Source organism: Haliotis cracherodii, unplaced genomic scaffold (assembly GCF_022045235.1).
Source record: "Haliotis cracherodii isolate W230 unplaced genomic scaffold, xgHalCrac1.p SCAF_8, whole genome shotgun sequence".
Classification (NCBI taxonomy): Eukaryota; Metazoa; Mollusca; class Gastropoda; order Lepetellida; family Haliotidae; genus Haliotis; species Haliotis cracherodii.
The window spans coordinates 2,088,482-2,232,660 of NW_027266341.1; the positions used below are offsets into that span (position 1 = coordinate 2,088,482).

A 144,179-nucleotide genomic window follows, 5' to 3' on the forward strand; every position below is an offset into this window, starting at 1 on the left:
TTTCGTACCTCTACTGGAGGCGTCTGTCCACCTTCGTTCACCAGTATGTTATTATACGCCATGCTGTTATCACGTTACCATACGACATGACTCTCCCTGTCGCTTCTAGGGCATATTTCTCCCCATATTTCTAAAATACGAGAATCTCGAGACCCACAATCCAATAAACGTATGATAAATTCTTATCAAAACTGAAACCGGGGTCAAGAGGTTACCCCGCTTCCAATGACCTTCCTGCAACACGTTATAGTGACAAATTAGTGCATGGATAATTATCAATTAACCGACATAGATGACATGAGGGACGTGTCCTTGCTTGTACATCATTTAGATAAGTAATGAACTGGCGGAGGGTTATCGTGTTCTCAACATACAAGCACGTCCACTCAAGGTAAACATGAATCAGAGAGTCCGCCATGTTGATAGAGAAACACGTGACCTATGACATGTTGCGCCACCTGGTGTGATCATCAGTACTAATGGGGAGAGTATGGGCGATGCAGCGGGAAGCTGTGTGTCGTGTTGATGTAGCTGGAAGAGACATGACTCCACCAGAACAGCCCCATCACTACCCCCCCCCCCCCCAAAAAAAAAAAAACAACCTCCTCTCAGCCCCTCCCCTCCCCTCCCCTCCTCTCGCAGCAGTTGCAAGACATGGCAGTTGGGAATCATTGTCGACTGGCTGTGAGTGAATGACTAGAACGATGATACAGAGTGTAGCGTGTGGAGATTTAACAACTGCTTTTATCTGTAAAATATGTTCATTTCAGAGACTAGATCTTAGCCTACCATGTATCCTACAAGGCTCAAGCCGAGCCTCGTAGGATACATGGGTCAATATTTAAAAAAAAATTCAAAGCTAAGTATTCATGTGGTGAAAGTGAGTAAACGGTAATGATTACATCGTTCGTTCGTTCGTTCGTTCGTTCGCCAACAGAGGATTCCGAGGAACCATACCCAATTAAAGTATATAACTGCGAAGAGTCAGAATAAATCCCCAGTATGTCATGCGCGTCCTAACTTAAGCCAACTGAGGAAAATTGGGTGTCATCGTGCTCCGCTGGGAACCTGCTCAAACACTGGCCTGGCGGATCTATTTACAGCCGCCGTGTCATAGCTGAAATATTGCAGAGTGCAGCATTCACTCACTAACTCTGTCACCAATATGATGTCATACTACATGTGCAATACAACAGTTTACCAATGGCCAGACCCGCAAAGATCCGAGTTGGGATTAATCTTAGGAGACTAAAGGGATCAGGTGGTCAGGCTCGCTGGCTTGGTTGATGAATGTCATCGTATCCCAATTGTGTGGATCGATGCTCGTGATATCAATCACTGGATTGTCTGGTCCAGACTCGATTATTTACAGACCTTCGTCATATAGCTCGGATAGTGCTGAGTGCGGCTTTAACAAACAAACAAACAAACAAACAAACAAACAAACCAATGGCAAATGTTTAGGTATCCGCGTCTCTCCCTATCTCCCGCTTCTTGTTGGTTCACAGTGCTGTGCTGGGAAATAATTACCCGCAAAAACTCAAGAAACTGTTAACATGATGTTTATAGAGTTTATCGCCTGCAGCTATATCTCCTGTATTCAGCTTCTCGTGTGGATGTTCTCCCGGCGTTAAACTTGCACAAGTCTCTAAGGCAATAATTATTAGTATTAATCATAATTTCCAGATTATGTAAGTTATAAGAACAAGTTGTCCCTATAAGAGACTAGAGTCTGTACTGTCCACATATCTAGACTTGCCTATTAAGAGGATAGAATTATTACACATCCATGGATTTTTTTTTCAGTACAGCCTTGGAGCAAGGTTATGTTTGGTACGGCAGACAGCACTGTTATCAGCTCACGTGGAATGAACACACTGTATGGAGACAAATCGCGGCTTTGCTGGAATTGCAGCGACGGTGTTTGTTAATGTGTGCTTAGTTTTTGCGTGTTTGTTTAAATGCTCTGTGTGGAATGCGAGTTCTCCGAGGACGGGAAGCGGAAGTCGACAAGTGTTGCATGCTGGGAGTAACTGCATGGAAGTAAGTAACCTGTCATGGAGTCCAGTTACCATGTACAGAGAGACCATAAAATATTGTATGGCCTCCGATGTAGCCAAATTATCAAGCAACCTAGTTATCACGCATTCCAATTACCATGTGGTTAAGCTGTCTAATTATCACGCTGTCCGGTTATGCGACCCGTGAAGATCCGGGATAGAGCTGACCCTGCTTGCCGGGATCGGGTGGTCAGGCTCGCTGACTTGGTTCATGCATGTCATCGTATCCTAATTGCGTGGATCGATGCTCATGATGTCCATCACTGGTCAATACTCGATTATTTACAGATCGCCGTCATATAGCTGGAATGGTGCTGAGTGCGGCGTTAAACAACAAACAAAGTTCCCATGCACTCTAGATATCAAACCAGCTAGGTATCGGGTAGTCCTGTTATTAGGGCCGCCGTCATATAGCCGGAATATTGCTGAGTGCGGCGTTAAACAACAAACAAACAAAATGTTATTTGGGTGTCTAGTTATTTCGATGTATAGTTATCACACAGTAGGGTAGGAAACGTCACGTGTCTCACACGTCATCACGGCAGAGCGAGTAAGGGTGTGGATTGTTTTGGTCGGCGGGTTTGTTTTCATGTATCGGTATCAAATCACTTCAAGCACTTCCATTGTCAGTACGTTGCTAGTGGATACCGCTGCATGTGTGGCGAGCAATACATGCCGTGCGTGACGTAGTGTGTGTCAAGTAACGTGTGTCTTGTGTAGCGTTGTTTGTGTCAAGGGACTTGTGTCGTGTGTGACGTCTGTGTTGTCACTTGACTTGTGGCATGTGTGACGTTGTCTGTGTGTCACTTGACCTGTGTCGTGTGTGACGCTGTCTTTGTGTCACGTGACCTGTATCGTATGTGACGTTGTCTGTGTCACGTGACTTGTGTTGTGTTTGACGTTGTCTGTGTCAAGTGACTTATGTTGTGTGTGAAGGTTGCCTGTGTGTCACGTGACTTGTGACGTCTGTGTGTCACATGACTTGTGTCGTATGTGACGTCTTTGTGTCCAGTGACTTGTGTCGTATGTGACGTCTGTTTGTTAAGTGACTTGTGTCGTATATGACGTTGCCTGTGTCAAGTGTCTGGTGTCGTATATGACGCTGTCGGTGTTTCAATTGACTTGTGTCGTATGTGAAGTTGTCTGTCAAGTGACTTGTGTCGTGTGTGACGTTGTCTGTGTGTCAAGTGGTGTATGTCGTATGTGTCGTTTGTATCAAAAGACGTGTGTCGTACATGACGTTGTGTGTGTCCAGTGACTTGTGTCGTATGTGACGTCTGTTTGTCATATAGCTGGAATATTGCTGAGTGCGGCGTAAAACAACAAACAAACAAACAAACAAAAAAACAATGTCCCAAAAAGGTTTCAATGTTGATATGAATTCAACACTGTGAACCGAGATATAATTGATATTCTGAAATGGTATTGCCTACTATTAGAATAATAATAATGCTGCAATAATGACCACTATTGTCATCCTTAACCCTGATATACCTTCCAATAAACAGTGCCGCATCACTGGTTACATCAGTGAGATTTTGACATCTGACACTTCCTGGGCCCTATTGACAAACAGTGGTCCACACTGACCAATCATATTAACGGTTATAATTAAATCGGCTGGTCCGCTTTGACCAATCAGATTAGCCAAATCGGCAGGTCCGTGGTCTTCTCAGAGTCTGGGGTCGAACTCGGGAACGGTTAAGTCTAAACAACGTGATTCCGGAAATAAACCGACCGTGACCAATCGGGAGTGAGTAAATGGTGTTTAACGCCGCAGTCAGTAATCCAATCCGGACCAGGCAAACAAGAGACGCATGGTCACTGATCCAACGGGGAACGATGACATTCAGTCAGAGCACTCACAAAGTTGACGAACATGATATCCTATCCTGACCGGATATCCAGAGGGTCTGTGACCAATTGTGTTAAACTAGACCGTAAATGTACATCAGTCCAGAGATTATAAACTTAGGGAAATATCTGACACATCACTGGACTGTCAAGACAGTGCAGATGCATAAGAAATCAAACCCTCTATAAAGAGGATCAACTAGCTGATCACATGCAAGAAATAATAAATTTGCCTCCTTCCAACACTGCCACACCTGACATTGAATATCAGACACAGAACAAAACAAAATGTGTGTTTTATCATTTTATTCGGCTACTCTAAAACTGTCTTCCTGCCTGTACAGCTCATCGCTAAACCCCGCCCTGCTGAACGGCGGTAACGTCAAAAGCGTCATCAACGTCATTTAGTACCTTTCCCAACGTAAAAATGTTTTGAATTCAGTATGAAGACGCAACGAACAATGTTCCTTATGACCTTTCACAAAGTAAAAATGTTTTGAATTCAGTATGGAAACAAAATGCTCAATGTTCCTAAGTGACGTTTATGACGAATATGACGAGTGTGGCGTGACGTTCATCGCCGTCACAGCAGGCCTGGCGTTAGACTTGCTACAAGGCACTTACAGCAATGAACATGCAATGACATTCGTCACACCACCGTGCGATCATCATATCTCTGACAAAGAAACTACTAGTCATGTTTTGGTTATTGTAATTTAGGCTCAGAATTGTAATAAATACTTGATGACTTGTATTAAAATAAAAAAAAAATAATATTGCCGCAACAAGATCCCAAAATGTTCAAAATATTGAATAAGTCATAGATATTATCATGACCCTAATCAGAGATATAGAAACGTACGGAAATGGACGAAGTTTCCCGAGAATGATTGATTATCTATGTACAGAATATGAGATCTGCGCCATTTTGAAATCTGTTTCACAACTGAAGTTCCTCTTCACCCGTATCATAAATATCTAAATGAGAAGTTTTAAGTCACAAATGCCATTTAACTGCCATTAATACTGAGGAACACAACCTTTACCGTTATACACTGCAAATATCCCCACCTGCCCTGATATTAAAGACTATGCGATACGATTTACGATGTTTAAATGATGTAGCACCGAGAGGGAGTCGGACAAAGCTGGCTGGTTTGAGCAAAGGTTTCTCTATGACGAGTATGGGCTATATAACTGATGGTTAATAAGCGTAGTCTATACTCTAAATACGCACGTGTCTTAATTTAATATATAAATAATAATTACAAAAGTTAAACAGTACTCCATAATGTTACATATCATCACAGTGAGGTCTATGCTTCTACTATACAGCATATATCATGCCAGTGGTTCTTTATTGCACGCCGCGCATACGCGCAGCCTGTATTTCGTGCGGCGATCAGATACGACTGTAGCACTTATTGACATGGCTAGATACTCACATCATTATCAGCATCAACTGCTTGACGGACGGTAAACAATAATTAGTACAATATCAATAGAATATGTAACCTAGCTACGAGATTATAAAAATACAAAATTAGTTCAATATGAAAGGAAATAAAAATCATTAAAGTTTCATAAATGCATTAAAATACTTGACGGTTGCGTGTAGAAGGAGCGGTTGAGTTGAGTAGATGTCAGTTGATCACATGCCATGAGCTGATGTACTTTACACTTTACATTTTACACTTTACACGCCAACGTTCGTTCATTATGGTCATGATTGTTCTAATGTTTGTTGTTACCATGGCAACCAAAATACCACATATCCAATTCCTTGGAGGCACTTTAATACTGGAGCATTAATCTTGGTCATCACACCTAAAACATCGACTCAGGGTATCCTTGTTGATGACTTTTTTGACGTCCATGACACTGGTCATATTCTCTGTCTACTTGACGTGAAGAGCTGCAGTTTATGTATTTTCTCCAGTTCCTGTCAGAACAGAGCCACACGCCTGTTTTACACGTCAACGTCAACGCCTCAGCACGTGTTCTCCTTGAATCGACGTCAGCAGGTGCACGGTACACTCTCGCCCGCTTACCTGTCATCTCTGCCTTTGGTGTCCGAGTCAAGACAAGAGAACAAGCCACACTTAATCGTCACAGTTGCTTTTCCCCAACACTCAATAAGTATTACGATACAAATAGCAGGATAAACCAGAGTATTGTTATTTGTCACAAATTGCTCACGCAGTCACACATTAAGTCCAAACCGAGTACTAGCTCTGTAGTACGTTCCTGCCGTAATCCTAGCCATGACGGAATCACCCGGATGTACCCAATGGTTCAACCGGTTCTTCCCTTCTCTGTGAGCCAGCTGCCTTGAAAGAATACGTCATTGTCTTTGGCATGGTTATTAACAACGTTCAAAGATCCAGTCACGTGACAATCGTCACAAAAGCGTCGTCACGTTTGTCATCACACACGTCACATGACAGACATGTGATCCCCGTGCCACGTGACAGCTCAAGGCATCTTCTCCTTCTGGTAGGCTTGGTACCAGATCTTGGAGAGGCAGATAGCGGAGTGGAAGCGGAAGAAGATGTAGAGGGGCACACACAGATGCAGCATGATGTTCCAGCTGAGGATGCCGTAGAAGTCCTGATGGAAGGGGATAACCGTCGTCTTCTTGTTCTCGAACATACCTACTACCCACAACGCCAAGTTGCAGACCAAGGTGAAGGTCACGATGGCGCGACCGGGTTTCCTGTCAATCTGGCTGTCGTTCTCCGAACACCTGCACAGGCCGTCGAGGATGAAGACTGTCTGCATGGTGCTTTGTATCAGCCCAAGGGTGATGACAACAAGGGAGAGAATGCTGGAGAGGCTCTGGATGCTGACGGTGGACGCCGCCGAGATGAGCATGAAGCTCAAGTAGATGTAAGCGCCCCCTACCGCCACTGCCAGGAGGACCGAATCCAAGGACAGGAAGTAGTTTTCCATGAACTTGAGCTGAGTGAGTCGGATGTGTCCAATGACGATGCAGACTCCCGTGATGCTGAGGAGGGCAAGCTCCATCACGAAGAACACATTGATGGCTGTTTCAGGGTCTTTCAAACGAGCCTCAAACACAAAGAATGTTGCTATGGAGATGAGAGTGACGACGGCGATGAGGAGGCCTGAGAAGAGCCCCTTGTTGGCTTTCTCGCAGTCCATGCTGGCGGCGCCGTGGGGAGCCGAGCTGGTGAGAGAGGTGTGACTTGGCCATCGCTGCTTCACCTTCACCCCCACGTGCTGGTACATGCGGTAGATGATGCCGGCGGCGATGATACTGTACATGATGGTGCAGGGGAAGAGGTAGGGGGATGCCGTCCTCGCCACCGTTTCCTCCTCGTAGCAGCTTCGCGTCAGATAGATAGAGCTGTCTGTAAGATGAGATACATATATGAACGACAGCTTAGTCACTTCCGGGGATAACAGTGAATTACTTATGAAATAAGTGAGTGAGGACGTTTGTTTAGCGCCGCTTTGAACAATATTTCAGTTATAACATGGCGTGTCTGCTTGCTAATGGTGCGGGGAAATATGGGTTTAACGTCGTATTCAAGATTATTGCACATATATAACGACGTGCATATACGTGTGTGGCTGTTTGTACTAGTCCGGACTAATGCCAATTTTATAGTGCTAGCCCACGGAGATGCCATGCCCCAGTTTAACATGATAACAGAATAACCCTCTCAGACACAGTATAGCGACTCCAAGCCGACCAGTCGGACGCTCTACCACTAGACAACGGAAGCGGTCGCTTACTATTGGAGGGAGCCCGAAGTCATGCATGTCTTAGTTACTTGTCGTATTAGTTGTTTAAGATATTACTTTATTAAGTCGTTCCAATCAGATAGTTTAATAATATCATATTTATTCATTCTCAAATCTGTTACTTGGCATAATAATATGGTCAGTTTGATTCAGCGTCGGATATGATGCAATTGACTTACGATTTTGTCTGACCCTTGCGAAAAAGTCTTGCTGTCGGGAATCCTCGGCCGTTTCCGTGACTGCCGTGACAGCCCATACGCAGATGTTGGTTGCTAGGAGATGCATGAGTCCAAACCTCACCGCAGGTTTACACTTGTCAATCACCAGCTGAAATATACACAAAATTGGTCTTACTGAACTGTACCATAGCGCATTGCATCGTTACGTGACGTTTCGATGCTACTTCCCGTCCATTCATTGCGTGAAACTATACAAATAAACAATTCCTAATGCTCGGCAGAAATATACCTGTATATCTCTTGTTAGATGTTTAACGCAGCACTCAGAAATATTTCAGCTATATGACAGCGGTCGGTAGAGAGTTTCGACCAAACAATCCAGCTACTGACATCATGAGCATCAATCTAGTTGTGATACGATGACATGCATACACTAGGTCAGCTAGCCTGACCACCTGATCTCATTTGTCAACTCTTGCGAGTACGACAATCATGGGTAGCTGAAGACTAATTCTAACTTGGTTCTTCACGGAGACCAGAAGAAAGGTCTAAATAGGTAGATAGATATTAATCATCTGCACAACTGTAACATCGACCATCCATATGTTCTTTGTAAATACATCTAATTAGTAGCTGTACTCTTTGCAACCTTAATCTGGTCTTGTATATTTGTATGTTTTTTTAACGCCGCACACAGCAATACACCAGCTATATGACGGCGGTCTGTAAATAATCGAGTCTGGACCAGACAATCCAGTGATTGCCATCATGAGTATCGATCCACGCAATTGGGATACGATGACATGCATCAACTAAGTCAGCTATCCTGACCACCCGATCCCGTTAGTCGCCTCATACGACAAGCATAGTCGCATGGATTGCTGAAGACCTATTCTTTACCCGGATCTTCACGGGTCCTTAATCTGGCTTAACGTATTTACTTGATTGTACCTGATTATTGCCCTGTCTACGTACCACAAGTTTAAACCGGTCTTATTAAAATGCACAACGGCACATTTGGATTGAGTATTGTTTCCTGTTAAGTAATGAGCGCCGTGGCAAGTCTAGCCGTGTTAGGGTAAAGCGGAAACGAGGCATCACGTGACATTCCCATAGTATATGAAGTCATATCGCCTGATGTAATTGTGATTGACTGAAATCTAGTTTATTTAAACAAGTCTCGTCTGTCAAACAGTTTATATTCCAACTGAGCAGAAAATATTGCAATAACACAGCACACCGCGCGGGAATATAGAAATCCTTCCCGTTGCGTGGATTCACTGCAGATACAGACGAATGTACTTCCGAAAGAAATAAACCTGCAGATGAGACCATCTTTGATCAACGGTACACAGACACTTTGACGCATACTTATTTTGGTTTTGTCTTTTGATGTTACACTGTCCGAGATTGACGCGACAACATTAAACATCATGTAATTCATCTTCATCGTTATGAGCGCTTCCCTTGGCCATCACTTTTGATCTGAAAGTGCCTGGATTATGTGAAAGTACATATATCTGTTCATCTAACGATTTAATTTCTCGAAACTGATTTCACGGCCATAAACCCACATGTATTCATTTTTATTACTCATTAAAGAATCTAGCTATATGATTGGCCAGTCGCCGATCTGTACATACAAGTCGGCTGGCAAGCATAGACGAATGACATGACGTCATAGTGTTTGATATGACGTCACGTGTGTGTCGTGTCATAATGCACCCTGTTTTGCGTCGATGGCGGTCGGAAGATATATAGAGGTTATCACGCGAGTGTGTTTGGGGATGGTAAATATCCTGCATTAGGAATAAACATTGTATTTAGCGAGCCTTGGCGAGCTAAATACATAGTGTTTATTCCTAATACAGGATATTTACCATCCCTAAACACACAAGCGTGATAACCTCTTTATCATATATTGTCATTCTTCAATTCTGTGCTTGAAAATCGCTTCCCCTCACTCACAAACATTACCTAAACATTGCGAGTTTTCCTGGAATGCGCGCATTAATATTTATTACGTCACAGGGTAGGTGATGAGTCAATCGGACAGTGACAGTAGCCAATATAGTTCAAACTGAAATCTGTTTCTTATACAGTGGCAAACAACATATACGCAAAACAACAATCGTTTTTACTTGCCTTTCGCGACAATCCATCGGTCTGTCCGCTAGAGTAACTGCCCTTTGTCAAAGGGAAGCTACTCTAACCCTAGTCTATGAAACATCACGGCCAGTGATTGTTCACAGTCGGCCTTTTCTGTCATAATGTTAAGAAGTGTAGTCAGATGTAAACACAGCGACAAAACGAAACAAGGTAACAATTCATACATATTTCGCCTAAACCCAACTATTTTTATTTGTGGAAAAGGTTTCAAGCCGCAGAGGTCTACAAGCACAGATATGGCTTCTGATCCCGCTTGGCTAGGCCTAGTGCCCTCGCAAAATTGTTTCGAAATTTATATCTCCAAAGTTGCCCAAACTTATAAAATGCCTTAGTTACGAAGCAGTTCGACAATGACTTTCAGTATATAAGACTGTTTTTTTAAATAATTGTATCAAATATCCCTGTAGTTTATCCAGATTCACGATGGTTAATTCTGACTCGATCGCCGAATGACAAGTGCGACGCCATGTTTGTTTATAAACACTGAAAGTAGTCCCTACTTGACCTTTGATATTTGCATCTCTATCCGCATATGACCCCAACGGATATCGTTTTTATCCGTTGGCTTTATCCTGCCGAGAAACCTACCCATTATATGATAAATAGAGAATCTCACCCTCGTGTCTTTTGATATCAAATATATCTACACTTGTTGATAAACGTGAAAAAGTTAAATTTTTTTCCATTTTTATCAACGAGTGTTGATATATTTGATATCAAAAGACACGAGAGTGAGATTTAACTTATCTTCCAACATCATTCTTCCAACTTTTTCAGTTGGTAGACAGTAATAAGCAGTGTCTTAGTGTAAAAAGTACTGCTGACAGCTTCTGTAGCAGTCATCGGTGATGTCATTTGATTGTGACGTCATGGCAACCAATAACATCACAAAGGTCTGCAAAGCATTGTGATGCAATTTCATTGCAGCGATATCTACAATGTAGATATCGCTTGATCTCACCAAAGCATCGACCGCCATCGACCTCCATGGAATCACACAGGGCGCCCCGTGGCCCCTTCAGAAGAGGAGGGGTAGGTGTACAGTTACCTTGTGGTTCTTGAAGAGGAAGAACGTCTGGACGAAGGTGAAGATGAGGTGGAGAACATACACAAGGGTGAAGATCTTACTCTCACACGTCTCCGTGTTGTCGGTCTCGAAGTAGGACGAGATGTGGAAACCGTCAAGGGTGACGCTCCCAATGCTGAACGCTGCAAAGCACATATAATACAATGTTCACATACTGAAATACCTAAGGGGTACTACGAACTGTTTCTAGCTGCGTTCACACTTTCATTGTCTCGTTACTGGCTCTGTAGTATTAGGCGATACCCGTCATCCAAACACGATTACGAATGGATGCAGATGTTTTCCACAGATTTGAAATGGATTAACCAGGGTATCTATGAGTTATGACGAAAGAAAATCATAACAAAAATATTCCGAATACTTGAAGTATCACTTCTGAATATCGCACATCTCTACTCACCTAGGGCCCCAAGTCGGAGATAAAAGTTGATTCCCTCTCCGACATGCGCAACTTCCCCATCCGCCGGAAGTGCGAGCTGACTGCGCATGGAGGCGTTGCTGGCGGTTGATATCTGATCTAGAGCTTCCTTGCGGGTCTCCTTCTCCGGGATGCTGTCGTCATCGTTGGACCTGCGGGTTGGGGACGGCGACTGCTGGATGTTCTCAGTGCTGCGCCGGATCACCACCTTGATGTTGTGGTCGAAGAAGTTCTGGCGCACCTTGACGCCTCGGAGGATGCCGATTTGGAGATAGAGGAGGACGATGAGGGAGCCAGCGTACAGGTAAACCAGGAACACCTTGGGAAGGGAGGAATGCAGGTGTAAGGAGATGTATTACATTATACCACTGTGATATCATTACAGACAAGTACAATGCAGTATATACTATCTTAAATTAAAGATGAATGTCGGATTCTGATTGGATGAGACCCATTCCATTATTATCAATGCACCCCACTAACATGTAGCTTACATTTCAAATTGCCGAACTGATGGCATGTAACATCTGTAACATACGAAACGCAATTTTGTATCTCGAATTAATTATGTAAGACGCCCTTCTCGATATAGACTATATTCCCCGAATGAAATAGGTCTAGGGGAAATAACTCTAAGTTTGTTTTCTGTTTCCGCTTCGGTGTATGTGAAAAATGAACGAAGTGAAAAATGCCGAACTGTGGTATTCTTACCGATTAGGACCTGAGGATGTGTACGTAAGGAATATTTATAATATAATTTGGCATGCTGTAGGATAAATCCGTTGTGCACCGGTCCCACGGGTGTCGTGGGTTGATGTTGGGCCTACATTGGTTTACGTAACATAACGCAACGTCTACCAAGTCCCCCTCGAGGCCGATGGACAATCTATAATATTACAACTTTGGCGACAAATATGATGACAAAAGAAAGATCAGGACTAGCCTGATATTATTGTGAACTAAATGTACAGACGCAGCCTAAAGTAACTATTCTGAGAATTTATGATATATTATTTTTTAAACGCGCGTTCCCGAACACCCGGAGTCCTCACTGATTTCCATGCCACTATTTGTCACCGCCGGCTTGCCTATTACACCCACAGAATCTGTGTCGGACTGGTTGTATGCATTGACAATTTTTGTTTCTGTTGGTGGACTGTAGTATCCGAGTTTCGTCATAAGCTCAGTGGCATTTATCAACTACAAAAGGTGAGGTGAGGTGAAATGGGGTTTAACGTCGCGTCCAAGATTATTGCACTTATATAGCGACGTGCATGCACGTGTGTGTGTTTGTGTGGCTGCTTTTACTAATCCGGACTGATGCCGATTTATAGTGCTAGCTCACTGAGATACCATGCTGCAGTTTAACATGAATACCCCACTCAGACACAGTATACTGACTCCGAACCGACCCGTCCTTGTTTTATCCTCTTAATGCCGAGCGTCAGACAGGGTAACAACAAGTACCATCTTTAAACGTCTTTTAGTATAACGCGACCGGGGATCGAACCCCGGACCTTCCACTCTCCGGGCGGACACTCTACCACTGGACCACGGAGGCGGTCCAACTACAATAGAAATGTTTGGGCCGAGACATTAAAACTGCAATCACTGTGTTACAAACCGAATATATTTCTTAGACTTATGAGCAGCAGAAGCTGCACTAGCTTTATGTCTGTTTTATTAGTTTCAACAAAATCAGTAGGTATAATATTTTGTGAAAACAGATGCTTCTTTTAGTTCTCTTATAGATAAACTGTCAAAAATTTAGACGTATTTGTAGAAGTTCTTTTGTTCATATCTGATAACACCCCATCAAAAGACCATCAAGACTTACTTCCTATAATTTAAACCACAATCAAATGTTGCTGCCCCCTTAATAAACAAACGTATGTTAGCGTCTCTCAGACAAGACAGAAGTATGTTAACGATCCGCTCTGTCAGGACGTGTGGTCTGCACAGTATCGACACACTGGTGACGCTTCATTAGCCTGCCACTGAAAAGTGGCAGTCTGCAGGTAATGAAGACCTCTTGTCCGCAATATAGTGGATTCAGAATGTTCTCTAGCATCAATTACTTAGGCAAACGGCGTTCCAAGACTTCTGTGATCCTCTGGCAAACCTGCCACGCTATATGGACGCCTCTGTTTATGTGGCCGAATTCCTCAATGTCCAGGCACACGAACCACTGCAGTAATTGCCCCATTCCAGTGAACGGCCATTGTTTTATGTCGGCCATTGTCGGAGGTCATATCAAGGTCAGTGAGTGAGTGATTTAGGGAGCTGCCCCCAACCCTTCTCCATATTGAAATCTCGCTCACAGACTGGGAACACACAATCGTCAAATAGTTTGTTTGTTTGTTGTTTAACGCCGCACTCATCACTATTTCAGCTATAAGACGGCGGGTCTGTAAATAATCGAGTCTGAACCAAACAATCCAGTGACTGATATCATGAGAAGGCAGATACACCAATACGCCATCTAGCGGATGTTTGTTTATTGTTTACCACCTGTGCAATTCTTACCATCTGAGGAAAGATATTGTAGGAACTGCACAGGTGGTGAAGTGGAAGATCATTTTCTACTACGATGTCCTCTGTATCAAACGTTAACATCTAACCTACAACCATCACATAGAAGCCTAAATTCAGTAACATCTCTAAAATATAAAGATATCCCCAATCCTTCATCTGTTTCTGCCAAAAGTGTTTCAATTATCATAAAACAAATGTCCTCGACATAATCTAACCCAGGTTACCAAGTTAGAAAATACTGTAGCAACTGTATGCATGTCTGGCTTGATCATGTGTGAATTGTTTGTGTATAATTTTCTATGCATCAATATTTAATGTATTAGATGTACTGCTTGTATCCTGTCCTATGAAGACTTTCTGTACAACACCTTCTATTCTACGTTCAGACGTTGTACTGCTTGTATCCTGTCCTATGAAGACTTTCTGTACAACACCTTCTATTCTACGTTCAGACGTTGTACTGCTTGTACCCTGTCCTATGAAGACTTTCTGTACAACACCTTCTATTCTACGTTCAGACGTTGTACTGCTTGTACCCTGTCCTATGAAGACTTTCTGTACAACACCTTCTATTCTACGTTCAGACGTTGTACTGCTTGTACCCTGTCCTATGAAGACTTTCTGTGCAACACCTTCTATTCTACGTTCAGACGTTGTACTGCGGTGGATCTGTAGCACTTCCATCAGATTGTGGAAGATAGTGTAACCTCGTTAATCCGGACCACTTTTTAAACTGGAGTGAGTGAGTGAGAATGGTCTCAACCCACTTTTAGGAATATCCCAGCAATATCACGGCGGGGGGCACCAGAAATTGGCTTCACACATTGTACCCATGTGGGGAATAGAACCCAGACATTTGGAATGACGAGCACACGCATAAACTAGTAGACTACCTCACAGCTCCGCTTCAAACTGGAAACGTTTCAAACTGAAAACATGTGCACTAGCACCTCACCATGTTTCGTGAATACTGACATTTGTTAATCCGGATGATTTCACTGGGAACGGTATCTTCCGGAATATCAGGATTTAACCATACATAACACGAACATGGCCGGATAAACGGGGTTTCAAAATACTTTACACGCAATGACTGGATTAATGGGGGTTCACCATAGCAACACGAACATAACAGGAATAACAGGGTCTCGACTTACTTAACTTGTTATGGCTGGACAAACGGGGTTTCTTGCATTATGTTCGTTTAGATGCATTTCTGATCGAAATTTCACGAAACAGTATCAGATACATCTTTAGAGAAAAATGACGCTGAATTGTCGTGGTCTCTCACAAAACCTGCGACGACGACTGTACATCCACGTTACGACCAGGCCAGTGTTATGAAATGTCAAAGTGGAACATTTAATAAGAACTACTTTGGACGCTGTTTATGTATTTTGCTTATAACAGTCTCATTAATACAATTTATTATCAGCGATTAAGGAATCAGTGTCCCTGAAGGTTGCCATAACAATACACAAGCCCCGGGTAATGTTGATACAGCTCATCAGCAGTGCCGAGTAATGAGATAATACACACACCACGCTCCCTAACGACCCTGTGAGGAGAAGGTATCAGCCTCATTACACGGGTCACGTGTGTGTAACTTCCGGTAAAGGAGGCGCTCGGTATCGGGGACAGAACAGCGCCTCTGGTGCGGTGAGTGAAGGTCACTGGAACGCGGTATTGAAAGACGTTTCATTAGATCATTACTACCTATTTCCACAGGCGATGGCTCGCGTTACATAGCAGTAAGTGTGATCACACGCGCGATCGGACCCCGAGGGCATATGCTGTTGCCACATATATACGTCTCTGGTGGGTAGAGACTTTATGATACCTACCGCCATGGTACTGTAATAATCTAATTAATTATGGCCATTATTACTCATTCAATGGGTATGAGTTTGCTTGAGTGAGTGAGTGAGTTGGGTTTAACGCCGCTTTTAACAGTATTCCAGTTATATCGTGGCGTGTCAGCTTAATGTGGGAGGAAAGCTCGAAGTGATGCAGGTCTCAGACGTTTACCAGTTTGGTGAAACCCACGAGCACGGGTATGTGCTGACAAACCTAGAAACATAATTGGGGCGAACCGGGATTCGAACCGACAATCATAGGTTTCTGGCATGCCCAAGGGTCGCAACTCTGCACAGCGAATCGCGGCGCCTTAGACGACTGGGCCACCCGTACCCCTTTGAGTGAGTGAATAGTGATAACGCCGCAGTCAGCAATTTCCCAGGAAGATCGCGCGGCATGAAAGTAAACAAATATGAAGATGAAAAACACTACCTACTTCACTGTATCAAACCATGAAAACAAATTATTTCACTACATCCTGTCATATAATGAAGCCATCAATATAAATTGCATGTTTCCATGACTATCATTTGAAACAATAAACACCCAATCATCCTAATCAACCGTTGACATTTTATATTTTACAATATCGTCAAATATGTAATATTGATTGGTTTTTGTGTCTACAGGAGTGTGAATTATATATGTCTGTATATATGTATATATGAATCATAATGTTTTGTCTTAACAAAATTGCATCTGTTTCGTAATGGAATGTTTCTGCAATAAATATTATCTTGTCTTATCTATTATCTTCTGTCCCAGATAGACCAGTGACTGTAATCACGGGAACGATTCACACATCCACGCATGATGACGCGCAATCCGCTAAGTCATGGAGTCCACTTAGTCGACTGGGGGACCTAAGGTGAACCAGATCCACACGGGACTAGTGGGTGTTAAGATATATTGAGGGATAACCTATATTTGATAGTGTGAGTGAATGAGTAAGTTGGGTTTAACGCCGTTTTTAACAGTATACCAGTTATATCACGGCGTGTCAGCTTATTGTGGGAGGAAAGCCCGATGTGATGCACGGGTCTCTGGTGCTGACAAACCTAGAAACATAATCGGGGCGAACCGGGATTCGAACCCACAATCATAGGTTTCTGGCGTGCCCAAGGAACACCACTCTGCACAGCGAATAACGGTGCCTTAGACGACTGGGCCACCCGTGCCCCCTATATTTCATAGTACTCATAAACGAAAAAGAAGGTTGTAGCGTAATAACATATCGATAAATACACGTTAACAATTCTCGTTAACGTGGTGGTGGTGGTGGCGGTGGTGTGTGTGTGTGTGTGTGTGGGTGTGGGTGGGGGGTGGGGGGGGGGGGGGGGGGTATATTTGTTATTTACTGACCAATAACGAGTTTCTGTGCCCCCATCCCCGTAAATGAGTACATTCATCCAGTTCCTGCTCTACGTCTGGCCTCACAGGGAGACTGCTCTTGTGTACAAGCATCCAGCACAGGGTTCTTGGACAGCATCCATCTCCAGGATGGTAAATCATTCCATTAAGTACACGTCGTATGTAAGTTACAGAACAGACAGCTATGGACTTTGAAACCTGTGGATCACTACACGCGGCTACCCAGGATCAGACAGCCAGTCCCCGGCCATCACGCGTTGTTTACCGCACCCCCTCTGTGTTGCATCACGTGCACCCCCAGGGAGGGCTCGACCGGTTACAACACAGACGCTACCATGTCAATGTGACCTCCGATTGAAGCTGCCAATATTTGAAATAGAGCCCAGGTACACTCGCAGACTCGAATCCCCATGACAACGCCACAAACAAGTGGCATTGTAGACAGTTGGTGAGATACAGGTGTTTATTAATCTGTCTAAATGTGAAGACGAGCATCTCTACAGACACACATGTCTATAAACAAAGACATTTTTAAAACGTGGCCTTCCTTCTGTCTTTCTTCCCGAAAAGATCCAGGTTACAACTGGCCTTCAGCAACCCATGCTTGTGGTAAGAGGCGACTAACGGGATTGGGTGGTCAGACTCGCTGACTTGGTTGATGCATGTCATCATATCCCAGTTGCGTAGAAGGATGCTCAATCACTGGATTGTCTGGTCCAGACTCGATTATTGACAGACCGCCGTCATATAGCTGGAATATTGCTGAGTGAGGCGGAAACAACAAACAAACAAACAAACGAACAAACACAATTCAACTTTGCTCACAGCTTCATTGAATGATTTGAATCTATTTGCATCAACAAATATGGTGTTCAAATAGAAAAACCTTAGAAGGCGTGTTATCTTGACAGGCATACCTACAGGGACTGGTTATACACAACGGGGATGTTCCTTCATCACTGAATGATGTTTTATCAAATAACTTCATATGAAAGCATGAGGGCAATATTCTGCGTTAGTGGCAAGTCAAGGACATAAAATAAGATTATATCTTTTGATTTGCAGCTTTGTAATGATGAAAACTATTACAGCTTGAACCATCATCATTACATGCCAGATTAACACTGATTTTGATAAGACTTCCTCAGAGCTAAATAGCTTCCCATCACCGGATGTTAACGACACCAAATAGGTCAACCACGTTCTCTCTGAGGTTCGCCATGGTTGAAGATGTCAGCGGGGCAGAACGAATGAATGAAGCATGTGATGTGATGTCACAGGCCAAGGTAAGATCGGTGCAGCTGGGAGATGACGTGGTTTGAGTCCGCGCAGTGAGGGTGACGTGGCTGTGCACCGGAAGGTCTACTGAGGAGTCACAGAGGACCGTCACAGTGGACAGATGTATTTTCATATTCCCCATTTTTTTGTCACCTCCTACGTACACGACTGCATGATTTGAGTCATATATTTGCGACAAGGAGTACAAGAAGTAGCCGTCATATTTGATGTTCACCAACCTCAGCCGACAGACGACGTATTTGATGTTGAACAACCTCAGCCGACAGACGACGTATTTGATGTTGAACAACCTCAGCCGACAGACGACGTATTTGATGTTGAACAACCTCAGTCGACAGGCGACATATTTGATGTTGACCCAGGATTGCCTAAACCCCAAGCGCCAGAATCTGACCCGTGTCAAGATTTATCAGATGGAGGCTCTGACTAAGATGGAACATTTCCTACTTCGTTCAAAGTAAACACTCTCTGTCTCTGCCATTCCCACGCCACAGGGCGGAGTAATGTACATGCCATCTGAAAACGTGTCAATTACAGGTTTATCTCAGATAAGTTTTATACTTAATATATTTTACATCCACTGATAGGTCTATGATGTAAGCACGTTTTGAAGATATTCCAGTGTGATTCAACCACTGTGATGAGGACTGCCCCACCGTGTGGCGGTGTTCAGCTGACGTAATGTCTGCTGGGTCCTGTGTTGCCGATTCATTCAGTCTTCCACTTGTAGCCTAGCCAAGATGGCGGTACGTGGACATAAATCACCACCTCCACAGCACCATGTGTGACAACGTCTTACAGGCGGACATGTTTGTGGTTGCAGATGCATGGGTGTTCTAACACTCGCAGAACAAGTGTGCATGTGTGCTCTCCTGTAGTCGAAATAAATTGGTTCACAAACTCTATGTTACGAAGCAGTAGTGGGATTAGAACCCGTGTGTTTTGTGTAACGAGCGAACGCGTTTACTGGTGGGCCACCCTTATGGGGATCAGACCGCGCGTGTTCTATGTATGAAGCGAACGCCATCACGTGGGCTAACCTTGATGGAAATGGAACCCGTGAGTAAATATAACGCTCACTAAAGTGCCATGGTGGTTAAACAGGCCCCACTGGTTCTTTCTGAGGGTTGAGCTGCACTTGAACGAACTAGAACATATGCGTTCTACGTAACTAGAACACGAACATTCACGGTTATGACAGGTAAACTGCCGGGCAAAAGAAACTATACACTCATGTGTCATGGTGGCTAGAAATGAAACAACAAGAAATGGTTTTTTGATAGTGATGTATCTGATAAGGTAACATAGAGTGTGTTTGGAGCTTAAGTACTTAGTGCAGTGTTTCGGCGACTGTTTTCAGCCTAGTAACGTTTTGATAACGTTTGTAATTTTTTGGTCAAATCCAATTTTAAAGTGTATACTTTCTTTTGTCAGCAGTGTAGTCAGCGACAGGTACATACCTCGAGGTAGTATTTGTGTTCCCTCTCCTTGACGGTGAGGGCGTTGGCGACGGCAAATACGATGCCGAATACAACCAGCAACAGACAGTAAAGTCCACACAGCAACTTCGTCATCGCTGACCTTGAGGGAGAAACAGAAGGTCATTTGAGACATGGCAAACATACAGTACGCTCAATTAGAAAGATTGAACAGGTACCACGCAAACACTGAGCTGTAGTAGAGTACTGCGACAAGTACACTGAAAATGTAAAAAAAACACAAACACGTTGGTTACATGATCATAAGTACATTAACTTCCTAATAAGGTAGGACCCGTGAACGTTATCTTGGCTCGATCTCATACTGTAGCCGCAATTGACTGTTTGAATTGAATACAGAAGGTTCAATACTTTTTTTTTATAAGGGCAAGAGATCACATTTAGATCTCTGCACTGACACTAGACTTGCACAGGTCTCTTGCTAGTAAGAGTTGACTAACGAGATCGTGTGTTCAGGTGTCTTGACTCGGTTGATGCATGACATCGTATCCCAATTGTGTGGATCGATGCTCAGGACTTCAATCACTGGATTGTCTGGTACAGACTCGATTATGTACAGACCGCCGTCATATAGCAGGAATATTGCTGAGTGCGGCGTTAAACAACAAACAAACAAACAAACCCAATAGGGTAGATATCTTTGTATTATTCGTCACGTCAGAGTCTTGCACATTGTTGGTTCAGTGGAGAGTTCTTAGAGATGTAGCTCTGATCACAAGTTGGCCCACGTTGCTATGCAAGAGGAAAGGTGGTTACCGTGTTTCAATTGCCTTGAACAATTGTTCTCACACCCGTCACTTATACAGGGAATGCTTTCTGCTGAGGCGAGTATTATTCCATCTGCTGTTTTCTTTGACATGCTCTGCAACTCCTATCTAAATACATTCATCCGTGTTTCCCAACTCCGCAAAGATGATTGTAAACCTTTCAGATGCACATCAGACTTTCAAAAGTGTTTCTCAAATCTTCAACCGTCCTTTACAACTACTCCATGCTTAGTGGTCATACGTCATATCCATTTCAGGTTCCCCCGCCGCGATATTGCTAAAAGCGGTGTAAAACCATACTCACTCACTCATACTTCATATATATTAATGTACGTCACATCAACGGTATGCATCGGAGTAGCTGTGGTATGATGCTGGTATGTCTCATTGGTATCTGTAAGACACGTTACCCATATCATCAAAGTGCTCACTAAAACATAGTGTAAACTATTCTTGAAAGGTATATCAATTTATTATTTAACAACTTTTTATTACGCGCCACTAGCTATTGTGTTTTGTATGAACTAGGGCATAGTCCTGCGCGATTTCTGGAAGCCTCGGCGAGTCACGATGAAACTGCACCAAGTTATTATTATAAAGAAAGGTTTTCATCGACGATGGGTTAGCCAATGCCGGCAGCAAGTGTATACAAAGAGAAGCATATTTACATATATCAGGAACATAACGCACGCGCATACCTAGACATACATTATGAGCTATAAAGTACCCACTGAACAAAGAATGCATAACGTACAACCACTTGGCAGCAAGGGCCCGTATATCATAACCTTACATCAACATCCTGTCCCAGAGCCGGGGTAGTTTTCTATGACCCGATCTGGCCTGATATTTATAGACTGTAATCTGACACTCTCGTCTACATCTCGAATAAAATGTGATGTGTGAGATGTTTATGTGGTGACGTTATCGCAGTACGAGAACATCCTAGGACCGGTTTGAAGATAGCGCCAACCATCGTCCTACCGTGTATCTTTTAATATGTACTCCCGGGTTGCAGGAATGTGGGTGTTGGTGTTAGTATAGCCTTGCTCAAAGGCTGTACTGAAAGAAAAGTCTATGGAGGATAGTCATTCTATCCTTCTAATAGGCAAGTCTAGAAATGTGAACAGTCTGATGATTTCCCGTCTCTTGTAGGGACAACTTGTTTCAATTATTTACATAATCTAGAAATTATGACTTAAACTAATAATTATTGCCTCAGAGACCTGTGCAAGTCTAGTGTTGTTGCAGAGATCTAAAATCGATCTCTGCCTTACCTTATAAAAATAGTATTGAACCTTCACTATACAATTAAAACAGTCCATTGCAGCTACAGTATGAGATCGAGCCAAGATAATAACGCTATGGAACCAGTGGTAAAGCTATAGATTAATGTAATGCCACACACGTTCAGACACCAGAGGTAGGTAAACATCCCAACACATTAAAATGATTTGGACCAGACAATCCAGTGATAGATATCATTAGCATCGATCTACGCAATTGGGATACGATGACATACATCAACCAAGTCAGCGAGCCCGATATCCATATCCCGTCAGAAGCCTCTTACAAGCATAGTCGCCTTTTACGGCAAGCATGGGTTGCTGAAGACCTATTCTAACCCGATCGTCACGGGGCTGTACCATGAGTTACCACAGTAGGACACAGGACAATGTGACATACCTCGAAATGGTACGTCAGTAAAACTGTTAGGTTCTGTTTCCCAAGACCTGCAACCCCGTGACTTGTCGCTGCCCCCTCGATCTGCCTACTACATCTCTAAAGGTAGTGGACGTTGGTCAGGGAACATCTGACCAGTACCTGTCACGTGTTTTAGTTTTATCTTAAACCACATTCCAGGACGTTTATAAACATATAGGATCTATGGTGAGCCTTCTTCTAAACATTATTGTGGGACGTAAACATGATGGGTGATAGGAGCTGGTGATCCCAGCCCTGGCCTTTGAAGCTGATTGAATGAGTGATGGTATCGGCCTGAGTGGGAGATGGATGCTGGTACCCCCTGCCGATGTAGGAAATACAGTATGGATGTAATGAAATCAACAGCTTTTATAAACGGATATTGAGTTCATATGTAGTTTTTATGCTGTGGTAATGCTCTATTTTCCAATATGTACCGCTACGAGCTGTATAAACTGTCAAAAAGAAGTTAAAGAACTCGATTCTTTCACATCGGGTGTTCTTTAACTTCTTTGTAGAAGTATATGACATGTTTCGTCGTTACTCTTTATCCGACTGTTGTATTTGATGACGTCGGGTATAAGCTCAGCTCGGAGGAACTACATGAAAATGTGTATTCTAAGTTTATTGTTTCCGGATATGGACCTGGCTCGTCTGTCCTGGCTGTGGTAAGTGTGCATGTCTTCAAAGGCGGACAGTGCAGACACCATCAACGCCATCACCATCACCGCGAACCCATGACAACGTCGACACCATCACCGCGAACCCATGACAACGTCAACACCATCACCAAGAAACCATGGCAGCGTCGACACCATCACCAAGAACCAATGACAACGTCGACACCATCACCAAGAACCCATGACAACGTCAACACCATCACCAAGAACACATGACAACGTCAACACCATCACCTAGAACACATGACAACGTCAACACCATCACCAAGAACACATGACAACGTCAACACCATCACCTAGAACACATGACAACGTCGACACTATCACCGCAAAGCCATGACTGCGTCGACACCATCACCAGAATTCATGACAACGTCGACACCATCACCAAGAACCGATGGCAATGTGAACACCATCATCAAGAACCCATGACAACGTCGACACCATCATCAAGAACCCATGACAACGTCAACACCATCACCAAGAACTCATGACAACGTCGACACCATCACCAAGAACACATGACAACGTCGACACCATTACCAGAATTCAGAATAACGCCGACACTATCATCAAGAACCCATGACAACGTCAACACCATCAGCAAGAACCAATGACAGCGTCGACACCATCACCCGCGACCCTATGACCTAGTAGACACCCAGTTTTCACGGTATGAGGCGCCGCTGCCTTTATACGAGCTGAGTGAGTGTCCAGGTATCCCCCCGTCACGTGTGGTATCCATTACGCTGGAAGAGAGGGAAGTGCGTCCTCTGGGCAAAGTGTGTGGATTTTGCCAAACACCAATTATAACCAGAGAAGTCCCATCACCAGTGGTATCCATTAGAGAAGTACACTCCACGACCTTCCATCCTCAGATGTTGAAATAAGGAATGTAAGAGAAGATTATTGTAAGGAGAAGTTTTCCAGAGAAGTAGATATCTGTCATCAGCAATAACTGCAGTCTCCTCGTCATCATTGATGTACCCCAGGGCCCAATACCCCCACAAGCTAACACAAGCATGGCAACATGTCACGTGACCTCAGACCCAACAATACCCAGCATGCACTGCTGACATACCCTCGTGCCAGGTCGCCACACATCTGTGTCTGGTTAAAAAAAGACCAGAGTTGATACCTTATATCCCCAGGACGACAGAAGGAATGGTCTGAATGAAACACCAGCATGAAGAAGCTGTGATAGTGACGTGAGAGACATTCTACAACTCGTCCTGTGTGTAAATGTTACCAAGCTACGTCTCTTCAAGCCGTAAGAACCCAGGGATTCCTGAAGGTCGTAACCTGAGCTTGTGAATACACATGTGATCTGTTGTGATCTTCATCTGATACTCACTGCACACAGGGCGGCACCCCCTGGGGTAGGGTAGGGTGGGGGAGAGTGTAAATGTCAACAAACACCCGGTGTTCTGGTGTTCAACATTTCCATTGTTCATTTGGCTACATTTATGTATGACACTTTTTATGTGAGAATTATTCCTTGGCTCTAAGATTACATCTCTGACACAGACATGATATATACGAACAGATGTTCAAAAAGCCTTCTAAACGTACATCCTCTCCGAATAAATCCCTATGTTTTCAGTAATAAAAACAAGACAGACAAGCTTCCATTCAAAAACAGTCGTCTTCAATTACTAGCTACACACAATGAAGGACGTGTCTCGGCTCTGACAGTCGACATCTGGATGAAGCTAAACTCAGAAAGGAGACCATGTGAATATATCACACCATCGGTAGTAGCTAAACAGTTCATTGAGATGCATGGAGGGTTAAATTAACCACCGAGGAAGCATTATTACGCTTGGTCGACAAGTAATGTGTCTCATGATATCAGATCTGTGGACAATGAACAGTCTAACACACACACACAAACAAACAACGGAGAGATGAATACACCTATAAATACATTGAATCTATTTACTATGAAGAACCAGCCAAAGCTTAGCAGAATTCCAGATGAAGACATACACAGAAGAACTGTGTCAACAAAGATGCTACAACTACACTATATCTAGGTTATCAATACATTCACCGACAAGTATGCGGTTGGTATCGCATACACAGGACACGTGACCTAACCGTCATGTGTGTCTCGTGCTCTGCACGCGCTAGAAGCTAGAATCCATCAAGACCTACCTCGCCATGTTGCCGGGTCCCCGAGAGTGACTGCACTCAAGCAGCAGCGTGGGTCTGGGACCCAGAGGAGGAGAGCGGCTGACTCATAGCACGGCCTCTCTACCTACGTGTTTGTGTTTACACGTGTTTTTGCATTCACACATTCCTCCACAAACATACACACTACCATTTTCATCTTTAATGTGCCACAGACTGACTGCCAAGAGAGAAAAACTGTTTGACGGTGATAAGTTTTTTACAATGACTAATTAGTAGTTACTTATAATCCACCAAACCACCAACGACTGTTCACCAACACGCAAACCGAGCGTACGCCTCATTTTTAATGGGTTTAACGGACAAGGTGGTGATTCCTGAATTTAACTACCTGCCAGTCTCTATGTTGCCTAGCAACGGCATATACTTTCTATATGGAACAAACTTGTGCCTATAAATACACACAACAGCAACAGTGATATATGTAGCGGGACAGACTCCTAAATTTAGTCGTGGATATCAGCGCCACCTAAACAAAGCGATAAATCTACATCGCACCTTGAGCATTTCCCCTTCAAACAGCTGAAAGTCACTAATACCCGACCCGGGAAGATTCGGGTTGAGAGTAGGTCTTCAGCAACCAAAGCTTGCCGTAACAGGCGTCTATGCTTGTCGTAAGGCGCGACTGACGGGATCGGGTGATCAGGCTCGCTGACTTGGTTGGTGCAGGTCATCGTATCCCAATTGCATGGATCGATGCTCATGATATCAATCACTGATGTTAGGTCCTGACTCGTTAATTGACAGACCGTCGTCATATAGCTGGAATATTGCCGAATGCGGCGTTAAACAACAAACATACAAATAAGTCGTAGACGCTGCTGTGTTGGCATTCTAGGACAAAGAATAAGAAATGACGAACTTTTGTTTTGAGAAACAAGCTGAAGATTAAAAAACTAAAAAGAGCCGCTAATTTGAAAAATCAGGCACTTCTGTCACAACTTGAGTATAGTCACTCCTCTCTGAAGTCAGTTCCTGGAATATCCTTGAAGGTGATTACACAGAATTCCTGCCATGCTTCCTTTATAACAATCTGCTGTATGCGTGTTCAGATGAAGCTATCTCTGTACTCCGATAGGTGTGCACTCGCCAGACACGGGGCAAGTTAGTTCAACTTTCTTCCACTCGCAACTATATAACATGACACGTCAGCATGTCACGGACTTCGTACATCAGAGGACGTAAAGCGTGTACTAGAACGTCCCTGAGGAAAGGAGTATTTAATCAAAATACAGTTTGTCCTATTACCTCAGGCTTGGTCCCTACCATGTGACACTAACCCAAATGTGGAGTAGGACTAGGTGCGCGCGTGTATGTGTGCGCGCGTGTGTTCGTGACCATCTTACTGTTTGTGATGAGGTCACAAAGGTTTATCATGTTACAAGGGACTCGAAGAGATACGCATCAGAGTGAGTGAGTGAGTATGGTTTTACGTCACTGTTAGCAATATTACAGCAATATCACGGCTAGGGACACCGGAAATGAGCTTCCCGAATCGAACCCGGGTCTTCGGCGTGACGAACGAACGCTTTTACCACAAGGCTACGCCGCCGCTCCTACGCATCAGTGCAATGACATCCGGATGTGGATAGATACATCTGGTCTGGCTCTGAAAATGTGTGAATGTTGTTTTACGACACACTGTCCAATATTTAAACTTTGCCACTCCGGACTATAAATAGTCGTGTTTAGAACAGACAAATTAGTGATTGATATCATGAACAACGACCCACTCCTGAACTCCTGTCGGCAAGCTTGTCCTCCCGATACCTCAGTGTCGACTCTTACACCACGTGCGGGTCAGTTGTACCCCTAAATCCCCCCGGCGCCACAAGCATAGGGCAGGCAACTTCTACCCCGTGGTAACATTTTACAACGCGCTGGACAAGAGTGAGTGAGTTATGTTTTACGCTGCTTTTAACAGTATTGCAGTTATACCACGGCGTGTCAGCTTAATGTGGGAGGGGCGGTCGGGTAGCCTAGTGGTTAAAGCGTTCGCTAATACCCTAATACCCGAGACCGACACCGTGGTCTAGTGGTAGAGCGTCCGCCCGGAGCGAACCCCGGCCGCGTCACACCAAAAGATGGTACTTGTTGTTACACTGTCTGGCGCTCGGCATTAAGGGGCTAAAACAAGGATTTGTCGGCTCGGAGTCAGTATACCGTGTCTGAGTGGGGTATTTATGTTTAACTGAGGCATGATATCTCAGTGGGCTAGCACACTAAATTGGCATCAGTCTGGACTAGTACAAGCAGCCACACACACGTGCATGCACGTCGCAATAAACCCCATTTCACCACACCTCACCTAAAACCCGACATATCGTATATCATAAAATCCTTGTGAGGTTGCAGACACATCTTGGAATGACTTTTCACGGAAATTAATCTTTCATATGGTTGGAGTCTAATTCGGCCCCTAATCTTCCCCCATGGAAATACTTGAAGCTAATTCCGCCTTCAGTTGATCTGGGATACACCAATAACATGCTAGCAGACGACTGGAGCAGACGACTCCGGCATCAGCGGGGACCGTCTCAAGAACTCTACCAGCCTCTTGTGGCTTTGATGTATCTGATGAAAACTAAATTATCCGAAAAAGCTCTCAATGGAATAAATTATCTTCTGCATGTTTGTGGTCTTGAACTTTTAACCTTTATCTAGACATGTTACGATTTCTGTACTCAGTAATGGCTAGTCCTGGTGGGGTAGGCATACGGTGGTAAATACATATATTTTTTCTTATAGGTATGGTTGGTCTTCTGTTCATTTAAGATAGGACTGTTACAACGGGCGTGAATGTTCCGACAGAAAGTGTGTGGATATCATGGTGGATGCTAAATTTACATGCATGGCACCATATCGAGATCAGGTAATGTCTAACTGCATACATTACACAAACAATCCATTTCCATCCAAACCATCTCAAAACAAAGTGCTCAAGGTGTAGGTAGTCCCCCCCCCCCCCCCCTCCACACACACATACACACACATACACACACATTTTACATATCAGCGAACACAAGCTACAGGTGTAGGTAGTCCCCTCTCTATTTATCAGCGTTCAGTACCTAGGTACAGGTGTTGTCGATGGCACACCTGTCTTGCGTTAATTAATGTTACAGCGCTGAGAGTGCAGATGTGTGTGCAGTGAGGGTTGGGGGATGGTTTGTGTTATGCACGGCGTGCAGCAGCAACACAAATCCCCCACTACAGAGCGATGCCTCTGATTACCAGCACCTGCGGGGTAAGTGAAATATGCAACCTTCACATAACCAAGAATGCAGTGTTTACTACGGGCTATGGAATGAAGTACGGGCGTAGTAATAAGATGGCAGTTCAAGGTCATAATTCATGATATAGTCTCCATAAACTACATATGATTTACTGAGTACTAATCTAACGATGAATTATCAAATTAAATTAACGTGGGTTTTACTATATTCGCAACGGGTAATTGACCTCGCCAGTAAAATCTTCAGTTTAATAAACCAAACCAAACCAAAGTTAATCTGACACATGACTATTCACACAACATTATCCTGAGCAGGGATACAATGTCCCATTGAGGCGGTCGGGTAGCCTAGTGGTTAAAGCGTTTGCTCATCACGACCCAGACCTGGGTTCGGTGGTCCCATGGGTACACTGTGCTTGCCTTGAAAGGTAACTCTGCATGTCGTAAGAGGCGACTAATGATGTCAATCACTAGATTGTCTGGTCCGGACTCGATTATTTACAGGCAGCGTTAAACAACAAACAAAAGGGGTTTAAACAGTCGACTGTGTAATTTTTATTATCTAGGAACGAAAGTTCTGGACGACAAATTAGGAATGGTCATAAACCCATGTAACAGGTTCATCCCCTGCACGAGATAAGCTAGCACCGTGTGAGATATCGTGGGTGTTAACACGTGGTGCCACGCATGCCACCATACACTACACATTGCAATCTACATTGTCCAGATGACAGGGTGTCACTGTACCCAATATCCCTCCGCCCATACAGTAGCCGATTTACCGCCTTATCTTTCCACATCCGCCAGTGTCCACTAATTGCGGGCTCAAGACCTATATAGATAAGGCCACGCGTGTGTGTATGCAGCGGAGACTGGAAGCCGCTAAATTACGGTTGTCGGAGTCGTAGAAAGTGGAAGATATAATGCCGACAACAAAATATAATAAAAGTCGAAGTCCTATCTGCTGCAGATGGTGGTGGTGGTTGTGGTGGTGTGTTGATGCTTTTCTTGATCTATGTGGGTGATTCAGTTCTTTAGAACATGGTCATGATAGTGCCAGATGATCTCTGTGGGCGATTCAGGTCTATAGAACATGGTGCCATGTCCCCGGTGGAGATAGCATATCCTCTAAGAACTTAACGTCCAAATGCCAGCAATTTAGCTATAGGTACGACCACGCGGAATTGGCATCTAACATATCAGGTCGAAACAGAATTAGGAAGACACTCCAGACCTCCAATACCTTTAAGTCAAACACTATGTATTACACTGTACCTAACATAATCATCAAATATTTCTTAAGAGGTAGCCAAAGATACCAACAGTTTCAGACAATTCGACGAAAATAATGACACAACATTAGTAAATATATTATTACGTCGGTATTTGGGACATCGCAGCGTACCGGGCTGCAAGAACTGGTTTCATACAATATACCCGTGTAGGACTCGACTCCGGACTTTGACATGACGAAGGCTGGAACCACTAGGATAGCTGCCGTCCCCAGTTAAGGGTCATGAGAGAGGACTCTTGTTGGGATATGATGTGTCACATTTAAATGTCATCCAAATGTTTGGTGTCGGGTTTAAGAACATTTTTTTAAGATATAGGTTTTTATTTTTTTAACGCCGCACTCACACACATTACAGCTATATGACGACGGTCTGTAAATAATCGAGTCTGGACCAGGCAATCCAGTGACTGACATCATGAGCATCGACCCCCGCAATTTGGATACGGTGACATGCGAGCCTGACCACCCGATCCCGTTAGTCGCCTCTTACGACAAGCATAGTCACCTTTTACAGCAAGCCTGGGTTGCTGAAGACCTATTCTAACCCGGATCTTCACGGGTCGTATATGAGAGAGGACTCCCATGTTGGGATATGTTGTGTCACATTTTAATGTCACTCAAACTGCTGATCTCGAGTTTTACAAGAAGAACAAAAGTACGCAACTGCAGATAAAGTTCGTTAAAGACACATGACGTCTCGTGAAAGAATGCAATAAACAGGAAGTTGAAGAAACGTTGAAATATTTTTCGCCGGAGTTGATTGACTCGCTAGGACAATGTCGTCAGCTCAGGATAACCAAAGCATTGCACAATGCCGCAGGACAAATTATGAAGTTAAGTTCCTCCTAAACTCAAAACTTCAAATAACTCTACAAAGTGTTATAATTTAAATGCAACACCACTTGACGTTATTTCATGGCCATGTTGTTTCCTTGATGAAAGCAGGAGAAATGCCGCATCAAGAACAATATCCGATTATTATTTCCGAGAATTCCGGAAAGGCTTTGTACCATGTGGTTGCCAACACACGTGCATCCGGTGCCTCAGCTGGCGCATGCTGCAGGGGTTAAATGACGCTCGGCGAGTTAATCCGCCATACAGGACTTCAAACCAGTCAGAAGTAAATCTAGGGATTTCTGCAATTGCAAGAAATGCCATCTGGAAGCGCCATGCTTTTAACGGATAGAAGTGGATTACATCGATACTCACGTACAGCATGCAATTTAGCTGAAGTTTGTTTCAGGGAGTAGGATATGCACGAACGTGACCGAGTGGAGAAAATCTATCAAGAACATGAATTATTTTAAGAATGTCAGGCTTTCCAAGTGACCTACAGGAACACTTTGACTCTCTCTCCTCTCCCCCACCCCCCCCCCCCCCCCCCCCCCAAACCAACACACACACTCCCACCAAAGGATGTAATGAGTATTTTACAAATATGTCGTATTTGTTTGTTTGTGTGTGTGTTGTTTAATGCCGCACTCAGCACAATTCCATCTATATGACGGCGGTCTATATATAATCTAGTCGGGACCTAACAATCCAGTGATTGACATCATGAGCATCGATCCTCGCCATTTAAATACGATGTCATGCATTAAACAAGTCAGCGCGCCTGACTACCCGATCAGGTTAGTCGTCTCTTACGACAAGCATAGTCGCCACTTACGGCAAGCATGGGTTGCTGAAGACCTATTCAATCCCGGATCTTCACGAGTAATAAAACATGTTTTAAAGAAATTCATTTGAAGACATTTAGTCCTGCATGAAATACATCAGCGTTTCTTCAGAATGCGATGTCATGGTGATTATGTACTTGGAAACTGATGAAGCAATGTTTTCTGTAATTGTGTAATACATTGCTTATTTTTGGTTTAATTGAAAATATGTAAATCGCGTGTCATTTAATAGGCTGATCAGTTATTCAAATGCATTTCATCAACATTCAAATCATTTTCCAGCCAGAATAAATCCAGCAGGAACAACACAGCTTGTTTTGATTCCGAAACAACATCTCAAGTTTTAGCAAGACCAAGTTTCACGTATTAGTAGCAGGGCTTGAGCAGCGGTTTTGTCGTCACTGGGATATTCGGAATTGGTTTCCCAGATTGTATTCATGTGGGATCAAACCTGGACAACCACCAAGTTTCTACACCCGAGATAGTGGAGGAATGTTCCCTTACCCCGATGACCTGCTCGCCGAGAGGTAGACGAATCCCTCGTGTACACATATGCATCATGGTATGGAGGTATGCATGTTGATGCATGATAATATTCCTGTCATAGTGCATAACTGCAGCTGGCGCGTGACGCGCACGTGCGTGTATTGTGTTTGTCATGACAACGCGTGGTATGTCACTCTCTCTTTTTATAAACATTCTCTTGTCTAATGAAATGTGTATGGTCCGTGCGATGGCGAGGTGCCCTAGCCAAACCTACCTCCCATGTCACTGGTCGAGTCTGTATGTGTAACGGGGATTAGTCATTGTTCGTCACGCTGGTATTGACTACTTCACACGAATACTATTCCCAAAATAAACAGTGTGTGTGTTAAAGCCGATCCCGTTAGACGCCTTTTACAACAAGCATTGATTGCTGAAGACATATTCTAACCCGGATCTTCAAATTTGTTTTTTACAATACAAGCGAGATTTAATTGTTAATAAGAACCTCGATTCATACGAATAATGTGGCCATCTTGAAAAAGTGACAAACGTGTATTATGTTCGGCAGAGGTTTATACAAGCCCTTATCTAAATGCAGGTCGAATATTCAAATCCATGTTTTGTGCTTTGGCCATAAAACAACATTGTTTTCATCATTTGCTTGAATGCTTGCTATTAATACATGGCACTTTTTATGGATATCAATTTCTTTTATTCTTTGTCACGACGTTTCAGACCTACTTCTTGCTCCTTCGTCCTGATGAAAGGTCGTGACCAAGACCTTGCTATCCACAAAAGTGTCATGTATTCATGTTCTTCCAACTTCTAAATGTCTATCAAAAACTACGTGTTATTAGCTTTCTGAACGTTTCACTGGCGGCAGTCAGGGCTATCTTGCCCTCACAAGTACAAGTGACTGTAGTTATTTGGTTCAGCAATGTCTCCATCCTCGGAGAAGCCAGGCATTACGCCCTTAACCTGCCTCCGTGAGTGGTTGCATTGAACAAAAGAATCTGAGCATATACTGTATCGTGCTAAACACCGAGGGATATGATCTTAGTGAGATCTGTGTCACTGTCCTTCCTCCGTACGCCAGAACTGCCCCGTGCTGTTGGTCTACTGGCAGACTGACTCGGGACGGACAAATGATTAGGTTATCTATGCGTGCACACTGATGGATCATTGACATTTGAATTTAATCTGTCATTGTCAGTTCAACTGAACAGGATAATCATTCATCATAGAATGATCAGGAAGTGTTCTGTGTATGAGCGTATAGTCTCTATAACAGACATAACACGCGAAATCCAATGGATATAGTCTTAAAGTTACAGATAGAACACATGTCTGCTTTATGATTGATCGATTGGTCGGTTGTTGTCACATCCCTATTGCGTACATCGATGCCCACGGTGTCAATCACTGGATTGTCTGGTCCAGATTCGATTATATACAGACCGCCGTCATATAGCTAGAATAATGCTGAGTTTGGCGTTAAACAACAAACAAACAAACAAATCAATATAGCGGAACCAGGCCTCCCACTTTCATCTCACCCTAATCAACGCAAACGTCCTACCTGTAAACTGTATTTTTCTTGCAAGTCTTCCGCTTCTGAAGAGCCGCGATCTCAGGAGAGGCAACAACCCCTTCCTCTGCATCCGCCTCCATCTTCGTCAAACACACCTGGTCGTCGTCGTCGGGCTTCTTGCTGGTGGTGACTACTCCGTTGTCAGCGCCGTCGCGGGGCTCGTTCACAATGTATGTCCCAGAACGCATTGCGCCGATAAATGGCAGTCCCGGAAAACGCTTCTGGACTGAAACACAGACATGGCATATTTGTTTATACTGTCATAGAATACCAATAGCCGCATTCCAGCAGTGATCACAGACTGATTTCATAGCTTCACGTGGAACTGTGGCGTGAAGCCTGGAGATATGGTGTTTATGTGGCAGGAATTACTTGTTTGGTTGCTATGGAATGTGTTTGGTTGCTATGGTATGTGTTTGTTACATGATTCAAGACCAGCCACTTCGGGCACTTGCACAGCGACTGGTCGCGCTGGAGGACGCGCTACTTATAGCTGACTTAAATATGTCACATGTTTCATAATGGGGCTGTTTATTTTCTAAACGCCTATCCTACTGTTTTACTGTTGATTCTTTCTGTTATGAAAATTGCCGAGGACTCGGAATGGAACCAAGTCGAATTCGGAAACAAATGCTGATTCCCACAAAACGTACTATGACGTTTTTCGCAATTGATACTGTATAGATGTAGTTAAAAAAGGGTATAGACTAACACTTAGTCTTTGAAAACATTTCTTTACAATAATTGTAATTTTTTGTTTAAAAGGACCTTTCCACTTCTGGTGTTTTCAAGGAACAAGGAAACTAGACTTCCCTGGGATTTTAGTAAAAGGTAAAAAGTAAACATCGTAATGTTTTGAGTTTATAGTCAAACAATTTGGGGTTTGATTGACTTAAATAAAGCTTGCTAGGACTTCCAGGACCCGAGAGCCTAATCTCACTTCAGGCACTCTGGGAATTTTGGTATCTTTATGTTTTCTACCAGAATGCGTGTTGTTCATGTTTTTGCGTTGAACTATCTTCAATAGAAAATATATTACTATTAATTATTTTAATCAAAAGATGTTTGCTCTACCCTCTCTGAGACTGGTCAGGTGTTTATTCTGTCATATTAAAGATGAGAGAGCCTGACACATCTACCACGACCCGACACACAGCAGGCGCATGTGCTCCATGGCAGCATAAACACACGCCCTTCTATAAAACAGAACCCACCTTGACATTATACAAGTTGGAAAAAACTCAGAAACTAATAAAGACAATCTTTAAATATTTTGGATAAAATATACATCTGTATATCAACAGCCGACACAAAACACAAGCTCCAGTATTTGATGAGCTACATGTTTCAACGTGGGGGATCCGGCGTTATCGGGGGGACTATGGACGGGAGCCACGACTCACAGATGTCGGTGTGATAGGGAGCGATGATGGAGGAAATAATGCCATGACATGCGATACATATGTTATCACATACTTTGTATAAAATCTACAATAGGAGTCTTCCCGACGGTGGCAGCAAAAGGCTTTCCTAACAAGGGTGCCACACATTTGCCCATGCAAATTATTATTGACTAGATACAGTTAACGACTAGATACAGTGCAAGACAATTCACAGGGATTGACTAGGTACAGTGAATGAAATTGAAACGCAGCCTACCTTGCAAATCACAACGAATCACGGTACAAGCGTATCCTAACCAGGGATGTTTATCGACATGGATGCGTGTCGTGTTTTGCTGGCTTTTCCCAAGACAGGGCAGGCCTTGCTGTAATCACGTGTCGGTCACGTGTGATGCACATGGGTGCAGAAGATCGTGTGCCAGTGCAAACAGCGGGATCTGTAGGGGTGTCACTACACACAGGGGAGAATTTCCAAATTGGTGCGATAGGTGCACGTCATATTTACTATGCTACTCAGTGGTAGTCGTCGTCGTAGTAGTGGTAGTAGTAGAGGTGGTTGTGGTATGTGTAGTGGTAGTAGCAGTGGTAGTAGTTGCTGGGTGTCCATTCAAGCAGACTTTACCCTAGTTTCATCGGGAGAGCTAACACGGCTATCTTGAGCAGCAGATATTCTGATATTTCTGTGAGTTGTGAGTATTCGGGCGTGTGAACAGGACCTTGTTTGTATCATGGCGTGACCTAGACTTGCACAAGTCTCAATCGCAATAATTATTAATTTAAATAATAATTTCTAGATTACGTAAATAATAAGAACACGTTGTCCCTCTAAAAGACTGGAGTCTTTACTGTCCACATATCTAGACTTGCCTATTAGGATAGAATTGTACACATACATGGACCTTTCTTTCAGTACAGCCGTGGAGCATGGCTAGGCGTGACCAGAGTGGCGGCAGCGTGACCCCCGCGTCTACAGTGGGGTGAGGGGAACCATCCTAGATAAATATGTCGCAGAGAACAGTAGTGGGATTCTGCTGAGATAGACAGCTCATGTTACAAAACACACATGATACAGGGAGGGATAGATCTCTGAAGCAAGGGGTGGCCAGGCTAAAGCTGAGAATGAACTGATGTCGAAGAGTTGTTAAGAGTGAAATACCAAACAGGAGGTGCACATGATCGACATTGTGTGAGTGGTGGGTACTTCCGGTTGGCAGGACATGCTTGCCCTTACCGCGACACCTGGTGTCATCGCTGATATTCAGGGATCCATTCATATCATTGTCACACCTATTTTGCCTTTTCGCCAAGTGGAAGCTATTTCGGTACATAATCGTGACTGTTGTATACTTTTGCATTGACGTTGAAATTGACTTGCTACGCGGCATGATATCGATATTGTTCAGTGTGCAGCCAAGCGACACCTAGCCGACTCTGTGAACATGTGCTGTAGATAAGCACCACTGATACCTGTGATTACAAGGAACCACGTGTTGCCTGGTTACAGTAGAGATACGATGGCATCACGGACACAAGACTAACACTTAGTCAATGAAAACATCTCTTTAAGATAATTAGATTTCCTCTTCTGCTGTTTTTTACGTGGAATGAAGGAAACTAGCCTTGGTTTAGTTTAATCTAGACTTGCCTAGGTAAAATATATACAGATGTTTATGGACTCCGGAATTACTGCTAATGGTGGGCAGATCATTAGATCGTGTTAATGTGCAATATTAAAGGTGCTAGTTCCCTGCGAGGTATTTCTCCCCTCATACACGGGCCGTTCAGAACTAAAGACCCTTCTCATACATCCCCATCGTTCAGGTCGTGGACTCCTACTCCTATCTTCGAGTGGTCCTTATGGATCTTATAAGGCTGCTATCGATACACTGAGAAGAAAGGCCATGCGAGCATAATCTGTTACAAAAGTTATCTCTGATATGTTTATTAAAATAACCCACATTGTACACACCGTCTAGAAATGGCGTTAAATCTTTACTGTAACTATTGTGACTTATCAATACAGTGTACACTAAGCGTACACTACCAGCGACCTTATGATATATATACATTATAGAAATCTGTACGTACCGTGAATGGAAACAGTATGTAATATCTCTTTATATAATGTACATTACGTATAAGGGTGTTCTGTACGATACAATTCTTGATTCTTGATCCAAGTCCTTATTGATCTCGGCATGTATATCGGGGGAAATCAGCCATCCATTGGAAACAGAATGCTATTGACGATAAGGCTGTCAATACAACATACGATGTTCTGCTGATAAACGATGTGATGGTTGTACACGACATTATGTTAATATATGATGTATCATGTTTATTTACGCTATTATGTTGACATACGATATATCATGTTGATATACATGTTTATATACGCTATTATGTTAACATGCAATATATTATGTTGATAAACCACGTAATGTTTATATTCGATATATTATGTTGATAAACGATATTATGTTGATAATCGATATTATGTTGATAAACGATGTGAGAGCTGTATGCTATATAACGTTGATATGCCATGTCACGTTGATATACGATGTTAAAGGTGTAAGCTATATTACGTTGAAAAATGATATAACGTTGATAAAAGATGTTAAAGGCGTATGCTGTATAACGTTGATAAATGATGTAACGTTGAAAAATGATATAACGTTGATAAAAGATGTTAAAGGTGTATGCTGTATAACTTTGATATACGATGTCACGTTAATATATGATGTTAAAGGCGTATGCTATATTACGTTGATAAATGATGTAACATTGAAAAATGATGTAACGTTGATATACGATGTTAAAGGTGTATGCTGTATAACGTTGATATACGATGTCACGTTAATATGCGATATTAAAAGTGTATGCTGTATAACCCTGATATGCAATGTTACGTTGATAAATGTTGTAACGTTGAAAAATGATATAACGTTGATATACGATGTCAAGGTGTATGCTGTATAACGTTGATATACGATGTCACGTTAATATACGATGCTAAAAGTGTATGCTGTATAACCCTGATATGCAATGTTACGTTGATAAATGTTGTAACGTTGAAAAATGATATAACGTTGATATACGATGTCAAGGTGTATGCTGTATAACGTTGATATACGATGTCACGTTAATATACGATGCTAAAAGTGTATGCTATATAACGTTGATATACAATTAAACGTTGATATACGATATTAAAAGTATATACAATATAACGTTGATCAAAGATGTAACGTTGATATACCATGTCACGTTGATATACGATGTTAAAGGTGTATGCTGTATAATGTTGATATACGATGTAACGTTGATAAACGACGTCACGCTGATATAAAGTGGTATACCATGTTACCATTACGTTTATGCAAAAACAACCAGATCAATTATAAGTTCATAGGTTCGTGAAATTCATTATGATCCGTGGCTAAACTGAACGGGAATGGTAATTCAATATTTGATTGGTATCACCTGTGTAAACAGATTTATGTTGACCTGAAGAATCGGTTTAGAATTACGGTAATATTTTTATTCTTGTGAACGAGAACAGTTCTCTCCTGTGGCTATATTTAGACACTCGCGTAGGTTAAACAAGAGACGGCATCTGTAACTAGACTTGCTTAAGTCTCTAGAGCAATAATTATTAGTTTAAATCAATTTCTTGATTATGTAAATATTAAGAACGAGTTGTGCTTTAAGAGACTGGAGTCCTTAGATGTACTGTCCACAAATGTAGATTTGCCTATAGGAGGATGTAAGTATTACACATCCATGGTCTTTTCTTTCAGTACAGCCTTGGAGCAAGTCTAATCTGTCTCTTACAGGAATGTACAGGAGGCATATTAGTCCTGCACTGTGACTGTGTAAATTATGAATTTTATGACAACAAACCCTAGTCAGATCTATCAGGAAAATATTAATAAAACAATTATAGAGAAGAGAAATGCATTGTGCAGTGAAATATTTCATAGACTATATCCTAGTCAAGATACCTATATACCGATGAATAACATAAATGAACACGAAGCGACATGTAGAACGTTCACTTCGGTGTTCTGCATAACCGCTTTGTATCGACAAAACACGTCACGTGATGAAATGTGCGTAACTTCGGCCATCTTTGGAGCATATGTTGACTGAGACTTTTTCACATTTATTACCGGAATAATACTTTTCACGCCAAGAGTATTTATGATATCATATAATCGTATCATTATTTAATTAATCGTATCATTATTTATTTAATAATATCAGCATTTGTTTATTAATAACATTACATAAATACTGATATGGAAAGTATTAATATTTTAGTACATATTTGGTGATATGACCTAAATGAACGATATTGTGAAATGAAGGCCTTGAAATAATTTATCGATATCAGTAAGTATTGCCAAACTAACCTGTTATCAGAAATGCAATTACTGATATCGTTAAATAAGTTGAGCATGTCAGTAAATGAAATACTGACATCAAGACACGAATTTCTGATATCAATTTAAAGATTACTTATTAAAAAGAAAGAATTAATGATCATCAAATCTATTAATAATATCACAAAATAAGGTTTGATAAAGATATATTATCAAATACATGCGCCACTTTAATTGAATTAAATATATCATAAACTGACTGGTATATGTTGCTACTGATGAAATTACTTGCTTTGGTTGCAGCACTGTAACGTGTATACTGTAACAGGATGACTTCACTGTTCTAATCACCTAGTTGCGTAACGTCTTCACTCTCCAGCAGCCATTTTGCACGAACCAGGGAGTGATATCGTGCTTTCTGGCTTATTTCTCACGCTACCTCCAGTAATGCTACTGAACGATATCATCAAAATATTTTTGGTATATAAACATAATTACTGTCAGGAATACCTCTAGTTCAGATAATTTCTTGTACAACGTCCAGGAGAGCACGCAGCTTTCAGGGTACTCCGTGGTGCTACCCGTCACTAGACTAACATCTAGTCTTGGAAAGTTCCCAAATTATCTTAATAAAATATCATAAAAAGGAGCCATGGGACTTTCTCCATTTTTCAGAAACTGCAGTAATCTAGAATTGCCCACTGTTACAGACTTGCATGGGCTGTATTTGATATATTTGTTTCAGGGCTAGCCTTGCTCCAAGGCGAACTGAAAAAAATCCATGGATGTGTATTAATTCCATCCTCCTAATAGGCAAGTCTAGATATGTGGACAGTACATTCTTAGGACTCCAGTGTCTTAAAGGGACAACTTGTTCTTATTATTTACATGATCTAGAAATTATGATTTAAACTAACAATTATTGACTTGTGAATGTCTCGAGACAGATCTCTAAAAAATATTACTGTCATCCTTAACCGATTCTTCAGGTCAGGTGATACCAATCAAATTTGTATTGAATTACCATTCCCGTTTAGTTTAGCTAATAATTATTGTCTTAGAGACTTGTGCAAGTCTATTTCAGGGCCTGTATGCAGAGTGAATGTCAGGGTAGCCTGTCACCTACATCGGTCGTGCTGTGGCGAGAGGCCGCCAATATTGTGCTGTCACTTCAAGGTGTTACCTCGGAAGATATTGGATTACACGCCCAGGGAATGGGTTAATTGCCATAATGTTGTTATTGTAAGATGATCCGAGGCAAGCTACCTAGGGATCTGTAGGCACCTGGTCTGCGGTAGACTTGCACAAGTATCTAAGGCAATGATTATAAATAATAATGTCTAGATTAAGCAAATAATAAGAACAAGTTTTCCCTATAAGAGACTGGAGTAGTGTCGACATATCTAAACTTGCCTATTAGGGGCATTGAATTACTACACAGTACACATCCATGGAATTATCGTTCAGTAGAGCCTAGGAGCAAGGCTAGGTCTGAGGTTCTTGTACATAATATGTTTAATGTAGTAAATTACTGGCATGTGGCATATTGTCATGCTCATATTGTTATAAACTACTGTTTGCAATGAGAGTGTTAATACAGCCCAAACAGAACAGGATAGGTTTTACGTATTCTCTTGTCTCTTAGATACTGTTGATATCAGGCAAAGTGCCTTAATCTCCAGCTCAATACCAACTGACATCCAGTCACAATATGTTTGTGCACAGCCAAGTTAGAGCAGTTAAATACTGGATAAAGTTACTAAGAATGGAAAAATGTAGACATCCTCCTCAATGTTATAAATTGTTAAAGCAGTTAAATGATAAGGTAAACAAAACTGGGTATCTGAAGTAGGAAATATGTTATTTACATGTGTTTTTTCTTTTGTGTGGATTGCACGGGATATTGGAAACCTTCAAGTATTTATGGGAATATTTAAGCAGCGAATGAAAGATACACTTGCACAAAACTGGTACGAAACTGTTTCATCTTTGCATTATCTTAGCAATTATAGTAAACTAAAGTCACATCTTCAACAGGAAATGTATGTCTCGTCAAATCATTGATAAGATCGTTTTTGTACATTTAGAATCTCATTACATAATTTCAAAGTAAATATGTGTCAAAAATCGAAAGATATTGATTCTGTCAACAGTGTTTGTACCAATTGTGACAGAGGTGAAACTGAACATGAATTCCATGTCTTATTTAAGTGTAACAAGTATTCCAAGTTAAGATCTACATATCTCCCCTTCTTGAATAATGACTTTAAATCATAAATGTTAATGATAAATTTTATCAACTAAAAAAATAAACATGTTATCTTTTCAGTGGCTACTTACATTAAGCATGTTTTTACTATAAGATTCAAGAAAATGTAATTTATGTATGCACGTGACATCATATTATGAGTTAGTATCAATTGTACTTTAGGCCATATGGCCATAATACTGAATATACCTGTCTGTCTGTCTGTCTGACGTCCAGTCATATTTGTAAAGATAAACCGATTCAGCACAACTCTCAAAATAAATCTTGACCTTTCAGACAATATAACGATATCAAAATGGACACACGGACATATCCCTGCACAGCAACAAAAGGTACATTACACAAGTTACGGCATCGTAATCCCAGGCTAATCCTACACTATACAGCGAATTCTGACCCTGATTTTCCAAAATCTGAATCTTTTTCCTTACCATAATAATGTTACCGACTGTCTATCAAACGATCCATTCATCTTTACATCTGGTCTATGGTACAATATGCAGGGTATATCCTTTGGTCCATCGTACAACATACAGGCTTTATCGCCAAGTCTATCGTGTGTGCATATATACCCGGTATAGTGCTCGTCAACAAAGGATCACCATCAGGTCGAATAACGGATTCGAACTCACGAATTACCGATCCTGACAGGCAACAGGAACGTTAGTCTGTTATACAGACCCTGAAACAAATATATCCAATACAGCCCACGCAAGTCTATAATGTTTGGCAAGTCTAGATTACTTCATTATCTGAAAATGAAGAAAGTCTCTGGGCCCCTTTTAATTATATTTAATAACTATAATGTTTCTTTCTGTAAAATACGTTCATTTCACAGACTAGATGTTAGTCTACAGGGATGCACGTCCACACAGAGAATTTAGAATCGAAGCGAGCGCTTGGATAAAGTGTAATGTCCACATATATTTTTTATTTATCGTATGCCAAACTAGGAACGAAAATGCTTTCTCGAATCAAATGATACCTAAATGTAAAGGTACTTGATTGTAATCTTTTCAAACAGAACAAAATGCTGTCAAACCCTGAACGCCGTCATACTTATTCTTATAAATAGCTACTCAACGATGACTGAGATTCTAGTCTCTCTACACAAAATATTCATTTAACACGCGCCATACATGTTTGCTGACATTGTGTCCTTGAAATACTAGTATACGAGCAGATACGTAGTTCCCTGCAGTAGATAACGTCACCCAGGACTGCGTGGTACCTACAAGGTACTATTTCTAGCGTCGTTCCACCTGCTTTTAGATGTATCCCTCTGAGTTGAGGCACATCCTAGCATCAGTGGCGTCCTTCCCATCATCAAGCTGATTAGCTGCAGCATTTGCCGGGTGAGGCAGTTCGATTGCAGTCATAACCACTTACGTGGTAGACGCTGATCTGAGGCTGCTGGGGGTAGTGGAACACATTGAGGAGAGTTGCCCTACTCCCGGTGGTCGCTACCAGGTGTTACCGGGCATTACGAGATATTACGAGATATTGCGAGGCACTATCAGACAACGTGACCTTGAAGAACAGCGTCTGGGCTTGGGAAGACGCGAGTCTCCCGATGGCGAGCACTTGTATACGACCTTAGAATTTATTTCGAGACTTTGTAAAAATGATATAAAATTTAAAACAAAATCGACCTGTTTATACTCAGGGCCGTTGTAATTATATTTGTTTCTTGAGAAAGTGTTTGGTTTTGGGAGCGTGAACGCCTTGAAATGTTGAAGCGGCTTCAGTTCTGAGTCACTCACTCACCCACTCACTCACTCACTCACTCACTCACTCACTCACTCACTCGGAATCATGGCGCGTGGCGTGAAGGTGCTGCCTGGGAAATAGCCGTGATCTGGTGATCAAGTAACACCAACATATGAATTACGATTATCCTTGTTAGAGTGAGTACCTATCAAGAATCAAGAATGTTATTGTACAGAACATCCTCGTGGATATATCTACATATGGACATAGATATAGCTATAAACATGAGAGGTAGATAATCATAATGTACATTATATATAGAGGTATTATATATTATTTTCATTTACAGTATATAAACAGTTATGTATATCATGAGGTGGCTAGCAGCGTACACTTGGTGTTGAAACTATATTGATAGACTAGAATAGCATATCTCATGGTCTCAGCTTAAACATGCCGAATACAGTCCTCGCAACAAGACTTGACCATTCATTTGGGGGGGGGCCGTGGTTTGTTTTAGGAGGTTGGTTTTATCAGTCTGGGAAGGGTCGCCTATTTCTATCAGTGAGATGAGATTTTTCCTCAGGTTGTACACAGTGGGCATGAGAGCAGGAAGGGTTCCTCATCCTCCACGGAATGGCAGTCACAGTGGGGACGGAACCTATTTTCAAGTGGAGTGTTGGAGTATCTTCCCCTCTCAATTTGTAACATCAACATATGAATAACGAATATCCTTGTTAAAGCAAGTACCTATCAAGAATGAAGAATATCCATATGTAGATAGTTTGTACCCGGCCTTATCTGTGGATGGTTTCTCTTATAGCTTGATAGACCGTTCTGAAGTCAGCACATGTGATTTTATCTGAGTCTCGTCGTTTAGTACAGATAGTGTTGAGGTGTTATATACCTAAGTCATCATGGACGATTTTCTAATTACAAATTATCACGTGATTGATGACATATTACGTTTGTTTGATTGTTGTTTAACGCCGCACGCAGTAGTATTCCAGAGGAATGAAAATACTCGCGTCTTGAGCAGACGATCCAGTGATTGACATCACGAGCATCGATCTATGCAATTAGGATACGGTGACATCCATCAACTAGGTCAGCAAGTCTGACCCCCCGATCCCTTTGTCACCTCTTACAAGCGTGGGATGCTGATGCATATCACGGAAATCAACTCAGCAACAAACTATAAATATTAATTTATGTTTACAGTCACACAACAGACTGACAGACACATGAATGTATATATATATTGTACCTATCTATCTATCTATCTATCTATCTGTCTGTCTGTCTGTCTGTCTATAGATATGAAGTCCACGGACGGACAGACACGTACAGGGGACAGACGGAAGATGATGAATTGACACAGTCTGTAACAGTATCTGATGTTCGCATCTGCAAATATATCGCCTGTCTGAAACTACAAACTCCTTAAGATCCTAAGCTGTGATTGGTTGATTGTGAGTGGTCGAGACTCTCCAGGCCATTAACTAACCGGACAGGATGGGGAATGAATCCTGGGTAATGTCCGACATGCGGAGCTGTTTAGACATTTGGCATGTCAGAGTGTGGCATGTATAATTGATTCACTTTTTAACGAGGGTAATGCTACATCAGGAGCTTCATCCATCTTGTCAAAATATGTCGAACATAATAACGCTTAGTTATACCTGTCTTGTAGTGCTGATCGGTCTCTTTGTTTACCTGTGTTTATCTTTGTTTATCTCTACAACCTTGTAAACAGAATTTAAAAGGCGGAAATAAATAGGGTCTGCTTCAAATTTCCCCCTGCCGTAACTTATGAACCACCATAGAATGGGATAATGTACAATAGCAACGTTGCATTCCAACTATGTTAAATATTCAAGTATCGTTAAAAATGAAAGCCCTCCACTCCATCAAACAGGTACAGTAGTAGTTCGCCATCTGGAACTGATGAGATGCTCGAAGAACGCTGCGCGTCCCCTTCAAGCAGCTTGCGTTGTGTAGCAGGTCCCCCTCCCCTACCGAAACCCCATCTCCTGCCCCCAACCCCTCTGAGTTAGCGTCATCGCGCTACGCTAATGTAACACACGCCGCTTTGAACCTTTACTGACTTTGCATCAAAACATTAATAGAATCTTACTTTTCTGGAGCCGCGTGAGCTTTTTCGGAGTCTCTGTTTCCCCTTCAGCTGGAGGCGCCTGTTCCTCGGGTGTGGTTGCTTCCCCGGGTGGGGCTTCTTCGGGTATCGGCTGTTCCTGTTGTTCTGGCGGCGACTCGACGGGTGTTGGATCATCCGCTTGATTGACCTCCTCCAACTTGGAGGGAGCCTCAGTCACCTCTATTGCAGGATTGTCTACACATTCTGGAACCTGCTCATTCTTAGCCTCGGGAGGATGTTCTGCCACGACTTCTTTGACTTCCTCGTTGGCTTTTTCTTTAACATCAGGGTCAACGCCGCTAGAAGCCATCTTGAAATATCCACTTATCTTTTAAAGCGATAGCCTTCCGCTCGCTACAGTCGGATCTGGCCTGTGTGGGAGAGATTCCTTACTTCAGTCCCCGGCAAATTCCCAACAATTTACGACGGTGTAGGAGTGTCAGTGAGGCAGAAATGAGAAGATACACGTGAGTTATCGTCTGCCTCCACGCTCGGACGTTTGCCGGAAGTTCCAACACTGACCGCTCAGCTGTCTATCTGACACGTGCAGACGCTTCTGGCTCTGATATCCAATTAACGCATTTACACTGGTAAACGTGTGAAAACAGTGTCCCCAGCAGGGCCTGTTGGAACACACTCACGGTATTACATCACACCACAACCTCCAGGATTGACGCTGAGACTGTTTCTCTCCTGTACGCTCCGAGCAGACGATATGGTGACTAACAAGATATGTGTTTAATTAATCTCTTATCGCCTCCCGGTCAGTATACTTTCAGCCTTGCAAGTTTGTAAACAGTAAACCAGCTTGTCTTATAAACAAAGCACAACCCAGACGATCCTCACCTGCCTTCCGTCATATTCTGACAGACGACGGAAGAAGCAGACGACAATGAGATGTGGGCAAGAAGTCAACAGGCACTCGAGATACCGACTTTGTTACAATCAGATGTGTAAGGTCTAGAGTCGTTCTATCGTCCGTGAGATCGTTGGTCGAGCCATGCAGGGAAGAGATCAGCTCATTTGAAGAAAGGCAGACCCTTCACCTATATCCCATCAATGTTTCCGATAGTTTCTACAAGACCTATCTCCAGCGTCCAATCTTCGCCCTCAACATCCAATGGGAGACCGCCCATCTGTCAACATGGCCGCTCATTAAACAGTCAAAGACTTTGTAAGCTCTCTTCTTTAAAATCTCCCTATCTGAGGCACCCTGCGATCAGCAAGTTAAATCGCTCAGTCAATCTGCGGGAAGCGACCTGGCAGTTGGTCCCAGTTTAATTTTGCCTCGGACACGCGTGTAAGGCCGGGAGGAGCGTTGCGATGCTGTTAGGGTTCACATATCTTGGGGAACTGCATCTGTTTCAAGATTTGTATCTGAGGAAGGATGAGGGATGGGGGAGAAGAAGGGGGTAGAGGCAGCGTGGGAGGGGGAGGGGGAGGGGGAGCGAGATGATGAAGAGAACGGCAGACGCCAGTACAATCCATGCGCAAGAGTTTTTTTAAGGCTAAAAGAAACTTTTAGAGATGTAAAAAAAATGTAGGGCCATTGCTTTGGGTTTGAAACTTGAGAATAACGTGTATACTACGGGTCTTTTTAAGGCTATAGCACATATGGAGTAAGGTATATTGATATCACAATAACAGGGGCGGCAGTAGCCTTACTCCAAGTCTATACTGAAGCCAAAATCTATGTGATTCTATTTATATTATCTTGGTAATGAACAGGTCTAGATCTAATAGACCAACAATCCAGATTCTTATACGAACAAAAATAAGTTGATAGTTTTTAAATTATATTTGATTAAAAATAGACTTTCAATGTTCATTAGAATCTGGTTCCTTATAAATGCATCAAGTCTAGCTTAACAAAACAACACCAAGGAGCTTGTCGGACACATCACACAGTGTCAGGTTTCTGTTTTGGCAACACGTAATGATTAGGAATGTGTATGATAAGTTACGAGAACACACAGGAAATATACCTGATACAAAGGAGGTCACAACAAAATACGAGCGCGTTAAAACAACGCATCTGTCTCAAGACAGGAAGAGCTTCTTCTACTGTGTAGGTTATTTACTAGCCTTGCTCAAAGGCTCAACTGAAAGAAAAGTCCAAGGATGTGTAGTAATTTTATCCTCCCAAAAGGCAAGTTTAGATATGTGAACAGTTCTCTTATAGGGACAACTTGTTCTTATTATTTACATAATCTAGAAATTATGAATGAAACTATCAAATATTTCCTTAGAGACTTGTGCAAGTCTAGGTAATCACACGTTTTGACGGCCATGCGTCTTGAAGACATACTGCAGATGCCAGGGTGTCTGTTTCCTCTGTCAACATCGTCAGTTGAGAGTAAGCTGTTACGTGGCTCTGACATGTGCCCATGCACACAAGGCTAGCCTCTGTAGGCTGCAACAGTTGCACCATAGTACACCGTGTTTATTGTGAGTATATAGTCCCTTTGAAGAAGAAAAAATATCATTATTTTAAAAGAAATGTTTTCATAGGCTAAGTGTTAGTCAGTCACAGTCTCTGAACCATAATATTCCCCCTTCGGCCCAGCTCTTTCTGTCAAGCAAAAGCTCTAAATGAAGCAAGTCTAGATTTCCAACAGGTTCTGAATCTCCCATCCAACTGGGGCTCCTTTTCAGTTTATATGGAGTACTTGATATTATGAAAAGTATATGTTCAGAGACTAAGCGTTAGTCTGCACGTGAGGATTGTAACTGAATTTTGGTCCTTTAATTTGGAATAATTTCGGCGACTGTTTTCAACCTAGTAACGTTTAGATAACATTTGAAATGTTTTGGTCAAATCCAATTTTCAAGTGTATACTTTATTTTGACCGACAGTTTAGGTTATTCTAAATATTACTCTTGTCGTCTAAAGAATGAAAATGGAAAATATTCGTAAAAACTATCAGGGAAAACAAACCCTCCAGGAAATCGCCTCTGACGTCCGACCATTGGTCAGATCAATCTCATTAAAATCAGACCTCAGTTCTCGCTACCGCTAAACAAAGATCTGAGGACATCCCATTAGGGGTCAAGTCAGAACGACCTTTCATCCGACCAATCAGAGCATCGCTTACCAGATTATGAAAGTGACAGTCGGAATGTTCTACAGTAGAATGGTCTACAGTACAATGATGTACAGTGGAATTATCTACAGTAAAATGGTCTACAGTACAATGATGTACAGTGGAATTATCTACAGTAGAATGGTCTACAGTACAATGATGTACAGTGGAATGTTCTACAGTAGAATGGTCTACAGTACAATGATGTACAATGGAATTATCTACAGTAAAATGGTCTACAGTACAATGATGTACAGTGGAATTATCTACACTAAATTGGTCTACAGTACAATGATGTACAGTGGAATTATCTACAGTAGAATGGTCTACAGTACAATGATGTACAGTGGAATTATCTACACTAAATTGGTCTACAGTACAATGATGTACAGTGGAATTATCTACAGTAGAATGGTCTACAGTACAATGATGTACAGTGGAATTATCTACAGTAAAATGGTCTACAGTACAATGATGTACAGTGGAATTATCTACAGTACAATGGTCTACAGTACAATGATGTACAGTGGAATTATCTACAGTAGAGTGGTCTACAGTACAATGATGTACAGTGGAATGTTCTACAGTAGAATGGTCTACAGTACAATGATGTACAGTGGAATTATCTACACTAAATTGGTCTACAGTACAATGATGTACAGTGGAATTATCTACAGTAGAATGGTCTACAGTACAATGATGTACAGTGGAATTATCTACAGTAGAATGGTCTACAGTACAATGATGTACAGTGGAATTATCTACAGTAGAATGGTCTACAGTATACTGATGTACAGTGGAATATTCTACAGTATACTGATGTACAGTGGAATGTTCTGAAGTAGAATGGTCTACAGTATACTGATGTATAGTGGAATGTTCTACAGTAAAATGGTGTACAGTATACTGATGTATAGTGGAATGTTCTACTGTAAGGTAGGTTAAGGTACTCGAGAGAATGACCTGCAGGTAAAGGTACTCGAGAGAATGGTCTGCTGGTAAAGGTACTCGAAAGAATGGTCTAAAGGTAAAGGTATTCGAGAGAATGGTCTGCAGGTAAAGGTACTCGAGAAAATGGTCTAAAGGTTAAGGTACTCGAGAGAATGGTCTTCAGATAAAGGTACTCGAGAGAATGATCTGCAGGTAAAGGAACTCGAGAGAATGATCTGCAGGTAAATGTACTCGAGAGAATGGTCTGCAGGTTAAGGTACTCGAGAGAATGATCTGCAGATAAAGGTACTCGAAAAATGGTCTAAAGGTTAAGGTACTCGAGAGAATGATCTGCAGATAAAGGTACTCGAGAGAATGGTCTGCAGATAAAGGTACTCGAAAGAATGGTCTGCAGGGAAAGGTACTCGAGAAAATGATCTGCAGGTAAAGGTACTCGAGAGAATGGTCTGCTGGTAAAGGTACTCGAAAGAATGGTCTAAAGGTAAAGGTATTCGAGAGAATGGTCTGCAGGTAAAGGTACTCAAGAAAATGGTCTAAAGGTTAAGGTACTCGAGAGAATGATCTGCAGATAAAGGTACTCGAGAAAATGGTCTGCAGATAAAGGTACTCGAAAGAATGGTCTGCAGGGAAAGGTACTCGAGAAAATGATCTGCAGGTAAAGGTACTCGGGAGAATGGTCTGCTGGTAAAGGTACTCGAAAAAATGGTCTGCAGGGAAAGGTACTCGAGAGAATGATCTGCAGGTAAAGGTACTCGAGAGAATGGTCTGCAGGTAAAGGTACTCGAGAGAATGTTCTGCAGGTAAAGGTACTCGAGAGAATGGTCTGCAGGTTAAGGTACTCGAGAGAATGGTCTGCAGGTAAAGGTACCCGAGAGAATGGTCTGCTGGTAAAGGTACTCGAAAAAATGGTCTGCAGGTAAAGGTACTCGAGAGAATGGTCTAAAGGTAAAGGTATTCGAGAGAATGGTCTGCAGGTAAAGGTACTCGAGAGAATGATCTGCAGGTAAAGGTACTCGAGAAAATGGTCTAAAGGTTAAGGTACTCGAGAGAATGATCTGCAGATAAAGGTACTCGAGAAAATGGTCTGCAGATAAAGGTACTCGAAAGAATGCTCTGCAGGTAAAGGTACTCGAGAGAATGATCTGCAGATAAAGGTACTCGAGAAAATGGTCTGCTGGTAAAGGTACTCGAGAGAATGGTCTGCAGGTAAAGGTACTCGAGAGAATGGTCTGCAGGTAAAGGTACCCGAGAGAATGGTCTAAAGGTAAAGGTATTCGAGAGAATGGTCTAAAAGTTAAGGTACTCGAGAGAATGATCTGCAGGTAAAGGTATTCGAGAGAATGGTCTATAGGTAAAGGTATTCGAGAGAATGGAATACCGGTTGAAGGAAACAGTATATAGAACACTGGTCAATATAAACGATCTGTGGTAGAACTACCCTGAATGGAATGGTCTATGGTACAATCATATGTTTTGGAATGGTCTAGAATTGAGTGATATGGGGCTCCCAATAGGGCATCACTAAATGCAGCAGGGTAACCTAAACTAGCTCTGAACCCCCCCGGCTTTTGCACGATTGTCTTAAATATCTTCCATTCCATGAATGTAATGATTTCTTCTTTATATTTTGTTTATCTAAACAAAATAATGCCTGAATGTGGAATTGGCCATTTTATCTGGGGCTGAATAGGTAATCAGTGTTGTGAAAGAGAGCTGATGAAGCACTCGGTACATCACCGTGTTTCCCGGGGCTTCAGGACCCGGCTATCTTCGCAGCATGCGCCAATACTCATCACACATATATCAAACAAACTGACGGCAGCGCCATCTAGCGGTAAATATATTTGAACAGCCATAAGAGTATAGAATATCAATAGGAGCCACTTGAGATTAAGTAAATATCTGCTTCGCCGAATACACAGTCACTGGATTGAAGATGGTTAAGAAAAAAACACCAAAAAACTTCTACTTGTACAATTCATAGTTTGCGATAACACAGGTGGAAGCAAGGAGATAAAAAACATTTAGAGTTCATTGATACAGTCTAAACATTTCTGTATACGCTAAAAATAAATTTAAAAATTTCCAAAATGGATTCGTTAACTGCATTGATTAGTCTTTTGGTGCCACGTAACCTGAAGTGGCTTATCTTGACGTTGCCGTGGGAGAAGTACCAATCTCATTAAAATCAGATCGTTGTTCTCGCTACGGCTACCCATTACGGGTCACGTCAGACCGACCTTGCGCGAACTTTGACCGACCAATGGAACGACCTATCAGAAGGCAGCTTTCTCGTGCTTAATTTCAAATTGGCGACTACGTTTCGAAACTTATTTTGACAAATTCTCGATTACAAATTTGAAACCTGAACAAAAGAACATTCTGGAATGGCTAATAGATGGTCTAGATTGTATGGATTCAGTCGCTAAATGATTAGAAAACACACATTCCGACTGTCACTTTCAAAATCTAGTAAGCGATGCTCTGATTGGTCGGATGAGGTCGTTCTGACGTGACCCCTAATGGAATGTCTCCAGATCTTTGTTTAGCGGTAGCGAGAACTGAGGTCTGATTTTAATGAGATTGGAGAAATACGTGAATCTGAAATATTGCCTGTCTGTAAATAAGGTGGACGTGTATTTAAGATCGACCACGAAACTCAATACGAGTTTGCGGGCGATGTATGATTGTTGTTTCAAGGCTTACATGTCATACAGTCATATCATTGATACATACCGTCATTCCTGGTAGGTCAAGGTCAAGGTCAAGGTCAAATGCTTCCTTATCTGAAACAGTAAGAACATAGGATCAGCTGGATGGGAAGACGGGGAACATTCAGGGAACGCTGCTTCGAGATAAAAGATAAGAACTTATAGCAGTTTTATTGCACCAGTTGTCGCTTATCATGTGCAGATGGCGTGTTCGGTTTGACGAACCGGTTCAATGATATGAGAGTAATTTCTCCGAATGTAACATCTTGTAATGAGTTTATTATGTAACCATGTCGGTTTAACTGCAGCAGTTGCCGTTTCTCCATCAGATGAACCAAGTGTAACTGTAAACAGGAATAACACCGACGTTCTTCCAGAAACCAGGGACGCTCGCATAACGGTACAGCCTTCTCCTGCATCAGGGCCAATCCGGAACGCTTGAAATAGGGCGTGGGGAAAATAGGTTATCTTTTCTTGAATAAAAAATTAGTTGTGTCGTATATTCATTTAATGGATTTTTTCTCTCAGTGTAACTGATAAGAAAATGTTGCGGTGGTTTAAGTGAAGAGAGAGAAAAATGTAAAGTTACAAATCTAATCTTTGTTTAACAGTAAAATGACGGTTCTAGTCGGTTTAGCAAATTCACAGATGTGTTATTGTTTTGAACACTTTATTCGTGATGCTTTTCAGTTTCTATCAAATGCAGCCGTGCACATTATTCTCCTGGCTCGATATCCGACACCACCCGTCTCACCCATCACCATAACGGCATGTTTGATGTTGGTCGCCTTGTAAACAGAAAAAGACATAACACAACAAGCCTAGTGAGACACCTGACGCTGCTGTCAAGGCGGTGGAGGTCCGGTATATAACTACACGTGTATTTCACCCATAATAACATTCTTTAATGGCTACTGCGGCTTCAAGGCCATTGGATGCGTCAGAAATAAATACATGCTTATAATTTTTGAAAGGAGGCTGGGTGACGTCCATAACGCGGCCAGAACCCTTTGATCGTGGGTTCGAATCCAAGATTCATATGAACTATGATCCTTTGTTGGTGACACTATACCCGTCAACATGTGTTTTACAGCGGGTAACGTCTGAAACTGGCTTCCCCCCTGGCTTTCCCCTTGGCTTTCCCTCTGGCCTTCCCTCTGGCTTTCCCTCTGGCTTTCCCCTTTGGCTTTCCCCTTGGCTTTCCCTCTGGCTTTCCCCTTGGCTTTCCCCTTGGCTTTCCCTCTGGCTTTCCCTCTGGCTTTTCTCCATCATGAAGCTGACAAGCCAGGACACAACTGAAATCCTGTCGACAGGAACGTTAAACCGTATCCATATATTCACTGACTCAAAGGTGAGGATTACTCGAATATAAGGATATAAGAATGATAAACTAAAAGCATGTCGTGCCAAGCAGTGAGCGGTAGGCAAGGCTGGTGGTTAAAACTTCACGCCATAGACCAGAGTTCGATTAACCCCCACTGGCAAAATAAAGCGTGTGTGTGTGTGTGTGTATGCGTGTGTGTGTATATGTGTGCGTGTGTGTGTGTGTGCGTGTGTGCGTGTGTATGTGTTGGTATGTGTGTGCTTATGTATGTATGTATGTATGTATGTATGTATGTATGTATGTATGTATGTATGTATGCGTGTGTATGTGTGTTCCTGTGTATGGGTGTGGTTGTGTGTGCGTGTGTATGTGTGTGCGCGTGGATGTGTGTGAGTGTGTATGTGTGTGCGTGTGTATGTGTATGCGTGTGTATGTGAGGATGTATGTGTGTTGGGGTGTATGTGTGTGGGTGTATGTGTGTGTATTTGAGTATGTGTGTATGTGTATGTATGTGTGTCAGAATATGTGAGCATGTGTGTGTGTGTGTATGTGTATGTGTATGTGAGTATGTATGTATGTATGTATGTATGTATGTATGTATGTATGTATGTATGTTTTGGTGTGGATGGTTTTTTTATGATTGATATATTGTTGTTTAACGCCGCACTCAGCACTATTCGGCGGTCTGTAAATAATCGAGTCTGGACCAGACAATCCAGTGATTGCCATCATCAGCATCGATCCACACAATTGGGATACGATGACATGCATCAAGGGTTTAACCAGCCTGGCCACCCAATCCCGTTAGTCGCCTTTTACGACAAGCATAGTCGCTACTTATGACAGCATGGGTTGCTGAAGACCTATCGTAACCCCGATCTTCACGGGTCATTTATATTTGTAATCTTGCCGTTGTGCGAAACCCTAGAGCATAGCCAGGCAGCTTAGTCGCTTGGAATTGTGGTAAGAGCAACAACATTTTCTTATAAAACAGTAAATCCTAATTCCACTCTGATGCTTAAAGCATAAGAGATAAAAACCCGATTGATACAATTATGTATGCCGCTGTCAGCGTAATGGGGGTCTTAGTCAGTATCTCAGGAGATGGATATTTACAGATTACTGTTATTGCCGTAAGCGGTTTATCAGAAACCTGTCCATGTATGGTAATATCATGTATATAACCCGAAAATGACCTCGTCTATGGAGATTTATAAGTACTAGAAATAGCACAGGGGTAAATGGAGAAGAGCTGGTGCGGACGAGAGGTTATCTGAAGATTGGAACGACTTGATTCTAAGCCAAAGCGAGACAGGAACCACAGTTCATTATCTACACCGCGTGCACCTATGACGTCACAGAGAACAGGGCGGCCATTGTTCCTGGTCAGAGATGGAGATACAGAAGGGTCAGATATTGACACAGTTCCTGCTCCGACATACCTCATCTGGTCCACGAGTACACATGATCGGCCTGCCAGAGACACAGTGCTATCAGAAGCCACTCGTCCAGCACATTTAGATGATATGATGTCTTGCTGTTCATTCAAGGGTTAGCGTAGAAGCGAGTTATCTCCCTTATCGGGAAACTCGTCATGGCATCTTCATCGCTTCCGGTCCTAACATCAAGACCGTAGTGTCGGCTTTGATCTGCACGTGGTCATAGTGAGTATGTAGGTGATATAACAGTCATATACACGTCCATGATATACATATAACACTTACATGAAATAAACAACTGATATACTATCTAATGCAGAGTGCAGAACGAATATTTAATTTAGATACCTGCTTTAATCATATATTCGAAAATACAACGTACGTGGTATATACCAATATAAATCAGCTCTCAAACTACAACCCACTACTACTACTATTACTACTACTACTACTACTACTACCAAAACCACCACTACTACTACTACTACTACTACTACTACTACTACTACTACCACTACCACTACCACTACTACTACTACTACCACCACCACCACTACTACGACTACTACTACTACTACTACTTCTACTACTACTACTACTACTACTACTACTACTACTACTACGACTACTACTACTACTTCTACTACTACAACTACAATTACCCCTACCACTACCACTACTACCACTACCACTACTGCAACTACCCTTGGTATACTCGTATATCAAAGCCATGTACCTCGGCTATACACTTGATATACTCGTTCATATAGGGAACACGATGTATTATGATATAGCCATCCCCTACAAGTTTTCACAATAGGAGAAAGAAATGTACTCCTCTTCTTAGAGAATCCTTGAGTTCCATTACAATAATGGATACTGAAATTTATCCTGAGGCCTGGAATATCGGAATACCAGTTCGCAAAAGTGGTTCTACGCTTGAGCCAAACAGGTCTAGGGGAATAGGTGTTCTTAACGTCGCCCCAGGATAGTTGTTTACAACTGTACTGGAAAAAGCAACTTGGAACATGGATGGATGTAAATGAGCTGATACTTGAATTTCAAGCAGGTTTTCTCTCCTGGGTGAGCTAGAATGGATAACGTATTTACATTGCAGGCCATGTGAAACAAGTATCTGTCGAAGTCTACAGGATGTTTAACGTCGTGTCCAAGATTATTGCAATTATAAAGCGACGTGCATGCACGTGTGTGTGTGGCTGCTTGTACTGATGCCGATTTTATAATGCTAGCCCACGGAGTTACTAGCCGCAGTTTAACATGATGAATACCCCACTCAGACACTGTATACTGACTCCGAGCCAACCAGTCCTTGATTTATTCCCTTAATGCCGAGCGCCAGACAGGGTAAGAATAAGTACCAACTTTTAACGTCTTTTTGTATGACACGGCCGGGGATCGAACCCTTGACCTCTGCTGTCCGGGCGGACGCTCTACCACTAGACCAGGGACCAGAGAAGAATGGTTGCCATGAAAAAAGTTCAACGTTGCATCCAGCATGTATTCATCAGTCAAGTGTGAAGGCTAATAAAGGCAATAATGGATAAGAAAACTGTTAATATTAAGTAAACTGTGGTGTATGACAAGGATGCATTTTAATTCCTCTTCTATTTATATTCTTTATGAAGAGGGTTGGCTTTAACTTCCAATAGTCAATGTTCCTTTCATCTCGAGCAATATCCCTGCAGCTCCAGCCTTGGCCTTGGTGTCGACATTTCCCAACTCTTGAGCTACAATGTACTTTCTGTACACTGTGGGAGCATGATAGTACCACTTGGCCAGTTCCTTTTCGTTTGGTTTTTGGTTGTTTTTCTAACGCCGGACTCAGCAATAGTCCAGCCATATGACGGCGGTCTGTAAATAATCGAGGCTTGATCAGACAATCCAGTGATTGCCATCATGAGCATCGATCCACGTTATTGGGATACAATGACATGCATCAACCAAGTCAGGGAGCCTGATCATCCGACCCCGTTTGTCACCTCTTACGACAAGCATAGTCGCCTCTTACGACAAGTACGTGAATCCTAGACAAGGGGATAAGCTACATGGAGGTCTTAAACGTAGACCACTTTGGTGTAACCCACGGGTGCTGACTAAACTAAGGACCTGCCCTTTAGAAGTGGTAATGGAGACAGTGGGTCATGTGATATCACCTCATTGTGGTCGTACACAACTTCTAAATTGGAGTAGGACAAGATGTTGTCTGGAAATGTTGTAGAAAACGTTTGAAAAAGCGTTGGCTCCGTGCCGAGGTCAACGAGGACGCCTAACGCAGAAGAGTACATTCCTGCCTTTCATCTGCCATTAACAACTCACTAGACAAGTGCCTCATATACATAAATGCTGAGTGGTAGATATATTTCTCTGATCTGATGATCAATGGGTTGTGGGTATTGTAATGAAAAGTAACACTCAAACAGGCTCTGTACAAACTTGGCTGAGCGGTCACAGCTCTTCGCACCGCCGGACCGCAACATGTTCGAATCCCTGATAATGACCGTACATTCAACGAGTGTCACTAAATAACACACAGGTCAAGAATAGTTTACCGCTGTTATTACAACTCTGATGATTTGGGTAAACTAGTTACATTAGCTCATGTAACTCTTTAACCATCAGTGTGTTTGCTAATGACAAAAGACATTTTGACATTGTCGCGATTTTATCAACTATTGAAACCTCGTAGTTCATTACCAAATGGACCGCCTCCGTGGTCTAGTGGTAGAGCTTCCTCTCGGAGAGCGGAAGGACCGGGGTTCGATCACCGATCGCGTCATACCAAAAGACGTTAAAAGATAGTACTCGTTGTTACCCTGCCTGGCGCTCGACACTAAGGCGCTAAAACAAGGACTGGTCGGCTCGGAGTCCTAATACCGTGTCTGAGTGGGGTATTCTTGTTAAACTGAGGCATGGTATCTTTGTGGGCTAGCACTATAAAATCGGCATTAGTCCGGACTAGTACAAGCAGCCACACACACACACAAACACACGTCGCAATGTAAGTGCAATAATCTAGAACGTAAAGTTAAACCCCATTTCACGTCACCTCATGATCAATGTAATAAGTAGTCCACCAGTCAGAGTCCTGAACAATGAACCGATCTGAAATCCTGAACCTTTAGAAGTAACGCTTGTTGTTACACGTGCCCAATCGATGTGAATGAGTAGTGTTCTACGCCGCATTCAGCAACAGTTGACCAATTTCACCGACGTCACACACTGCACCCATACAGGGAATCAAAACCGGGTCTTTTGCTAAGACACCTCGCCACACGGTGTTGTGAGGATGTCGTAGGCCGGATGTGAAACATGTCCTACTGGTCAGTATCAATAAGTCTCGGTATCTCTGTCCGTCCCGTTCAACAACGCTTGTCTAATTACTGACCCTTGTAACGAATGAAGAATTTGGTTAAATTTGGAATTTTAAGAATGAGTTGCGGGATTCTATTGCTAAAACAATCGATATTCACAAAACTGCTCCGCTTAAAAGAGTAGCTGACAACGGAGGCCAGTTATCTTGGTAAACAATAGAAACGGCCCTCACAGACTGGACTGGGCAGAGTAGCCTTGCTGCAAGGCTGTACTGAATGGTATGTCCATTGGTGTATAGTAACTCCATCCTAATAATCGGCAAGTCTAGATAAGCGGGCATTAAGAGCGCCAGTCTCTTACAGGGACAACTTGTTCTTATTACCGTAAACTACGTTTATAACGAACTCAGAGGGACCACTAATTTTAGTTCGATATAACCGACGTTCGTCATGCGCATATATACAGCAAACGGACGGAACCAAAAACAGTTCGTTTTATCCGTCAGTTCGTTATAAACGTAGTTTAATGTATTTAGACAATCAAGACATTAAACTGATAATTATTGCCTCAGAAACTTGTGCAACTTATAACATCACTGCCCACAATTCATTACATCTCGTCGGGAATAGAGAAGAGGAACCGATAAACACGTAATTTCTATTCCTGTTATGCAAAAAAAAGATTGCCTTGACTTTATTGCTGCAACAACAGCTGCAGATGCGGGATGAGGGATAGTATATGGCGACAGTTCTGATATATAAGATGCAGATGATTTTTTTCTGAACCAGAGTTGTTTAGATTCTCGGTCATATTTACTCTAGCGACATACACTCGCGCGGAATATATTTTCACCATCCAGCTGACGCGTATATTTGCGTTAGAGTAAAGTAGGTTTAAAGGCCTAGCTTCTCCATCCATCTGACTAGACCGGCCTCCATACATAAATAGCTGACTCTGCTGTTAATCGGCGGTAAATTAGGAAACGTGTCAGTACAGGTAACACTTTCTTAATCACGCTGCTGAAGCGTAAGTTGTTGTATCACAAGCAGTACACACGCTGTCGACATAAACTGCCTCCAGATGACTTCCAAACAAACAGTAGTCACGTGGGAGATAGTATGGCGATCATTAAACATGTCGGCGACTTCTTCAAAGAGAATCATGATTTTTCAGCAGATAAAAACTGACCGCTGGTATGGATGGCCTTTGATATGACCCACCACAGCGCAACGTTTGAGACCTAAGAACCGGTACTGATGGGGGTGGAGGTGGGGGGTGGGGTGCTGACGGTGGTGGAAAGCCATAACTCGGTGCAACAGACGGAGAGGTCTATGTAAGCACGTTAGGACTATGGAGGAACGCTATGGGGAAATCAGGTATCGGGTGGGTACATACATATTTCTGGACTACAAGCTACAATAACATTAAATCTCTGAAATGAAAATCGTCAAGATATTTTGTTACTTTTTCTTACATAATATATAACAGGATGGGGACGAGAAAATCGTTTTTTTTGTTTCAACGTCTGGATCAGCGACGGTCAGTAACTGGCCACTATGCAATGGGCCCTTGTCCTTGACCATTATTTGGACACTACGTTGAATCTTGCATACAACTCATGACTTTGACTGAAATGGTAGACAGATGAGACACGACCAAGACCTCTGTAGTACAAAGCCAACGAATCTTACTCAGGAACATTGCGCCAAAACACAACCACAAGACCTGATGAAGAAGATGTGGTAGCCTTGCTCTAAGGCTGTACTGGAAGATAAATCCATGGATGTGTAAGAATTCTATCCTCCAAATAGGCAAGTCTAGTTATGTGGACAGTACTCCAGTCTTTTTATGGGAACAACTTGTTCTTAGTATTGACATAATCTAGAAATTAGTATTTCAATTATTGCCTTAGAGACTTGTGCCAGCCTAACGATGTGGCTGTGGACGACAATCACATCCTCGATAAAATTACAGAATTTGTTGATATGGAAGACGTTAACAATCCAACAGGTTGTTTAGTTAACATTTCAGGAAATTGTAGTTCCAGTGAGACAGGATGTATGTAGAACTATCTCGTGATAGCGGCCCCATGGGGCTAGGTTTATATATTTACCAAACCAGGCGAACCTTGAGATGACCCCTGCAATCAGTGCTTCAGATGCCGCTATAATCAAACTTACAGGAATATATAGGAGCCCCCTAGCGGCCATATCACACACTGACATCCGGGTGATTTATGGTAAGTGTAGCCATCTTGGCCATATCAAATATCAATCTGGATATGTAATCAATCTTGCACATTTATGGTGTTTAGGACATTGAATTTGCAATGACAGCGTGTGAGACTGGGATACGAGTCCACCGTTAAATAATGATGATTACAGACAGAGGGTCATTAATACGTCGTGTTCTGGAGGACGGTGCTACTGCCTGTCAATGTATTCCTTGCAATACGACCGTGTGGTTTGTCAGTGTCAGACTTGGGAGTGAGTGAGTGTATCTGTGGGTAGGTTGAGTAGATGAGTGAGTGGATGAATTAGTTAGTGAGTGAGTGCGAGATTTCTTGGATAGTTTGGTGTTTAAGTGTTTGAATTGAATGAGGTGAGGTAAGGTAAACAGGCATTAATGTCGTGTTCAAGGTTATTGCACTTATTTAGTGCCCATATATTGTACCCATGTTGGGGAATGGAACCCAGGTCTTCGGCGTGACGGGCGAACGCTTTACCCACTAGGCTACCCCACCGCCGCGAGTGAGTGAGTGAGCATGGCTAATTTTACATTTAGCAGTGTTGCCACCACGTCCACCATATCATAGGGATATTAACGCTTGGATAAGTGCACTGCATGGATGTTATCAAATGCACCGATCCGCTCACACCAACCGTTACTGATACACAAGAGATTTAAAGTGTATACAAAATCCATTCTGTAACTCAGTGTATTTTAAGCTTTATGATTATTTCCGAACGTACCACCCTAATGTATTTTCAGCCTTAAAAGTATTTCGTGTGTTATTTTGTGTGATTTTATTAAATTATTTCTGGGCGTTATTCGGGGACTTCCTGAAGTGAATACCGCGAATTTGTTTACTCTTTAATTATTCCACAACCTTCAGTTACATCAGCACGTGCTGCACGTGCAGCGCCTGCCAGGAAAGCACATGCACGCTATACGCGATTTACGGCATGCAATCATTAACTTTCCAAAACACTTTTGATATTTTCGAGCGTCTGATATCAGTAGCTATTCAATATGCACCAGCCATGCTGCGTGACTTGAACACGGTAATACGGAGGCATCAAGCACGGTCCTGGAGCGATACCTCCTTCTGATAAGAAGACTCGGCGTTCGACCGGACTTTTTATTAGACCTTATGCATTTCTATGAAGAAAAAAACGCTTTATATGTTTCTAAACTGTTTACGTCTGTTTGGAAGCACCCCAAAAGCAATTAGTTTCGTGCAGAACACGAGATTAGTGAGAAGATTACTCGGAGACATAGACAAGATGGTTGTCGTGATGTTTTGATGTAGAATGTTCCCAGTAAATCGGTACTTCATAAACATGTGATAATGTTGTCATGAACTGTACTTTTGAACTAACCCGAAAACCCCAGTGTCAGTTAAACAAAGATTGGGTTGTCAATAATTTAGTGCTACTCGCTGTTAAGTCTTCCCTAGATGCCAGAAGGTGGGTTATCTTTGAAGTAATTTGTAGATGCCAAAAGTGTCCGTCGTTGATAAAGAGTAGCTCCAAACTCTTAGCAGTGGCTTGAAATGCGCTTGGCCAGGTCATGAAGTGTGACGTTGTGACGTTGTGAATGCCCACCTCAGCAGACAAATATGGCACATGCAAGTTTTAGGAGATATGTCGAAAAATACAGCACACGTTGATTCATATTTTACCATGACTTTTCAGGCATTAAACCTTGGTATGTGTCCGTCATCATATATGTCAGAGGCCTTTCAGTGAGTGAGTGAGTGAGTTGGGTTTAACGCCGCTTTTAACAGTATTCCAGTTATATCACGGCGTGTCAGCTTAATGTTGGAGGAAAGCCCGAAGTGATGCAGGTCTCAGACGTTTACCACTTCGGTGAAACCCACGAGCACGGGTATGGTGCTGACAAACCTAGAAACATAATTGGGGCAACCGGGATTCGAACCCACAATCATAGGTTTCTGCCGTGCCCAAGGGACGGAACTCTGCACAGCGAATCGCGGCGCCTTAGACGACTGGGCCACCCGTGCCCCCTCAGAGGCCTTTCAGGGTTTCAGGTACGTAGGTACAATAAAAGCGACATACAATCTCGATTATTATAAGAACTCTGTGTTAGGGGAGATTCGTTGTAGGAGTCCGACTATATAGCATAAGCAACCAACATCTACCCCCGTAGACGAGCTATGTTCTTTGTTTGTTTGTTTGTTGTTTGTTGCACAGCAATATTCCAGCTATATGACGGCGGTCGGTAAATAATCGAGTCTGGACCAGGCAATCCAGTGATTGACATCGTGAGCATCGATTTACTCAGTTTGGATGCGATGACATACAATTAACGAGTCAGCAAGCCTGACCACCGGATCCCGTTAGTCGCCTCTTACTACAAGCATGGAATGCTGAAGATTCCAGTTGCAGATCGTCCGGGGTGCTGATGCGGTTGAGAACATGAGAATGTATCACCAGTGTCCACGTGATCTTGTTTCAGGTTTCCGTGCATGTATACACACTCAGTGGGGATGATGAAACTAAACACATTCTTAATTCCGTGTCCAAGACGATATGCTCATTTATGTAAGCACGTGTGTATATTTGTAAACCAATGAAATCTGATACAGTGCGATATCGATGTCTCGTGCCGTTTTTCAATCTATATATGCCTAGATAGGACGAGGGGAAGGTAGTGATGAAACGTTCCCTCGAAATCCATTTCAGCACGAGTCAGAAATACATGGATCACACAGACTGGCTAGTTAATCATGTGACCTTGTTAGCCAGAGATCTATCTATCTATCTATCTTTCTATTTATCTACCAAAACACCCACCCACCCATTTATCTATCCACCCATCATCTATCTATCTATCTATCTATCTATCTATCTATCTATCTATCTATCTATCTATCTGTCTGTCTGTCTACTCAACCACCCACCCACCCATTTATCTATCCATCCACCATCCATCTAGCTATCTATGAATCCATCTGTCTATCGTAGATGCAATTCATGCTCATATTGTACAGAAACTCGGGACTCGAGAAACTGTACTGGTTGTTTTGACTAAACGTGTTGGCTTCCAAGTCCTCTGTTTTTGTTATTATTGCAACAATGCTTGTTTCACAGCCCGCGTGCGAGAATAGCACACAGAGCGTGGTGCCAACTGTTCCTCAGATTCCTCTGTTGTACCGAGTAGACACCCCCTATAGCAGCAACCCACTGTTGTGTCAACACATTCTTCTCGACTTGCTAAACTCAAACATCACCGCTCCCCTGATTGCTTCTTTCTCCCTTTCTCACCTCCTTGCCTTCTTTCTTGCACCCCCCCCCCCCCCCCACACACCAAAAGCCCCTGTTTCAACCCCCCCTCGTAGTCCTCCTCCACTCCCACAGCCCTCCCCCTTCCAACGATAGCCCTTTTTCTTCCACCCCTCCCCTAACCGACCTTCACAAAAGTCTCGTGTTACCATTAGCTTGGAACCGTGAGTCAGATGTTCACACAGTTGGCGATTTAGCCTTATTAATACAGTCATAGATTCCCGTCAAGCATCTTGCTCTATTTGCAATCAATCCCTATGTGGTAGTTTCACGCGAATATATTTGCAAGCGAATGGGACAAGCATGCGCTGTTAATGTAATGAAAGTGTGTTTAACGTGTTGTGTACATGAAGTTTATCAATGAAATATATACATTGTACCCGAGTCTTCGGCGTGACGAGCGAACGCTTTAACCACTAGGCTACCCGACCGCCCCTCGGCCGGTCTTAAATAGTCACATGACACAATAATAGGTCTTAGGTGTCTCCACACAACATATGGTTGCATTTGATTGCAACAGTTTCTCGATTACGTTTCAAAACACAATTTCTGCATTTGGAACACGCGTATTGTCTTTTCAACAGCCTTGATACAGGCGCCGTATTGATGTCTTGCATCAAGGCTATGTTGATCTCACATGTTCATTTCCTATAAATTGTGAGATGATGACAACAGAGTGTACTACAGCTGACTCAGAATCTCCCACGCACGTTAGGATGACCTTGGCGTGACCTTGTTGCACGGACAGGTATTCGAGTCAGGCAGGTAAGGTTAATTACAACACCTGCGGTTGGCGTCAGGTGAGACAGTCAGAGGCGTGATGACTACATGGGCGGGAAGTACCTACAACTGTTGAGCTATCGCTAGTAATTGCCTCCTACGGGTAAAGACAATGCAGGAAATTGGTGCTAATAGAACTGTTAATCTGTGGAATCTGTGCAGAATTCCAGAAAAATTATCAGCTACAGCATCGGTCGGTGTGTTACCAAGCGTGGCATTCGAAGATCATGTTGCAAGGAATGTGTTCCTGGCCAATTTAGTAGATCTAGTTCAATGAGTTCTATCAACCACCGCACGGAATGTTTAATATAAGCGCCCTTATTCTAGGTAGGTCAAAACTTATACATCACCATCACAGACTTCCATCACAGACCTAAACCACCATCACAGATCTACACCAACATCACAGACCTCCATCACAGACCTCCACCTCCATCAGAGAACTACATCAACATCACAGACCTACATCACCATCACAGACCTTCATCTCCATCACAGAACTACATCACAATCACAGACCTCCACAGACCTACATCTCCATCACATACCTCCACCTCCATCAGAGAACTACATCACCATCACAGAACTACATCACCATCACAGACCTTCATCTCTATCACTGAACTACATCACAGACCTTCATCTCCATCACAGAACTACATCACCATCACAGACCTACATCTCTATCACAGACCTACGTCACCATCACAGACCTCTATCACCATCACAGACGTACATAACCATCACAGACCTCCATCACCATCACAGACCTACATCTTCATCACAGACCTCCATCACCATCACAGACCTCCATCACCATCACAGACGTACATCACATCACAGACCTCCATCACATCACAGACCTCATCTCCATCACAGACCTCCATCACATCACAGACCTACATCACATCACAGACCTACATCACCATCACAGGCCTACATCACCATCACAGACCTCTATCACCATCACAGACCTCCATCACATCACAGACCTACATCACCATCACAGACCTCATCTCCATCACAGACTTACATCTTCATCACAGACCTCCATCCCCATCACAGACCTCCATCTTCATCACAGGCCTACATCACCATCACAGAACTACATCACCATCACAGACCTTCATCTCCATCACAGAACTACATCACAGACCTTCATCTCCATCACAGAACTACATCACCATCACAGACCTACATCTCCATCACAGGCCTACATCACCATCACAGACCTACATCACCATCACAGAACTACATCACAATCACAGACCTCCACAGACCTACATCTCCATCACAGACCTCCACATCCATCAGAGAACTACATCACCATCACAGAACTACATCACCATCACAGACCTTCATCTCCATCACAGAACTACATCACAGACCTTCATCTCCATCACAGAACTACATCACATCACAGACCTACATCTCTATCACAGACCTACGTCACCATCACAGACCTCTATCACCATCACAGACGTACATCACCATCACAGACCTCCATCACCATCACAGACCTACATCTTCATCACAGACCTCCATCACCATCACAGACCTCCATCACCATCACAGACGTACATCACATCACAGACCTCCATCACATCACAGACCTCATCTCCATCACAGACCTCCATCACATCACAGACCTACATCACATCACAGACCTACATCACCATCACAGGCCTACATCACCATCACAGACCTCTATCACCATCACAGACCTCCATCACATCACAAACCTACATCATCATCACAGACCTCATCTCCATCACAGACTTACATCTTCATCACAGACCTCCATCCCCATCACGGACCTCCATCTTCATCACAGGCCTACATCACCATCACAGAACTACATCACCATCACAGACCTTCATCTCCATCACAGAACTACATCACCATCACAGACCTACATCTCCATCACAGGCCTACATCACCATCACAGACCTCTATCACCATCAAAGACCTCCATCTCCATCACAGACCTCATCTCCATCACAGACTTACATCTTCATCACAGAACTCCATCAAAGACTTACATCACCATCACAGACGTATATCACCATAACAGACGTATATCACCATCATAGACGTATATCACCATCACAGACCTCCATCACCATCACAGACCTCCATCACCATCACAGACCTCCATCATCACCACATACCTCCATCACCATCACAGACCTCCATCACCATCACAGACCTCCATCACCATCACAGACCTACATCACCATCACAGACCTACATCACCATGATGGACCTACATCACCATCACGGACCTCAATCACCATCACAGACCTACACCACCATCACAGACCTCCATCACCATCACAGACCTCCATCACCATCACAGACCTCCATCACCATCACAGACGTACATCACCATCACAGACGTACATCACCATCGCAGACCTACATCACCATGACGGACCTACATCACCATCACGGACCTCAATCACCATCACAGACCCCCATCACCATCACAGACGTACATCACCATCACAGACCTCCATCACAATCACAGACCTCCATCACCATCACAGACCTCCATCACCATCACAGACCTCTATCACCATCACAGACGTACATCACCATCACAGACGTACATCACCATCACAGACCTACATCACCATCACGGACCTACATCACCATCACGGACCTCAATCACCATCACAGACCTCCATCACCATCACAGACCTACATCACCATCACAGACCTCCATCACAATCACAGACCTCCATCACCATCACAGACCTCCATCACCATCACAGACCTCCATCACCATCACAGACGTACATCACCATCACAGACGTACATCACCATCACAGACCTACATCACCATGACGGACCTACATCACCATCACGGACCTCAATCACCATCACAGACCTCCATCACCATCACAGACCTACATCACCATCACAGACCTACATCACCATCACAGACCTCCATCACCATCACGGACCTCAATCACCATCACAGACCTACACCACCATCACATACCTCCATCACCATCACAGACGTACATCACCATCACAGACCTACATCATCATCGCAGAACTACATCTCCATCACAGACCTCTATCACCACCACAGACCTCCATCACCATCACAGACCTCCACCTCCATCACAGACCTAAATCACCATCACAGAACTCCATCACAACCACCGACCTGCATCACCATCACAGACGTACATCTTCATCACATACCTCTATCTCCATCACATACTTTCATCCCCATCACAGACCTCCACAGACCATCTCAATCACAGACCATCACAGACCTACATCACCATCACAGACGTACGTCACTACCACAGACCTACACCTCCATCACAGCCCTACACAACCATCACAGACCTACATCACCATCACAGACCTACACCACCATGACGAACCTACATCTCCATCACAGACCTACACCACCATCACAGACCTACATCACCATCCCAGACCTACATCACCATCCCAGACCTACACCACCATGACGAACCTACATCTCAATCAAAAACCTACATCACCATCACAGACCTACATCACCATCACAGACCTACACCACCATGACGAACCTACATCTCCATCACAGACCTACATCACCATCACAGACCTACATCACCATCACAGACCTACACCACCATCACAGACCTACACCACCATCACAGACCTACATCACCATCCCAGACCTACACCACCATGACGAACCTACATCTCAATCAAAAACCTACATCACCATCACAGACCTACATCACCATCACAGACCTACACCACCATGACGAACCTACATCTCCATCACAGACCTACATCTTCATCACAGACCTACATCACCATCACAGACCTACACCACCATCACAGACCTACACCACCATCACAGACCTACATCACAGACGTTCACCACCACCACAGACCTACACCACCATCACACACCTACATCACCATGACGGACCTACATCTTCATCACAGACCTACATCACCATCACATACCTACATCACCATCACAGACCTACATCACCATCACAGACCTTCATCACCATCACCGACCTCCATCTCCATCACAGACGTACACCACCACCACCAAAGATCTACATCTCCATCACAGACCTACATCACAGACGTTCACCACCGCCACTGACCTAGCCAGACCATTTACTTAAACATAGATGTTCTCGATTTCACGTACATTCCTCAGGTACTACATGTAGGACGGTTATCACATGGGCTGTTATCGCCCGGCCTGTTATGACCCGACCTGTTATCATCAGCTCGGAGTTGGCTACACAAAGCTCTCCCCGCCTGCTAAGCAAGACAGCGGGGTATATTATAGGGACGCTTCGTTCAACTGTTCGTCCTCCCAAAGGCTCAAGAAATATATGATTATAATTTGGCTGGTTCGTATTCATGAACAAGACAGTTTGCAGATGAATATATCATGAAAAAATATTGACACATACTACTGTGTAGCTGTACATAATTTGAATATTAAGCTAACAAATAAAAAAAAAAAACGAAAAAAAGTTTGCCAACAACTGTTCTGCCCATCACAAGACGTGTCTTATTAGGCAACAGCTGTCGGTGTTATCTCCGTGAGAGGAGATGCCATGTTGTCAATGTTTCTTGCATCACAAGTTTAGCTCTCCAAAACAGAGGCCTCTCCCCCTTCCCCGACCAAGTCCCTCCGCGGCATCAGGGTCAAGAACAGCCTGGAGACTGCTCCCTTCCAGACAGCTGCAACAGCACAGCAGCCTTTGCAACTACGACAACATCCATCCAACCTATTATATACCATAACAGAGACCTACCTGACACAAACCTCCTTGCTGGCGTCTTGTAGGGATATGTGCTTCCGAAACCTGACAAAATGGTTGGTCTTTGTCTGTATGCCGACCAAAATGTTATCAGAGGTCCGGTGTCGGATATCCCTGTAGCGACCTGTAGTCTGGCTGTACGATCTGCAGTAGCTTGTAGCTCCACTGGGCTTCACTGACACGGCTATGGCTGCAAGGGGTTGTGACTATCAAGCGATGAAGTGGTGTGATTGCGGCCAGTACAGATACCCACTGTTTGGTGGGGATGCTCGTGACAGGAGATGGAGCAGAACCACGATCCCTCACACTCGGCCCTCTGTGGGCTCCGATAAGAGGGAAACAGTGGCTATATGTCTGTGATGACGGTTTTTCTCATACTGCTATTCTAATTGCTTGGAAACCTCATCAAGTCATTGCCCGTGCCAGCGTTCTCTCAGTTGGTAATTTGTAGGAGGATTTAGTTTTCATCAGTTCTTATCATTTGTGGCTGAAAGATGCTGTAGACACCTGATTGCTAAACCAGTATCCTGAACAGATCCTGTACACCAACGGTTTATAGGAATACACTTAAGTTGCCTTTTCCCCGTATTATAAACCAATTATTTGAGAATCGAAAAACGTTGCGAATAGTTTATCTAAAGCTTATCTAAAGCTGAGATAACAGGTAGTCAGTGTATTTTAGCCTAGCTGGCGGCGGCGAGGTAGCCAATTGGGTAACGTGTTCGCTTGACAAGCCGAAGTCATTGGTTGGGCTGCAGTAATTGATAGAATGTGCCTGTTCCTGGCGTTACCCACGGTGATGTGACTGGAATATTGCTTAAAGCTGCACACAAACCCTTCCTGGACTTTTAGTATCTGAAAAAATATATTTTTGATAGAAACAAACAACTTTATTTAAACTGAAAAGGAGCACCAGCGACGTGAAAATGTCGTGACCTGCTTCCTTTAGGGCTATAACATTGCAGTGATGGCTGGGCGAAAGCGAAATAAAATAAATAAAATGGTTCAGAGACTGTGAGACAGACTAACCAGATTCCTTTGTCTCTGTTGTAACGGACTCTGCCGGCCATCCTTCTGCATATCCTATAAAATATGATCAAAAAGAGCCAAGAGACTTTCTTTCTTTTTTGTCACATTACAGTAATCTAGACTTGCCAAATATTATAGACTTGCATGGGCTTTATTGGATATATTTGTTTCAGGGTCTGTATGACAGACTGGGCTATCCTCATATACCACAGCTGCCGTTACGACTCGTAGCACACGTGAGACAGTAGCACATAAACGTTGCCGTTCACGTTGATGTGTTTACTGCTTCTTCCCAGTATGCGTGAGTGAGTTTTATGCCGCCTTTAGCACTATTTCAGCAATATGACGGCGGGGGATTCTCGGTATGACTGAGGAGGCAAACAGTATCTGTCATGTTGCCGGCGCCAGGGAAGAACTACACGCAAGCTTCGAAACAAAGCCTTGCATATGTTGTTTTCAATTTTATTTAAAAAATGTCAACAGATACACCCAAACTGTATCCTGGATTACTGGGTGTAGGTGTCAGGACCCTGCTCCAGGGGCGGTGGGATAGCCCAGTGGTTAAAGCGTTCACTCCTCACGCTGAAGGCATGGGTCCGATTCTCCACATGTGTACAATGTGTAAAGCCCATTTCTAGTGTCCCCCGCCGTTATATTGCTGGAATATTGCTAAAAGGGGTGTAAAACTATACTCACTCACTCACTTATATCTGCAGCGTCGTGTCCTGCTCACATGGTCAGTGTGTGTGACTCATTATACATAATTTGATTGATCATATTTATAATCACGCCTTAAGGAAGGAATTATTTTTTTATTCCTCGTTCTTCTTGTTCCAAAAGGCCTTCTGATGATGATAATGTTGTTATTTTTCGTCTATATTTACTTGGCGTGCTGTATAATTGATTTACCAGGTACAGAGTTTGCTGTGAGGAACTCTCTGCTAAGCAGAGCGATGACTAAGGTGGAACATACGTCTGTGATGTAGGTCAGTGATGGACATGGGACTTGGTGCCTGAGCTAGTTCTCGCCGCGGGTTTCACAAAAAGAAGTCACGGTAACGATCTGCGTCCATTTAGCTTTCCGCCTACCTTTATATGATACAACTTAAATATCCACTCACTCATTAAGTTGTAGTCTTGGAGCTGCCACATTCCGTGTTTATTATTGAAATGCCTGATAACGCATGAATCTGTCTACTCTTGTAAAGTCAAAACCTGTGTGTTATTTTTTTTTTTGAGAAGTAAGTAAAAACCCTTCAATAGAATTTACCGACAACCCATACACCGTTATGTTTAAGTTAATCTCTACATATTAACACAGGTAACCGCACATAAGGACCAGCCAGACAAAGCGGGCATTTTCCACTATAACGGTCACCCGCACATAACGGTCACCTGCACAGCGATGTCAATCCACACATTGGCGATGCTCACATAACGGCCAAACTCACATAGCAGACATCCCTACATAACGGTCAACTCCACAAGCAGACATCCCTACATAACGGCCAACCTCACATAGCAGACATCCCTACATAACGGCCAACCCCACATAGCAGACATCCCTACATAACGGCCAACCCCACATAGCACGCACCCTACTTATCAGTGAACCCCACATAACAGACATCCCTACATAACGGTCTGCCCTACATAACATACATCCCTACATAACGGTCAGCCCTACCTAACAGACATCCCTACATAACGGTCGACCTGACACAGCACACATCCCTACATAACGGTCAACCCCACATATCAGACACGCCCACAATACAGTCAATCCACAGACACCCTCTGGAAGCCCTTCGCCGCCAACATAGCTAGCAATGCTGTGATAACGCTGACTTTGAACATATGTGTGTATTTAAAAAAAATACTTTTCGAGAAACATTTATTTGCTTAAGAAAAGTTATCATTTTGAATAATTGCATGAAGCGCCCCTTAAATATAGCCACTTATAGACGTCTGTGCAGCTTTCAAACATAGTTAGGAATCTTTTTATAATTTGATGAGTGCGACACACACCTTCCGATGTTTCGTGGCTACATCTGACAGTGGAAACCGGGTGGAGTAGGAACACGGGCACCATCAGTCACAATACGTCTGTACAACTGACGTGGAACCCAGTCCAAACATCTCGCGATAAATATGTTCCCCATTTTTACTTGTTACCGTGCTTTCCATTTCTGTTTCTTCTTCATATTTCTCTGTTATGAAGTTTCCAATTTGTCTTGAACTGTGTTGACAATATCCACTTACCGAGTTTCCCGTCTCTTTGTAACAGAGAGGTCAGTTTCCTATTCCCCTGTAACAGAGAGTTCAGTTTCCTATCCCTTTGTAACAGAGAGTTCAGTTTCCTATCCCTTTGTAACAGAGGTCAGATTCCTATTCTCCTATAACAGAGAGTTCAGTTTCCCATACCCCTGTAACAGAGAGCGCAGTTTCCTATTCCCCTGTAAATGAGTTCAATGCCTCATTTCTCTGTAATCCAGAGTTCAGTTTCCCATTTGTATGTAACGCAAAGTTCAGTTTCCCATTCGTCTGTAACACAAACTTTAGTTTCCCTTTCGTCTGTTACACAAAGTTTAGTTTCCCATTCGTCTGTAACACAAGTTAAGTTTCCCATTCGTCTGTAACACAAGTTTAGTTTCCCATTCGTCTGTAACACAAAGTTCAGTTTCCAAAAATGTCTTATTATTCTGTTGCTCAGATTCAAATCCCTCTAGAAGTGAATGGCTTATTTACTCACGATGTTGTGACAGGCGTCACAGCCCGCTTCGTCGAACATGGCCGCGACAAGCGTGATAAAACGGAACTACTATTCAAAGCAGCTGTAAACCCAACCCACTCACCCGAACAAAGCACACACGTATCTATAGCGAGTGAGAGAGTTTGGTTTTACGCCGATTTTAGCAATATTCCAGCAATATCACGGCGGGGCACACCAGAAACGGGCTTCACACATTGTACCAATGTCGGGATTTGAGCCCGGGTCTTCGGCTTGACGAGCGAACGCTTTAACCACTAGGCTACCCGACCACCCCCACGTATCTATAACACCCCGTATCGGAAAATAGACATAGAAAACACATCGGTATGATGACTTAGTGTAATTGATAAACAAATGCTATAAAAACTTGACAGCTGGCTTGTAGTGATATGTTTACACTCTGATCAACATCTGGTTCAGGAGGATCGACTTTCTACACTTGAATTAGCGTTATTTGTAAGTACAACAGAAGTCAATCATTATTAATTGCTCACAACAATACGTTCATTGATTCTTCACCGACAGTAATAGCACGACTCTGTTACCCAGTATCGGGTTTGGGTTGTTGCTTGACTCTCACAAGAGTTTCCAGATGGCCCCACTCTTTATATTGATCACTTCACCTGTGCCTCGATCAATACCAATCTGCCATTCCTTGGTAGTCACTGATCCCGAGCAGATCTAACCAAGAACACATTTTGATAACTAGGCCAGGGATTTGTAAGCGTATTGTAAGAATTGTACAATATTGTCTATGATGGTACAAGATTGAGGACTTTTCGGATCTTCCCGCATATGCGTTTTAGCGATCCTCAGTGCCGGTTAGTCAGTTGAAACGAACTAACGTCACATTGCTTCATTGTTGACAACATCTCGATATGACGTCTTCCATTTATTCATGACGTCAATATCTCACTGATCCATACGTCACCCGACCAGTTGACTGATCCATACATAACCTGACCAGTTGACTGATCCATACGTCACCCGACCAGTTGACTGATCCATACGTCACCCGACCAGTTGACTCATCCATACATCACCTGACCAGTTGACTGATCCATACGTCACCCGACCAGTTGACTGATCCATACGTCACCCGACCAGTTGACTGATCCATACATAACCTGACCAGTTGACTGATCTATACGTCACCTGACCAGTTGACTGATCCATACGTCACCCGACCAGTTGACTGATCCATACATCACCTGACCAGTTGACTGATCCATACATAACCTGACCAGTTGACTGATCCATACATAGCCTGACCAGTTGACTGATCCATACGTCACCTGACCAGTTGACTGATTCATACGTCACCCGACCAGTTGACTGATCCATACGTCACCTGACCAGTAGACTAATCCATACGTCACCCGACGAACAGACTGATCTATATGTCACCTGACCAGTAGACTGATCCATACGTCATCTGACCAGTAGATGGATCCAAACGTCATCTGATCAGTAGACTGATCCATACGCTGCCTGACCAGTAGACTGACATCAGTGAAGATTCCTAGGTGGGTTGACCTTTCACACGTTCATTCATTTCATATTCATTTGTAAACTGACATCGAGTATTAAATGGAATAGCCTACCGACCCAAACATGTCTTAAACACTTTAAATTTTGTTTTGACTGAATACTGTACTACTCTACAACTCTGGGAACAGTGAAAAAGAAAAGAAGAGATGTCTTGCCATCCTGACACAGGAATAGTTTTGTTTGTTGTTATCCATAGATCCCGTTAATTGCCTATTTCAACACATAGCAGCGTGTGCCAACTGAGGGGGCGGTCGGGTAGCCTTGTGGTTAAAGCATTCGCTCGTCACGCCGAAGACCCGGGTTCCATCCCCGACATGGGTACAATGTGTGAAGCCCATTTATGGTGTCCCCCGCCGTGATAAAGCGGCGTAAAACCATACTCACTCACTCACTTGTACCCCCGGAGGAGTCGGTTATCTGGTTGATAGCGTGTCATTGTACCCCAAGGGCATAGATCGTCGCTCACTATAACGCGGTGTACAACAACATGCACGCACACATACTCGAAGCTCGTCCTATTCACTATGTGTCTTCCTTTACCGGTGGAGACGTTAAAAGATGGTACTTGTTGTTATCCTGTCTGGCGCTCGACATTAAGGGGCTAAAATAAGGACTGGTCGGCTCGGAGTCAGTATACTGTGTCTGAGTGTAGTATTCATGTTAAACTGCGGCATGGTATCTCAGTGAGCTAGCACTATAAATTCGGCATGAGTCCGGACTAGTACAAGCAGCCACACACACACACACACACACACACACACACACACACACACACACACACACACACACACACACACACACACACACACACACACACACACACACACACACACACACACACACACACACACATATATAAGTGCAAGAATCTTGGACGCGACGTTAAACCCAATTTCACCTCACCTCACCTCACCTCACCTTTACCGGTGGCACAGTGTGTAGTCGACGCGGTGTAGCCCCGGAGCCCGCCTCAGTGGGGTAGTGGATAGGGTGTCTGCCCAAAGAGCTGAAGGTCGGTGGTTCGATTCCCTGGCCTCATCATTTAAAACAAACAATAGGGGATGGTACTTGTTGTTACCCTGTCTGGCGTTCGGCGTGAAGGGGATAGAGGGTTCGGCTGGGAGACACACTGTGTCTGATTCGTACATCCATGGTAAAACTGCGGGATGATATCTCAGTGGGCTAGCACTATAAAACCTGGATTAGTCCAGATTAGCACAAGCAGCCACACATGCACCACACAAACTCACCACAACGCGCACCACACACACGCACCACACCACGCACCACACACACGCACAACACACAACACACACGCACCACAACACGCACCACAACACGCACCACACACACGCACCACACACACGCACCACAACACGCACCACAACACGCACCACACACACGCACCATACACACGCACACCACGCACCACACACATGCACAACACGCACCACACACACGCACAACACGCACAACACACGCACAACAACAGGCACCACAAACACGCACCAAAACACGCACCACACACGCACAACACGCACGCACGCAAAAGTGCATACGTGTCGCTATATAATATCGAACGTGACGTTAAACCCCATATATTGAGGAACTATTTTTGCCTGATACCCCCACGGTGAGACGAGCGCGAAGTATTGAGGAACTATTCTTGCCTGATACCCCCACGGTGAGACGAGCGCGATGTATTGAGGAACTATTCTTGCCTCATACCCCCACGGTGAGTCAAGTGCAAAGTATTGAGGAACTATTCTTGCCTGATACCCTCACGGTGAGTCGAGTGCGAAGTATTGAGGAACTAGTCTTCCCTGATAACCCCACGGTGGGATAAGAATGGTTATTGAAACAGAGCGTCCGATACTTTCAGAGGTCACGTTGGGGACACGGACCGACTGTCCTCGCTGTCCTCTATACTCAATGCACCAATCTTCCCACGGTTTAAGAGAGCATCCCAAGTACACAGGGGTTGCTACAGATATAGAGAGGAGATCAGGAATAACTGTTTTATTGCCAGAAGAAAGCCAGGGCGATCACAACATCAAACTAGCATTATATTATCAATATGAGTGAATAGAAAAACACATGGTCATCCCGCAGGGCTTCTCAATTAGAACTGGATTTATTTGCCTTCGTGGCTACATGCTATTGCCACCAAACGCTAACGTTGATCAATGTTAATAATGGACAATTATCATATCTCTTGACGCTTCGTTGACGTGTTTACTTACTCAAGCTGCTCTGTGTATAACTCACTGGCAGTCAATGCATGAGACTAGAGACATTGATTTTTGTATGGGCCGACTCATTGATAAGGAAGGCATTTGACAATGTGAAGGAGGCTTTCAGGATAAATGCCACAAAAGACACCACGCTCACAAACACAAACAAAGCTCCATTTCTGTGAAGACGTCATCACGTCAGTATGACAGATTCTTGCACCATAGCAGTGCTTCATAACATCACATTATGTGGGAAGCTATTGACGTTATTTCCCAGTGTGTTAAATCGCAATCAGTTATGAAATGTACATGGTTTCTAATGGCTTTCTCGTGTTCCAAAAATGATATCTGTGTTTAGTTTTGAAAGCTCGTGATTTGGTGGAAATCGAACAATCGTCGTTTATTTATATTTGATTTCTATTTTCATTTATTAGCTTTTAAGCAAACTTTTTTTAAAGGTTCAGCTTATCTTTTAAACCCGTGTGCATTTGATGGTGGATTGGACTTCGTATACGTGTGGAGTCTGTGACGTGATCGAATATTCACGATTGTTAAGTCCATTACATCACAGTAATTGTTTGTAAATAATCGAACCTGGACCAAACAATCCAGTGATAGTGTGAATAACGATCCTGCCCATGGGGACATACCAAAAGGCATTAAAAGATGGTACTTGTTGTACCCTATCTGGCGCTCGGCATGAAGGGGCTAAAACAAGGACTGGTCGGCTCGGAGTCAGCATCCTGTGCCTAAGTGGGGTATTCATGTTAAACTGCGGCATGTTATCTTAAAAGTACTAGCACTATAAATTCGGCATGAGTCCGGACTAGTACAAGCAGCCACACACACGCACGCTCGCACGCACGCACGCACGCGCATGCACGTCGCAATATAAATGCAATAAACCTGAACGCCAATTTTTACCTCTGGGATACGATGACACGCTTGCAACCGAGGCGATTTAGATACAGGTTCATGATTATTAAGGAATTTGTCATGGTGGGGAGCCAGATTTCTTTATAAGTGTAATTATCCCTAAAACGGAATTGTTTATGTACTTTCCCAAATGACAACATCATCCCTGTCTTTTTTAAATATTCACCGATCTTTGGCCGTATCACCTCATATCATAAGCTCCCTCCGGCAGGAACTTCTTCTAAGTTTATCTATAAATTTGAGTTAACACCGCAACGCGTCCTCGGATCTTATGTATGTGTATGTAGGCGGGTCAATGACCTTATGCCACGTTATATAAGGTGTTATGTAGCAGTGTATTTCATTGTTTAACAATGATTGTAACTGTGGTATATTGTTTCTGTTGAGATTCGGTAGACGCTCATTGCATTGAGTTTGGGCATTGATCAGTCGTCAGGAAGATAGCACCTTTAGATGCTGGTAGTGTGTAAACTTCCGGTCCGGCATACCGCGGACGGTGATAGTATGTTATAGAAACATATGGAATGTTGAGGGTACTGTGAAGGACTTTTCAGTAGCTAAATATAAGGGGCCAATAGCGTGTTTACGAATCTCTCACGCATTCCATTACATAGGAACCAGTTTTCGTGTGAAGATCGGTCATCATTCCTGATTCCATTCCTAGGCCAATCTCGAAGGCTTAAGCACCGTCGCCGCTGGGTGGATATACTATTATAACTGACTTTTGATATTACCACCGTATTTGGGTACTTAAAACTGACTACTGCCATCATATTATATATTAACCATTGGATATTGTACCTGCACTCCATTGTGTACTGCTGTGCAGTAATTTGTGTTGAATGAAAACCTAGTTAATTAGTAATACATTTGTTGATTGTATACCACTTGTTGGTTGTTTGTTGGGTTCACACTAAGTTCTTTTACGTATCGATTTCTGGGTAAACATACATGTTCATTTTGGGAATCACGTAACAAATATCTCTTCCTACTAAACTTGACCCACGTGGAAAGACCAAGAGATCGATCTAGATCATAGACAGGAGCTAACCGATTGCACGACCATCGTGGCGTCATCTACGACCGCCACATCATCAACGACTACGTTGACGGTAAAGAAACGCCGTCGGATTTTCAGCACTTGTCTCCGCGCTGGGACCATTGGACACTAACTTCTGGTGTGCGTTCTGCCATATGATTCTCAATCTGTACCGTTTCGAACATTTTTCAACCATCAACAATAAACACGGCCGAGGACGTCCTTAAAATTGACCCTTGGCTTTGTCTCCCATCGTCCGACTGAACTACCAACCGTCATCCAACCCAAGACCTTGGACACATTCATGGTCACCATGGCCCTTAGGTTATTGGTGATGAATGTTCTGGAAGAAAACGTAAAGCGAACATAACAGAGCCTTTTGTAAACAAGATATGATAACACGAATACACGCTCAACACACCTCACTACATTATAAAAAAAGATACATGTTAAAATGTTTTTGAGAGCATCTGCAAGTTATTTACATTCACATTTAGATTATTGAACTTATATTTCCTAATATCTGATTCACTAGAATGGCAACCGTTGGTACTTACAAGATCAGTGTTTGTCAATATTGCCTAGTGAACCTCAGAAGAGGAGACACGCTCAACGTGAATATGCTTGTTTATCTGCCCTGGTTGCTGTGATACAAGGCAGGTTACCTAGGTGCATTAGTCGACACTCTGATCAAATTAGAGTATAGATGTAAAGTTATTTGTTTCAAGCCACGTTTCGTAAAACGCGCAGCATACTCGTGAATAGAAGTACTTGTTTACCACGAGAATAGCACTGATGACTAAGGAGCCTGCACCACACCATACGTGACTGTCAGTTCTACACTGCCAACTTGGTGTAAGTTGTTTGATATTGATTGAATAATAATTAGAGGACAACAAACGAGCAACGAAGAATTACGGAATATCTGTCCAGAGTGAATGACTCGATGGTGTTAATCCCGAGCCTTTGGCGACTCTAGAGATTAACGTAACTGTAGGCAGCCTACTGTTTATATGACGTCATGAACAGTTGTTTTACGAGAATATAATATAATCTTTTAACGTGAAGTTTACACGAAATACGGCTCTTTCAGTGGACGAGAGATCTGTCACATGACCGCGAAATTGACGTTCATGAGTGTATGAACGACACAACTGGACGCTCATACGTTTTTCACGAGACCGTGTTCTTGAAATGACGTAAACACTGACGGACTACTTCCACATTTCTGGGGACACCCCTTCAATTCACTAGCACGATGTTTCTCATAATTTAGACACTTTAATCTTGAACTTAGCGTTTTAGCATACATTGGGATTAGTCAGAGTTTGAGTTCATGGATATCCTCGCTACGAATCACCCTAGAGAACAAAACGAAGAAAAGCACATCCAAACTACCGCAGTATCGATTTGATCCGTGTCAAAACGACAGTTTCAGTCTACACCAATCTATGAATGTGCCTTAGTATCGATTTACGCATCTTTACAATCACCTTTCAGTGATCGGCCAAATGATCAGTGATGACTAAGACTTGTAATAGCCACGGGTTGATTAACAACTTCGGAAATCTCTCCGGTCACGTTTATCGTGTCGGCCATTTTCACGTCTTGTACTTGATGTTAATGTATTACGACACGCTGTCATTGTGGCTGACTTACTGAGGTTGTTCTTAACATACCTTTCTCGTCAAATGAGGATATCATTTGAGTACATTTGCTGTTCAGAAACTGCAAAATTGTTCCTGCATGTTTAGTTGAGCTGATGTCACCTCTCGTTTTGAGGAACTATTTTATTCCGGGATACAGCTGGTTGTTCTATGATTGTCAATGTAAACATGAAGTCACGCGTTCTAAATAAAATTGTGTATATAGATCACGGTCCTTGACTTTCACTTTGTGTGAGTTCATTGGAGTATGAACCTTCATAGAGTGAGGGCCAAATAGTCTGAGCTTGCGACGAAGTGAAAGTCTATTCTTACAAAAAGAGGACATTTCATGTGTGGAGTGTTTCAATTTTCTCCTCATCGATTGAAAGGGGAAGCAGATATTTTTTTGAGTGGCGTAGCTCCTTTCCCCCGTCACGAAATGTGAGACACATGGACTATCGTATTTATTATATACATTTTGTGAAGTTGTCTACCGGAAAATGTAATTATTTTATTGCAAATGTAAAATGTTGAAACGAAAATTCTACCTACCAAACATGCAGGGACGTTCACCACCCCTTCTCATCACGACTTAAGACGTAGTTCAGTGTTTGCAAAATCTTAAAAACTATAAAGTCACAAAAACTACTATTTGAGGTAGCTAAAATTCTTTATCATACACTTGGATATGGTTCAAAATCAACTTCAACAGAAAATATTCTTAAAAATCTACGAGACCTGAAGCGAAAGAAAACACGCTGGTGAAGTTACAAAAATGACACTTTGCGAATTAACAGTCTCGAGTGACGAGTTAAATCATAATTTTACAGTTTATAACGAAAAATTATCAAGAGAATAACAAACGGCAAGAAACGCTAAAAACTCCATAAATGACTACCTGTCATTATAATGGTCTGTCATGACTTATGGTCTTGTTTTTTATCAAAGTGGTAAAAATGCTCTGTCATGACTTGTGGTCGTGTTTTTTTTTTATCAAAGTGGTAAAAATGGTCTGTCATGACTCTTGGACGTGTGTTTTATCAAAATGGTAATAATGGTCTGTCATGACTCTTGGACGTGTGTTTTATCAAAATGGTAAGAATGGTCTGTCATGACTCTTGGACGTGTGTTTTATCAAAAAGGTAAGAATGGTCTGTCATGACTCTTGGACGTGTGTTTTATCAAAAAGGTAAGAATGGTCTGTCATGACTCTTGGACGTGTGTTTTATCAAAATGGTAAGAATGGTCTGTCATGACTCTTGGACGTGTGTTTGATCAAAATGGTAAGAATGGTCTGTCATGACTCTTGGACGTGTGTTTGATCAAAATGGTAAGAATGGTCTGTCATGACTCTTGGACGTGTGTTTGATCAAAAAGGTAAGAATGGTCTGTCATGACTCTTGGACGTGTGTTTGATCAAAATGGTAAGAATGGTCTGTCATGACTCTTGGACGTGTGTTTGATCAAAATGGTAAGAATGGTCTGTCATGACTCTTGGACGTGTGTTTGATCAAAGCAGTAAAACTGGTGAGTCATAACTCTTGCTCGTGTTTCACCAAAGTTGTAATTATTTGTTTTAAAGGAAGATACTATTTAAAAATACAAGATGTATTTAAGAATGATATTAAAGTAAAAGATAAGAAGTGATTTGGCAACATAGACACAAACATGTATATAATACCTTTAAGATTTCTTTAAAAGGGAGATACAGTCGAGGAACGTGCTCACCTCCCACATAGAACCCACACGCCATTACATAACTGAAATACATGTACACGGGGCGCAAACATAAACCCTAAGGTAAATACCAGTTCTCAGAAACGTCCATAGGCACCCCGTTGAGTGCTTTAGCAACTGTCAGCGTCAAGCCCAGTTGATACTGCTGGTGACAGGAGAGACATCGATTGTCAAAGTTGTCGTGCCATTAGTGCCGTGCATCTGCAGTTGAGGACGGCGACAATGACGGGGATGCAGGCATGTGTTGTTCTGCAGTTTTGTAGTTTCTGCTTCGTTACTGTTGGAATCTTACCATGTTCCGCAGGTAGGTCGTACGTGGAACTGACATGTCTCGTGATGCTGGTTGTCATGTGTCAATAATGTATTTTGTTGCTTCTGCCAGGTTTAGTTTATACATCCTAGACTTTTCCACTTTGGATATTTTATAGAAACTGCCTTTAAACTTGAAAATTGGATCTGACAACGAAATTACAAACGTTATAAAAAAAGTCGCTGAAACACTGCAATTTTGAGGCCTAAAACAAGTTTAATACCCGTATCGAAAACATCACCATGGGAACCATTTCTTGTTTGTGTTCCGGTTATGTCATACAACACATATCGACATTGGTGTTTCGTAGTTATGTCCGTTATCATACAGCGGTCCTGTTCGCCTGCCAGGTAAAACATGCATCTCAAACATGAAGTGGGAGTTATAACCTAGAAACGACATTCACTATTGCACTTTATATATAGCTGCTTGTCGTGTGGGTCGTGGTGATGGCTGGGATGGTACCACTCTTTCATAATATGTGGGTTCATAAGAGTATTGCACTCTTATCACTCTATAGCACTCTTTTTAAACACAGGACCCGTGATAGTATCACTCTTATATAAATACAGGTCTATGGTAGGAGAAACTCTTCCATAATATGCGGGTCCTAGACTGTATCTCTCATTTAAACACATGACCCGTGATAGTATCACTCCTCTGTGATATTTGGGTCCAAGTTTGTATGGCTCTTTTATTAACACTGGGTCCATGATAGCACCATACGTTTTTATATAATTGGTCCATGATAGTATCACTCTCTCATTCAGCTCACTCATTCACTTTATCATCCATCCATCCATCCATCCGCCCGCCTGCCCGTCTATCTGTGTATCTATCTACCAACCTATTCATCCATCCATCCATCCATCCACCCGCCCTTCTATCTGTGTATCTATCTACCAACCTATTCATCCATCCATCCATCAATCCGGCCGCCCGTCTATCTGTGTATCTATCTACCAACCTATTCATCCATCCATCCATCCGCCCGCCCTTCTATCTGTGTATCTATCTACCAAACTATCCACCCACCCATCCATCCATCCGTCCGTCCGTCCGTCCGCCGGTATGTCTGTGTATCTATCCTCCAACCATTCATCCTGTCTGTATGAGTCGGTCTGTCTGCGTGATTGTTTCTATCGAATACGCCAACGCTTCTACGTGACTCATGACCAGTTGCCTGACGGACACTGGGTGGTCAGACTGTAACTGAGCTTTAGTGAAACTCGGGGTCATTATTTGAATAAACCAAGGCAAGTTGGCAGTTCACATGTTCACATATTTCTTAAAAGTGCCATCAGCTTGTGACTCTACCATACATGTAGTTATCCAGTGTTTTCGGTAAATGTATTTTATTGACAGCATGGTAGACTGTAGGCGGTTGTCTGTTATTGAGAACATGGTTGACTGTAGGCGGTTGTCTGTTATTGAGACCATGGTTGACTGTAGGTGGTTGTCTGTTATTGACAGCATGGTTGACTGTAGGCGGTTGTCTGTTATTGAGACCATGGTTGACTGTAGGGGGTTGTCTGTTATTGAGACCATGGTTGACTGTAGGCGGTTGTCTGTTATTGAGACCATGGTTGACTGTAGGAGGTTGTCTGTCATTGAGACCATGATTGACTGTAGGCGGTTGTCTGTTATTGAGACCATGGTTGACTGTAGGCGGTTGTCTGTTATTAAGACCATTGTTGACTGTAGGCGGTTGTCTGTTATTGAGAACATGGTTGACTGTAGGCGGTTGTCTTTTATTGAGACCATGGTTGACTGTAGGCGGTTGTCTGTTATTGAGACCATGGTTGACTGTAGGAGGTTGTCTGTTATTGAGACCATGATTGACTGTAGGCGGTTGTCTGTTATTGAGACCATGATTGACTGTAGGAGGTTGTCTGTTATTGAGACCATGGTTGATTGTAGGAGGTTGTCTGTTATTGAGACCATGGTTGACTGTAGGAGGTTGTCTGTTGTTGAGACCATGGTTGACTGTAGGAGGTTGTCTGTTATTGAGAACATGGTTGACTGTAGGCGGTTGTCTGTTATTGACAGCATGGTTGACTGTAGGCGGTTGTCTGTTATTGAGACCATGGTTGACTGTAGGCGGTTGTCTGTTATTGAGACCATGGTTGACTGTAGGCGGTTGTCTGTTATTGAGACCATGGTGACTGTAGGCGGTTGTCTGTTATTGAGACCATGATTGACTGTAGGCGGTTGTCTGTTATTAAGACCATGGTTGACTGTAGGAGGTTGTCTGTTATTGAGACCATGGTTGACTGTAGGCGGTTGTCTGTTATTGAGACCATGGTTGACTGTAGGGGGTTGTCTGTTATTGAGACCATGGTTGACTGTAGGCGGTTGTCTGTTATTGAGACCATGTTTTTACTGTAGGCGGTTGTCTGTTGTTGAGACCATGGTTGACTGTAGGCGGTTGTCTGTTATTGAAACCATGGTTGACTGTAAGAGGTTGTCTGTTATTGAGACCATGGTTGACTGTAGGCGGTTGTCTGTTATTGAGACCATGATTGACTGTAGGCGGTTGTCTGTTATTGAGACTATGGTTGATTGTAGGCGGTTGTCTGTTATTGAGACCATGTTTTTACTGTAGTAGTCCGTACGTTTTTGTCGCTATTTTGACTTTGCTTTGCATGTGTTTGTGACGGGTGCAATGGATGGGGCAGAATGCTCTCAGCGTTCCGCGAAAACCTGGTACGTTCACTATTTGGCATTTACTCATAAACACACGCAATGACCGAGTCGGAATTGTGCAATAAACTCTACATTTAGTGGAGATTTCTTATCACGGAACGATTGATGTCGCTTTTTTACTGTAGTTGCCTGTACGTTAATGATCGCAAGCTGTTGGTTATTGATCAGCTGTAGTTTTTGTTCCCAGTGAGGACCTATGTATACAAGCCTCTAGAGGTGAACTTCAAGCAGGCCCAGGAACAGTGTAAGGAGCTTGGGATGGTGGTGGCCATTGCTGACACAGTTCAGGACACAGAGGCTATGAACAAATATTTGGCGTATCTTGGAGAGTAAGTATAATATCTATAGTTTTATTCATAGTTTTATAATATGTGTACAGGATCGGAACCTTGAGGCTGATCTCTTTTGAACGAGAGGTCAATAGGGGCGTGGCTACATGTAGTTTGATCGTCGAGGCTGATCGCGTTTGTCCAACAGCTCAGTGGAGGTGGCTGCATGTAGTTCAATTGTTGAGGCAGTCTTCTGTCCGACAGGTCAATGGGGGCGTGGTTACATGTAGTTAAATTATTGAGGCCGATCTTTTCGAATTCTGTCCAACATCTCAGTGGGGACGTGGCTACATGAAGTTTAGTTATTGAGGCTGATCCCTTTTGTACGACAGCTCAGTGGGGTGTGGCTACATGTAGTTTAATTATTGAGGCCGATCCCTCCTGTCCGAAAGTTCAGTGGGGGCGTGGTTACATGTAGTTTAATTATTAGGCTGATCTCGTTTGTGCAACAGCTCAATGGAGGTGGCCACACATAGTTCAATTGTTGAGGCTAAAGTGTTCTGTCCAACAGGTCAATGGGGGCGTGGTTACATGTAGTTTAATTGTTGAGGCTAAAGTGTTCTGTCCAACAGGTCAGTGGGGGCGTGGTTACATGTAGTTCAATTGTTGAGGCTAAAGTGTTCTGTCCAACAGGTCAGTGGGGGCGTGGTTACATGTAGTTCAATTGTTGAGGCTAAAGTGTTCTGTCCAACAGGTCAGTGGGGGCGTGGTTACATGTAGTTCAATTGTTGAGGCTAAAGTGTTCTGTCCAACAGGTCAATGGGGGCGTGGTTACATGTAGTTCAATTGTTGAGGCTAAAGTGTTCTGTCCAACAGGTCAATGGGGGCGTGGTTACATGTAGTTCAATTGTTGAGGCTAAAGTGTTCTGTCCAACAGGTCAATGGGGGCGTTGTTACATGTAGTTCAATTGTTGAGGCTAAAGTGTTCTGTCCAACAGGTCAATGGGGGCGTGGTTATATGTAGATTGATTCCTGAGCCTGATCTCTTCTCTCCGACAGCTCAGTGGAGGCGTGGCTAGGTATGGAGTACACGGGGAAGGCCAAGCAGTTTAACTGGATCAATGGTGAATCTGTGACTGCAGCGCAATGGGATGTGACGACTGATGACGAGCCGGATAATCTGGACAAACAGACATGCGCAGTGTGGAGGCGGCGGGACAACCAGTGGGACTCCAGGGAGTGTGACAGGGGCTTCCACCTGCTGTGCAGTACTGGTACGTTGTCACACATATATGTCCAATATGATCGTGCTACGCTATACATGTCACACACAAAATAGGTTAATATACATCACAATCAATTACATACAAAATGCTAAAATTACAACGGGATATCAGAAAGTTTTGGGCCTGGTGTATCTAGGTTGTTGTTATGGTTACATGTGATATATTCCCTATTTTGACTAGTTAACAGTTAACTTGCCCTGCATGTGTGTGTGACGGATGCCACCGATGGGGCAGGATACGCTTACTTCTGGTATCATCACTATTTGATAGTGAATCATAAACACATGCTTAAGATATAGTCGGAATCGTACTATCGACTCTGTTTTATGCAGAGATTTCTGCTGGATAATTGTTATATAAAGCGTTTTGTCGCTTTGTTCAGATATTCGAATATGGGACAAAATATCACGAACAACCTCCAACCGAGTGTGGTTTCAGCGATAAAAAACATCCTGGATGTTGTTGAAGCATATTCCTAAATACGTGCCAAAATAGATTGAGAACCTGTTGAATGTGTTCCGGGGTGAATTAAGTCTGCGTGATGTTGTCATTGGTAGGAAAAGAGGAAACGGAATTGGAATAAACCCATTCTTTCTCAGCTCGCTGTCACCAAAGTCTGGCTGCCCTACTTGAAAAGTTTGTAGTTGATATCTCTTGCAAGTTCTCAATAACATAACCATTATATGCAGGCATTGATACGCGTTAGGAAGGACTTTCTTTATATTAACAGAAAGTATTTAAGAAGAATGGAATTAATACCATGTGGATTTCAAAGACTCAAAGTATTTGCTTGAATCCGAAAAGAACCAAGTTTAATTCTGTACGCTTTGTACACCACTATCCCTCACAACGAGCTAAGAAAAAACTTTATTCGTTAATCCATGGGACATTTGTAACTAAACGTTTTGCGCATAGATATAGCTACAAATCTATCTTCCGAGGTTCCGAGCTTTACAGAGAAAACAATAAAATTATGTGAATACTTGACTTCCTCAATGATATATCTACGTCAATTTTCGGTTGAGACATTAAGGCAAGGGGTATAATTGTGCTCCCTTCTTGCGGATCTGTTTCTTTATGCATATGAATCGCAACTTTTGCTCGGATTGGCAAAATCAAAACAAGGACATTTGGCAATGCACTTTAACTTAAGCTTCAGATATATCGATGATCTAATATCGTTCCATAGCGGCCAAATATCCAATCCCCTTCCACTGATTTACCTACCTAAACTAGAAATAAAGGAGACCTGAGAAACCACCTCAGCTGTGTCATATTTAGATATATGCATAAAGATTCAGAGTGACAAAAAACTCCCCACAAGACGGTTTGACAAGAGTGAGTGAGTGAGTTTAACACCGCTTTGAATAGTATTCCAGTTATATCACGAAGTGTCAGCTTAATGTGACAGGAAAGTGAGAAGTGATGCAGGTCCCTTCACGGATATGATGCTGACTAGCCTAGGAACATAATCGGTGCGTACTGGGATTAAACCTCACGATCATAGGTTTCTGTCGTGCCCAAGGGACGCAACTCAGCACAGAGAATTGCGGCGTCTAGGCTGTGTCATCTGTGACAAGAGGAATTACTTCAACTTTCCAATAGTCATTAAGCCAGCAGCTCCAGCCTACATGTCTACATTTTACAACTTTGGAGTTACAATCGAGCATGCTTTATCTTCCCAAAGATTTCAATGACTACAAAGCTGTTACGACTTTTGCTAAAAGGTTGTTCGATCAAGGTTACAACATTCAAGACCCTAGTGAAGCTTTATGGTAGACAAGTGGAGGACATTTCCAAATCAGTGCCTAAAATAATGTCAGATGCAGTTCCCTATTTTGGCTTGTAGCATGTGTTCCGTGTCTTGTCATGTAAACAATTTGTGACAGGGGCCATCCGTTGGGCAGGATACGCTCACATTTTCGCGAACACCTGTATCATTTCTGTATGGTAATTTTCGTGCACACCTGTGCATGATCCTACACTGGAGTCGTAGGGTCTGCTCTGGTGATTTACAATGCTCGAGATAGGATGAGTAAGATTTGACGCTGGTTTGAACAGTATTTCAGTGATATCGCACCGTGTCAGATTGCTGTGGGAGAAAAGTTCCAAGTGGTGCAGGTCTTAGACAAGTGTGTCATACAGACCCCGAAACAAATATATCTCATACAGCCCATGCAAGTTTATAATGTTTGGCAAGTCTTGATTACTGCAGTATCAGGTATCATCTGAAAATGAAGAAAGTATCTGGGCTCCTTTTTATTATATTTTATAAGTTAACAACTGTTTTTTTCTGTAAAATATGTTCATTCAGATCTGAATGAACATATTTTACAGAAAAAAACAGTTGCAATTAGAGACTAGACGTTAGTTTAAAACGTTTGCTACTTTGTTGAAATCCTCGAGTCAGGGTAAACCAAGGAACATAAGCAGGCCACATTGAGCGAATACTGGTCCGGCTAGGGGAACGCAAGTGATACGAGAGGTGGAATCTCATTGGTCCATAGGAGAGGCTTAGTGGGGACATAAATGGTAATAGCCACTGGTGGCGCTACGATCGAGCCCAGTAATTCCAGCCTAGTTCGGCAAGGGTGGAAACTGGACTTTTAAAGTCAGTTAACTCTCTTGCTTCGGGAAGATGCACTTAGCCAACTTCATAGTACTATATATATTTTGTGTTGAACGTAACAGAGGTCAGGTGTGTCAGCCATTGTTGTTTTGGACATTTGGTACTATGACACGGTCCACTTCATTTATAACGGTCATTAATTTGCAGGTGAATCTAACGTGCTTTACACCACATACAGCGTCTACCTGAACGACCACATGTTTGTACAGCAAGCGGCAGCAACAGTAACGTCAGACAACAACATCGAGTGTGCGGTGTCGTGCCGGGCTCTCGCCGACTGCGTCTACTTCAGCCACCAGGTGGCGCTACACCAGTGTCTACTGTACACGTCTACGTCCACTGCGTCTACCTCGCAGGCGATGCAGGGACACCAGGTGTGGAGAATGAACTAAAATGTCCTCCGATGGATTATACACAACACTGAATCTTTCCTTCAGCATGAATGCGGTTTGGCAGTGAACAGGGCGTAATAGAAACGACTGGTGGTAGGCCATAAGGTAAAATTCTCCTGGAGTAATCAAAATGAAAATATCTATCAGAAGCCTGTCCGACTTTGTGCCCATAAAATGGTGGCTATATGTGTACTTTAACCCCTCATCCCCGTCACTTGCATAATGTTTTGTTTGTTCGTTTGTTATTCAATGTCGAAATATTCCAGCTACATGACGGCGGTTTGTAAATAATCGAATCTGGACCAGACAATCCAGTTGTTGAGCATCGATCCCTGCAGTTTAGATACCCAGACATGCATCAAGCTAGCCTGACCACTCTGCCCTGCAGTAAGTTTGTAGTGTGCCAATAATGTGTTATTTTTTGTATTTTGATAATCGGCACAATTTTAACAGTTGAATATACCGATGTGACTCCTTGCAATCACCTTGCATCTAACATGTCACTGTGGCCTTGTACCCAGCCAGGTATTCACAGAATGTTGTATATTCTTGTTAACCCTTGATGACTTTTATAATATAGCACATATTCCAACAAGAGATCGGTTGAACTAGTAATCCTCATGGCGGTTTTCTCTTCAATATCGTGTTATGTTCTGGCTAATGCATGTACCCGTGGAATAACTCTACACAACACCACATGCTTAACAAGACGCGTTGTGAAGTCAATATTGTCGATGTGATTGATTTGTTTGTTGGGAGAGCGGGAGCTTGGTTTAACGCCACAGTAAATCGACTATATCACGGCATGTCAGCTTAATGGGGGACATGTAATCAATGGGCGGTCGGGTGGCCGAGTGGTTAAAGCGTTCGCTCGTCACGCCGAAGACCCAAGTTTAATTTTCGACATGGTTACAATGTGTGAATCCCATTTCTGGTGTCCCAGCCGTGATACGGCGTAAAACCATACTCACTCACTCACTCACGACTAAATATCCGGTAGTCTAAGGGACGTAACTCTTCCCAGCGAAGCACCTTAAACGACAAAGCATGGCCTTTATGCTACCATCACACCAAAATAGTTCAATCCCGTTTTACCCCGTTCTAAACAAAATACTAGAACGGGCTGTGGTCCCGGTAGAACGCGTAGTTTGGCATACAATACGATGCTAGTTCGTTCATAAGCAGTCCTCAATACGTCTATCCCGTTCTTAGCCAGTCTGCAGTTCGTTTGTATCCAGTTCAGATCGTGTAAAAGTGCCCGTTCATCTCATCCCGACAACGTTTCGAAGCAGTTCGAGCACGTCCATAGCCGTTCTGAACCCGTGTGCACACGTACTGAAATTTATGACTGACTGCACCACGTCGTAACACGTCCCTACTAGATCCGAAGCACGGCAATTCCGTTCGAAGTACGGCAATTCTGTTCATAATACGTCTTTCTCGTTTTGAGTACGTTGTCAATCCGATTAATTGCAGAGCGGGATGGACGGGATAAAATGTTGATCAGACTCAAAGTTCTAGAGCACCCTCCCCGTCCGAGCCCGTCCATGAAGTTTGTAAACAGACTGTCAGTAGTTGCTGCTACGCCCACTACCTTCATACACAGTTGGAGCCCGTTCGACAACATTTTTACAAACGTATTGAGAACTAGTCTGGTGTGATGGGGGTACATGTATTAGTTTCTAGCTTTGTATTGAAGCCGATTGACACATTTGTTAGACTTATTTGCCCATCTTTAACATTTCACTACCTTCGCTTCTGTAGACAGGTGACATAAAGTGAGTTGATGTTGTTTTTGCAGCAACAGTATGTGATTATGGGCGTTAATGTACAGTCTGGTTGCTGCTTTGTAAAATAAATAAACAAAGCATGTATTGCAGGTGAAATGTAGAGAAATAAACTGAAATGTCATTTCATGTCTCCGCATTCTTCACCATTATAGAAACACAAGTATTTCATTTATGGCAGTACTTCGGTTAAACCCCGGTCTGTCAGCTCACAGGTCTGTAGGACGGGAGCAGGACGCGATGCAGGCCTTACACGTACACCACGTTGGTGAAACCCCACGTGCAGGTGGTAACTGACCACGTGCAAGTGTAGACTGACCACGTGCAGATGTAGACTGACAACGTGCAGGTGAGACTGACCAAGAACATACTACTACCACCATCTGCCACTGCCACTGCCACTGCCACTGCCACTACCACTACCACTACTACTACTACTACTACCGGGGAAGAATAGATCTTCAGCAACCCATTCTTGCCTAAAAGGTGACCATGCTTATCGTAAGAGGCGACTAACGGGATCGGGTGGTCAGGCTCGTTGACTTGGTTGATGTATGTCATAGTATCCCAGTTGCGTAGCTTGATGCTCATGATGTCAATCACTAGATTGTCCAGACTCGATTATTTACAGTCTGCCGCTATATAGCTGGAATATTGCTGAGTGCGGCGTTAAGTAACAAACAAACAAACTACTACAACTAAGAGGCGACGTACAATGTGTGAAGCCCATGTCTTGTGTCCCCGGACCTGATATTGCTGGAATACTGTTAAACGCGGCGTAAAACCATATTCACTCACACACTCACTAAGAGGCTCGGGGCGGTTGGGTAGCCTAGTGGTTTAAGCGTTCTCTCGTCACGCCGAAGACCCGGGTTCGATTCCCGACATGTGTGCAATGTGTGAAGCCCATTTCTGGTGTCCCCCGCCGTGATATTGCTGGAATATCGCTAAAAGCGGCGTAAAACCATCCTCACTCACGCAATCAATTCCACAACAATCCTATGTCAAAGCGTTGAAGCGTCGTAATATATATTTTCCATGCTTCCTGAACTTTCATGAATTGGCGAAGGTACACGGGTATGTGTATATGCCACAGTTTAATGTTGCCAAGAATCACGCTGACAATCAACTATGGCTGGTCCTATTTCTCAAACGAGACATCAGTTTCTACACCCACCGTGTCAGAGAGCACAACCATGTACCCGTTGCGACAAATGGCCGATCCGCAGCTTGTGCAGGGTATCATGGTGACAACAGAGAGGTGCTCCGTGCGAGTGCTTCCGTCAAAACCTGGGCTCCGTGGCATCAAAGGATATTGTCTGAGAGTCCGGATGACGAAATACAGAATAGATCTGTCTATGTCAATAGCTTGACAATCACTGTGACGACTGACACAGCACAACCACCTTATCAGTGCTGGGATCACGTGGGTTTCTTTGCTGGGTAGGATAGCACGGGGTTTACTCATGGACAGATCGGGGCTTGGGATAAGAACCAGTCGATGTCGTTCATACCCCGAGAGTCTCTTTCTTTCTACTACTTACTACTACCACTACTACTACTACTACTACTACTACTACTACTGGCCCGGGAAGATCCGGGGTAGAATAGGTCTTCAGAAACCCATGCTTGCCGTGAAAGGCGACAATGCTTGTCGTAAAAGACGACTAACGGGAACAGATGGTCAGGCTCGCTGACTTGGTTGATGCATGTCATCGTATCCCCATTGCGTGGATTGATGCTGATGAACAACAAACAAAACAACATGCACAGGCCCAGTATCTATACTGTTCTGAAGATGACTGTATCGAGGCATCAAACCTATGACAAACCTGCTTGGCTATACAATACAGACTCTGCTCTGTCAATACTACGTCTTGATCTAAAAATAATCATGTCTGAGAGATTTTACTTCCGATAAACGGCTTTCATCTGGAAGTGAAACACTCATTATTGTCGTTGTGTGGTGGTCGGGTCCCATCAAAGAGAAGCACCGACAGACGGCGACTATAACCAGAAGCTGGGAAGTTATTACCATGTTGGATAATGTGTGGCTCCCTGAAGACTGAGCTATGACACTCCTTTCAGTCTAATACCAAGGTTGACGTCAAACATATTTCATTACCCTTTTGTCGGAGGATAAACAATCATAAACAGTTTTAGTATTCCTAATTCCGGCGACATGTTATCTCAAATGCAATATAATTAGGGGCAGGATGGGGGGAAAGGAGAAGAAGTCTAACGCCGCTTTGTTGTTGCATAGAGAAAAGGAGTTTCAGGTGTCTAGTGAATGAGTGAGTGAGTTGGGTTTAACACCGCTTTTAACATTATTCCAGTTACATCATGGCGTGTTAGCTTAATATGGAAGGAAAGCCCGAAGTGATGCAGGTCTCAGACGTTTACCACTTTGGTGAAACCCACGTGCACGGGTATGGTGCTGTGGTGCTGACAAACCTAGAAATATAAAGGAGGCGAACTTGGATTCGAACCCACAATCATATATTTCTAGCGTGCCCAAGGGACGCAACTCTGCAAAGCGAATCGCGGGCCATCCGTGCCGCCTTCAGGTGTCAAGACATGAGCAGACAATCAGATCCACGTGTGGGAAGTCAATAACACTGATGTTACAAGATTTCTTCAACATGCGTTGTGGAACAAAGACGACAAAGCGTCAGCAGGTACAACGATTGATCCAAGAGCAGCATTCTGTCAATATCTGCAGGAACTCATCAGGAAGTAGACAATAAGCACGACGATTAACTCAATATTAACTGTCAAAAGGGATGTTTCAGGCTAGATGCATTATCGTGAATTATTGACTTCAAAATCCTATATTTATCATGTGTGATCAGTAAATATATAAACTGTCGACGCCAGAGAGTAACCAGGATCTGATTCCATTGGGCGTAAAGGGAAATAGAACGATTAAAAAATATGAATGGATTCCTGAAAAACAGTGATGACACCAAATTTTCCAGAAACTTTACAAAATTAACGTTTTCAATGAACAAAGAAGCCATAGCGAATGACAACCAGATTGTAATACCATTATTAGTGACCTATATCTTATCACGAGGATCTCATCCAGGAAACTGTAGCAACAAAGTCATTAATACGTTCACAACAGACATCGGTAACTAGTCTTGTCTACAACGCAGAATGTATACCATGTTACTTACATGGTTAACAAATGAAAACGTTCGTTAATGACAAGGTGTTGAAATCAGATTTTATTTGTGCCACTGCCAGGACGCCGTCAACCTTCCGTCTTTGCATGGCAGTGATGATGATGATGATGTTGATAATGTTGATGCTGATGTTGATGTCGACGTCGTTTACATGGACACACTGCAGTAACGCCACACAATGTGCATGACCTGTCGATGGTGACCAGGCACAATGGAGTAAGATCCCTTTCGTGTTTCGTGTTGACTGTAAATGTCATTGATGATAGATGTCTCGATGGTTAAGGCCACCATGTGGTAAGAAAGTTATTTTTTTGCAAGTGAGGTCAGCAATTATTATATTTTCATTTTCAACAGTATGTTAATCCGGACACCCTGTTAATCCGGAAGTCCCGTTAGCCTGGAAACCCCGTCACTTTTGGGGACTTCTCAGTATAGACATAGAAGCGCATTCAAAAACCATGATTGGTAAAAGCGAACATTTGTTAATCAGGATGATTTCATGTGGCAATGCACTGTCCGGAATTAGAGGTGTTCACTCTACATACATGTCAGTGTCATCACGGTACACTATGTGTTATTTATGGTTAAGCGACCGATAGAACAACTTCACTGAAATAGATTACGACAGTTCACAAAATTAAATCAGTTGTGAACTTGTTTTATAACTGAAGAAAAGCACTCCCTGGGAATGCGAATACTAATGCAATTGCGTCTTCATATCATACTTGTCCACATCCACAATACTTTATCATACAAACAAGGAAAACAATACAGCATCAATAGAAACGCTTTGCATGGATCATTATTTGAGAACTGTTTCTGTTATGTTTCTGTTACGCACGATATCCGTTGCCATATAACACACTTCATATCACTAGGGATTTGGGACCCAAACATGTTACATATGTACGTACAATACATTGCTATGCTCGACATCCATATAACATTGAAAGGCAAATACAAACAGGACGAGAAAGGTGTGTTAGTTAGTTAGTGTGTCTGAATACCTTAATACTTACTTAGCTGCCTGATGATTCTTAAAATACAGAATTCAACGACTCTGCAAATATTTCCGTCGTTCTTGGCGATAAAAGTAACCACCTGTATGGTCAATGAAGACAATGCAGGGAAACCTCGCCAATCTGGATTGTAACAGGGAAGTTGTCCGAATTAAGGACACAGGACTAGGTCCCTTTAATAAGATAGAAATGAGTCCAGCTGTACATGTCCACAATGACGGAATAGAACACAGGTCTTCAGCGTTACGAGTTGGAGATACTCAATGACAACACATAAGCCAATTTGTTCATTTTCATCTTCAGAGATCAATAGATCAAGTTTATTTCATAACTCAGGCCACATGGCCCATAGGTCAGTTATGTTTTAGGTCACGTGTCCAGAGTGTTACATCTTTGACGATCTCATTGTATAAAATGTACGTTCATGTAAAGCCATCAAGCGTAGTACATTAATATCACAGGAGGTAAATACACTCGCAAACGTAATATTACCTTTATAATATCTCTGTTATAAGGTTACAAAACTATTTCTTAAGTTTCGTACATACAAAAGAGACATGGACCCAATCCTCTACTAAATGAAGGTCACATTCTTTACACATAGATTCTGTATGAGGTATATTTAACTTTTACTCTTTATCAATAATAATGACTTGACAGTGGTGAAGAGATATTCGAAATTTACAGATTACTTTAACTAATCGTTTGTCTCTGAGTACAGTTATATTGCAGAAGAGATTTATAATAGCATAATGCACTAAAAAGAAGTCAACTCCAAACTGCGGTACCATGATTTGAATTAAATATGTCTTAAGTGTCTTCTAAATGCCGGAGAAACATGTTCTTATCACCAACATCTTGGAATAACCACACATACGCAAAAATAAAAATAAAATAAATAACATTCGTCTCACATAAGATCCCCAATTGAGTTGTCCATTCTCATCTAATACTTTAAGCACAACATACCTTTGGTATCGACTTGCATTTATTCGCAAAAGCTTTATCCTGCACTTAATTACCCTTATTTGTGTATTGATAAACATTAAACAGTTGCGCCCAGAATTGCTTTGTTTGGTGCAAATTTACCCACACCAAGACAATGTCTAAACTAGCATGTTTATATCTTTTCAATGATCTCATGATATTTAATACCCCATATTTCCGAACCATACATCAATATTGGAAAGATTTTACTGTCAAATATTTTACAAGCAGTCTAGAAATCTATACATGTGTTATTACGTAACAAATGAAAAGCTGGCCCCATTGCCTTCCTTGCTTGCATGGCAAGGGTTTCACGTGCTTTAGACCATATTAATCGTGAGAAGAACATAATTCCAAGATATTTATAGTTCGTTACCATCTATCTCTTCACATTATCCGGTGCACAAGCTTCATGCTGAGTTATTATCCCTCCATTTCTAAATACAATAACATTTGATTAATCAAGATTTACTCATATTCCCCATTTCAAACAATATGTTTTTAAAAATGTCAAGCTTTCCCTGCAAGCCCCGAACAATATACAAGAAAAGTACTGGCATCGGTAAATAAGAGTATTTTCAATATTTTGGGTAACAAATGTACCATGATCACAAGCAGCATACATTTCTAGCACAAGCTCATTTACAAAGAATATGAATAAGACAGGGCTCAAAACACAGCCTTGTCTTGCCCCACTAGATGTGTTAAAGCAACCAATCTTTGCACCTGTTTTCATAGATGCATATATACATACGTTTTAACAGGTTGTACGTTTTACCATTGCATCCTTTTTGTAAGAGTTAATATAGCATTTTTTTCCTGTCAAAATAATCAAACGTCTTTCTAAAATCAATGAATACACAATGAAATCTGCCTTTTGCCTTACATAGGTATTTGGAACATGATGCATGTAAGGTAAAGATATGATCAACAGTAGAATATTGAGAACGAAAACCAGCTTGAGATTCTGAAATAAGGTTATTTAACTCTATCCAGATTCTAAGGCGTTTCTCTAGAATAGACGTAAAAACCTTCAATGCGATGTTCAAAGGAGAAATGGCCCTCTAGTTGTTGGGATCCGTTTTAACTCTACATTTGTATAATGGTAATATCATGTCTAGATTAAAAATCTCAGGAAACACTCCGCTATCAAGAACTTTGTTTAATAAGAAGACTAGAAGTGGTAAAAAGTAATTATTAGACACTTTAAAGAATTCAGGCGGTATTCCGATTCCGCAATAGTGCCCTTTGATTCTTTATCAGTAACACGACTAGATAACAATTCGCTTTAAATAAAATCTGAAACGGGTTGATCAAGCAGCAAATATTCAGTTCTTTGATCCGGGTTTAACAAATTCTTGAAATAGGAACACCACACTTCTGGGATAATAGATGATTTGGCTTTATCACTATAGAGAAGGCATTTCAATGATTTCAAAAAACTGTTTGCAGTAGGCGGCATCTTTTATATCATCAGCTGTTATACTGTCATATAAACTCTCTATACAACAATTTGTTTAAGTTGAAAAAGACAACTTTACGATTATTACATTCTTCGTGAAGACCCGGGATCGATTCCCGACATGGGTACAATGTGTGAAGCCCATTTCTGGTGTCCCCCGCCGTGATATTGCTGGAATATTGCTAAACGCAGCGTAAAACCATACTCACTCACTCACTCACTCGTGAAACCATGGTGGTTGATTATCTGTGCTCTGAGCAAAATTGTAGCTGTCATATCCAACTTGTGAGCAACAAAATCCAAATAATTCCCTTAATTTAACTACTGCAGCATTGACATCTTCAGTTAATAACATCACATATTCTTCCATCATCAAACTCAAAGAGTTGGTTGAAATTAAAATACCAAACTTCAAGCCACATTCACATCGCAGGTTAAATCTTGAGATTTTCTCAACAGGATTATTTACTAAATTACGATCCGAACTTTGAAAAGAAGAAGAAGGTTTTTTAACTTACAATTCAGTGGCAAATGATCAGACTCTGTTCGCGGCAATACAGTCATATCATGGTGATTAGTAAATACGGTAGTGCTAATGATAAAATAGTCAACAACACAAGTTCCTTATATTTCATATCAAAGTAAAGTTTCTTTGAGTTTGTGTGTGTGTGTGTGTGTGTGTGTGGGGGGGGGGGGGGGGGAGGGAGGGGGGGGGGGGGTTATTGTAATTTAACATACCTAAGGTTGGCCAATCAGGGATCGAATAATTTCCAAATTCATGGTAAAATCTCAGATACCATACAACAGTATCCAATAAAATAGATGTACTTCAATTGGTTGATGGACAATCGATATGCAGCTAAGTAACCGGTTTGAAAATCAGATTAATACTTGTCAACAGGTCATTGTCATGGATGTACGTGGACAAATGCTTGCGAACACCTCTTTCTCCCAATTTATCGACTAATATCGACTTGTACTCGAGTGTGTAGCGACAACACTGCTGGATCATATAGAAATGTTCACACACCCATTTGGGGAATTTGCTTTGGCGTGACAAGCGAACGCTTTTATTACTGAGCTACCACACCACAGACCACACCAGCCTCATTCGACTTTAAATAACATCAGTTCATTTCTATTCTGGTGGGTTAAAATCACGATAATTAATAAACACATATCACATAAAGGTGACCCTTTTCTTAACAATCTCTTTATGTTTTATTGTTTAAAAGGCATTTGTTTAATGGTAAAAATTATACGCTGAAGATTTTCAACACATCCGGTACAGTTATACACTAGTCGGTGTTCTATTATTTCTATTGCTAACACAATTTGCCAATTTGTACATCGCTAATCCCGAAGGGAAATCTCATTAATGCTAGAGACAATTACTTTAGTTGATAGGTTAAAAACATATACCAAGTAACTCGGTAATATGCGCGTCTGGCACAAACGAGACTATTTACAGACATGAAACAGCTGACAGATTAAACCAGTCATTTTGTAGAGCGGAATCAGACATACGCAGGAACCTGCAAAAGATAGAGCTGTCTCAAGACGGTATCGATCTGTCGGCGTCTTTTAACCCGGTGATATAAGCGGATAGCAGGTGATCAGCACAGATTGTGAAGGTGTGGTTGTTGTCTCACACAGATTGTGAAGGTGTGGTTGTTGTCTCACACAGATTGTGAAGGTGTGGTTGTTGTCTCACACAGATTGTGAAGGTGTGGTAGTTGTGGCACACACAAGGTGCGCGGTGATGACGGGCGGAGGAGATCCCGGCGTGTGTACCTGACTGGACTACTTTCGGCAATTCAGGGTAAACATCTGGATACCTCCCATGTATTAAACCCGTTTTACAATTTAATTTTGGGATGAAATTTATTGTTGGTTATATGAAGAAGAGAAACTTGTGTTGGTTTGTTGTCAACAATGTCCTATGACAAACCTGCAATTAATATAAAAGCGTATTATGACACCCACCAAGTTCCCGAGTCTGACCACTCCATCCATTGTTGTGTCCTCTTGACCTATTCTAACCCGAGGTCCGAGGGTTCAGTAGAGGAACTAATATGAAATGACTCAGTGACTACATTGCAGTACACTCATATTAGGTTCACTGAAACCAGTTACCCCAATATTAACTTGTCCGAGATTCGTATGAAGTACTTTGTGACTGAAAAGTTCTGAGCCGACCTACCATGCTTACAGACTGCATTTGAACCAAATAAACAACCAGACAGCATATTTGTGCAGGCATCAAAGTGAATTTTTGTACATGAAAATAAACAAATTAGCTTCTGTGCTGTCATGGTGTATCTCCAACTGAAACTCAAACAGCCATCCAAGTGTTAGCGTAAGGGGATGGTGCTCCTTCCTTTGCCACTATAAGGAGGTGGTTAGAGGAATAAGAGAGAGCCTAGAAGATAATCCAGCATATGTTTACAAGCATCAAAGTGTATTTTTGAAGATGAAAATAACAAATTAGCTTCTGTGATGTCATGGTGTATGTCCAATGTTATCTCCAAAGGGCCAACTCCAACAGCCATCCATGTGTTAACGTTAGGGGATGATACTCCTTCCTTTGCCACTGTTAGGAGCTGGTTAGAGGGGGAGAGAGAGCCTCGAAGATGATCCAAGATCAGGAAGACCTTCTAATGCCATCAGTGAGGAAAAAGTTGATAAAATACATGAAATTGTCGCGGTTGATCAACGACTACACTGAGAAAAAAGTCTTGTGAATTCAACTAACTTAATTAGCAGCAGCGACCAATTGTATTCAGCAGCTGAACAGGAGGGAGCGCAGAATGACCAAGAAACGAGCATTCATTAAAGTGTAGTAAAACTTATTCCAAGCTAAGTAAATATGCTGTTACAGCGATGAGAAGATTAGTAAATATCACTCATTAAATTTGTTTACTTACCTACATAAAACCAGTAGTCCTTTGAAAGATGGAAAGTAATCTCTACTAACAGATTAGTAAATCTACCAAAGACTAGTCCTACTACTCTAATTAGCAAACATTTACTAACTTGTTACTAATAGAAGTTAGTGTCTGAATTGACAATGCAATTCACTTAGTTTTTGTTTTTTTCCAAAGTTTTTTATTCACTTCAAGGGTGGTTACATGGCAAGATAAACATCTTTGGTAGACAATAAACATTTGTGGTACAGACGTCAAGTGTTGGTATTATTATAAATGTACATTGGAATCATTGACTTTAAATATATGTATAGTGCAAAGGACATACAAGAACATTATAAAAATAGTATTGATCAATATAGCAAAGGTCTAAAGCTTTTATAGTCAATAAATTCTTAAGAAGTATCTCCATTTCTTTTCAAACATATTCAGTTTGTTGCTTCTTCTAGCAATTAATTTTTTAATTAAATTCAACAGCAAATACCTCTTTCAGTGTGGCTATGAAACATTGTAATTTAAGTTGTTGTGTGTTATACTGGATAAATAAATGGCTAAATATGGCAAAAATGGCTTCTGTCAAAAATTATGACACGGTTTAAAAGTTTGTCACCTGATATTGAACCAATAAACTGATATTTCATCTAGGATTAGTAGATGATCATAAATGTGTTCCATATACACTCTTTAGTCTAGCCAAACGTTTCTAACTTGTACACAATTGAAAAATACATGTTGTAAATCTTCTTTACTAGATTGACAAAAGCAACAAATATCATGGTCAACCAATTTAATTTTTTGTAATTCTTTCTAAGTATAGATTGCTCTTTGCAAAAATCTAACTCTTTTACATCTTTGGTGCAATGTCTAAATATATAAAAAACGTTGTTCCATTGAATAGTCTGTCCTAATATATATTCCCATTTGCTATAGATTCTTAAAGGAGATGCGTAACAGGAAATAAAGACATCATAAAATATTCTTCCACCTTTGGATGGTTTCAGTAATGTTTTTTAAAGGGTTACTTAGGCCTTGATTATAACGACACTTTGTATATCAGAAATTAGCCTTTTCAAATTATGAGGGATGTCAAATATCATTTTTTTGTAATTCAAAAGGTACCCTTCATATCATATACATTCTTTAAATACTCTAAAGACATAATTCCATATTCATTACATATAAATTTCATTCTATGGATACCTTTTTTATACCAACTCATAACAATCAGTTTTTCATGGTTACATTTACGGTTAGGCCACAGCGGTTGTGACAATATATCATAATATTCATCACTAATGACAAAACATTGATAGTATTTGACCCAAGCTGTCAACACATCTTTCCAAAAAGGATTTTCAATGTTGAAATAGTCTTTAACATTAGCACCAAGTTGTAGAATATCTATCAGAGGGAAAGTGCTTGGGTTGCTCTATATGTGTTGTTTATATATTTCTTAAGCGATGAAAGTGTCAAAGCGTTATTGAAATTACAAATATCAATCATTCTTAAACCACAATTTTCATATTTATTTGTCAATATTGATCTTTTTATCTTGTGCTTTTTATAATTCCATAGAAATCATAAAATATGTTGTTTAAAGCATTCATAAAATCTTCAAGTGGATTGGGAAGGGCTTTAAAGATATGGACTCATGTTGACTAATGATTAAACTGCTGTTATTTTACCAATTAAAGTTAAGTTTTTTTTCTCCAGTTTGCTAATCGGTTTATATTTTATAGTCTATCAATTCACTTAGTTGGTAAACGCTACTATTTCTGCCAGTGGAAACACGTGACATATAGTTAAAACAGTTGCCATCTATCACAGGAGAGTTGAGAATATTCTGGTTGTTTTGAAGCAGACCAAGCAGACTTTGTCTCGCGTTCACCACTATCAGCCATAGACTTACAACAGCCAAAGCAGCGGAACACTCTAACCTCTATACCGAGGAAGAAGGAAAAGTTTGTTCCATCAGTGGCAAGTGATGGCTTCGGGTTCTGTGATTCCAAAGGAATCCTGTTAGTAGACAACCTCCCAAGAGTTCAGACCATAATGACCAATGTTATGCTGATCTGCTCAGGCAAATACATGTGAATATCAAGGCTAAATGTCGTGGAAAACAGACTAATAGGTGTGTTGTTCCACCACGGCAATGCACATTGGCACAGGTCTGTTGTTTCCATTGCTGTAATGTATTATTGTGGCTTTGAAGTCATTGAACGTCCTCCGTATTAAACTGATTTCCACCTCTGTCCAAACTTGAGAAAATAAATGATTACATCACGAAGAGTAAGACATCTACTCCAGTGGGATCCAGTCACTCGGCTGAGATTATGTAAGAAATAACAATACCAAAAACTTCCATTGACGTGACCCATCACAATTAGGCTCTTAACGTTTCAACCATCCTTTGCACATGGTTCATAATAAATAATGGGTGTTTCTATGTTGTGTAAGACTGATACAAAAATGATTTAGTTCAGCTTCCCCTCCTGGGCGTGTGTGTAACTTGGCATCTTAACTTATTATAGCCCTCTTTTCTGTGAATAAACAGGAGTGTCCTATCTCTACCTGAGCGAGGCCAGGAAGTTTAAAGAGGGGCGATTACTATGTCAGAAGTTTGACCTTGACCTTGCAAAAGTAACATCTACGCAAGCATCTCAGGGGAAGCAAACAGTTAAAATCAATAAGAGGCATCATGTGTCCGACTGTGCATTATGAAATCTGACTACATTGGCTGTGAATTATAATGCTGTATATACTCGTATGTACAGATCGTCCGAAAGACCAGGTTTACAATCTAGTGGGATCTTGTTAAAGTCAACAATATGATTGGGCTGTGTTCAAACAATCGAGTATTGACTAGACAATCTAGTGACAAAGCAGACAACCCTGACAAAATAGCGAAATTACTAAATTTAAGTTAATACGATGAATGACAATAAAATATATAACCTTAACGCCAGAGAATAGTCAATCTCGATTATATGCTGAAACAGATTCCATTGGGTGTAAAAGGTACAACAGCGGGTAAAATTATAAATATTGGTGAAGAGTATATGAATGGATCACTGAAATTAGTGATGTCATAGGGTTTTCGGGTAGAGTCCTACCGGAAGAACCCACCACTCACACAGTTGGCATAAAATAGTAAGTGTTTGTCAACGCTGCACAGCAGTTTTCCTCCTATACAACGGCTGTAAACAACCGAGTCTTGATCAGACAATCGAGTCTTTACCAGAAAATCAAGAGGCATGCCAGACAACCAAGTGACACGACAGCAAAATCCTGTTTTTGTTGAAGCAACACAATCAGTAAATTTTGAATCACGACTACTGTGTGCAGAGATTCTACTGCTTATAATTAATGAACTGCCGACAAATAAACCACTGCTGAGTCGCGAATACACTCTAAATATACCCCGAAATTCCACGTGTGAAAACGGGGTCCTTACCATTCCATTGTGGCTTTAAATACACATGTAGCAGTGGCCAGGCTCCGCATCACAGGGATGGTCAGGGCAAGTGAATAATAATTCCCATTGAATATAAAATGATTTAAAAAAAAGTAAAGCTTAAAAGCTCCTTGTTTCTATAACAGATATTTCTTCTGTAAATCGACAGCATCGTCTGTGTGGTAAATACAATTTGTTTTTGTTTTCAGATTCGATACCAGAAAAAAAGTTAATTTCCTTCAAAAAGTGGCGTGAAGGGGTAGAACTTCTAAGCAATGCCACGTTAACCAAACAACGGACGTCATCTCGGGCATGTGCAAAGGATTGCTCATGCTGCATAACTCCATGTTTTACTCGCTAGGGGGCGCCTGGTGTCGGATGTACAGTGACATCACTTCCTTTCTGACACAGACCAGCCATGGTACTGTTGTGTGGAAGAGAGCAACAGTCGCAGTAGACTAAATCCGGGAACCTGGGAACTGACAAGATGGGTGTTTTACATCTGCAGTGATGGTATAGAGATTCTCACCTCAGTGTCTGATATTACACGTCAGTGTCATCACGCTCCATTATGTATTAGTTGTGATTCATCGACCAATGTAACTTCACTGCAATAGATACGGAAGTTCACAAATTTAAATCAATAGTGAACATTTTACACAACTGAAGGGAACGGAAACTTGGACAACAATACAATATCAACAAAAGCCGTTTGTATGGAGTATTATAGGAGAAGTATTCATTCTATGTATCTGTTAAGCAAGATATGCGTTGCCTTATAACACACTTCACTGGGGATAAGTGATCCAAACATGTTACGTACAATTCATTGCTATGTTTAACATCCGTATAACATTACTAGATAAATACAACCAGGATGAGAAATGTTAGTTTTCCAGACACCTTAATTGCCGTCAAGGGATAACTTTGTTTACTGAACAATTATTTTATAATCGGCTGTTGATTATGTCAAACAGGCTTTCGATGTCAAACGTTTAATTTCTCTTTGAAACGAACGTTTTGAACTGAAGGCTTTTACGAATTTGTAAAACTGTTTTATGTGGCATCAAGGCCCGAAGTGATGCAGGTCTCGATCGTTTACCGCTTAGGTGAAACCCACGAGCACTGGTTTGGTGCTGACCTAGAAAAAAACACGTGAATATGTAAATGTCTGTACTAATATGTAACTCTTATGAATATCGACCGGACGCCTTAAATTCAATAGACATATCTTACCATGACAAGCAAGATTAGCACGATATGTTATTTAATCTGGAAGGGGAACGAGATGTTTCTTCGTGAAGATACGTGATACAATTGAGAATCTGATATGTTATCAAATATATCAACACTCGTCGTGAAGGTTTAAAACTCCGAAGATTGCCACACCTAGATCAATTGATATAATTAATGCTCTCACAGATAACTCTGTGACAACCCAGGCATCACCCTCCCTGATCTCGTTGTAACGCTAAAATCGATTCAGGCTCAGATTACATCGCTCAAGTTTGAGACATTTACTTCTGACTACAGTCGCAGGCTAATAGATTTAGAGGAGGAAAATGAAACACTGAAATCTAAAGTGCGTGATTTGGAAATTAAGACTGATAATATGGATGCCCACTCTCGACGTTGTAATCTTATTTTCCATGGTCTTCCCGATTGGCGTGGCGAAACATGGGCTGACAGTGAAGGTTGTGTGAGAGATCGTATGCGTACTTCACTTCACTTTGAATCCGAGGAACCAGTGAGCATAGAAAGAGCCCACATATTACGATCTAAATCCTGACAGGGACCAGTTATTGTGAAATTTTCTTTTCTCAAAGATAAATGTCAGGTTCTTGATGCTACTCGGAGATATCTGAAAGGTAATAAAGACTTTGGTGTCACTGAAGACTTCACTGAGTGAGAAAGACACGTTCTCGATTGGCTCCCTTGATGATAATGCCACCCGAGGACAACAAGATGTCTGATCTCAGCTATGACAAACTGATAATTGACGGCACTGTGTACACGTGGGATGAGAAGGCTATAGATAGATATACAGCAGGCTGGGAAACGTCCGAACTGGAGCTCTAAATCAGCTGGAAAATCTGAAGCGAGGGGCAGTACGTCTTATCAACATTTGTCCAAGTGTAGATGTGGCAGAGACCCCAATGCCTTACGTACTACTAGTTTCAGGGTAAACACCATCAGTGTCAGCAATGTCAGCAGCATCATTGCTACAGATGACTATCCTCTACCAGTGAATCCGCACACCAAAATATACAATACAGCACCCAGTGTCAGTTCTCTAAACACTTATAACAGGGATATTATGACTACTACTACTACTACTACTACTACTACTACTACTACTACTACTACTAATGATAAATATAGCTGCAAAGCAGCAATGGCAGGCTCCAAGTTACACTGTGCACAAACGCCCATGTTCGAATCCTCAAAGGGTTTCCTTGTACCAAATCCGTCACATGTAGGGACAACTTGCAGGGTATTGCCGCTACGAAACTGGCTTATGCTAAGTCTGTTCTAAACCCATTTACAAAATCGAACAGGGTTTGTTTGTACCAACTCTGTCGAAAGTTGGTCACCGTTTGCAGGACATTGCCGCTACGAACTTGGCTTGTTCCAGGGGTGTCCCAAATATTAATCAAATATTACCACCAAGTGGTGTTACTTTTTCTATGCACCCAAAAATTAAGATGCATATTACACATTTCATGTAAACTTGCAATAGTTTCTGTCACCAAACTAACAAGAAATGATCGTTGAAGTAAAATTTCGGTAATTCTTTTTATCAAAATCAAAGTTCAATACAACCGCAACTAAAACAGATATCCAAAAACGGCTATTAGAATTTGCTGTGATGTGTATGGAGACAATTCTCATAAAGTTTGAAAGCATTTCATGCAGTGGACTCGGAGTTGTTTGCGTTAGAAGACGGGTGCCCAAAAGACACTGTTAAAACGTTGAATCCAATATAACCGCAACTAAAAAAGATATACAAAAACGGCTATTACTATTTGTTGTGTTCAGTATGGGACAATTCTCAGAAAGTTTGGAAGCATTTCATGCAGTGGACTCGGATTTGTTTGCGTTTGAAGACAGGTACCCAAAAGACACTGTGAAAACCTTGAATCCAATATGGCTGCCAAACCACATGACCAATGACCGACGTCAAAGAACAAAAAATGTCAAGCAGCTCAAGCAGCAGATACATGCAAGGTCAGACGTGCGAGAGAGGCGATGGTCGGGATTAGTATAGGACTTTATCTGTTGACACATGTAACTTCCAGTTTCAAAAAAAAGGTTTACATAAAAATGTATATATTTTGTCCCCTTAAGAATATTCATATTTTAACTTTCTTGTTATTGTAATTATCCCATACAGTATTCCTGAGATATATCGATTTCTAAATTGATTGTGTTGTCATGGTCACAATTACATAAGTTGTGTCTTGAGATATGTCAATATCTAACATTTTTATGTTGACATCAATACAATTTCTGTCTGCCATGATGATCTCAAGATGACCTATCTTACGCTTACTCTATCCGGAAGTTTTTGTTCTTTGCCTCTCCTCGGTGCTGAAGATTGGGAAGTCACAGATTTCATTTTAATCGCATCGGATGGTTTCTTCCCGATTAATCTCGTTACTTCATTATTCAGCGCTGATACAACAGCTGATAATCGTGTCACCCATTCGGTTGATCTCAATCGTTCCGATTTCATTTCGATCCCATACTAATAGCCAAACAAACGTTCCGCTAATGTCCGGTTAAATCTTTCGACGATAGCTTGACTACGGTTGGCGTCTTTTTCACCACGCCTGATTTCGACATTGTGCTTTGTTAACAGTTTAGTTATTGATCCCATAAACTCGCGACCGGGATCAACTTGAAATAGCTTAGGCCATTTTAGTGGTCCGTGTTTATATATGCGGCTCAGTGCATTAGCTACGTCTGTTGAATCTTTTGAGTGTTAATGGCTCAGCCTATTTGTATTGACTAGCCACATCCACTACAGATAAAGCGTATTTATACGTTTTGCGTCTTACCTTATCATGGGGAAGAAACAAGAGGTCAACCTGATGAACTTCATTCATTGTAAAAATATCAAACTTCTTCCTCGGGTATATAACGCGGTGCCGGTAAATATATTTGCCACATCGCTTGTTTCTTTAACCAATCCTTGGCCACATATTTAGATACATTAGCCACGGTGGCTAAGTTTTTTATTGCTCCTATACCTTTCCAATATCCTTGTGGGCTATAGTAAATTTTATTCATTATCAATTAATAATGATGTTTCGATTACATCAAATAAGCAATATAAAACATCGAATAGAGAAGGAGAGGGAGTTGAGACTTGGATTGTATAAAAAGTATTGCAGAGCCGTGAATGCTCTCGACGGAGTTGACACCGGCTAGCATGGGTCTAGGTGTAGTTGGTGTTGGTTTATCATCAACTATAATTGCCGCGCCTATCGTACTTGGCATGAAAATAGCTGCCGGAGTCTCAGGACTGACAGGAATAGCGATAAAATTCATTTCTTGTAAGTTGAAAAAGAAAGTATTAAAACACGATAATATTTGGATACTCGCGGAAGCAAAGTTGAACAGCATTGAGGACCATATTTCAACAGCAATGGCTGATTGTAAGATATCCGAGGAGGAGTTTCGTGTAGTGTTGTCACAACTCACCAAATACAACGCAATGAAGCAGGAGATTCGATCAAAGACCAGAGGTAAATGTAGCAAAGACGAGGGAAAAAAGTTCATAGAACAGGGGAGACAACAATTAATCCGTGTCAAAAACATTATTTATAAGAATACTTACATAAGTAAATATATAATAATATCTCATGACGATCGTTGAATCGCATCATCATTTTTGTATAAAAAATTCCCCCTGTAGTGGTGTATAGGTACATGTATATAAATCTGGCTCCAGTTGAAGTTGTCCAGAACCCCCATTACCTATACTACTGGATATGATACGCCAGGATATGATAGCCCAGTCTGGCTGACAGTCAATATACAATGAAATTTTGGTGAGGATTAACAACGCGGATTATTGTCTTATAAATAATGACAATTCAGTTATGGAGACATATACATGTCATGGCTACAGGGTAATTAGCCTTTGGAATCAAATGTTCTGCAAATCAGTCGCTATGTCTTCGGGGACGTAGGGAGTGTCGGAATGTCTTGAGTAGCTGGCGATGAGTCAATCAACATAATTGCGTCCACTTTCCTTTTTGCCTCTTTCTTTCTCCTAGCCCAATTGATGTTATCAGTCATTACTATTGTGGAGAAGGCCTCCCTGGATGATATCTCTGCACTTCCAGCATGAAGTGTGTGGGTCCCCCGAGATCATAGAGCGGCAGCACTTCTGACATGCGGAAGGTGGAGCAGAAGACCCCATTATAGACATCACAACACTCCAAACACCTACTGATACTCATGTGAAATGTGTCCCCAAGATATAACCAATAGCTACTTCTCGTAGAATATATAGTAGTAAAATTGACTACTTAAACTGAAACGGACAAGAAATAGTGTGACTACATAAGTGCTGGAGTTGAAGCAGCTACAAGGGAGAACATACAAGTAGGAAGTGACGATTCTCCCGCCTTTGCATGTGAAAGAAGTAGTCTAAAGTGCTATTAGGGATGCGACTAATAATGTACAGTTGACAGTGAAAAGGACGTCTGTTGAACATCTGAATGTTTAGTTTTGTGTGTGATTGCAGCCAAAATACAGGATTGCCATAATGAAGTAATAGAGGTAGGTGTTTCTTGAGAATTATACAAGTATACAAAGCACTGTGAGGGGAAGTGTCTCTGGTTGAAAGGAAGACCTCTAACACAGTCAGATGAGATCACCATGTCTACAAGGGTTTCTTATTAATAGCCGTCATGACGAAGGAACCAGAGAATATGTTCCGCCACACAAGAAGTACCATTCATGATACAGGGTGAAGGCAGCTGGCTAACATTGAAGTTAGTTTTGCCCTCTATGTGGCAAACGTGTCGCGTGTGAATCTCGTGTGAGTCTCATGTGTCTCGTGTGAGTCAGTTTTAATACTTGGCTACAGATGTGGCAACATGGGGAACTGAACATGGTCGTTGGGAGTCGGGTTGGTTTTTGTTTGTTTGATTGTTGTTTAACGCCGCAGTCAGCAATATTCCAGCTTATGACGGCGATCTGTAAATAATCGAGTCTGGACCAGACAATCCAGTCATTGACATCATGAGCATCGATCCACGCATTTCGGATGCGAGCAACCCAGTCAGCGATCCCGTTAGTTTTCTCTCACGACAAGCATAGTCAAGCATGGGTTGCTGAAAACCTATTCTACCTCGGATCTTCACGGGTCAGATATTGTAAGCAAATCTAATGTTAAATAATGAGTACAAGATATTTGCAATTAAACTGCTTTTATTTTTCAGGTCTTCAGGTACCAAATCAGCATCGATTAGAGACATTGGAGCTGGGTACACCTAGCCACGATAACAGTTCTTACGTTGGCCACATACGTAGACGTCTGCCGCAGTTCCGGTGTTACACACGCTGGCTTTGTAGGATGCCCTGACCTTTGTACCGGCCGGAAGTCCACCACACGCGTGGTCACACGCCCACTCCTTGACCTTCCGGTCACACTCCGTACCACATGTGATGAGTTCCCTGGAGCTGCACGGACAGTGGACAGAACACCGGCTGTGTTGGATGGAGCCAAAGTCTTTGAAGACATGTCCGTAGTTGTGGTTGTTGACAGCCTTGCAGAAACAACTGAAACAAAACAACAGAAACAACTGAAACAACAAAACAGAAACAATGAAACAATGAAACAACAAAAACAACAGGAATAACGAACCAAGAGAAACAATACAACAGAAACAGCGAACCAACAGAAAAAATGTAACAACAGAAACAACTGAAACAATGAACATACAGAAACAATGTACGAGGGCCATTCAATATATAACCAGCCTAACCTATTTGCTACTGCTCCTCACTTCTTCTTTTTCCACCTAATCACCATTGAGATCTATGCACTGTCCAGCGATGTGTGAGAGCTAAAAGCCCGTTGTGATAAAAACTGTCGTCGTTTGTTCATCATCGGACCGGAAATGACGTCCACGCAGTTCTCTCTTCAAGTTTGGGAAGAGAAAGTAGTCGCTTGGTGCCAGGTCTGGTGAGTAAGGTGGATGAGGCAATACTTTTAACCCGTTCCGCTTCACTTCTGGCATTATCATGTTGGAGCAGCACACCTTTTGTGATCTTTCCACGACGTTTGGCAGGAATAGCAGTCCGCAAACGGTCAAGGAGATCGGAGTAGTACTCTCCAGTAATAGTCTGGCCACGTGGCAAGTAGTCAATGAGCAAGACCCCTTTGGTATCCCCAAAGATGGTTGCCATGACTTTGCCAGCCGATGGTTGAGTCTTAAACCTTTTGGGACGGGGTGAAGCAAAGCCAGTCACTGCTTACTCTGTTCTTTGGTTTCTGGGTCATAGTGGTGTACCCAGGTTTCATCACCAGTAACAATTCTCTCCATAAAGTTGTCTGCATCCCGACTGTATTGCGTCAAAAGTGCCTGACACATTGACGCACGTATAGCCTTCTGATCATCACTAAGACATTTCGGGACCCATCGAGCAGACAGCTTCTTCGTACTCAGACGATCTTGCAAAATGGTATGGACACTTCCCTCTGAAATGTCCAAGGCCTTGGCCATTTCTGACACCTTCATTCGCCTGTCTTTGACAACCAGTTGTCTCACAGCTTCACCGGTTTGGTCATTGGTCACCTCTACATTGGCCTGTCAGGGCGTGGCTCATCTTCCAGGTTCACCCGACCCCTCTTAAATTCTGCAACCCAGAATTTGACCTGTGCATACGAAGGTGCACTGTCACCATAAACATCTGACAATTCACCATGTATCTCCTTCCCCGGTTTCCATTTTAAGTAGAGGTACCTAATAACAGCCCTGTATTCAACCTTCAACGAAAATTTGGCAGAATCTACCCTTGCCATCTTTATAGATCACCTGTGTGACTTCAAATACAATTTCCTCAGTGAAACTTTGTCTATGCACGTGACATACATTGGTGCACAGCACGTGACAAGCATGCAACCGTTAAGATCTGATAAATAGCTTAGGCTGGTTATATATTGAATGGCCCTCGTAATAACCGAAACAACGAAACAATGCAACAATGGGAGCAACAGAAACAATGCATCAACAGAAACAACGAGTCAACCGAAACAATGTAACAACAAACAATATAACAACAGAAACAATGTAACAATGGAAACAACATAACAACAGAAACAATGTAACAACAAACAATATAACAACAGAACAAAGTAACAATGGAAACAACATAACAGAAACAATGTAACAACAAACAATATAACAAAAGAAACAATGTAACAATTGAAACAACACAACAACAGAAACAATGTAACAACAGAAACAATGTAACAATGGAAACAACATAACAACAGAAACAATGTAACAACAAACAATATAACAACAGAAACAACATAGCAACAGAAGCAATGTAACAACATGTACAGAAACGACGACACAACCAAAGCAAATAAAACCTGTAAAGTAGGGGCACTGCAAAGTCAGATGCAACTCTTAGTGAGAGTGTCTTGTGGGAGTGTCATTTTCTTCTATCACATTAAAATCAGATCTTTGTGCTCGCTACCTCTACACAATGATCTGAGGACATCCTTTTTCAGGTCACATGAGAACGAATGTTTCAAACGACCAATCGGAGAGTCGCTTAGAAATCGCGAAAGTGACAGGTTCCTATTCATCCAACCTCGAAAAAGTTAACACGAGGTATTCCGAACGATAGTTACAGGCTCTATGACTGATTCCGTTAAAATCATCGTCTATCTCTCGCATCAATGAGATAAATATTTGAAACGGAAGAGACTTTCCATTGGCCGTGGGAAGTACTGACACACAAACTGGGCAAAACTTTATCAAGATATTTTTCAAAGCATAGTCTGGAATATCAGTCGGCAGTTTGAAACTAGTATTGTTAAGCCCGAATAAAAGCGACCAAAACCTCTACTAAAAGCAGAGACAAAGGTACGATTCCGGATATATCATGAATCACTATCAAATAGCGATGGTACCAGGTGTCCGCGAAAGGGGGAGAGTATCCTGCCCCCCCCCCCCCCCCCCACGCCCCCCCCCAACCCCCCCAAGTGACACCCGTCACAAACACATGCAAAGGCAAGTCAAATGTTCGCCTGAAAAAAAACACGAGAAGACATGGAACAAGTCAAAATAGGAAATTGCATCGAACATTTTTGTCACTGATGCGTCAAATTTTAAATGTCCTCCACCATAACTTTGCACAAGTTGGGATTTCATCAGATAAAAGGGCAATGGGATGAAGTCATTGGAGGTTTATAAGCTGTCAACTGAGTTAGGCGAGAGACTGGGCAACTGTCTGGATTGACATGGGGAAGAAGACTTGGAACAATGAAATATACTCTTCAAAAACGAAACGCAAAGCCAGATTTGTGTGAGATAGGAAACTACATTTATTTAAGGAACCGTGCAACGTATTGAGCCAAAATGGTGCATAGAGAACACTTGATGATTGTCGTCATCTCAGTTATCGGTACATAGGAAAAGTCCAAGGTGAAGGTCAACTACCATCAATAACGCGTATCTCCGCCGTTAGAGTCGATATCAGCCTAACATCTCCTGACCATGGAAGAGACGAGTATGCGAATCACATCCTGGGGAATGGTAGCCAATTCGGCCTGCAACTGGTGCAACGTCTGGGGTTGTGGTTGACGTCGGCTTAGCCGTCTATCTAATTCACCCCACAGGTGTTCTATCGGGATCAATTCCGGGGATCTAGAGGGTCAGGGGAGAACATTAACGTTGTTGCTGTGTAGACAGGCTCCTACGATCCGTGCTGTGTGCGGTCGAGCGTTGTCCAGCTGTAATACACCGTTACCGTTGGCTGCAATTGGGAGGACGTGTGGTAGGCGAATTTCGTTGATGTATCGTTGAGCCGAAGGATTGCCCTGGATATGGACCAAACCTGTCCTGCTATGATGAGAGATATCCGCTCACATCATCATGCTACCCCCACCCTGCGCTTCCCGTACGCAGTTTCCTGCGTAACGTTCTCCCCGACATCTGTAAAACAGTACTCTTCCATCCCCTCGACGGAGGAGAAATCTTGATTCATGGCTGAACCAGACATCTCTACATCGCAGTTGAGGCCATACCCTGAGCCTGAGTTGACGACACGATGTTGTCAGGATGTCTTGCTCGTAGACCTGCTCTTAAACGGTTTCGTTCGATCTGGTCGGTGAGTCTGCGTCGTCCGGGTATTTGGGATGCGGTTGAGGTGGCTGTGGTCGTCCTTTCACGTAGGTGGCACTGTCGGATGTAGAGATCTTGGGCGGGGATGGTTACTCTTGGTCGTCCCGACCTTAGTCGATCATGTGTTGACCCATGCTGTTGAAACCGATCCCATAGTCTTATGATGGTGCTGGGCGCTTCATTGAAAACCCTGGCTACAGCTGCAAGCGGCCTATGACGTTGGTTTTTTTGCACTTCTGTCACTGTTCGATTGCCGCAGATGACGGGCAATCAAAATCCCTGCACTTTAATACCGTTCATGGTGCTGCTGCACGCGCCTTAGACGACTGGGCCACCCGTGCCCCCTCATGGGCAAAAGAAAGTATAAATTGATTTTTTCCCCAAAACTTTCAAAGTGAGCAAAATGGTATAAGGATTTAAACAGTTGCCCAAGAACTGCAAAATCAATCTCCAAAACGCAACGCCTTAGCCGTAAAGACGCACGTGCAGAGGACAAAGGTCACCCAACGCTGATCATTCCTGTGAACTGTGATCTGCCTACCTCCATGTTCATGTAAACGTCATGTCCTCGTCACATGTGTTGAGTTTCGCACTGAAATTGTGTATGGACTATCACATGTGACCCTATTAGCGAATACGTCATCATTGAATAACATTCTCTAGTTTGTTGTCATTTTATTGACTATCAAACATGGGTGTATACTTTCTTTTGCCCACTAGTTTATGTTAAAAGTGTTTGTGCAGAATGAGTGTTGGGTTAAAACTATTGTCTACACTTATCTCAATCACGTGACTATTACTTAGGATGAATCAAGGGACACACGGTCGTGATTCAGCTGGTGTTTTAACTGGTGGGAGTTTCCAGTTTCACCATATGTCAGCGTGTTAAACCCTTTCGTTCATATACTTTCTATGTTTCATTCATCTGTACTGGACTTTTGAAAAGAGGGCGGTCGGGTAGCCTAGTTAACCATTAAAGCGTTCGCTCGTCACGCCGAAGACCCGGGTTCGATTTTCGCGACATGGGTAAAATGTGTGAAGCCCATTTCCGGTGTCCCCCGCCGTGATATTGCTGGAATATTGTTAAAAAACCGGCGTAAAATCAAACTCACTCAGTCACTCACTTCAAAAGAAGTAGGGACTCTCGGAAACAGCTTAAACTTTTCGACATTGTAAGAGATATTAGTTTCTAGAAATAGTTGTATGACAATAATGAACGAATTGGGAACACATTAAATCCTGTAGTGAAGTATGGCAGTCGATGTTATGACCTCCACCGATTTCGAAAAAGATAGGGATTAGATTGTACGACTAAATCCAATGATGACAGTCTGAAATTGATAATAATGTTGTCTTCATAAAACATCTAATCCACACACAAATATAATTTTGACAAAATGACGCTGCTTTGTTTTGTTCATATTGCTCCCATGATGCATGTTACATTACACTTGCATAGCCATAACCATGGTACACGATATGGAGTGTATACAAGTTCTTTACACTTTAGAGAGATAGAGGAAACCATTTGTTAATTTAGATAGGATGAATAACGAACTGCCCAAGCTATGGTGTTTTCAATTCATACCATCAAGTCTACTGTATGATAAGAAAGCAAAACAGGTATAGGGGTGGTCTCAAAAACAAAACAGGGAAGTAAAAGGATATTAGACAGCTTTCATACAGTATGATTAGGCGTGTAGTGTACAAGCTTTATCAGCAGTAGGTAACCTTGACTTGTAGTAGCATATGGGAGGAAATTAAAGATACAATAAATGTTTCCCGCACTGCACGAACTATTGTTCTCCAAGAGATGGGATTTCGATACACTGTGCGTTGCGATGACCGATCACTTTTCAGAAGAAAATATTCCATCCTGTCTGTGAGGCCACATTATCTCCGAACCATGCATAACTATCACAGCCAGGGCGTCCAGATAATTTACCTTGATGAATCATTCCACTGACTACTTGTGGCTATCGGCAGATGGACAAAAAGCACCCATGGTACCATCAGGTAAAGGTAACCGTGTCATTGTTTTGCACGCTGATGATATGGGGATTATTGATGGATGTCTGCTAGTTTTCGAGGCGTAAAAGAAAACTGGTGACTTTCATAAGGAAATGATTGGAGGTGACGTGTTCATAGACTGGTTACAACTTCAGCTTTTGCCCATTTTAAACAACGCCAGTGTTATTGTCTGGATAACGCCAGTTAATATAACGTCCGGGAATCAGATACTGTCGCCCAAACCATGAGTAGTCTGAAGGCGATCACACAGGGATATATGACAATGTCGACTTCAGACCATCTGAAACGAAAGTTCAACTCATGGAGAAAATAGGCTAAATAAGAAACCAGTAAAGTACAAGACATATGTGCTGATGGCACAACACGGTCACGTTGTCTTACGTACGCCAGTCAGGCATTGTGAGCTCAACCCTGTTGTGCCTCTCTTGGCGAAGTGTAAAGGGTTCGTGGCAAGATATAACATAACATTCAAACGTACAGATTCATATACGTCATCAGCGGAGATAAATGCTACCTCAAGAAACCATCTGTAGAACAACACATACTTCCTGATTCCAAAACCACAACCTTCCAATATTCATCCCGTTTCATAGCTCTTAACTATTCCATCATGTTTCCAAGCAAATAAAATGCTGTATCCTAAACTGATACCCCGTCAACGCATGTCAATTAAGTATAATAACAGCAATATTTTGAGACCACCCCGGTCTCGGTGACTCGGTGACATTTGCACCTCGATGGGTACATAAAAAGGAAGAAACAAAATGTAAAATCTTTGTTGAAAACTCAAAATTTAAGCTATTTAAACTACCCATGGGCGAAAATATTTTCCTCTGCTCAAAATTCGTGTTTTTCTTTGGCATACATAAATGTTTGATTACAAGCATCGTGACACATACTTGGACTCATTTTAACTCAATGCAACAAATTTGTGGCTTTATTACAATATGTTGCCCATGGGCGAAAAGGTTTGGTACCTTTTCAAAAGGTACATAGTGAATTGTTACATATAATTTCCTGAATATTCCTTTTTGAACAAAAAGCCTACGTGTATACTGCAATCGGTGTCCACTGTCAAAACGGTTAAAGTGCAGACAGCCATGGTGGAATGGAGAAACAATCATAAGGTGATTAATTATAGTCTGTTGCAGAATATGCGGTATAGGTGAGATGAAATTGGGTTTAACGTCGCGTTCAAGATTATTGCACTTATATAGCGACGTGCGTGCACGTGTGTGTGTGCGTGTGGCTGCTTGTACTAGTCGGACTGATGCCGATTTATAGTGCTAGTTCACTGAGATACCATGCTGCAGTTTAACATGAATACCCCACTCAGACACAGTATACTGACTCCGAGCCGACCAGTCCTTGTTTTAGCTCCCTAATGCCGAGCACCAGACAGGGTAACAACAAGAATCCTTTCTTTTAACGTCTTTTGGTATGACGCGGCCGGGGATCGAATATGCGGTATAAGTGTAGTCACTTATACATATACACATTACACATATACAGATGAAATACACGATATGATACAGTGCAAGAACAAATAAAGATACGGTTTCTATTAAAAATAATTATATGAACATGATTATGGATTTCATTAACATTTTTAATGATTACGGTCTACATACATCTTCAAACAAGTTTACAGGCCAACACGGTTGAGATACAGCATCACCATACTCAACTGGAGTTGTTTTCTGCCGGTCGTAGGTTCATTGTTTGACTGAGCACACTTGTATCGGGGTTGCGATATTTTCGTCTCTTTGTTTGCAGCCTGCCACCGGCCTGAATTTAGAGAAAGGTCTCAGCATGGGACTGTTAATTTCTTTTTAATGATGTCTACAAGCTTGTTGATGTCGGGCTTTTAGGACCAATACGTCCATCAGATTCTATCTACTCTTCAGCAACATTGTCACTGAATTTCAGAAATCTAGCATGATCGAAGATTACAAAGGTGACCGAGTGGAAAGGCAGACGCACGTGGATTTAATCCTAGGTTATTACTGTCCGGAGTTCACATTTTCGGGGATATCGGACACTTATTGAACAGAGTTCACCTGCACATGTCCACTTTAGTCAGACAGACTATAACCCAAAATGCAGTGAGCTGTAGCTCTTAATCCCTTAAAACAACAACAACCAGGTCGAGGGTACAGTAAGGTTAAACCGTGTCGACCATGCAGGCTCGGGTGCCTAACGTCAAACATTTATACACCCTTTCAATATTTCTTTTCAATTGACGTGGATCATTCAACTCGCTCGCGAAGGTCGAAGGTCGTATACGACTTTAAAGTGAATACATCTACAGTGTACAAGTAACTTTTAACTGTATCATATCTATTCATGATAAGCAATTATTTTCGTTTCTTATTCGAATGAGCACATTCTAAAACTTAATCTGCAAAAGGACAGTCAAAATATTTCTGTGTACAATGCAAACGATACAAACGTAGCAGCTGATAAAAGGGACAATGATTGAAGAATCTATATGTAAAATATTCTTTGTTCTCGTTCAATCTATTGTACACTTTGAAGTCATTTTAAAGTTTCAAGTAGTACTATAATGTTGTGGTATTATGAATGAATTTAGAATATGAATAGTGAAAAACAGTCACCATACGTAATGCACATGTATAACTTGTCTTCCCGGTGGTCATAAAACTAATCGGTCCCACAAACGGAGCAATTAGTTTCGCATATATTCCGCTGTACTTGCTATGGTTCACCCCTAATTGTCAGACATCCCATTTGTCAGAGGACCCAATCATCGGACAGACCAGTCAAGTGTGACCAGTGTACCTGCCTGGTCTTACCTACTAATTACTGAGCTGCCCCATACTGTCATACTGTGGGCAGAGTAAGTTACTCAAACCCGTTGACTGATACAGATTAACCAGATTATGATTGTGTTTGTAAGTTGCGTTTGATCTGTGTCGGGTTGCAGGTGTTTGATAAGGCAAGACCAGGAGTAGCGAAGATTAATAAAAACCCAGTGAAGATTAATAAAAACCTTTTAACGGTTGAGTTTGTTTTGTATTACTATTATTAAATTCATTGTTAGGTAGAATAATAACACATTATAAAGATTAAACATCTGCATAACCTGAGTATAATCTCACATGCACCAAGGCTTGCTAAATACAATGTTTATTCCTAATGCGGGATATTTACCATCCCCAAACACACTCGCGTGATAACCTCTATATATCCACATATTAACGAAAATATGCAATACACGTATCATATATATCTGTAATTAGATAAAACGTACTATCTTTAAATCTTTATTTCACATACTGAAGAGGCCACAGGCCTATAGTACAATTTGAAGAATATACAATTTTATACCATTTATGTACATATCTCACCAAATCACCTCACGTCATTCCACCTCGCATCTCACACATACAGTACAATGCCATACCCTGTAATTTCATAATTTCTATTTTACCATATCACAACTTGTTATATCATACAACATATTCTATAAAATCATATCATATTGTATCATTATTATAAGATCATACTATATAGTATTATTTCATATACAATTATCATATCATAACATACCATACATACCATCGTACCATTTATCACACCTATATTATATCACATTTCAACATGTCATATCACACAACACATTAGCAATTTCATAGCTTGTCCCATCATATCTTATCATATCATACCATATAATGCCATGTCATTCCATGCCAATTTATTTCAAATTAATCAATCAATATTTATTCCACACTGGAAGACCGCAAGCCATATAATATGTACACTAAAAAACAGTATTTACACAATTTCTATAATACACATAACATATTGCATCATATCCCCTCATGTATCATATCACACCACAACACTTATCATATCATATCACATCATGTCATGTCACATCATATCACAACGTACTAATGAGAATATGAGAATTATCATAAGAAGGCTGTTGTTTTTTCTGAACCGTTCCCATTTTTCATACCAAAAGTGGCAATGCATTTAAAAGTTGCTTTCGTGTCACAATATTCATTCAAGATTTCCTCAATCGCCTTTAAACATAATTCCCATTGGTCAGTTCGACACCGCATATAATTAAATATTTGTATATCGCACACCTAGTGTCACTTAATTGCCCAGTGTGATTAATGGAACGGACATGGAACGCAAAATATATTAAATATTTATTTCGAGATTTCGTTAGAATGTGAGATATTCAGCCAGACGTTTTGCAATGAATGACGAATCGGTTTTTTTCCCATTAAAATACGCGCACGTGTACCTGTATATTGCACACCTAGTGTCACTTAACTGCCCAGTCACGTGACCAAGATGGCGGCAGCAGGTCGGTTTTCAAACCCACTGAGAAAAATTCTTTCATCAAACGCACTATAAATGGATACTCGGTCCCATAAATCTCCCAACACCTCCCTAGTATGCAAGCCAAAATGTCTACGCAGCTGAAATCGGAACCTGTGCCTCCGAAAAAGTAATCAAAGCGTTAGAAGAAATCCTCGTCAACGGACTCTGACGCAGCGAGAGACGACACCCCACTACCACAACCACGCACAATGAATACAGACGAACTGGTAACACAGTCGCTAGAAACAGTGTACACACCTCAAGCTTAACCCCCCCCCCCCCCCCCCCAACCCCCCCCACCCCCCCTCACCCCTATACACCCGATGTATGCTTCGGGTCAGCCTCAATACCTCGCCTGCACTTCTGCCATATCCACAACAACATACGCCTCAGCAGTCTACCCCTGCCATGGAGATGGCGGCCATTATGGCTAAACTGGATAAACTTGACACGAAACTTTCTAAGCTAGATGTGATTGAAACGGGTGTGTCAGATATCAAATGCAACGTGTCTAGACTTGAAATTAAAGTTCAAGAGCTTGACTCCTTAAGATCACGGGTTGATGAAATGGACAAATGCACTACATTTCTAAGCGGAACTTTCGATCAATTCAGAAGTGAGAAAATAAAGATGCAAAGTGACATAAACCTACTACAGGACCAGATGTCCAAATGTGCCCCTGTCCTACACGACATAGAACAAGAAAACATAAAGCTAAAAGAAACTGTGATTGATTTGAAATGTCGCTCCATGAGTGACAACCTCATCTTCTCAAATATTCCTGAAACAGAGGCGTCCCCGTCACTTGAAAAGTGCGAAAAGATGCTGAAGGACTTCATAAAAACAGAATTAGATGTCAATAGTGATAGTCTACACTTCAAACGAGTGCTTAGGATCGGACGACCCAATCGACGCACAGAACACAACAGACCTCGCCCACTTTTAGCAAAATTCATCTACACACAAGAGAGGGATACTGTTAAGTCAGCTGGTAAGCGCCTGAAGGATAAACCCTTCTCTATATATGAACAGTTCCCTGATGCGGTAAACCAGTACAGGCGTGATGTATTGGTGCCTGCACTAAAATATGCTAGGAAACAAATCAAGATGGCGTTCATCAGTGTTGACAAATTGTATGTCAACAAAGTTCTCCAAACATCGGTAACCCCTCCCCCATATCGCCCCACCCAGGGTAAAACAGGACCCCGCTGAGGACACGACGGTGGTGAAAAGGCTAATGATGGGATTATGTTTGGCGGACCTGATCAGGGTGTTAATTCTGATAGCCCTGTTCCTAGTCACCAGACAGTTAATGATGTTGTCGATACTCCTGTGCACTTTATGCTACTAAGGGCCATACCTATTCCGATGGAAAATTTCTGTCTGAATATATTACTCTAAATAACATTACTGAACTTATTGCTGTCTCAGCCTGTGAAAACAATAACAATCTGAAGGTTTTCAATCCTAAGAGCAAATGGGCTTTTTGTTATACTTATGATAATGTCCCATTCGATAATGTTGAACGCATAATTGATACTGATGACAATGATGATGATAGCGATGATGATTATAGCGATGTTGAAGACGATGTAGATGATAACGATGATGACAGCGACGACGACGACGATGATGATGATACTGATGACAATGATGATAGCAATGATGATGGTGATAATCATGATGATGATATGGTAAATCCTTTTGACAATTATTCAGTCTCACAAGGTTTAAATACATTAAATCTCCTAAGTTTAAATGTTTGCGGGTTGCGAAAGCAACTATTTTACCCAAAATTTGTTGAACTGCTCCAGGGACAAGATATTTTTGGTTTACAAGAAAACTAAAACAGGCTTTTTAGACGATTTAGAGATAAAAGGTTACTCTCTATTTACTCAACATAGAGAAAACGCTGGGAGAAGATCAGGCGGAATCGCCATTGCTGTCATAAAGGTTACATCCCATTAGTAAGACATCCCATTAGTGAGACACCCATTGTAAGACAGTGGAGAGGTGGGATTAATTAAACAAACACAGCCAGTCTACCCACTTAACAATGGTCACAGCCCATGATTAGCGGATTAATTAATAAGTGTAGGCCAGTAATTCTGTTTGAAAATTCTCAGGAAATAAATGAGTTAGGAGCTAGTAGGAGCTTACTCAAAAGGTTTCACTGTACACAACCACCCACCAGAAGACACCAGCAGAATCCAGTTCCTTGGCAGCTTAAGGAAGAGAGCAAGAGAAGAACCAACCACTCCTATGCCAGCCCTCTACAACGACGAGGTCTTGAGACATGATCCGGAGGCTGCAGCTATATTTCCCTCCTTCAGCTAGGTCGGCAGCACCATGTACAGACACCGCAGTCACACGATCCCGAAACTCCCTAAAACCAGAGCTGAAGTCGACATTGCTGCACCCTGGAGAGAGACCCATGATGGTGAGCGGTTTCTGCTTTTTTCCGACGGTTAAGGTCTTGCTGTTGGATACAGAAATAACCCCCTTGTGGAACAGTGGATACGACGAGCTGCTGCCTTGCCTCTGCTGCCTCTTCAACAGGTTCAGGATGCATGGATTGAGTCCATGAACCAGTCTCCCGATGTACCGAATGCTGACGAATCCAACGACTACATTGTCACAAACTGGGTGGATTATGAAGCCAGATTCCCTCTTTCGCTTTGGAACCATCACCAGACATTCGGCCCAAGGACCAACAACAACCTGGAGGGTTTCCACAGTCGCCCCAATGCATCACTGAATCATCGTCATCCTAATCTATACAGGGTCATCAAGATCATCAAGAAGATTGAAAAATCTGAGAAGACCAAGCTATCTCAGTTAGACCTAAGTGCAGCTCCACCAGCAAGAATGAGTGAGTGAGTGAGTGAGTTTGGTTTTACGCCGTTTTTAGCAATATGCCAGCAATATCACGGCGGGGGACACCAGAAATGGGCTTCACACATAGTACCCATGTCGGGAATCGAACCCGGGTCTTCAGCGTGACGAGCGAACGCTTTAACCACAATTCTACCCGACCGCCCTCCACCAGCAAGAAAGCGTGTGTACAAGGTGATTGACAGTCGACTTTCCAGAATGAAGGATCAGCTATCCCAGGGTGTCAAGACACTACCCCAGTTCGTGGATGCTGTTGGCAAACTTCTGAAGATGGATTAAGGTTGTGTCAGTGTGACACCCTCGATGTGAACTGTGATGTGAACTGTGATATTAACTTTAACTGAACTCTAAGTGGCGAATATGTTAAAACAATGGATTTAAGGGATGGATGAATTAAAATATTGAATGAAATAAAGTAAAAGAGGGTATCAAGCATCTTGATTAATTTCTTTTGTCTATAATAAGACAAGTCCATTTTCATGATAGGGGTTAATTACCTGAATAACATGTGCAACCAGGTATGACATTGTTGTTTTAAGGTGTCTCACAACTGGGCTGTCTTACTAATGGGAGGAGACCGTCATAAATAGCTATTCTAAGTACGTATCAGTACTTGACAAAAGAAATGAATATATCCTGTGGGTTAAAATATCAAAAATATTGTTTAGTACAGACAAGGATATCTTCCTTGGGGTTGTATATATTCCACCGGAAGGTTCAAAGTATTATACCTCCGAGGCTTTCTATGAATATGAAAAGGATATTCTGGATCTGCTTAGTGAAAGCCAAATATTATTATATTTGGAGATTTTAACGCAAAAACAGGTTCTTTAAATGATTTTATTAGTTTCGATGAACATCGTCCCTAAGAGCTTGATATGGATCTGGTTGAATTGTCTAGTGAATTTACACCGGAATATGTTTTTGATGGAAATTTAAGGAAATATCAGGATTTAGGTAAAATTAATAATCATGCATACAAGTTTCTTGATATGCGTAAAAACCGGAATTTGTTTATTTGCAGTGGAAGAATAGGTGAAGGCGGTTCCGGAAGGCAGGGTAACATGTTGTGACAAAATACAGTTCATTATGTTTTGTGTAGTCAGTCATGCTTATCTTTACTTACAAACCTGAAAGTTTTCGACTTTAACCCTTTGTACTCAGATGTTCATTGTCCGTGACAATGGTACCTTAAATCTTCCACAATGAATCACGAAACCCCAGCTAACGATAATCAACATTCGGATCAACTTACAAATGCCCCAAAACGTTATAATACTGACTAAAAAGACGATTTCATCCATAATATTGACTTGACGGTTTTTGATAAAATAACAAAAAGGGCTGAGTCAGTGCTAAAAGGTTACGGTGACCCGGAGAAGAATGTGATCGACAGTCTCGTCAATGACACCGCGCACGTGCTTTGCGAGGCCGCACGCAATACTTTCGGTGTGAAATCTACCCGGCGTGTGAAGGCAACTTAGTCTGGTCATTCTGTAATTTAACCTCAAGAAAATTGCAACAAAATATTTTACGACTGTTTCCTTTTAATTAAATGTATTTGAGTTTGTATTAAAAAGTCTACCGAAATCAACCATCGGGAAAATGGTTATTTCCCGCATCAAAAAGGATCAAAACCAACGAGGAGAATATGGCATCTACGGGCCGCCGTACATCAAGAAGAGCTCGCAAAGGGAGATAATTCGTAGTTATCCTGCTAGTGCCTTGGAAAATATTCAGAAAAACAACGATAACGGAGCCGTATTATTTTATGGTAAGTTGACAAATGCACATTTATTTAAAAATGTAATTAATAATGATGAAAATAATAGCCGTTGGCTTCCAATATACTTCTAACATGCCCATCAACCATAAATTGTATAGCGTCGTCTGCTATGTAACTACGGCCGCACCAGCAGAGAACATGTGTGTTAAACACGACCGATAACCATATTACCGTCTTTCATAAATTCATCCAACATTGTTACAATTATTAGAAACATAATTATGTGAAAAATTATTTCGAAAAGTGGACCCTCCTTGATAAAATAATAAATGCATGGAAGCCCATGAGTGACATGATGTGTAATCATTTGCGTAATGCGTACGTAATTTGCAATTCATTAAATTCATTACGTTTTACAACCAATCTTGACAACATTGATATCGAGAACAAGTTACCTATTTCTAAAACACCCGATATTGACATTTCTCCTCTTGAGTGCATTTGTTTTACTGTTTAAAGTCACACAATTAACTCTTTTAACCGGCTTGTAACTTTTTTTTGGTCTTGGAAATTGGTGAAAAACGGAACCAGGGAAATTCAGCAAATGCAGATGTAACTACTTGAAATATATAGGAATTTAAACAACTTTACTCTCTTTTGGCACGATGCTGTAAGACATTTATCTTCTTTCAGAATTACGGCTACCATTCTGGAACGGCATGGTCTCAGACAACAGCGCCAGTGGATTCTGTCTCCGTTTCTTGACTTGAAACTAAATTCGTAGCAGGATTAGACCAAAGATTGTTTGGAATACAGCGAGGCACTTGTGTGTTTATTCGCCGAAGGCCCGGGTTCGATTCCCCATATGGGTGCAATGCGTGAAGCCCATTTCTGGTGTCCCTCGGGGCAATCTCATTCAAATCAAATCTTTGTACTCGCTACCGCCAAACAAAGATCTGAGGGCATCCCATTAGGGGTCGCGTCAGAACGACCTTTCCTCCAACCAACCAGAGCGTCGCTTACCAGATCATGAAAGTGACAGTCGGAACGTGTTTTCTAATCAGAATCAGAATCAGTTTATTCTCAGAAACCACAAAAGGTGGTACAAGAGCATATTACAATAAGTAATTATGCATATGTACAAAAAGCAGACAAGATGGCAATTAATAACAACATGTGATTACCTGGCATTTGTAATACTAATGGAATTTTTTACAATAAATCTCGATAATTTTTTTAGATCCCGTGTGCTTGTTGTTGATAAGAGTTTTACAAATTTTATAATATTTGGCCATTCAGTATGATATGATGAGAGAAATGTTCGCCTCTCTCTTTTAAAATAATTACATCTGAATAAGTAGTGAAATTCATCAGCAATAGATGGGAAATTACATAATTTACAACTTCTATTTTCCTTTGAAATATTTTTCCATCGGCCAGTCTCATTAGGTAAATCATGATTACAGGTTCGAAATCGTAGTATTGGAATTGCTATTCGTTTTGGCAATAGAAGATATTTATCGAGAACCGGAGTGTCCTTTAAATGTTTATAGTATAAGCCTTTAGGACTAGAATTAACGTCACTTCTCCATTTCTGGAAAAAGTGATCTTTAAGTATTTGCTCTACTTCTGACACTAGCCACTTTGTTGTGAAAATTGACGGGTTGTTAAATACATATGATAATCCAATACTGTCTAATATATCCTTAACACATCTAACCCAGGGATTTGTTGATGCAATAGTCTTGTTCCCATTAATTGACAGATATTGATATAACAGCTGTGAAACAGCTTTATACACACCAGTTTGATATGTTAATTTGTGCCAGAAAGATATCATTCGTTTACAAATTATTATTCTTAATGGTAGCCTACCTAATTCGCCATATATCATATAACAAGGATCCTGTGATCAGTCTGAGGAATTTGAGGTGTATTCTTTCTATAATTTCTAAATTTTCAAAGCCCCAGATTTCTGAACCATAAATTAATATTGGTAATACCATTGTATCAAAAGCTGATAATACACAGTCCAAAAGGTAAATTTAGGTTTCTTGATTTTTTTATCAGGCAAAACATTGCTTTCAAAGCATTATCACTGAGGGACTTAAGACTTGATACTAGTTTTCTATTCCTGTGAAGTACAATTCCTAAATACGTATAAGTGTCGACAATATCTAGCGTTTTATCAGAATAGTGAAATTTATGTTTCGAATTTTTCGATGGGCCACCACCGAAAATCACAATGTTTGTTTTATTTATATTTACATGTAATTTCCACTCTTCACAATGTTCATTAAAAGTGTCCAAGGCTTTCTGTAAACCTTCTGGTGATTCATCAAGTAATACAGCATCATCTGCATACAATAAAATTATGAACTGGATCCCTACAATTAAGTCTTTATCTTCATCATAGTTGAGATTAACTCCTCCACACCCAGACGAAAGCAAAAAGGTTTCCATGTCATTTATGAAAATTGAGAATAATAGAGGGGATAGGTTTTCTCCCTGTCTGACACCTATATTACAAGGAAAGTAACCTGACATTTTATCATCACACTGTATCAACGATTTAATATTTTTAAACATATTTTGAACTAACGTAATAAATCTACCTTTGATGCCAATAGTCTGCATTTTCCTCCACGATTCCACTCGCCAAACAGTGTCAAAAGCTTTAGTAAAGTCTATGAAAGCGCAGTATAATTTTTGTTTATTATTTCTTAAAATTTGCATAAGCATATAAATTACAAATATATTGTCAGCAGTTGAGAAAGATTGGGGGGGGGGGGGGGGGGGGGGGGGGGGGGCTATAACATAGTCAACTACACTAACATCATTACATGTTGTTTTACCTACATTTTTATCCTGTCCCAGTCTACCATTACAGATGAATAAGTTAGGATTTTTACAAATCTCTATTATTTTATTACCTGAATTATTAACCATTCCATTATCTTGATTAGCCCTGAACTGTGGTATATTAAGTTTATCTAATAATTTATCAGGCTCAAGTTCATTAGCCATATCATTTATATCAATATCAAATTCTTTGAGTACTTGCTTATTGAATAGGATATAATCACATAGCTGTTTAGTTCTTGCATTGAAGTCACCCATCAAGATAACATACTCACTCAAAGAGAGAAAATAAAGTAAATTCTTTTCAAATTCATTGAATGTCTCACTTGTAAAGTAATTTGAATTTTCCGGAGGTATATATATTGTTCCTAAAACAGATCTTATTTGGTGTTACATAGTTTCTTTGATATTTTTATCCACAGTACATATTCACATTCGTCTTCTGTTATAACTGATATGTAATTTTCCAAATCACATCTTATTGCTGTACTCCAAGCCACCTGAACGTCTAATTGCTCCATTCCTATGCTGAAAGTGCAGTTTATAACCTGCTAATTGAAGATCATCTAGAGAATCAGTTTTGGTTTCCTGAAATCCTATGATATCCTTGTTTTTAATCAAATTGGTAAATTCTTGATATTCTAACCGCTTTCTAAGGACACATACATTTAATGAAAGAAGTCTTAGATGATTGTGGTTACTTGCATCATAAACATTATCATTTTCATCGTCATCGTCATTATCATCCTCACCATCACCATCATCTTCATCAACAATTTCACTGTTATCATCTATACATTCATTGAAAACATCAACATAATCATGCAACCACGAAATATTTGACAAGGGGTATTCCGAACGACAGTTACGGGTTTTATGATTATTTCCATACAATCTAGGCCACCTATAAGCCATTCCAGAGTGTTCTTCTTATCAGTTTTAATTTTTTTAATCGAGAATACGTCAAAATATGTTTCGAAGCGTAGTCGCCAGTTTGAAACAAGTGTCGTAAAGCTCGAGAAAGCTGCCTTCTGATTGGCTAAGTGGGTGGCCCAGTCGTCTAAGGCGCCGCGATTCGCTGTGCAGAGTTGCGTCCCTTGGGCACCCCAGAAACCTATGATTGTGGGTTCGAATCCCGGTTCGCCCCGATTACGTTTCTAGGTTTGTCAGCACCATACCCGTGCTCGTGGGTTTCACCGAAGACCTGCATCACTTCGGGCTTTACTTCCACATTAAGCGGACACACCGTGTGTAACTGGAATAATGTCAAAAGCGGCGTCAAACCCAACTCACTCACTCAGGTGTCCCCCGCCTTGACATAACTGGAATATTGCTAAAAGCGGCGTAAAACCATACTCACTCACTCACTTGAGCGTTTGCCATATTGCTATGCAGTGCAATAGTCTATGATTATCTTGTACTTATACTCAAATTGAATAGATTCGCGCACTAAAATAAATAAATCTATAGTCAGTATAGCCTGTGTTCACTCAGCGTATCAGCAACAGTAAGAGATAGCCGGCTGACATGAGTTTCGCCGGGGCCCCTTTCACCAGAATAGACTATAGTCGGCCAACTACCCATGCGTTACCAAGTTCCAGTTCTTTATGATATTAACATATTTATTTCCATAACGCGGAGGGATTGGCAAACAAGCAAATTTTGCTTATCTGAATGCCTCTCCCAAACATGATACACATACAAATTACAAGGTATTAAAGTGATATGAGAAATAGCATACATGATATAATTGACATTAAAGATGATTATTGTTCTGTAAATGTTTTATTACTGGATTATCTTTCGAAACTACAGCTGCGTTATATTATTTACATCTAGCACAACAACATCACAGTATCATGTATACTTGCCGTAAAAGGCGACTGTGCTTGTCGTTAAAGGCGACTACTAACGGGATCGGGCGGTCAGACTCACTGACTTGGTTGATGCATGTCATCGATCCAAATTGAGTGGATCGCTGCTAATGATGTCAATCACTGGATTGTCTGGTCCAGACTCGATTATTTACTGGCCGCCGTTATATAGCTGCAATATTGCTGAGTGCGGCATTATACAACAAAAAAAATATTTTTTTTCTGAAATATGCAACCAATATACTTACTAAAACGAATAAGTGTTCAACTATCAGTAGTTGTGAATAAGCATCGGAGTTTAGAAATGTTGGGCTTTATACGACAATAGTTTGGTAATAATTTTCTTTCAAATCTAAAACAAGTATACTGGAACATATGATATTCATTTCCCCTTGAGGGGCGGTCGGGTAGCCTAGTGGTTAAAGCGTTGGCTCGTCACGCCGAAGACCCGGGTTCGATTCCCGACATGGGTACAATGTGTGAAGCCCATTTATGTTGTACCCCGCCGTGATATTGCTGGAATATTGTTAAAAGCGACGTAAAACCATACTCACTCACTCACTCACTCATTTCCCCTTGAGTCACAATTCGGGCAGAGTCTCAATCAAAGGAACATTCTGCCATGACCCGTTTCTACCATGGACACTTAATACATTTAGGGTCCATGTTTCTACGGACAAAAAAGTATTACTTGTACGAAATTGTAAAACTTGAATTGAAGGACACTTGACTTATCAAAATCATCCGTTGTCTTTGGAATTATATACACGTCAAAACTTGCATCCAAATAACATAAAATAGCAAATATTTCAGTGGGAGGCTTGGAGGCTTGGAGGCTTGCTCATTGTTACCTCAGAGTGTCACTGGCTACAATTATTAATGGCTATGTATGACTGCCCCCTACAAATATCCAAGAATACGAAAATACGAATTATATAGGCCTATATCTTGTGACCTTGAGAAAGGTCATTCCCATGAGTTGATTTTGGTAGACTTTTTTTTCCTGAAGGCTGACATGCTACCAAATAACACAAAGTATGAATTGATTGTGTTGCAATTTTCTTGAGGTTGGCCATTTATTTCGACCAAAATGACCAGACTAACTGCCTCTGGACCAAGTAATAGACAACATAAACCGTGGTATGGTTACGAATGCCGAGAAGCGCGCAAACAATATCAGAAATCAAGAAAACTTTTTTTAAAGAAAAGAAACCCCCATAATGAATTTAACTTTAGACAACATGCCAAATTATACAAGAAAATTATCAAATCCAGAAATAAACAGAAAAATACATCAAGTCAGCTGTTACATGATCGTTCTAAACATTCCCCAAAAGAATATTGGAGTCTGTTAACCAAACCTAACGATGATACTGAAACGCAACACAATGCAGACGTATTTTATGAATACTTCTCTAACTTGAATACTGATGTAGATGATACACAAAATGACTTTGAAAATGAAAATAATGATCACTTGAAGAACTATGATATAAGTACGTTGAATAATGAAATAACATTGCAAGAAATTAAATAGTGCATTAAAAAACTAAAAAGGAACAAAGCTACAGCTCTTGATTTCGTTGAAAACAGCTATCTGATCGATACTATAGATTCTTTGGGTCCTCTTTATGTTTTGATTTTTAACATCTAAGGTACTGCAATACGCGGGGCGGTCGGGTAGCCTAGTGGTTAAAGCGTTCGCTGGTCACACCGAGCGCACTTAATGAAAGACTTACTAAATTTATTGAAAACAACAGAATTCTATGTGACGCACAAGCTGGACCACTCAACCATGGATAATATATTCTTTTCGCACATGCTGATAAATACACTTAAACAATAAAAGATAAAGCTATTCTGAGCATTTATCGACTTCTCAAAAGCGTTTGACAAAGTCTGGAAAGTCGGCCAAAGGCATAAACTACAAAAACAAGGTGTTAGTGGATTTTTTTTTATTTTTATCAAAAATATGTACCGAAATATTAAATCATGCGTTTGCTCAAATAAACAACCTGTCAGATTATTTTGTAACCGCTTCCGGCGTGCGACAAGGTGAAAACTTATCACCACTTTTATTCTCGCTTTACCTGAACGACTTGGAAAATTACCTATCCGCGGATAATTGTAACAGAGTAAAGCTTGACATACCAGAAGAACATTTCGATATAATTTTACAATTCCTTATTATCCTGTACGCCGACGACACAGTCATGTTTGCTGACAACGCACCTGAACTTCAAAAGTCCCCTGATTCATTTCACAAATATTGCAAAAAATGGAAATAAGAGGTAAACAACGGCAAAACAAAAATATTAATATTTGGATGAGGTACCAAAATACCCCCGAATTTGAAGTTTCATTTTAACTCTGTTGATTTAAAATTGTTTATAGTTATGTCTATCTTGGTTTTTTATTCCATAGAAACCGTCGTTTTGTATGTGCAATTAAAAACCTCGCTGACAGAGCTACAAAAGCCATGTTCTGCTTATTAAAAATTGCCCGGAATTTAAATCTATCTGTTGATTGCCTTCTCAAAGCCTTTGATGTTCTAATCTTGCCTATTCTAACCTATGGTTGTGAAACTTGGGGATACGAAAACCATTCAGTATTGGAAAGAGTACATTTGAAATTCATTAAACTTGCCGTCAATCTTAGAAACTCAACACCAGATTATATATTGTGTGGTGAATTTGGGAGATTTCCAATGAGTATACTCATATATAAGACAATGATCTCGTTTTGGCACAACCATATAAGTAATAATCGACCTGTTATAAAAATTTTAACCCTAATATTGAAATACATAAATTCTATAAATAATATTAATAACAATAGAAGCAACTGAATGGAGTCCATTAAGAGCTTATTAAACAGGTGTGGTCTTTCTGTAGTTTTTAATCAACCGGACTATGTAAGTCACGGCTGGTTAGTATAAAAAATTAAAAACATTTTAAAAGATAAATTTATTCAAAAATGGAATATCGATTTAACTACAAGCTCCAAAGCTTGCAACTGTAGAATTTACAAAACAAATTTCTAACTTGAAAAATATCTTCTCTTATCACCAGAAATCTTTACTCCAATTTTAAAATTCAGAACCCTAAAAATAATTTACCGATTGAGACTGGCCGCTGGGAGGGCATCCCACGCGAATGTCGCACATGTAAGCTTAGTACCTCCCCTGCCATAGCCGACGAGTTCCACTACCTCTTTAGATGTGAATATTTTGACCAGCAAAGAAAAACAATAATTGATCATTGATATCTTAACTGGTCAAACATAATTTCCTTTAAGCCTTTGATATCAAATATTGGAACTTACAATCCGAAAAAGCTGACTAAATTTGTAAAATATATTACTTTCTGCTCTAAAGTAAACCACTGTTGCCATTTGATCACATTGTATTTTTGTATATATATGTTACTATGTTGCTTGTATACCACCGGCCGGTCGTTTGAGTTAATAAAGAATTGAAGAATTGATTACACTACTCTTACTGACAGGGTGGGGTGGTAGCTCACGCGAAACGGACGACACTGTGTACATTGGGCGGCCCCTTTGATATCGCCTCCAAGCATACTTTTTTGAATGACCCATTAAATGATGATACACATCTGGATCAGCAGAAAATACAAGATTCGTTCTCGTTGAATATATGAAGGCACCAATTCATCTTTTATATATATATATATATATATATATATATATATATATATATATATATATATATATACAGTGTCGGCCTTATTTACAGGTAAGTCTACAATACTTGCTCTCGTTCAATTACAATAAAAAAATTATATATATATGTATATATATAGATAGGAAATATACAGTGTTGGCCTTATTTACAGGTACTTGCTCTCGTTCAATTACAATCTGCCACATCACGTGTGAATAATCAGTTATGCAGGTGTTGTTGTGTCTTTGTGCTTAATATATCCACATATTAACGAAAATATGCAATACACGTATCCACAAACACGTATCATATATATCTGTAATTAGATACAACGTACTAATGAGAATATGAGAATTATCATAAGAAGGCTGTTGTTTTTTCTGAACGGTTCCCATTTTTCATACCAAAAGTGGCAATGCATTTAAAAGTTGCTTTCGTGTCACAATATTCACTCAAGATTTCCTCAATCGCCTTTAAACATAATTTCCATTGGTCAGTTCGACATCGCATATAATTAAATATTTATTTCGAGATTTCGTTAGAATGTGAGATATTCAGCCAGACGTTTGGCAATGAATGAGGAATCGTTTTTTTTCTCCATTAAAATACGTGTACCTGTATATTGCACACCTAGTGTCACTTAATTGCCCAGAGTGATTAATGGAACGGACATGGAACGCAAAATGCACTTAAAAGCGTAGGCGTTTAACATTTTACAACAATACACCAGACTAAAGATGCGGCAGGCCGGGTTCTTCCGCTCTGTGGCCTCGTCTTTATAAGTCATTATAAACAATGTAACGAATAGATATGTAACAACAAGACATAAAATGAGAAACGAAAAAGAAACTAACTAAACTTCATTCAAGATAATTACAGTATGTAAAAAAGGTGAAATTTGAAAAAAAAGGGGAAACATCTAACCAAAGACCATTTTTAAATAGTAATGTAATGATATAATATAAAGTATATTTCACATGATACAATATACTTAGCACACACTTAGTTAATGCTTTAAAGGGACTGACGTAAACATGGGCGAAATATTTTAATAATGCCACAGATTAGTTGAATGAAGTTAATATGACTTGAATCATGTGTCATGATGCTTGTAGACAAACATTTATGTATTTGCCAAAGAAAAACATGAGTTTTGAGCAAAGGAAAATATGCTCACCCATGGGCCAAGCCTTTAGCCCATGTGCGAAATATTTTAATAACGCCACAAATTAGTTGAATTGTGTTAAAATGAGTTCAATCATGTGTCACGATGCTTGTAGTCAAACATTTATGTATTTGCCAAAGAAAAACATGAGTTTTGAGCAAAGGAAAATATTCTCGCCCATGGGCAACTCTTCGCCTAACAAACAAAACCCCCCCCTAAAAACAGCTTTCCTTGAGCACCATTGATAACAAATTTAACTTACTTCTTTACATCAGTTCCCAAAAACCAGCCGCTGGTTGAGTTGAAAAGCACCACAAGGAGGAGGAAGGTTCTCAGCACGTGCAAACAGGCAGCCATGGCGTCTTGTTGCAGAGTTCGGTAGTGTTTTGGGTCACTCTGTGTGCTGTTTTATAGGGATGCACTGGAATATGTTTGATATAAATCAATATGTACGACACCTTCATCCCAATGTACTTTCACACGATGCAAACAGGATGCTGCTAAACCGGTCGTGACTAAAGGAACCCCAACCCTAACCCTATATCAACGCTCCTATACAGCTGTTCGTGGTTATCGTTACTGACAGTGTGCTTCCTCGTTAGTTGGTAATGCATACATTGCACCATATGTACACTTGTTCCGGGTGCATTAACAAGGTGAGACCGCGATGTTCAGCGTTTCTACTGAGATTTCACATCCCTGAATACAACTAACAAATATACTACGATTTAAAAGTCTGGATGCATAAAAATACTACGAACGATTTGGGACTTACATACCCTCTTAGGGGGACAATAATTTTACGCTACTTCAACCCCCCTCGAGGGTACAGCCACTCACAATCTAAGTTATTAATTAGCACTACCAATTTATAAAATAAAACATTAAGCACATCAAAATTTATGGACAAGTTCTATTTCTTTTAAGAAACTTAATATTAAATGAGAAATAACATCATTAAAAAGGTCCTTAACTGTTTTGACACTGAAATATTTATCCCTTGTGATGGAAAAATCAATGCAGTCAAGCAGGATATGCTTGACCGTGATTCTTTCATCACAAGGGATACAAAACGGAGGATCCTCACCTTTTAATAAATATTCATCTGTGTATCTGCTGTGGCCAATACGATATCGCCGCATAATGACCTCTTCAAATCTGGACTGACAGCCCAAGTAGGTGTAATCGATATTTGGTTTAATTTCATGTAATTTATTGATACCTACTTGGGTGTCCCACTTCTTTTGCATCTGATCAGGTCTAATAACAGGTTTATAATCAGTGTATGGGATAAGAAGTGGTGTCACAGATTTTTTGAGTGCTGCTTTTGCAGCAGCATCGGCCATTGTGTTACCTTTGATACCAACATGGCTTGGTAACCAACAAAAGACGATGTCATATTGGCCAGTAGCAAGATCATTAAATAATTCAAGAATTTGGATTAAAAGTGGATGTTTAAAAGACATATTTTTGATTGCCTGAAGGCATGAAAGTGAATCTGAAACAATAATGAACTGTTTATGTTTAGATTGGTTTTTGATATATTTCAGTGCGGTAAAAATGGCGTTGGCTTCTGCTGTAAAGATGGAACTGCTATCTAGTAATCTCGAAGATATTGTTCTGGATCCAATGACAGTGGCACTAGCAACTGAACCACCATCCTTGGATCTATCAGTAAATATAGATTTATAAGTGTCATAATTGTTTCGTAATTGAAGGTATTCATGTTGGTAAATTAGTTGATTAGTATCTGATTTCTTTTATTTGGTTAATGTGAGGTCTACCTCTGGCCTTACCATTTGCCAAGGAGGTGATGAAAACAGTTGAGGGGGAGCTATATCTTACAGTTTAATATAAGAAGCAACCATGTCAGACTGGATTCTGATTCCGAGTGGAACAAGAGATGCTTTTTATTGTAAATATCTTGGTAAAGCGGTTTAAAGACGCAATTAAAAGCTGGATTGGACTGATTAGAATATAATTTAGTGATGTATTGTAAAGATAATTTTAAACGGCGTTGTTTAAGAGAAGGCTCATCTGCTTCAATGTAGAGACTGTGAATGGGAGACCTTCTAAAGGCTCCAAGGCAAAGCCTCAGGCCTTGATGATGGATGGTATTGAGTTTTTGTAAATTACTTTTACAGGCTCCACCATAGATGATGGAGCCATAATCAAGTTTTGAACGGATTAGTGACCTGTATAAGTGTAAGAGGATTGTTTGATCACCTCCCAACTTTGAATTAGAAACAACTTTCAATAGATCGAGTGCCTTTAGACATTTAGCTTTAAGGTATTTAATATGTGGAATGAAAGTTAAGTGGTTATCAAAAATAAGTCCCAAGAACTTGGCCTCCTTAACAACTTTGATGGGAGTGCCATTCAAAAATAGTTCAGGGGCCTTCTGTGGCTTATATTTTCTGCAGAAATGTATACAAATAGTTTTTGATTAGAAAATTTAAACCCGTTTCTAAACACCACTTGTGAATTTTATTTAGACATAATTGTAATTGCCTTTCTATTGTGTGCATATTTTTACCTCGACAAGATATATTAAAATCATCCACAAAAAGTGATCCATCAACTGAATCATTTAAAACTTTTGACAAACTGTTAATTTTTATACTGAATAAAGTGACAGACAAAATACTGCCTTATGGGACACCCTGATCCTGATTATAATGATCAGTCAGTGTTGTACCCACTCGGACTTGAAATTGCCTGTCTCTTAAAAACTGTGATATAAAATGAGGCAGACGGCCTCTTAATCCAAAATTATGAAGATCTTTTAAAATACCATGTTTCCATGTTGTATCGTAAGCTTTTTCTAAGTCGAAAAACGCACTAAATGATCGATAGTACTTCTGTTTTTCCGGAAACCGCATTGTATATTGGTAAGAAGATTATTTGTTTCCAAGTACCACACTAATCGATTATTTACCATGCGTTCCATAGTTTTAGAAACACAGCTGGTGAGAGATATAGGTCGGTAATTTGATGGATTAGAATGATCCTGCCCAGGTTTGGGTATGGGGATAACAATGGCTTTATGCCATGAAGGTGGAAACGTCCCTGATGTCCAAATATCATCGAATATATTCAACATGGTTTCAAGGCATGATTCGGGCAAGTGTTTCAGTAGCTAATAATGAATATTATCAGCGCCTGCTGCTGTATCATGAGCTTGCCCTAAGGCAGTATATAGCTCAGAATTTGATCCCTTGCCTTTGATCTTTTTGATCATGTTCCATACTTTGGACATAGGAGTACGAGAGTTAATTTTTGAGACATAATTGTGCCAGGATTGACGTTTATTTTGTTTGAATAGACATCTCGCCTTAGCATTTGAAATTTTAACAGTGTTTAAATTATGGACAGTGGGATGTTTACGGAAATATTTCTCCGCCTTCTTACGACATTTCCTAGCTTGTTTGCAATTAGCATCAAACCATGGTTTACGAACACGTGGGTTGACAGAGGACTTAGGAATTGATTCATCAGCAATTTTATTCAGTTGATCTGAGAACAACTGAATCGGGTCAGTAACATTCTGAAAAGACGTAGGTTGTAATTTATCTTTGCATAAAGATTGAAATCAGCCAATCAGCCTTCAAAAAATTCCATCGAGGTGAAGGTGGATCATCAGTGGGATTAATGGGTTTCAGTACGGTGGGGAAATGGTCACTTCCACATAGGTCATCGTGGACTGACCAGGAGAATTCGTTTAACAAAACTGAATCCGTCAGAGATGAATATGTGCCAGTAGCAGGGTGTAAATACGTGTCGGAGTCATCACTAAAGATGCATAGATCATCATCGGAAACAATATCCACGATCACTTTTCCTTTGTGATTAATGATTGCACTTCCCCATAAAGGATTATGCCCATTTAGATCACCCATGATGACACAGGGCTTAGGCAGTTGGTCGTATAGTTTTTGTAGATCATTTTGCTGAAGATTTGAAGAAGGTGGAATGTATAAGGAACAAAGTGTCAAGGCAATATGCAGTGTAAGTCTAACACCTCCACTCCGATGTTAAAATAGCCTGCCTTTATAGATTGTGGTATGGTCGACAGTGAAAAAGTAAATAAATATGTATTTGTTGGGACAATGTTATCTCCATCCTTTCTTGTGAAACGTTTCACTTAAGTGACATGTTGATCATTGAGTTCATCAAGAATTTCCTCTTCTGTCATTTCTGCCAGACAACGGGCTCTGTCGCGGATGATGCCTCGACTTGAGTTTAACGTTCTGTGCGCAGAGACAGCAACTTCAGTGTTTGCGAATGTAGTACATTTCTAAAGATTGATAGCTTGCTATCTCCGTGCACACTCTACCAAAAGAGAACCGTTCCGGAGGCGTGAAACATTCTTGACTTCACCACAAATACCTGCAATGGCTTCAGATATAGCAAAAGGATTAATTTTCAGTGGTAGTTGATTTCGTGATTCAACTACTATAAATCGTGCCCAAGAATTAGAATTTTGTGATTTCGAAACATCATCATCAGATGATAAAATCTCACCTTCGAGTCGTCTCTTCTTTTCATTGAGGTTTGAACCAGAATGATTGTGAGCCATGATGAAAGTAACTTATTCAGCACCCCTGCTCCCCACCCACCATGGAGTGCTACAAAGAGCGATGTTTTATTGAACCGGATCTCCAACATGTAAACATCAAGGATACAGAGGTGGTATACTCCATTAAAAACAACATGAATAGCTGTATTTGTCTATCAAATAAAATACCAGGCTGGTCAGGCCAGTGACAAGAAATTGGAGACGTACCAGATTGGCCCATGAGCCACCGCCTTCTGGCGTAAGACTCTAGGCAATTTAGTACATCCAAAATTGTTTATTCATACAAATTATGCATGGCCAATACCAAAATATACATTAAAATACAACACAGGTGTGCATATACAATATTACGCACATGGCCTGGCATGACCAGCCAATTGATAAGACCGGGCCCATCTTACCACCCGTCTAGGCGAAGTAAGGGACGAAGTAGTGTGTTGGGCAAAGGAACACAGTTCCAGGAACCAGTGCCATCAACTACCAGACTCCATTCCTCCGCCGACACAGGAACGCAACCCACGGCAAACGGGCTGCCCATTTTGGTCGCCTCTTGCGACCAGCAATGGGGTGCTGTGGAAATATTCTGCCCCGGTTCCACACGGGGGAAGAGCTATTAGCGTTACCCAGCACTCACCACGAGGAGGTGGCTCTTCACGAGTGCCCATGAAGAGAAGAAATGTGGATCCTCATAATGACATCCACAGGAGCAGGTAGTAGAATCATGAATATGTCTAGGATATTTTTGTGCATTTAAATCACTGCATCCTAATCTGATGCGGAAATGTATAATTTGACAGAAACGGGTACCATAGTCTAAGTTAAAGCTAAATATTTTAGGATTTTCTGTCTCGGTAATACATTTAGTGAAGTCATTTACAGTATATTTTGACTGAACATTATCCGGTAATTCATTCCACATTCGCACTGTGTCGGGTAAAAATGATTTGTGGTAGTTAACTGTTCTAGCATTTACAGTCTGTAGCTGTGAAGATGTTCTTAAATTGTAACGTGAGCCCGCTGATACATTAGGAGGAACAAGATTACATAGATATTCAGGGGCTAACTTGTTAACCATTTTGTAAAATGTTTTTAATTTATGAGATTGCCGTCTTTTGGATAAGGGTGTAAGGTTAGTGGCTGGTACCACGAGTAGCTCCACATATTGTTCTCAGTGCATCTAAATTTAGCCTTTCCAATACCAACGCTTGTTCTTGAGAACAGGTATCCCATACTTGGTCACAATAGTCATATATTGGTAAAATAAATGATAAATATATCTTCTGTAACGTTTTTTCTGGACAGGCGGTATTTGAAAGTTCTAAAGCAGTTAATCATTGGCCTAACTTTATCTACTATATTATCTATATGATTTTACCAGATGCCATCTTGCTGTAAAATTAGCCAGTGATGATATAGACAGTAATATACATGTACGTCTCTTTGCAGACGAAACGTCACTTTATATTATTGTCGATGATCCTAACACAGCAGCGATTAATTTAAATGTTGATCTAGAAAGGATATCCGTATGGGCGAAAAAATGGCAAGTAACGTTTAATCCACACAAAACCGAAACCATAATGTTTTCAAGAAAATTAACCCAAGTCAAAAACCTGTTATACGGTCGAGAAATCAACTCGTGTTGCATGTTATACAATTCGGTTACACTGTGTGAAGAAATAAGAACGTTGTGACACTTTTAATAGAATGTATATGTTTTTTAAACCGCGACGTCATCACAGTGCGGCACTGAGCGGTATGCAGGCTGACTGACGTCCAGGTACCATGAAGATTAACGAAGTGTAATATATCATGTCTTAATGATGGGTAATATATCATGTCATAACGAAGGGTAATATGTCATGTCTTAATGAAGGATAATATATCATGGCATAACGCAGGGTAATATATCATGTCTTCATGATGGACAAATTATCATGTCTTAATGAAGGGTAATATATCATGTCTTAACAAAGGGTAATATATCATTTCTTAACGAAGGCGTAAAATATCATGTCTTAATGAAGGATAATATATCATGTCTTAATGTAGGGTAATATATCATGTCTTAAGGAAGGGTAATATATGTGTGTGTGTGTGTGTGTGTGTGTGTGTGTGTGTGTGTGTGTGTGTGGCTGCTTGTACTAGTCCGGACTGATGCTGATTTATAGTGCTAGCTCACTGAGATACCATGCCGCAGTTTAACATGAATACCCCACTCATACACAGTATACTGACTCCGAGTCGACCAGTCCTTGTTTTAGTCCCTTAATGCCGAGCGCCAGACAGGGTAACAACAAGTACCATCGTCTAACGTATTTTGGTATGACGCGGCCGGGGATCGAACCCCGAACCTTCCGCTTTCCGGGCGGACGCTCAAATGGACCACGGAGGCGGTCTGGTAAGATATGATGTCTTAACGAAGGGCAATATATTGTGTCTTAATGAAGGGTAATATATCATGCCTTTACGAAGGGTAATATATCAAATCTCAACGAAGGGTAATATACCATATCTTAAGGAAGGGTAAAATATCATGTCTTAACAAAGGGGTAATTATATCATGTCTTAACAAAGGGTAATATTTTATGTCTTAACAAAGGGTAATATTTCTGGTCTTAAACGAAGGGTATTATTTGATTTCTAAATGAAGGGTAATATATCAAACCTTAACGAAGGGTAATGTATCAAATCTTACCAAAGGGGTAATTATATCTTGTCTTAACAAAGGGTAATATATCATGTCTCAACAAAGGGTAATATATCGTGCCCTAACAAAGGGTTATATATCATGTATTAACAAAGGGTAATATTTCTTGTCTTAATTAAGGGTATTATGTGATGTCTTAATGAAGGGTAATATATCAAGCCTTAACGAAGGGTAATGTATCATGTCTTACCAAAGGGGTAATTATATCATGTCTTACCAAAGGGTAATATATCATGTCTTAAGAAAGGGCAATATATCATGCCTTTATGAAGGGTAATATATCAAGTCTTAACGAAGGGTAATATACCATATCTTAAGGAAGGGTAAAATATTATGTCTTAATGAAAGGTAATATGTCATGTCTTAACGAAAGTAGATATATCATGTCTTAATGAAGGGTAATATGTCTTGTCTCAGTGAAGGATGATGTATCATGTCTTAATGAAGGGTAATATATCATGTCCTAATGAAGAGTAATATTTCATGTCTTAAGGAAGGGTAATATGTCATGTCTTAATGAAGGGTAATATATCAAGCCTTAACGAAGGGTAATGTATCATGTCTTACCAAAGGGGTAATTATATCATGTCTTACCAAAGGGTAATATATCATGTCTTAAGAAAGGGCAATATATCATGCCTTTATGAAGGGTAATATATCAAGTCTTAACGAAGGGTAATATACCATATCTTAAGGAAGGGTAAAATATTATGTCTTAATGAAAGGTAATATGTCATGTCTTAACGAAAGTAGATATATCATGTCTTAATGAAGGGTAATATGTCTTGTCTCAATGAAGGATGATGTATCATGTCTTAATGAAGGGTAATATATCATGTCCTAATGAAGAGTAATATTTCATGTCTTAAGGAAGGGTAATATGTCATGTCTTAATGAAGGGTAATATATCAAGCCTTAACGAAGGGTAATGTATCATGTC

At 41.4% G+C, this 144,179-nt stretch overlaps 5 protein-coding genes across 7 annotated transcripts; 3 read left to right on the forward strand and 2 right to left on the reverse strand.

Annotated features, from left to right (window-relative positions):
* Positions 1-4,214: 4,214 nt before the first annotated feature.
* On the reverse strand, positions 4,215-69,918 carry LOC139449488 (proton channel OtopLc-like). 3 transcript variants are annotated; one of them, XR_011652182.1, is made up of 8 exons: positions 45,636-46,955; positions 33,717-33,954; positions 20,061-20,181; positions 11,521-11,857; positions 11,082-11,242; positions 7,865-8,012; positions 4,390-7,288; positions 4,215-4,325 (listed from the first exon to the last, which is right to left on the reverse strand). XR_011652182.1 is itself a non-coding variant. In XM_071230908.1 (8 exons), the coding sequence occupies exons 3-8, from the start codon at positions 33,914-33,916 to the stop codon at positions 6,390-6,392; spliced, it is 1,866 nt and encodes a 621-aa protein (XP_071087009.1). In that variant the 5' UTR covers positions 33,917-33,954; positions 52,424-52,473; positions 69,605-69,918; the 3' UTR covers positions 4,215-6,389. The 3 variants fall into 3 exon arrangements, 2 of the variants coding, with proteins under 2 accessions (XP_071087009.1, XP_071087008.1); XM_071230908.1 differs by lacking the exon at positions 45,636-46,955 and adding exons at positions 52,424-52,473; positions 69,605-69,918 and having other exon boundaries at positions 4,215-7,288; XM_071230907.1 differs by having other exon boundaries at positions 4,215-7,288.
* LOC139450246 (mucin-3A-like) lies at positions 47,048-68,505 on the forward strand. Its single transcript, XM_071231924.1, has 4 exons — positions 47,048-47,130; positions 65,174-66,859; positions 67,029-67,410; positions 67,618-68,505. Exons 1-4 carry the CDS (start codon positions 47,048-47,050, stop codon positions 68,503-68,505), a joined length of 3,039 nt encoding a protein of 1,012 aa, XP_071088025.1.
* On the forward strand, positions 68,502-68,942 carry LOC139450247 (soluble scavenger receptor cysteine-rich domain-containing protein SSC5D-like). Its single transcript, XM_071231925.1, has one exon. The coding sequence runs from the start codon at positions 68,502-68,504 to the stop codon at positions 68,940-68,942; it is 441 nt and encodes a 146-aa protein (XP_071088026.1).
* Positions 69,919-82,762: 12,844 nt separating the features above from the next.
* LOC139449489 (uncharacterized) lies at positions 82,763-92,033 on the forward strand. The gene is made up of 4 exons (XM_071230909.1): positions 82,763-82,859; positions 85,759-85,900; positions 86,900-87,114; positions 89,903-92,033. The coding sequence occupies exons 1-4, from the start codon at positions 82,778-82,780 to the stop codon at positions 90,145-90,147; spliced, it is 684 nt and encodes a 227-aa protein (XP_071087010.1). The 5' UTR covers positions 82,763-82,777; the 3' UTR covers positions 90,148-92,033.
* A 19,367-nt stretch (positions 92,034-111,400) lies between these two features.
* LOC139450532 (uncharacterized) lies at positions 111,401-136,345 on the reverse strand. The gene is made up of 2 exons (XM_071232261.1): positions 136,213-136,345; positions 111,401-111,769 (listed from the first exon to the last, which is right to left on the reverse strand). Exons 1-2 carry the CDS (start codon positions 136,305-136,307, stop codon positions 111,481-111,483), a joined length of 384 nt encoding a protein of 127 aa, XP_071088362.1. The 5' UTR covers positions 136,308-136,345; the 3' UTR covers positions 111,401-111,480.
* Between the last annotated feature and the right edge of the window lie 7,834 nt (positions 136,346-144,179).

Coding starts and splice junctions, on each gene's coding strand:
- LOC139449488 (XM_071230907.1), bottom strand. CDS start 45,963: ATGGCTTCTAGCGGCGTTGACCCTGATGTTAAAGAAAAAGCCAACGAG. Junction 33,955..45,635: donor GCTCACGCGGCTCCAGAAAA/GTAAGATTCTAT, acceptor TCTGTGTTTCAG/TCCAGAAGCGTTTTCCGGGA. Junction 11,243..11,520: donor TCTCCGACTTGGGGCCCTAG/GTGAGTAGAGAT, acceptor TGTGCTTTGCAG/CGTTCAGCATTGGGAGCGTC.
- LOC139450246 (XM_071231924.1), top strand. CDS start 47,048: ATGGGGGAGAAGAAGGGGGTAGAGGCAGCGTGGGAGGGGGAGGGGGAG. Junction 47,131..65,173: donor GAAGAGAACGGCAGACGCCA/GTACAATCCATG, acceptor CTTCCATCACAG/ACCTAAACCACCATCACAGA. Junction 66,860..67,028: donor CTTACATCACCATCACAGAC/GTATATCACCAT, acceptor TCACCATCACAG/ACCTACATCACCATCACAGA.
- LOC139450247 (XM_071231925.1), top strand. CDS start 68,502: ATGACGAACCTACATCTCAATCAAAAACCTACATCACCATCACAGACC.
- LOC139449489 (XM_071230909.1), top strand. CDS start 82,778: ATGACGGGGATGCAGGCATGTGTTGTTCTGCAGTTTTGTAGTTTCTGC. Junction 82,860..85,758: donor AATCTTACCATGTTCCGCAG/GTAGGTCGTACG, acceptor TTTTGTTCCCAG/TGAGGACCTATGTATACAAG. Junction 87,115..89,902: donor CCACCTGCTGTGCAGTACTG/GTACGTTGTCAC, acceptor ATTAATTTGCAG/GTGAATCTAACGTGCTTTAC.
- LOC139450532 (XM_071232261.1), bottom strand. CDS start 136,307: ATGGCTGCCTGTTTGCACGTGCTGAGAACCTTCCTCCTCCTTGTGGTG. Junction 111,770..136,212: donor TTGGGAACTGATGTAAAGAA/GTAAGTTAAATT, acceptor GTTTTGTTTCAG/TTGTTTCTGCAAGGCTGTCA.